Source organism: Melanotaenia boesemani, chromosome 19 (assembly GCF_017639745.1).
Source record: "Melanotaenia boesemani isolate fMelBoe1 chromosome 19, fMelBoe1.pri, whole genome shotgun sequence".
NCBI lineage: Eukaryota > Metazoa > Chordata > Actinopteri > Atheriniformes > Melanotaeniidae > Melanotaenia > Melanotaenia boesemani.
The window spans coordinates 19,500,241-19,626,596 of record NC_055700.1 but is presented as its reverse complement, the minus strand read 5'-3'; the positions used below and the strand labels follow the sequence as shown (position 1 = coordinate 19,626,596).

General features: G+C 38.1%; 3 protein-coding genes across 9 annotated transcripts; 1 reads left to right on the top strand and 2 right to left on the bottom strand.

Moving 5' to 3' along the window:
- Positions 1 to 11,842: 11,842 nt before the first annotated feature.
- Positions 11,843 to 37,543, bottom strand: slc26a1 (solute carrier family 26 member 1). 3 transcript variants are annotated; one of them, XM_041970809.1, is made up of 9 exons: positions 37,199 to 37,543; positions 24,490 to 24,613; positions 18,240 to 18,720; positions 17,769 to 17,972; positions 14,989 to 15,235; positions 14,637 to 14,868; positions 14,094 to 14,277; positions 13,607 to 13,894; positions 11,843 to 13,482 (listed from the first exon to the last, which is right to left on the bottom strand). In XM_041970809.1, exons 1-9 carry the CDS (start codon positions 37,245 to 37,247, stop codon positions 12,931 to 12,933), a joined length of 2,361 nt encoding a protein of 786 aa, XP_041826743.1. In that variant the 5' UTR covers positions 37,248 to 37,543; the 3' UTR covers positions 11,843 to 12,930. The 3 variants fall into 3 exon arrangements, with proteins under 3 accessions (XP_041826743.1, XP_041826746.1, XP_041826745.1); XM_041970812.1 differs by lacking the exon at positions 37,199 to 37,543 and having other exon boundaries at positions 24,467 to 24,558; XM_041970811.1 differs by lacking the exons at positions 24,490 to 24,613; positions 37,199 to 37,543 and adding an exon at positions 21,862 to 22,001.
- An 11,109-nt stretch (positions 37,544 to 48,652) lies between these two features.
- Positions 48,653 to 102,003, bottom strand: si:dkey-247m21.3 (5-hydroxytryptamine receptor 4). Of its 3 annotated transcripts, XM_041970798.1 has the most exons (8): positions 101,905 to 102,003; positions 86,624 to 86,705; positions 84,655 to 84,825; positions 83,865 to 84,065; positions 83,550 to 83,703; positions 81,658 to 82,325; positions 55,447 to 55,507; positions 50,377 to 50,437 (listed from the first exon to the last, which is right to left on the bottom strand). In XM_041970798.1, the coding sequence occupies exons 2-7, from the start codon at positions 86,644 to 86,646 to the stop codon at positions 55,459 to 55,461; spliced, it is 1,266 nt and encodes a 421-aa protein (XP_041826732.1). In that variant the 5' UTR covers positions 86,647 to 86,705; positions 101,905 to 102,003; the 3' UTR covers positions 50,377 to 50,437; positions 55,447 to 55,458. The 3 variants fall into 3 exon arrangements, with proteins under 3 accessions (XP_041826731.1, XP_041826732.1, XP_041826734.1); XM_041970797.1 differs by lacking the exon at positions 55,447 to 55,507 and having other exon boundaries at positions 48,653 to 50,437; XM_041970800.1 differs by lacking the exons at positions 50,377 to 50,437; positions 55,447 to 55,507 and adding an exon at positions 80,700 to 80,743.
- A 1,935-nt stretch (positions 102,004 to 103,938) lies between these two features.
- Positions 103,939 to 126,031, top strand: LOC121629520 (cytochrome P450 26B1-like). 3 transcript variants are annotated; one of them, XR_006008385.1, is made up of 11 exons: positions 103,939 to 104,333; positions 105,178 to 105,255; positions 105,336 to 105,420; positions 105,610 to 105,645; positions 105,877 to 106,016; positions 106,305 to 106,428; positions 106,790 to 106,931; positions 107,144 to 107,254; positions 110,247 to 110,374; positions 117,273 to 118,109; positions 124,340 to 124,415. XR_006008385.1 is itself a non-coding variant. In XM_041969137.1 (11 exons), exons 1-11 carry the CDS (start codon positions 104,144 to 104,146, stop codon positions 125,902 to 125,904), a joined length of 1,257 nt encoding a protein of 418 aa, XP_041825071.1. In that variant the 5' UTR covers positions 103,939 to 104,143; the 3' UTR covers positions 125,905 to 126,031. The 3 variants fall into 3 exon arrangements, 2 of the variants coding, with proteins under 2 accessions (XP_041825071.1, XP_041825069.1); XM_041969137.1 differs by lacking the exon at positions 124,340 to 124,415 and adding an exon at positions 125,770 to 126,031 and having other exon boundaries at positions 117,273 to 117,360; XM_041969135.1 differs by having other exon boundaries at positions 117,273 to 117,360; positions 124,340 to 125,475.
- The last annotated feature ends 325 nt before the right edge of the window (positions 126,032 to 126,356 follow it).

Genomic DNA, 126,356 nt, shown 5'->3' with positions numbered 1-126,356 from the left:
TCAGCTTATCATGATTGCAGATGTCAGGGCTAGTCAACACAGGTAACAGAGAGATATCTCAGGTCTGTTAATCCTGCTTTATAGTACAGGACTCATATGTCTTTTAGTCCCTTTTTGTTTCTTTTTGTTTTGTTTTTTAAACTGGGACCACTGAAATCAGGGCAATGTTAAGTCAAGGATGGAGCTTTGTCGTGGTGTTTTCATGACTTTTCTGGTTCTGGTGTTACACCAAAATCTGTCACCCATCAGAATCTGTGGGGGGGCGATAGCAAACATTTATCTGCATGTATGTCTTAGAAGACGAGCGAAATCTTGAAAACACTTGTATTTAAGTCTGAGTTCATTATAATGCAGGCACACATTCTGATGGCTATCAGGAATGGTGACCTGTCATCCTGGCTATGTGAGGGTTACATATTATGTTAAAAGAGTCAAGATTAAAAGAGGGGTGACCTAAGTCACCATTTCTGCCGTCAGAATTATTATTTATAATGAACCTAAAGAAATGCAGTCCTCAACTGTAATAAATTAACCAGAACAACAGATGCATTATTGGTGACTTCAGTTGGTGAGTAAGCTCCACCCTCTACCTGCAGTGTATAAAACGTGTGCTTGTTTTGGATTCCAGACTAACATAGTTAAAAAGATTTCCGCTGTGTAATGTGCACACAATAATAATTTTATATGTAGTATTGGTTTTGACTCTTCTGATGGCTATCTGAAATTGTGACTAGGTCACTTGTCTTATAGTCTGGACTCTTTTCACATAATATGTGACCCTTGCACAGTAGCTTCACTTTCCCCCAACCTCTTCTTCCAGCTTGTCCGAGGGGATCCCGAGGCATTCCTGCACAACACCGTCCATCCAGCTTGTCCAGGGTCTTCCCTGGACCATCCTCTTAGTGGGTCGTGCCCAGAATACCTCATCAGCCTGGAACACCTTATTGGGTTTGTTAAAGTGTAGTTCCTTATATTAACACATTGTGTTATGCACACAGGACTGTAAATAATGATAATATTTACTGTAAAAAATATAATCTTTATAGTTAAAGCTTTGTCTATGGTACGTTAGACTGAAACACAGGAAGGGTGCTAGGTATGCAGGGATTTGCATACAGTGTGCCATTAAAAGGGAGGATGGAACTTGCACAGGGAGTGTGCTGGGAATGGACCAGTACTGAAAAAATAGTTGTGGTTAGAAGGGAAGGAAGAAGCTGATTGAGTTAGGGAGGCAGAGATTTGGAAAAAGGACAAAGAAAACAATCACCTTACAATGTGGTCACCAGCCACTACTTCCATTGTACTTCCATGGACAATTATTATTTAATAAAATTATTAATATAAAACATTACCAATGGATCACCATAGGAATTCCAGAACTAATACCTATACCTTAATATCACTCTCAAGGGTCTGTATGTGTCAGTTTTGGACAGATATGACGTGGACAGAGCAGATAATACAGGCAATGAATCCAAGCACTGACCTACGGGGTGCCGAATTGTTGGTAGTGAAGACACAAGTTGTCAAGTATACCATCCATCCATCCATCCATTTTCTGCTGCTTATCCGGTCTCGCTGTCATTGCCCACGTGAGCATTGAAGTCCCCCACCAGAACGAGGGAGTCCCTGGAAGGAGTGCTCTCCAACACTCCTTCCAAGGACTCCAAAAAGGGTGGGTACTCTGAACTGCTATTTGGTGCATAAGCACAAACAACAGACAGGACCCGTCCCCCCACCCGAAGGTGGAGGGAGGCTACCCTTTCGTCCACCGGGCTAAACCCCAACGTACAGGCGCCAAGTCGGGGGGCAATGAGCATGCCCACACCTGCTCGGCGCCTCTCACAGGGAGCAACTCCAGAATGGAATAGGGGCCAGCCCCTCTCAAGGACAGCGGTTCCAGAGCCCAAGCCATGCGTCGAGGTGAGTCCAACTATATCTAACCGGAACTGCTCAACTTCACGCACCAGCTCTGGGTCCTTCCCCACCAGAGAGGTGACATTCCACGTCCCTAGAGCTAGCTTTTGCAGCCGAGGATCAGACTGCCAGGGTCCCAGCCTCTGGCAGCCGCCCAGCTCACAATGCACCCGACCCCTATGGCCCCTCCTGCAGGTGGTGAGCCCACGGGAGGAGAGGCCCATGTCACCCTTTCGGGCTGAGCCCGACCGGGCCCCATGGGCAAAGACCCGGCCACCAAGTGCGCGCCTCCGTGCCCCAACCTCCAGGCCTGGAGCCCCGGTGACCCACGTCCAGGCAAGGGAAACCTTGGTCCTTGCTTTCTCATCATCATAGGGGTGATTTGAGCCTCACGTCATCAAGTATACACTGTTGCTAAAGATGCTGCTGCTGTTGTCATGGAGACCAGTGAACATGTGGTTCTTTGTCTATGTAGCCACATGTGCTAGCATTTTTTAGTAATAACACGTGGTACAAACGAAAAAAGGAGTTTTGCTCAATAACTTCTTCACAAAGTTGGAAGGATGCAGTAACAGTGCCAGTATGCAAACCAAGGAAAGATGATACAAAGCCAAGAAATTATAGACTAATAGTATTAATCTCTAACATATGCAAAACAATGAAAGTGTTGAACATCATGAGGTGTTTAATTCGAAGTGGATTGGGGAGCAGAGAGGAATTCTACAAGGGCCATATACATTGGATTTAAGATCAGTACTGAACTATGGTTGCATAATGTATAATTCTGCAGCAGATGTCTTTACAAAAGCTAAACAACATTCAGAACCAGGCCTTGAGAATTTATACTTGCGTGACTAAATCAACCCCAACAGCAGCGTTGCAAGGGGAAATGGGAGAAACGCTTCTTGCCTTCAGAAGACAAAAGCTGACACTAAATTATTGGGCGACCTTGCAAGGGCATGGACAGGACCACCCCACACTAGAAGTACCGAACACATGTTGGGAAAAGAAGTAAAAGATTTACAGAGCTTTGAATGGACAGCGAACAGGAAAGCAACAGATAACAAATACATCAAGTTACTATTAGTAGGACAGTGCCATTACCGGTTGTGCAGCCATGGATACTTCCAGAAGCAAGTGTGGAATTTTACATAGCTAGACAAGCGTAATAAAGAGAAAGGTGTTATTTTAAACTCTCACACAGTACAGGACTGTATACAGGTTATCAAGTAAGTGAAGCTTTTGTGATTCCAGAGTTCAATATTAAAATTGGGAAAGGATTTCTGATGGTTTGTCAGTATACACAGGGGAGATGGTTGTGTTACTGCTGGCAGTTCAGTGGCTGGAAGACACATGACCAGTAAGATCAATAGTTTGTTCAGATTCCTGTTCATCATTAGTAAGTTTATATCATAATCACTGGAACAGTAGACCAGACATCCTGATGGAGATTATACATACAGTATACCAAACAAACATGATAGGGTTAGTCATTAAATTTGTATGTATACCAGCTCACTATGGAATAACTAGCAATGAATGGGAAGATAAGACAGCGAAGCAGGCAACTACAAGTAGTGTAGTTAGCATGAATATCAGTTTCAGCAAGTTGAAATAAAGAGCATAATAAAACAGCAACTGAAGGAAAAATGGCAAAAGCAGTGGGAGGAAGGGAGGAAAGGACAGTGTTCAAAGAAAAACAGGAGAGATGAGAACATAATATCACGGTTGAGATTTGGACACATGGGTTTAAACAGTACATTATACTTAATAGGGAAGCATCAAACTGGGAGATGTGACCACTGTGAAGCACTGGAGACAGTGGAGCATGTTCTGTGAAGGAAGAAAGACAGAAAATGGTTCAAGACCTTGGAAGATTGAAAATAAAGCAGCTTCTCAATGAGTTGTTACAACAGGACACTATAAGTAAGAGCATTAAGGTGTTACTTCAATTTTTGAGAGACCCTGTTTTTTCAGGGGATTTGAGTTTATTTATTTTGGGTAAGAGTAAGCGACATTTCAGTCCACACGCTGACCAGTTTGTGGCAGAAATCCACCAACTCAACTCAAGTCAATGAAAACAATAGACTGCAAATCATTTACAGTAAAGTTGATCATTTGTCGCTGTGTAATGCTAAAGCTAATACTGCTGCTAACTGCTAAAGCCCAGTATGTGTCTTTGTTACCACAGTCCAGAAACAGTGGGCTCTTGAGGAGAAGGGGAGAGAGGTGGAAAGGGGTCTAGTTGTGTCCATTTGGGTCTCATTTATGTTGATTTAGGTGCTCTTTAGAAGGAGGAGCCTGATTGCTTATTCTCATTTGAAGACGTTAGCAGGAAGGCTAACTAAGCAGCTCTCTTGCAAAGAAACTTTCCTTTGAGATGAACTGATCTGGATTCCTGCTGTAAAACAACAGAGAGACATCAGCTGCTTCAGGCAGATTGACCTGGGGATGAGAGAGCAGTTGAAGTTACCAGGCTTGTTCCTCTGGGGAAAGGGGAGGTGCTACGTTGATCAGGATGAAAGTAGGAGTGATACCACTGGAGGTCTGGCTGGAGAACCAGATTTAGGGGAGCCCTGGGGCTTTATCCTGAAGATATGGGAAGTTGGTGAGAGTGACAACCTTAAAATGAAGTTTGTTCTCTTTCCCAGTAAAAATACCTGTTTTAATCCACAAATGAATACTTGGTTCTGTGGTATCCTTAGTGTCAGACTAGACGTCATGTTAAAGCCATCATTTACGGCTAGAACATCTTAAAGAAACCAACACATTTACTTTTTCTCACCACAGATCATTTAGTTTCTTGAGTAACTGACAGTTCAGCTGTACAATATGTTTGTAATGTAAAGTAAGCATTTGTTTTTACTATCCTATTTACGACTGCAAAACTGGAAAAACTACCAGCCTACACACATTTTATGTAATAAAATAATATATATGTCAAATAAACCCTCGTATTTACATTTAATCAACATATAGTATCATCTAGAAGTAGCATAATCACTAGTTCGGCTTCATTAGGTGTTTGATCTACGTAATGGATATACAGTTTTGTAACCCTACAGCAGGGGTAGCCAACGTTGGTCCTTGAGGACCCCAATCCGGCAGGTTTTCCAGATTTCCCTGCTCCAGCACACCTGACTCAAATTAAATGGATCCAACAGCCTATAAGGATCTCCACAGTGACTCGTTAGTTTAAGTTAGGTGTGTTGGAGCACAGAAATCTGGAAAACCTGCTGGATTGGGGCCCTCGAGGACCAACGTTGGCTACCCCTGCCCTACAGTATCCAGCAGCATATGCTTGATTACTTTTTATTGACTTTAGTTCTGCCTTTAATCTAATACAGCTACACCTTCTCCTCAGTAAACTTACTTAGGCCAACAGGAATACCCTTTTAGTTAAGTGGTATTATTCATTTTTGAACTGCATGCCACAACAAGTGAATTACAATTCTGCTCTATTAGACACAGCAGTATGCAATAGTGGAGCTCTCCAGGGGTGGGTTAGTTTCCATGTCTGTTCAAATATGCATAAATCCTCTGTTAATAATCCGTGTTCTGTCACCATTCAGGAGATTTAACACTTCCTTTTAATGCCTGGTTGTGTATATTGAAAATTATGTGCGCTGGTGCACACGTGTCTCATGTTTGCTCAAAAATGCACCAGTGACTGCTTTTTTAGCGGCTTCGACTGGTGTCAGAAAAAAAAAAAGATGAAGTTAATCTTTTACAGGGCATCAACAATCAGTTCTTAGATACAGCATCACAACCCAGTTTGGCAATCTCAGTGTAAAATCAAAAACACAGATTTTCAATATTGTTAAGATAGTGAACAAAATCTTGTGCTCTATCCTCAGGACCTTTAACAGGCCACATGCAGACTGGCAAGGAGCATCTTTTCAGATGACAAACATGTTTTGCACAATGAATATACAATGATGTGTTCAGGGAGGAGGTACAGAGTTACTCTGTGTGAGTGCATTAGATACAAAAACTTCTTGATTCCTTTATCAGTTGAACTTTTTGATGATCGAAAGCAACTGGGGTGTTTGAATGTAAGTAAACTATGGAAAGGTGGGAAGGAGCATGTTCATGGATATAATTTAAACCGGGTATATGCACAGGCCTAACATGCATAGGCACATTTTTTTTTTTTTGTAATGTACTCAAGTTTTTTTTTTTCTGTTTATTACCTTTTGCTTATTTGTAGCTACTTGTTGCATATTTATTGTATCTTATGTTGATGTGGTTGTGTTGTGCAGCAATCCTCTTTGTCCTAGACACATTTCTCACAGGGGAGACAAATAAAGTGACCTTTGACCCATATTTCAAGCTGAAAGAGAACTACAATAATGGCGCTGATTTGTTTTCAGCTACATGGTGCTGCTAGGAATTGTGGTTTTCACATAAAGCAGCATTTTGCACCGAAAGTCCAATTAACAACACAGAAGGGGGTTAAAGGGATGGGAAGGAATCTATTCATTATATGGGTAAAATGTATTATATTCATATTTGACAGATCCCCCTGTTGGTGGGTATAACACATAATATAACAGCGCTCTAGTTTTTAATTCCCCCCTAGAGAATAATGAAGACGTTACCAGCTAACACCAGCCTTTTTCATCATATTCACTAATTATCAAAGGGCTGCTGAAAATGTTGTGTTCAGTGGATGTAAATGGATATATCAAGTAAAAGAACAGAACCTAAAATTTTAAACAAATAACTATATTTTTCTACCTTCACTCATTCTTGAGTTATCAACAACTGGATATCGTAATTTTTGTGGAACAAAAAACTGAGAAAATTCATAAAAAAAAAAAAACAGACATTTATTTTCAAGATAAAAATTGATTTGCTATTTATATTTCTGATTCTCATTTACAAATAGTAACAATGTATTAAAAATAACTAAATAAAATAATAACAACAACAATAATCAGTTTGAAATTATCCCAGAATGTTAGAGGGCACCAAAACCTTTACACAAGCAGAACACCCCGTATAGCTGCAGAGTTCTTATGAACTTTACATATTTAAATACATCAACTGTGATTAATCCAAATATCAATTTAGCCTTTTTTTAAACAAACACTTCTGTTTATTCTATATTTTTATTTTATGTACCACAGATTGGTTTTAAAGTCAAGAAGGCGCTCACAGAGGGCAACAAAGTTGAAGTAATTATTTATGAACAATCTGTTGTTGTGATGTGCTAAGCAAGGTTTTAGATAGAACCCTATCTTTAAATCACAAAGAATGTAGGAACTGATATCTAATTTGACAGGGTTTTGGGGATTGTACACCTTGAAAGCCAGGTGTCTATGCCACAGAAGCATTTTCTCATCAATGCAAATGTTTGTGTTGGGTTGAAACATTGCCTAAAATTTAGACACAAGGTAATCTAGGACAGAGTGGACTTTGTACAGCTTGTCATTCCTGTTGGCTGGTCTTGTTTCGTGATCGTTGAAGTGAAGAAATCTCCAAATAATTTCAAATCTGTTGCAAGACATGACCTTGCTGAAGTAGGGGGTAGCTAACATTTCATCTGCTGACCAGTAAATTTCAAGTTTAGGTTTATGAATGGTACCAGTGAGGAAGAAAAAAAAAAAAAAAAAAAGTGTTAATTTCCGACACTGTTACTGATTTCCATGCACGAAGACGAGCATGTGATGCGGTATCACACTCAACTTGAATACACTGATCTGCATAAAGTCTGTCTGTCTGTATGATTAATATATTTATCCATCCATTAATTAATTTGTTTATTTATTTATTTGTTAAATTATTTATATATAACTATATATGCAAAAAACAACAACAACAACAAAAAAAACAAACCAAAACAATATCTTGCTTCTTGCACCTCTGAAATTTGGGTGTCCAGAACAAGATGTCTCTCACTTTATCCTCGTCCTGTCTGATCGTCACTCCGCTGTCACCCCCATCTGCCTGTCCCCCGTCGTTTCCTCCCTTACCTCTGGGTTCACCGCCTTCAACCCTCCCTTGCCTCCTTCATCTCTGCCTCCGACTTCTTCCTCATCAAATGGTAAAATGGTAAATGGTCCGTATTTATATAGCGCTTTTCTGTACCAGGATACCCAAAGCGCTTTACAGTATACAGCACATTCACCCATTCACACACACATTCACACACTGATGGCGGAAGCTGCCATGCAAGGCGCTCGACCACGACCCATCAGGAGCAACTAGGGGTTCGGTGTCTTGCCCAAGGACACCTCGACATGAACACGACTTGGCCGAGGATCGAACCGGCAACCCTCGGGTTACAGGACGACCGCTCTACCTTGCTGAGCCACGCCACCTCCTTCGTCTTTGCCGCCGCTCTGTCCTTGATCTCCTTTTTCATTGTTGCTCTCGATAATAAACTCTGCCAATGATAAATCAAAGATTGTGTTGTCAGAGTCTGTGTCCATAATCATCTTTAGGACTTCTGTAACGTAACGAGTAATTTTTCCATGGAGCCAGCATTTTCAATCCAAAGCGCAATGATATATATATACTGTGTTGTTATGGGATACCAGTTATTTGTGTTTAAAATAACATAATGCCCCTTCCTTCATTTTTTGGAAGAGCAACTTTTTTGTTTGTTTTTTTGGACCCAGGAGTACTGTAGTCATTCACAAATCCGCCACAGCGCCCTCAACATTATAACTGCAAAAACACACAGTGTTAGAAAACCTCGTCAATGTAGGGGAAGCGTTGTGACGTGATTGACGGATTATCTTAGGGTTAAGAGGCCGGCCCCAAGAAACCCCTGAACTGCCTCCTGTAAGCATGGGCTTGTTAGTCTTTAATGACTTTGGCCTGGAGTGTCCTGGTGCCTTTACTGGTCACTTTGTGGCCAAAAAACTCAGCCTCTTACAGCATGAAGTGACACTTATAAGAATTGCTCCTGATGGGTCATGGTTAGCTCCTTGCATGGCAGCTTCCGGCTTCGGTGTGTGAATGTGTGAATGTGATGTATAATGGGTATCATTCCAGATACAGTAAAGTGCTAAATAAACATTTACATTTACCATTCCCTTTCTTTCATGTCAAATTTTTACATCAAATAAAACTGAAGGAACAAGTGACACAACATAAAATATCATTAAATAAGATATTGCCCAGAAGAATGCAAAATCAAAATACTGAACATTAAAACAAGTGATAACAATAAATTGATTATAAACAATGCTACAAGTCTGAAGTAAGCTAGCAACTGAACACAGCTCCAACAACAGTAACTCGTAACTCTATTAACAGTAAATCCTTAATTTCCTTTCTTGGGACTGTTTTACTCTTTAACTAATCTTTCTTTTCTTATGGGTGTCCATCAGTCTCCAGGTTCTGGGATCATGTCCAGTCAGATTCAGACAACTCTTCTCTCGACTTTTGCCACTCCCTTATAGAGGGCAGGTAGTAAGCAGCGAGGCAGCCAGGAACCCAGAAAAAAATGCCTCTCCATTATTTAACTACAATAGACAATTGCCAATAATAATTAATGTAATGTTTCAAAACATTATTAGTAATAACTTTTCTTTAAATACATTTTTAAATGATTTTATTTTATTTTTAATCTCTCCGTTTGTGGTGCCTCCCTATACAGCCTATGCAAAGGGCTGGCTCTGTTTCAGGGGCTTCTGGTTGTGGAGGAGGAATGGCAACTAAGAAGAGCTATGCCTGTAAAAAGGTCACGCATATCTTGACTCCAGTGTTGAAATGAACTTATTTAAACTGTGCTCCATCTCTCAGGTGTTGTGTGCATTCATATACAGACCACCAAGTACTGTAAAGACTTCATCCATGACTTTGAGCCTGTTACTCTGCAGTTCCAGGAAGAGATTATAAGTCATATGAAGTCTGCTGGATCGCCCTCGTCTCTTTAAAGAGGTCTTCCCCACATTAGATCCTTATGTGCTCCATGCCATTAACAGCAGTTTAACAAAGAGGAGTTACCTGAAAGTTTTAACATGCAGTGGTTACACCACGGATGAACTCTTCTGAACCTTACGTGCAACCTCGCATATAAACAAAGCAGAAATGGCTTCTTATTTAGAGCAACATATATTTGTTGATTAAATATCCTTTTTAAAATGGCACTATCAAGAAGAAATAAGACAAACTGTTTAATGACCACCATACTTCCTCTTTGTTTCTGAGTTGTGTTGTGGTTATACTTTAAGGAAGGCGCCGCGATGGCATCATGCTATTACGTAGCTGAGGCATCTATCGCTAATTGACTGATACTCCGCCTTTCAAGGAACGTTACCGTTGGTTGTAGAAATTCAACGAGGTTACAGTTTACAAACCATATCCACAACAAGGCTTAAGCTCCCTTTTATCTCTAAAGTTTTGGAGAAGGTTGCATATTTCCACTTTCAGTTCTTATTGGAGAATAACAATGTCCTTGAATTATTTCAGTCTGGTTTTAAAACACTGCACAGTATTGAGGTTGCCTGTTGAAGGTTTTTAATATTTTTATGGCCACAGACTTTGGTCACTGTGGTTTTGGTACTGTTGGACCTTACAGCAGCCTTCAACACGGTGGACCATCAGATCCTTCTGTCCCGCCTGGAGACATGGGCTGCAGTCAGGATGGAGCATTACAATGGTCTTATTTATCCGAGGGGAGTCTCAGTGTCTAGACTGGTGCTGCTGAGTTCTCTTCTGCATCTCTCGTGTGGAGTTCCTCTCGTGTGGAGAGCATCAAGGCTCCATTCTTGGACCTTTTCTTTTTCACTTTACTTGCTTCTTCTACATGCAATCTTCTGAAAACATTTCATGTCCTTTCACTTTTATGCTCACAGCCAGACCTACCTCCCTTTTTTAAAAAAGCACATGCTTAATGGATCAGTACTGAAATATTGATACTTCCAATACCAGCTTTTTATGTTCTGGAATTGGTTTTCATATTAGAATATTGTTTTTTTTAGTAATTTTGGGGTAAATATGTGGTTTATCGCATGTGGAGCTAAACAGCAACACGCTGTATGATGTGTGTGGGAAGACATAGAGGTGTTGTAGCAACACCACAAACCTTAAACATCTGAAGGCCAATCATAACACAGTATATAATGAAATTATGATTAGGAAGAGAGAAGAAGGAAAATTGCTGCAAAGGTGCAACACGTCACTATTGGAGTCATCTGATGCTGCAGGCAGGTGCTGACCATTATTCAGAGGAAGTAAATGTAAGACTGTACCACTGATGCTGAATTTTAGGAAAGTGATTTTCATCTTTCTGCTAGGTTTAAGGTTTTCTGTTAATGTTCAAACAACATTCATCCCTTCATTCTTTAGAGTAAGGCATCCTGTTTTGTTGTGTACTGTGTTAAAAAAACTGTGGTTATCAAAGTAGTAAATGCTACAATAAATATCTGTATAAGTTCAGGTTGGACTGATACGTGTCATATGTGTGAAAGCAGATGCTGGGTGTCATTAAATATTTAATCATGTCCGTAGCAAACTCTTCAGAGAGAATTGGTCCTTGTCAGAGGATTCTGTTTTGACTGAGCTGACACACTCACACCTGGTTCTGTTGGACTGTTCCTGAATCCAAAGGAAGCAAACTTAAGTATGAATCCCTACAACACTGCCCAATCTCCTGTAAATTTGTCCGTAACACAGCTCAAGACTGACGTCACCAGACGGTGATACCGAAAAATACCGGCGAATATTCACATGAGTGATTTAAAAATAATAACGGCTTTGGCTGCAAGGGCCAAAATTCTCTGCTCTGAGTTGTCTGCCTGCTGAGAGGCGGGGTTTACTGTCTTCAGCCAATGGGAGCAGACAGAGTTCTGCAGCTCTGGCAGAAAACCAGACCAGCTTGGATTTCTATTTGCATATCAGTGTTCGTTTTATTGTTAGAAATGTTGCTTTTTCTTCATTCCCTTGTCTTCAAATATCCTATTTAGACTTTTGTGAATACATCTTTACGTTATATGTTGTTGAAACCATTCACAGTGATACACATGTACAAACATTGATCTTTTATTCAAACAGGATGAAATAAAATTAACAACAAAATAAGTGATTATAAAACAAAACTATAACGTTTAATAAAAGGATGAAATGCTCTAAATAAACAAATCAACTAAATTTATTAAAAATTGTGTAAATCTTGATAATTTCAGCTGACTGTTCTTCCTACATCTATATTTAAAATGACCTATTGTTTAGACATTATTATATATAAGAAACAAACACATTAACATAAAAGTGGATTAATAGCAAAGGAAGATGTCTGTCTTTTCCTATATCTAGTCTGCAAATCTTCACCAGATCGCATCCATAGACTGCAATGTAAATTTAGGGACAAATCATCTGATTTTCTAAACTGATCTTTATTGATCTTAGAACTTCATGAGTCGCATCAAAGGGAAAGAAAAGCTCCCTTTTATAAGTATACAAAACACCTTTTTCAGCATTTTAAAACACATCTGAAATGCCAGTTAAAGATATATTAACTAATTTAGTTAATTTAGACAAAATATTCTCTTTCAGGGAGAGCTGATCCTCTGGTCATCTGTTTAACATCCTGTGACATTTATTGATCAATAAAATTACAAAGCATGACTTTTTATGTGTCCTTTCTTCTTTCTGGGCCCTTTTCCCACCAGAATCTGCTACATTATATATGAAAACTTTGATCAAAGTTGTAAAATCTATAGCCATTTGTTATCCATATTTGATGATGAATATCTGGCCAACTTAACTGAGTTTCAGCTAGAGTGCAGCTCTTTAGGTATTACAAATGGCTTCAAATAATGCTTTTTGGGGACATTTGTAAGGGTATTCAAAGGAACAAATCTTTAAAAAAAAAATTTGTTTCGGCATTCATCAAGACGATAGTCTACAATTTGAAAATCTTGGTACCTATGTGTTCTTTTTGGACAAGTTGTCTGAAAGGCATCATCACAAAGCTGCTTAATTAAACAGATAGAAGAGGAAACAGAATAAATCCCCCCACTACATCTTCTTATTTATTGTCCTTATCAGGGTGATCTACACGATGGACTCTTCAGACTTGATCTCTTCTGCAGTTACTCTGTTTGCATGGAGGACAGCAGCATGAACTGTATGAAATAGAAGGCTGCTCATGTCTTTGTCATCCTTCCCAAAGAACTGTCCCTTCTGCAGGGTATCGATGACGGAGGTGTTACAGCTAGCAAGGACTACACTCACACCAATCTCTTTATATTCCTTGACTAGACCTTTCAAAGTGCCCAAGCCAGTGGAGTCAATGAAAGAGATGACTGAGCAGTCCAAAACTATTGTGTGGAACTCCAGGTGTCTTTGGACCAGCCCCCCACTTGCCTTGGCCTGTTTTACGGACATTTCTTTGGCCTTCTTCTCTGCCTTTCTTCTCCTAGTTAGCTCCAAGAAAGGTTCCACACCGACAGCTTTGTAGAGGGATTTGAGGAAAGATTCCTTATTGGCATAGTACAGAGGAGCATGGAAGCGGAAGATCTGAGCCCGATTAGGTGGCGTGAGGTTCTTGTACTCCTCCAAGTCTTCATAAAGATCAGTGTCACTGACCTGGCCCAGGAGAGAGACCTAAAATAAAACATATTAAATTAGTAAGACACTGAAATTCTGATATATTAATAAAGCTGAACTTTCTAAGGGACTGGATTGATAAGTTTCAAAAAGCCTTTTCAACATCAGGTCACTCATTCACCTTTGGTTTTTGAGTCTTGAAGATGATGCATCCCATGGAAAAGACAATGCCGATAAGCAGGCCCAGCTCCACACTGATCAGAGCTGTGGCTGACATGGCAACCACCCAAACAATGGCATCATTCCGACTATCACGCCACTTTGCCGGGACATCCCTAAACTTCCTCAGTGCCCCCCTAAGGCTTACAATGATGATGCAAGCAAGGACACATTTCTGGAGAGCGTGGAAGAAAGGAGCAAAAAAGAGGAGGACAAGAAGGACTACCAGGGCGGTAATCAGACTTGAAATCTGGGAGAGGAGGATGAAAATGGAGAGTTTTGCTTAAACATCAGCCTTGTTTCTGGGCCTTAGTATTTGCTTTCACTGGCTAATTCATCATATCACTCAAACTTGAGAAGTAAATAATAACTTCTGAACAAACAAAGGTCTACGAATGGTATGATCTCTCATCAATGGGTATGATTATTTTCAGTCAACTGCAGTTCACCTGAGTATGGCACCCTGTTGAATCCTTCACCATGGTTTTTGCCATTGCTGCACTGGTGGTGAAGCAGTGGAAGAAGGAAGGGATGACGTTACAAAGCCCGATGGCCAGCATCTCCTGGTTTGGACGAACGGTGTAGCCATTTTTCTTGGCAAACATCTCAGACAGCGACACAGTGAAGGCAAAACTACAAGACATTTGGATGATATAAAGTCATCTTTTACATCACAGTCATTTCAACTACATTTTATGTTTGAGTTTGGCCACAATAGGGTGACTTCCAAATCCAAATCCAAATAATCCAATAATTATACTCAACGGTTGTCTTACATACAGTAGTTAAATGCACCAATCTAAAGAATAAGAGGCTGTAAATAAACTCATAACCACAGGGATGGATAGTTCCCCAGTTGAAAGAAATTACAGTAAAAATCTATTAATGATTGTGTGCTTTATCTAAGCCACAGGGTAATCCAGTTACTAAATGTATTTATAACAACCACGATAAAACAGAAACATGATCCTAATATACTGGTTGTAAATTACCTAATGACTGACAAAGGAAAGGCATCCAGTGCCACCCGGGACATCAAACTGAAGCCAGGCACCTGAGGAGGAATGAAACCTGTGGGGATGTGACCAGAAATACTGGAACCATAATTGGTGTTGAGGTCTCCAAAGTGGCTGGCCAGTGTAGCTCCTGCCACCACAATCAGCTCTGTGGGTAGAGGGATCTTTAGACGATCCTTGAAGCGCTCCTGGAGCTCTTTCCCTGTCACTGCAATTAAAAACAAGTATTATTCCAAATTTAAAAAAAAAAGATAAAAAAATTGCAACATGGTTAATTTAGTAAATTTGAAAACTGAAGTGAATACATTTGAGAAAGTAAATGATAGACCTAATACTAAGATACAGATGGCACTGGTGATGACGTCACAGAAGTTGGTCTTTTGAATGTTGGCAAAGATGTTGATCCAGGTTACAACCACTGTGCCGAAGCCCTGGTGGCGAGGAATCTTTAGACCCAGCAGGTATTTAGCCTGCACGGTCAGAATGGTGAAAGAGGCTCCTGTAGCAAAGCCATCGAGCATGGGAGCTGAAAGGTACACAGACACAAATCCTAGCCGAAACACTGCCATCATGATCTGTGGGAGGGGTGGAAAGAAACAAAAAATTGAAGGGGATAAAAAAAAAGCAACTTGGACACAAAGACTAGACATTTTCTCTTATCTTGAGTGGCTACAAGTATTAATCCTGCTTTAGCAGGTTTGTGAAAAGGCTTCCTCACAAGTAACATCAATAAAATGTCAAAATAGAAGTGATGGAAACCGAAGTGCACTTAAGGCTGACAAATCAATGGGAGAATTAGTGGATTTGCAGGCATTTGCTCCTAAATCAGAAATATTGGACCATTTCTTGAGGACAATTGTATAACTGAACTTTGCACAAAAGTCAGGGAATTTGTATTTTGTGAATTACTTCTTTGTTGTATTGATGCTTCTTTGCAATAAATGTATTGTTGGAAAGTCTGTTTATTTCCCTTTTAAATTATATCACATTTGTAAAGAAAAATGCATTCATGGGATGAGCAGCAGAGTTGAGTATGTGGGTTTCGCCCATGAAAAACTTGCTAAATCTTTTCTGCTAATGCCAAACACCTTATTCTGGCAATGACTGGCAAAGAACACTTTTGCAACCACTAATTGGGTTACAGCTTTTGGTGGAGGCAGTGTGATGGAGTGGGGCAGCATCTCCCTCACTGGAAATGCTGAGATATTTTGAGATGGGATTTTGCAACCAGTGGCAAATTTCAGATCTCCACAGTCTGGGACTCAGAGTGGGGTTCATCAGAGACTACCTCCAGAATTTGAGAGTTGAGAGGATTGAATGGCCTGCCTGCAGTCTTGACCTCAACCCTGTTAAACTCTTTTAGGATCAGTTTATGCATGCTGTCGGTGTCAGAATGACCAACACAACAACAATGGCTGACTTGTGACAATGCTGGTTGAAGAACAGGATGTCATCCCGTAGCAGTGTGGCCAAGTTGGTGATCAGCATGGACAGAGTGTGAACCATACCGTGGGCTTAGGGGGAGCCGCTTTTTTGCATTTCCTATCTTTTTTCGGCAAGTAAGAACATGATGCCAGCTGATATTACAGCTTGCCCCACAGAACATAAGTGTACCAATACATAATGGTTAACAACTCTTATGCAACAATAATACATAACAGGTGCAAATGTCCCTTGCAAAAAAAAATTTTTACCACTCTTTTTGCGAAGATCAACTTACATAGTTAATATTCCCCACATATCTCACACGTACACAGCGATGCTTGCCATACACAATATAATGAGCAATGATAGTGTCCCATATTGTAAATAGTTAAAGCAGGTCTTACCTTACCTTTTACGCATTTACTTCTTTTATTTTGTATTTAAAGTAGATCTACAGGAAGTTTAACTTGGAGCGCCGCCACGCTTCAGTGGTCACAATAATTATAGCATCCATAGTCATACTTTAGGCTACAGTGAATTTGTGAGCAATCAGCATACATTTTATTGTCAGTATTATATAGCTCCCCCAACATTTCATAAATCCTGTTTCTAGGGGAGCTCATGTTTCATTAAGGGGAGCCATAGCTCCCCCAGCTCCCCTGTGGTTTGTACCCTGAGCATGGAAGTGCCAGGCTGTTGTGGCGTGTGTATGGGTCTTCTGTTAAATGAATGAACTGTTAAATTGCCAACATGCCTTATTTCTTCAGATTATTATTCAATCCAATAAATAACACCAAACAAGAGTCAGTGACAGAAAATAAGCTGTCTGGCTTTGGTAGAGTAGTTGGCAATAAATATGGCACCATTTAAAATGGACATTAACAGGCTTTCCAACATTATAAGATTCATTGCCAATAAGCATTGTTTCAAAGAAATAGTCAACCAAGAGTAATTTTCTTAGTTTTTGTGCTAAATTTATATGATTTAAAATTTAATAAGTGGCAACTATAATTATAGTTTTCACATAAAAAATGTAAATACGCAGATACAATTTAATCTGTAATTCAAGAGTAGTTGGCTATATATATCTTTAAAAATACTGCATATGAAGTGACAGTGGTGTTGTAAAGGCCAGTTTTAAGATTTGCTTTGATCTTAACCCTATATTTGTGGAAAACCTTTCAGCTGCTGAGGAAAATCTAGATGTTTGCCTCATGTAAAAACATCTAAATTGCCCCAACACAGTACAAAAAGGCTCAGGTTAGAATTAAAACAGAGAGCAAAGCTATCCAATATATCTTTACATGGCAGATAGCTGTTGTATGCTCTGTTAATGTTCACTATCTTGCATATTAAAAACTTCAAAGCAGGAGGGAATTATTTTCTTAGAGACAGCTTCTAAATATCTGAGATGAGAACGGAGATGAGTTTTTGTAGGCTGAAAAATTAACAGGAACCATAAATAAGTTTAACAAGGCTGTACTGGGATTAAGAAAAAAAGATAAGCAACAAGTACATAACTAAGTAGTGGCCATTTTTATGTCATTGTCTTAATTGTAAAATGCATTATTCCTCATTGTTTCTTTATTTAACTGTATACAAACACTTTCTGTATGTTTGGATATTGTGGCTACTTAATTTGCAAACTTTTAAGAATTAGTCAGAATACAAGTGTTCGTTTACCTGATAGACCCCAGCCAGGAACGTAACAGCGGAAGCGACACTGATGGCATAACACTCCTTCTTGCATTGCATACCCATCAGTTCCACTGTATGAATGGTACCATGAGTGAGGTTGGTGCCTAGTGTTGTATTAAAGATATCAGGGGATGGTGTGGAGTCCTCACTAAGGTCAAAACCAGCTAGAAACACCTCCCTTTCCACCACCTGCACACAAGTACACAAGAACAATTTACACAATGTCAGCAACATACCCCTTAATTATATTTCATTATGCAGTCTTATTTAATTAAAAAAAAAAGATAAAAAGGAAGAAAACAGCTTTTTTGGGATTACTAAAAGCTTCCCAAAACAAACTGAGAAGTTTACTTGATGTTCTCTCAGCAATTATAGATGATGCATTTGATTCATCTTTTCCCAGACTTATTTTTAAAGTAAACAAAACAAGAAGTAAGTATGATAACAGCTTGATACCTGTCCAACCATGAGGCTCATGAGGCTGAAGATCCCAACAGACACATGTCTAGACGTTCCCATTAGGAAGTAGATTATGTTGGCGTAGAATGAGGTGTACAAGCCATAGATTGGATCAACTCCTGCTAGTAAGCAGTATGCAATGGCCTGTGGTACCAAGATGATGCCTACAATCATCCCAGACATGACATCACCCCAGACGTACTCTCTGAGCCTGTATTTTGGCAGCCAGCGCACCACAGGGAAGAATCCTGACAGGGTGGATCGGAGTCTTGGCACAGAGCATGTCACACTCTGCTTCAACTTGGATTTTAGGGTTACAATTGTTGGCTGTCGCTGGCGAACCCGCCGCTCCAAGAGGGGTGGGAGTGCAAGTGGGGTGTCTGTGACCTTAGAGGCTTCCTCCATGTTTTCAGGGAAGAGGAGGCAGTATGATGAGAGGAAGAGGGCGTTGTAGATGATGAATTGGTCAGCTGTGCTCCTGGAAGGGACATACGAGATCAAGCAGATTATTGTCACAATGCATGTGTGAACTTTATCTCTGAGGTTTGATGAGTGTTAAAACTCAAGTTTTTTTCTCTCTCTTTCTGCATTTGTGGTCTCATGTAAGAACACGAAGTCCCCGACTGAACACACTGCTCCACAGCACTGTAACAAACTCTAAAAGAACAATGATGACCTAACTGGAATGACTCCAGTTAATCTTTTTGTTCTTTTATGGATGCTTACATCTTACAAGGAGCAAAGAGCGTTAGCTGTAACTGCAGTTCGGTTATAGTGTAATTTTATTTACATAGATTCTTTCTGGACATCAACCATTAAACTTATGAATCAACTCTCCGTTTGAATATTCACTCAGGATAACAAATAAACAACATAATCTTTATTCTATGAACTTGAAGTTGGAAAAGAGTTAATTAACTCCTTTTCCTAGAGCACCAGTTAGTCGGGAACATGCTGTTGACATGAAGCTGTACCTTCTTACTTTGCTACTCATGGGAGAAAAATTCAATAAAATCATATCCAATGTACATTTATGATATTTTTTTACATGGAATATTTTGTCCAGCCTCTTCTTTGAAGGTATGTAATTTAATAACATTTAATTTCAACACTGATAACCACTGATACACTTATATCAATGAGAGTTAGATATGATTTAAAGATAAAAGGCTTCAGTCTTTTCACCTTTACTATAGTTGTTCTATATCAGGCACAACCTCTTGTTTTTATCTTTAGTAAAACATCTGTGATCACATACTGTGGTATGATTTGTTGGATGGGGTTTGGTAAAGCTATTATAAAAATATGCAGAAACTATAGGAAAACTAAGACATTTTCTATAAATGGACAATTCAAAAATGCCCATGAAGTCTGCCTGATTGCGCTTTTGGAGAAAACTACAAAAAGGAAAAGAATACAATCTGCAACAGTGTTTTAGGCATGTTTGGGGGAAGAAATGTTTGTAGTTTTTCTAAGTGAAATAACTGTACAGAGCCAATAACCATTCAAATTTGCAAAGATCTAATGGCTTGGCTGATCTTTTCTGTATCTACTGTCACTGTGAGGTCAAGTGTTGGATGGACTGCTACGAAATTTTGTGCAGGTAACCATGACACCCAAAAGAAAAACCGTAAAAACATAAAAGTTGGTGATCTTGGCACCAATAGCAGGTTAAAGTTTTTACTTACTTAAAGTTCTTTGACTAAATCCTATCATTATCAAATTGATCAACACATCTAAAAATGGACTGCAGCTGGATTTGGAACAAGAGTTTATTGTGTCTCTTCTTAAAAGATTTCACTTTAGGAAAATCAGAAACATTCTGATTTGACAAATAGCCCATAAAAACACATTTCTTATATGCTTTACACATTTGGAGCTGCACATGGAAATGAATTGTTTTAGTTAAATTTGCAAAATATAACTTGACTGTGGTCGAGGATGCACAAAGTCTCAAAGTCTCTGTGTTGGTAAATTATTTTTCCTCTAAGTAAACTTTTAAATCTTTAATGTGCATGTATATTATTGCTTTTTTAATTATGTTGGGCTAATCAAGGTTCTTATAGCTTCCATAAAAAAAACATACCATGAAGGGAGGTTAATGGGCCTTAAAAAGCTGGAATGACATTGCTTCTTACACATTCATTGATCAAGTAATCAACACATGTTTTACAGTCATGAATAAAGCCCATGATGTCTAGTTTGTTGTAGGTTTTTTATAACAAGGTTAAATGTTTTCAGTAGCAGCAGTGTTGGAGTGAAGATTACATGCGTCAGAAACCATAAAACACTCAAATAAATGCATTATCTGCCTCTGCCATCACAACGCTGGTATGTGTTGTGATTAAGACTTCCCTTGACCGCACTGACTCATGAACTCATGGAAAAAGCACAAGTGGTTTCTCAGTTTACCTACAATTAGCATTAGATAAGACTGGGTTTTACAGTTTTTTGATTGTTGAACAGATTTCTCGGTTTTTCTTTTATTCTACTGCTGATCTTTTTCACTCCCTGTCTTGAGGATACTTGGACTTTGAACTGAATAAATTTTCACTTTCCAAAAAAAACAGAGCCATTCTGTGCTCAGATGGGTTCGATAAATCTCACCTCAACCTTTTAAATGACTGAGGACAAGAGAGAAATAATGGCCTATTTTAATGGGGTGAAAACAAAAATTACCTTACTCTTTGGGAAGTATTTCACTCTCACTGACAGATAAAAACTATTGGGCATGACAGGAGTCACAGAGAGAGCCTTCAGGAGCCAAACAAATGCAATTTATTTAAGTGTCAGCCCTGAACAGTCCTGAAAGCAACTGATTGAAGCTGTTGCTGTGAGCCGTTTCTAATCACTCTACTTTTCCTTTTATCCATGACACAAAAGCACTCCGACTGTTGCTCAGAAATGGCCTCAGATGAGGGTACCCGCCTATATATGTAGTCATAAGATGATTTCTATTTAGTTAAATAAAAAGTCTACAATGTTGGGATGATGACCTCCAAGTTAAAAATAACATGGTGACAAAAAGTTGACTCATCCTGAACTATTAAAGCAATGTACAGTTTCTATTTTTCTAAAATACTTTAAATCATGTTATGCACGTTGTTGTCTGTAAAACAGCAACAGAAAGTATTTTTGCTTTGGTCTGGGAGAAATCATCTTGATTTGTGGCCTTGAATTTGACCCTGACTGTGGTGTTTACATTCTGCAAAAAAAGATTAACTGAAAAGTAATTAAACTTATTTCAGGCATGTTCAAATTTGCAGGAAGCTTGACGTCATCGTTGCATTAGACAAAAGCATGAGGATCTTTGTAATCATTTCAAATAGTGAGGTACATGTAACATGACATAATAATAAAGGTGTTGGCCACCCTCATGATTATTTAAATGCAAGTCAAACCAATGAAAACATTTCATGATGTAATCATGACAACTGATTGTTTCAAAGCTTAACAATGAAAGGAAAGGATCTAAAGACAAGTTGTTCCTTCAGGTCATGTCTTTTGCAGCTGATACTCTTTTTAAGACTACAGTAAAGCATCAGTCTCACGTGCAAAAGAAAATCTTCCTAAATTTAGGTAAGAACTGCTCCAGTCAGCAGTGTGATGACGTACTCACCTGTAGATCTACTGCTTCATGGACAAACAAAAGTTTTGATGTGTTGTATTTAAGTCAGAGATGTGTTGACTGCATCAGTCTCTTCTCATATTATATTTCTCTGTGTTTCAGCTCTTTGATTATCTCAGTTTCTGCTCAGATGTCATATGAGCAGTAGATGTCAGTGTGATTCCTGCTGAATATATAGTATAGGAACAGCCCTTTCCTCACCCTCACACCGCTCCCTATTGGCCTGACACTAGGAGTGGGTTGGGTCTTACATTTTTATGTGTGTGTATGTGTGTGTGGGCAAGAGTTTAAATCAAGTCAGTTTTTTACTTGATCAAAGTGTTTACCTCCCCTGATGGATGTTTGGTCCTGCAGCAGCGATTTCAAAGAGAAAATGGGAACAGACCAATGTGTCAACATGTCAAACTGTTTAAACACAGATTAGTTTACACGGCAAACAGAAGATAAGCTATACCTGAGCTGCAACAAGCAGCGAGGTGCTGCTGGGATTTGTGTGAACTGTGCAGTAAAGAATCAAAGCTTTTTTCTGAGATTTGTTTGCTTATCATGAGAGGAAATTATGATTTGTATATACAATGTTGGAAGAAAGCTAACATATAAACTGTGATTATGCTGATGTAATAATCCTTTACATCTTCAATTGTTTGTCATTAAAAGGTATAATCTGTGCCTCTTAAAAAAAAAAAAAAAAAAAGATGAGATATTCTGTAATTATTGTCAGACAAAGCAGCTATAGGGGTCAGTCTGAAGCTTATAAAAAATCCTGAAATACCATCCAAGAATGGCACAACAGTGACAAAAACATACAGGCAAAAATATGGTGTTCACTGGATTAGAGAAAAACAATCGAAAAAACCAGACTAGTTCAGAAGTCTAAAATTTGCAAGTATGAAGCCAAATAATCCAGGAACTGCTGTAAAAAGGACAAACGTGCTTTTCCAGAATTGTCTGAGTCTTTGTGTTATTAATAGAATATTGGACACAACCTTTGCTTAAACAACCCTTTCACAAAGTGCAGTACTGAATTAATAATGTTACTGGGTTTAGACGTTTTTGGGAAAAAGGGGCTCCCTTGACTTGAAACCGAGGGAGCTGTTTTTTCAGGTCAGACACAATTACTTTCTGGTTAAAAACGTACTGAAACACAAGTGCAACATTGCTTGCTTGTTTCCACAGAGTTGTGCATACTGACAGCCCAAACCATCATTAGAAGAAAGAAAAGTAGCTTGAATAATACAGTGGCTTAACTTAAAATTGTTATGTAATATAATGTTATGTCACTTCCACCTAGTGGCAGGTACAGGGAAACAAAACCAAAGCTAAGGCAGAAACATTCAGGATAGAAAAGTTGCATTGTAAAGTATTAAATCAAATAAAATTTTTATTTATAAAGCACTTTTCATACAACAGCTAGCACAAAGGACTCTCCACGATGAAAACAATTTTTAAAAAGTAAAAGTACATGCAAAACACTCGTGTTATTTAGGAAACATACAGACTCAATCATACGTTCTCTCTCTCTCTCTCTCTCTCTCTCTCTCTCTCTCTCTCTCTCACACACACACACACACACACACACACAGACACACACACACACTAAGCATGTTTTTTACTTAAAAAAGTTAGTTGGATACAGGTTGGTAATTAACAGCAGGGTCTAAGTTACTCTTCAGTTAGTTTTACTTTTGAAGTGGTCTGCAAAGTCCTCCTGTTATAAAATACACAGCAGTGGTCCGACACAGCCAGGTCAACAACAGAGGACACATCTGTGGACAGGCCGTAAGTTATGACCAAATCCCCGTTGGGTCCTCTATTGTGAGTAGGCTGTGTTACATGTTGTTTAAAATCCTTTTTTGAAAGGTTTAAAAACTTGCTGGCATGGGGATCACTGCTGTTAACGATGTGTAGGTTAAAATCACCAGTTATTAAAATCTTGTATTTAATGTGTATGGATGATAAAAACTTTTTGGTTGTCTATAAACTGTGTAAACGGATAATTCTATAATGTAGAATAATTAGTTAATGAGATTATTTGTTCTGGTATTGACTTTTGAACAACTGAAGCTGTTCCACCACTTTTTTTTTTTTACCTCCTATGCTAAAAATAAAAGATTAAAATGGGATAAAAATCTTTTATTATTTTAATAACAAAAGATTTGCTTAACAGTGATCAGACAATTAAAAGAGCCATGTTGAGTGATGCAGATAAGTTCAGTTGTGATATTGTTGATGTGGGTTTTGTAATGGGAGCTGTGTGTATGGGATGGAGACATGTGACTGTAGAAGTATGTGGATATGAATGGGGATGTTTGTAATGTCTGCTGGTGCACTGGTATATGATGTGTAAGAGGGGAGGGCTTGACTGGGGTAGATGTGTTCTGGACCTTTAATCAGAGAAAGCTTTGCAGGATTGGAGGGTGAGTTCAGTTTCATGGCAAGAAGCTGAGAACCTGTTTCACTGGGGTGTAAGCCATCAGGTTTACAAGGTGTGGTCTATTGGAGAACGTGGTGATGTTGTTAATGCATGGAACTGAAGCTGTAGGGTGGTGATGAAAGAGCTGGTGGGCGGAGTTGCTAATGTCTGTGACCACTGCACCTGAGTGGCAAGATGTGCAGCACCTGTTTACATCTTGGACAATGTCTCCCACGATGAGCATGGAAGGGCCAGCTCCAGCTGCCGAGAGCCTCTGGGTTGAAGGGACTGCAGCATCAGAGGGTAAAGCGGAGGTCTCCACAGGGGTGGCTGTAAGAGGAGAGACGGTTAGTGATGGTGTGCTGAAGCTAACATGAATGTGTCTAGTCTTTTTGGCTATTTGCTTTGCCCAAAAGGTTTCATTATTCAAAGCCCTGTGTAACAGGAGTACTGAGAACTGCTGGTTAGTTGATGTACAGCAGTCCTGTGACATATTGCACTTGTGCTTCATACCAGTTGATCTGTAAAGATAATGATGCATGTGTTATGTCACTATGTTTTTAAAAAAAAACACACAAAAAAAATACCCTTTTCCTCCATATTCTGAGGATCAAAATGGTTGTTGTTAAAAAAACAAAATTAGATTTTATAATTGACTTCTGCACTATTCTGTACTTTCATTGCTCTAAATCTTTTTTCCATCTTCCTCCTTTCTGTCTCACATTGTATTTTTTACACTTTATCAGGACATGTTCTATGGTCTCATCCTCATTACAAAATATGCATTCACCTATGTCATGGTTGCATATTAAATAAAGAATGCTATTAAGTCCAGTAAGTCCCAACCTGGATAATTACAATATATCTACCCTGTTCCTGTTTCCTACTGCCCTCATCTCTTCTCCCATTGCTCTTTGCACCCTGTACAATGATCATCCTTTCTTCTCCTTCTCCCAATGCTTTTGCCATTGTTCCTTTATTCTGCTCTTCATAACAATATGTGCTTCCATTTTACTTTACCATCATAGCAGTGTTTAGTTGCTTTGCACATTGCTTCACCCTCTTATCTGCTCATTCATTTTCTCTGAACCCTATAATAGCTGGTACCCAAAGAAATATCACTGTTACCCCCATCCTTTGAATTTTCTGACTGTTCTGAATACTGGCCAATGATGAACTTGAGTCTGAACAAATAACTGATCTTACCGGTTTTGTGTCCTCCAGCCATTGTGTTGCTTTCAGCAGTGCTAACATTTCTGCCTGATAAGCACTGACAAGCCGTCATTTAATCCTTTCCCTACTTGTATTCTGAATTCTAGGGCTATCACTGCAGCTCCTGTACTACCTGATGGATTCCTGGCTGCATCTGTATAGGTTTTGACATAACCGTGAAAACAGTCAATGTATTTCTGCAAAACTGCATTACAAATAAATCCCTTCTCCCTTTCTTTCTTTTCCAGTTTGGTGAACTTGTCCACTGCACTGGGAAGGATCCACTGCAGACAACAGCACGTTGAGTTGATTTTTACATAGTCGAGTTGGGTTTCAGCGGCTCTTTGAAGGACTATTCATCCAAAGCTCTTTTCTTTCTTCTTCTCTACTTCCCTGCAGGGTTGCAATGTGGCTTGTGCGGGGTGATCTTGAATGTGTCCCTGTAAATTACCTCTTCTAAGATCTAATGGCATGTCCTTAACTTTGACTTACAAAGCTTAAACTGGGGTTGTTTTGACTGCGCTTGTGATCGGCCACACTGCTTGATTGACATATTATCTAGTTTTTTGAGAATAGTGTCTGAAGCCGATCCATACAATATATATCTGTAGTCAACTGTAGATCTTATGAAGCCAGGATAAATTGTTTTCAAAGCTTGTCTGTCTGCTCCCCATTCTTTCTCAACTAAACATCTCACTAGATTTCAGCACTCTTTTACATTTTCCTGCAATCTTCTGAATATGTACAGCCCAGAAAGTTTTTCATCAGACCACACTCCCAGATACTTAAATTCCTTCACTCTATCAGTCTCTTGGTATAGAATCTCAATTTCACTTCAGGACCTTTCCTACTTCTTAGACTGTTTTAGTTTTTTCCACAGAAAGTTTAAACCTCCACCTCTAAGACCATTCTTCCACCTTGTAAATGGCATCTTACAGTTTTTTTAATGATAAATTTCTCCCCTGTTTCTAAATTGCCCGGTAATCTGCAAAAAGTGAAAAATGCATACTACTCTCTATTTTCATAAAAACACAATTTATCATTACAGAAAATATAAAAGGACTTAAAATACTCCCCTGAGGTGTTCCGTTCTCAATAACATATTTCTCTTAATAGTCCTTTCCAACTCTCACCCGTATATCTTGTTCCATCAGAAAGTCCTTCACCCAGTGACAGAGGCTCCCACCAATTCCCATTTTCTTAAGTCTTATCAGTAGTCCCTCCCTCCACATCATAAGATTTTTCTATGTCCAAAAGTACAGGCACTACACTTTCCCTGTTGTCCTGAGCTTGTTTTTAACATCATGCTATAGATGCCATACTGGTATTTCTTCCCCTCAATGTGATAATTAGCCAAGTATTCCCTGCTTTTAGTATAATAAATCAACCTTTCATTTATCATTTTATCCATAAATTTGCAAATATGGAATGTTAAGGCAGTTGATCTATAACTCCTTGGACTGTATAGTCTTTTCCCAATGTATGTATTGGTACTACTATAGCTTCCTTGCAACTTTTTGGCATTCTGCCACATTCCCATAGACTTCTATTAAAATGTCTTTGGCTGACTCACACAGATTACTTATCATTGGGTAGCAAATCTGATTATTTCCTAGTGCTGACAACTTAATTTTCCTCAGTGCTTGAATTAGTTCTGCTTTTACAAAAGGTACATTTATAACGTCATTACAATCTTCTCCTTGTTAAAGTACATCACCATGTCCTAATAAGGTTGCTTGTCTATCTTGTTTGCCCTTATCATTAAGACTATTTGAACTATGTAGCTTTACAAAAGTTTGAGCCAGCACCACAGGTAACCATATTCTCTTTTATTTCTATTCATCATTTTAACCATCCTCCAAACCTTTATAAATTTCTGTTTCCCATGTTTTTTTCTACTATTCCTTCTTGGGGTCTTTATTGTTCTCCAGACATTAGCATTATTTCTGGATTTAATTGCAGTCACATTCCTTTGTCCTCCCATGGTACTAACTTCTTTTTGGTCTTACCTCTCTTGCTCTTAGACTGTTTTGAGCCCTCAAGAGAGGGCCACCCACTTCACAACCAACCTGACAGCCATCTGTCAGGTTTGAGACACCATTTGTAGTTGCCACTGAATAACCTCCTGATTGAAGTTAGAGAATCTTACAAATGAAAGTGACATGCCGATAGTATCAAATACCTAGGGGTAATACTACACCATGACCCTGCAAAGATGTTTGAAGCAAATTATGGAGCACTTTTCCCTATTTAGATCTACATTCCAGGATAAATTCCATCAGAATCAATATCTTACCCAGACTGCTTTATTTTTTTCTATGTCTGTCTATTATCATTCCTCGAAAACAATTTGAGGAGTGGGACTAATTAAAGATATATATGGAGTTATAAAAGAGCCAGGGTGAGCAACAAAAGTGGAGGACAGGGTGTTCCTTACCTGTAGGGATATAATCTTGCAGCTCAATTGAGGCTGTTGGTATGTGTATGTTTTCCACATAATTATGCAGGATGGAAGGATATTGCAAAAATGGTAGTAAAGAGGATAGAAATTTCAGCCTTGTTAGTTAATCTGGGATTATAGAAAAATCTGAACATCTCAGAAGAGCCCATATCCAATATCATGCTTTTAGCATGGAATGAAACCACTAGTATTTTGGATTAGAGATGCCAACTAAAATCCTATGCTGGTGTGCCTACGATTCAGAATTGATCCCAAATAAGCATGCTTAAAGACAAAGTTTAAAGACTGGATCTAAAAAGTTTAAATAGTTATAATTCATTTGTTGATCAAGGATCATTCTCAAGTTTTGAAGCATTGAAACAGAAATTTGATTTAGGAGCTGAGGAGCTCTTCAGATACTTACAGGTCAGGGATTACTTTCAACATAATATCAAACAGAATTTTGAGAACTTGGGACTTCTTAGAAACATTTAAATCATTGATCAAACCAGTTACACGTGGAAACATAATATCCAGGTTATACAGGAGCATCCTGCTAGGCAGGGAGGACAATACAAGCTACTGTATGTGAGAGAGAGATAAGAAAGAGAAGCAGAAATAAGGATCACAGAAGATAGTTGGAAAAAATTTTATCAAATCAAGTGTTATGTTGGAGGTGTGGAGCTCCCAGTGCTCAGTGCTCAGATTCTCCCTTACATGTACATGTGCATATTCAGAATTTATTCTTAATTACAATTCCTTATACATTTGAAGCATTGTCCTGTGAAATGTAGAGTTGGAGATGTGGAACAGTAAAGAGAGGAAGCTACTATCCATTCTTGTAAGTGAAGAATCTCCTAGTGACAGGAAGCTGTCATTAGGAGATGGCTTACAACTAAAAGACCAACAGTGGAGGACTGGCTCAACATAATCCACAGAATCTTTGTCATAGAGAGACTTTCCTTCTCACTCATACTGAAATTGGACAGATTTAGTAGAACATGGACAAATTGGACAGAATATTTGAAACGTGTTAGGACAGATTTCACTTGAAGAATTTTGGTTCATGAGACTCTTACACTCGTCCATGTCAACACATGGTGGGAATGGTAGGCTCCCCTATGTTTTGTTTGTTTTAAGTTGTATTTTTTGTGTTTTCAATAAAAAGAAAAGAAAAAAAGGAAAAGACTGTTTTGCTGCTTCTCGAATAAAATTAGAAAAAGACATTTCAATCTCTTCATTCAATTCAACCTTCTTTATTTCTTGGTCTCAAATGTATCCTGAATTTCCCCAGTCAGCCCACCTGATGGACCATTTAGGGATCCCATCCATGTCATCTGCATCTCCTCTCAGCCCAACTTTTGTCATTATGGGATAATGATTCCTTTCTATAGGTGTTCTTTTTACCACCTTCCATATACATACCCCTGCCAATGAGTCTGACACCAGTGTAAGGTCAACTGGTGTCTCTGTGCCTGTTCTCACCCCATCATTGTCATTAAGGCACACTAGAGTTTTCATTTCCATTATTTCTTCCATAACTAATCCATTTTACTATGGGCAATGAAGTCACCACATCATATCACCTTCTCATCCAGCCATGACATCACTTCTCTCAACACTTCAAATGATAATCTCTTAACCACCTTGAATTTCCCATCCCCTGTCAATACCTCAATTACTATATACTCTAGCTCTCTTCCTTTTCCCAAAAGTCTACAATGTATTCCCTGCCTCAAAAAAAAAAACAAAAAAAAAAAAAAAAAGAAAGATGATACGTTCTGCTCCATTACCTTGCTCCCTATCTCTACGGACACTGTCATACGCCCTGATATCAAAGTCTAATGTTGGTTTTAGCCATGTTTCTTGAATACAGATATCAGGCTTCTTATTAAGTTTTTTAATGAATTCTTTGAGTTCTTGACCATTTGAGATAAGGCTTCTGGCATTCCACTGCAGTAAAATCATATGGCCTTATCTCCTGGGCCTCCTTGTTTTTGTTTTACCAGCTCCCACAACACATTTTTCACCCCCAGAAACTTCTCAGCTCCTTCCACAATGATCTTAATTTTCTTAGTTTTATGCTTAACCTGGTCAGCGCAATTTATTATGTATGCAACGAACAGAATCAGTTTGTCAATCGCTACTGCAGTATATCTATTTTCAGCTTGTCTTGCTTCTGGTCTCACACTTTGGTTTATCTCAGTCCCTTTCTGTTGGTCATAGTTCAAGTTATTCATTGTTTTCACCTGATGAACTTCCACAGCTCACTTCCTGACCTCACACCCACCAAATGTCACCCTGTGTTGCCGTCCACAGTAACACTTTTCCTATACGTCTGTTGTCCACAGTCTGTTGTTTTGTGGTCATCTCCACATTTTGAACATTTCAACAAATACTCATGACAATTTTTGGGGAGGAGAAACAAAGTGTATCAGTGGAAAACTCATGCATCCAATCTTGACTTGTCAGGTAGCACAGATGCTGAAAAAAAGGAACTGACAAGCTATCAACCCTTTCTCTTAGGGTTGGGATATGCTTACTGTTAGTTGCGTGTCCGAGTATCAGGGATGCCCTGCGTTCCTAATGTTCATTTGCTCACATTGCTGTGAGGTAACGTGTTGCATGTGCGAGTTGAAATATTGACTGGAACGCTAGGGGCGCTCATGAGAACAAGAGCATGAACACGACAGGTCAGATGTAAACACAAAGGTGGATCATTTTGAAGACCGTATCTCTGACCATGTCCACAACTATCAGCATATGAAAAATTTTTCTTTCCCTTTGCACAAACACTTGTACCTGAACAGTTGAGACTGGAAGAGTTTTGGGGCTTGATGCTCTGGAAATACAATGTGACCGGTAGATTGACCTTTTCACAATTTCCAAGTCCAAGTGCTGTGTTCTCCCCTAGCAGTGACCTCCAGTATTGAGTGTTTTTGTGGCTCTGTGCTTCCACTGTTTGCAGTAAGTGTATACAGAAGTGTAGCGGAACATTGACGTGTACGCTTGCATTCATAGTAATTATATCCCAGTGCTTAGAGCTGGGAGATACTGCAAATTTAGGTACCAATCAAATACCAATTAAATCCAGGGCAAGTATCACCAATAACAATACGATACTCATACAATACCAATACTTTTTATTTCAAATTTCCCAATCATTTAATGATTTTGCCTTTAGATATTGATCATGATAATGATCATAATAAAACACAAGGTAAAACTTTTTGTCAAAAAAAAAACATTTTTATGAACAAACTAAATGGCAGAAGTAAGAAATTTAGCTTTTTTTGTTTGTAAACAATATAAAATCACATTACCAATGTAACAAAATAATAAAATAACTGTTATGGTCTTTTATCAAACAATTGTCTGAGAAAAAAACAAAATCAGCGCAAATTAGCTAAAAAAAAAAGCAAAATCTATTAGTTGGCTCTCATTCACATTCTTTGGCTTTTTGTCCCTAAAGTCCTCTGCGAAAATTTTAATTTAATCACACTGGGATCAAACAATAACGATTCTTGTCTTGGTATTAATACTATCAATATTTGGATTAATTGCCCCCAGCCCTACTTTCTCTTACATACCTCAACTCCATGGATGCTTCGTCTGAGTTTTTTCAAGTCCTCATCCAATGGAATTCCAGTAATAACTCCCCGAGTTACTTTAGTTTCACCTAAAACCCTTCTTTGATCCACTGTTTTCCTGCAAATGCCCTTGACAAGTAAAGCTTTATTTTTCTATTCCTCCATTTTGTACACTATCAACAAACTTACATTTCTAAGAACCTTAGTCATTTCCATCTCTCCAAGTTTCTTTTTCACTTCCCTCGACAAGACAATTGGGCTTAGTGTAATATGTTCATCCTCCTTTCTCAATTTAAGGATTATTTTAACTTTGTCCCTCACCATCTTTTTACGCCCACTATGATTCCCTTCATCTCAGCTGGTATCTTCCAGGTACAGATCTCAGATAATGTATTGCCATTTAAAAAACAATAAAAACTGCACTGATTCTAGATGTGGCACGCCTCAGAAATTACTACACATGCATGCATGTGGGCATGCAATTCTCAGCAGACATGCTTTTCTTGACATAACACCTGTTGGAGGCAAGGTAGCAGGATCCCAATGCATGGTATCCTGGAGAGCTACTTTTAATACATCGACTGCTGGTGGGTCACATACATCAGGGAATTTAACCTCTCCCTTTTGGACCTCAGTTCCTTTGACAGCTTTCGTATGTCTTTTTAATTTATTCAATTTTATTTTTATATAAACAAAAACATGTCAGCTTTACAAATGTCTACAGTCACCCAGACATTCACAAACACACATTAAACTTGTTTATAGTACACTTAAGTATACAACAGCAAAGTTCCATATTTCAAAATGGAAACATAGAAATAGCCATAAAAGGTAAAAACACAATATATTCATGGAGGTGCTCTGTTTCCAGATTCTAAAATGCTCATATAGATTTATAAAGTCTTTTGTTTTCATTCTGTCCTGTTTTCCATTCTGTTTCCATTCAAGTCTGTCTGTTTCCAACACACATGCCCTTTGGCAATGTATGTTCATCTTTCCAGACCAATACAATCTGCAAACTCCAGAGTCCCAAAGAAGGATCAACCATACTCTTCCAACACATTGTAATAGCTCTCCTGGCTCGAAGAAGTCCAAATTCCAGTAATTTATTCTGTTTCTGTGTTTGTGTGAATCCCGCTGGGTAAATTCCAGGTACCCAGAGTTTAACATTTACAGAGATTTTTACATTAAACAGCTCTGATAAACACTTGATAACATCTTCCTAGAATCTCTGGATCTTTGGACATTCCCACTGACAGTAAAGGAGAGTTCCTTTTTCATTTAAACATTAGTGCAGATATCTAGGATATAACTGGACATGTGACGGAGTTTGACAGGGGTTATATATGTTCTCATCAGCAACTTATGCAGCAGTTGTGTTTATTGTTTGTTACTGTGCCTTTAAACATGCCTGATTTCCATCTATTTAATCTATGTCTTCTTGGATATGACTTCTCCATGCAACCAACTTGTCCATTGCTGAGTGTTCCCTTCCCTTTTGAATTTCAGGCAGACCTCCTCTATTTTTGTTAATGGTGAAACAGTGGCAATCTGTGCCGATCTGGATGACGTGTAATTACTGGATTTAACTGTTAATACTTGAAGAAATGTTTTGGGGGCGTATTTGATATTTTTTACATAGTTGATCAAAAGTAAGCAACACACTTTCTACATACAGATCTTTAACTTTCTGAATGCCTTTAACTTTCCACGATCTAAATCCTTCATCTGTTTTACCAGGAGTAAAATTTTCAATACCCCAAACAGGAGTTGACTGTGAGCGTGCTGGCTGATCACCCACGTCTGTGTGCAGCATGCCAAACTATTATTGTCTTTTTCAAAAAAGGATTTTTGTGATTTTTTTTAAATGTTTAAACATCTGACGAGTATAGATTGTTGTTGAAAGATAGATCTGGAACAGATTTTTTTTCCATCTTCACCCAGGCTGGGGGTGGGGCTCAACAAAACTAATAAGCAGCTGATGTCAGTTGGGTGGCCATATAGTACCATCAGAGATTGGGTAGTTGAAGTCTACTAAAGAGCTATTTGTTTCATTGCTGAATTCAGGGCTGTTTCCCTTGTTTTGAGTGTTTTTTCTGCTTTGTTGATGTGAGCTGCATGGGTCAATTTGTCTTGTTTTACATTCGTTACTTTATTCTTCAGTGCTGTCATACATTTGTCATATATTGATGCAATCCAACTTTACTCCAAAAGTCCAACCAAAAAGATTTCAGCTCAGTTGGCAATCCGGCTATGCTGGCCATGTTAGCATCTGTGTAGTTCAATGGGCTCAGTGGAGTTGTTTTAGTGCCTGCGATATAGATTTATTAATCCCCCAAAGGAGAAATTCCAGTAATTCCAGTCTGGCAGCAAACACAATCACGCAAACAATCACCATATAAATAAAGTAGGAAGAAAGTTACTAACAATAGTAATAAAGTGCACAGATAAAATTCAGTTGAGTTCAAACACATCTGTTGAACAGCCTAATAGCTGAAGGGATGAACCATTCGGTTCTACAGCACAGCAAGAGGAGCCTGTTGCTATGGTAACTCCACTGATCTGCCACTGTATCATGCAGTGGATGTTTGGAGTTGCTCAGGATGCCCTGCATTAGAGCCTTCATCCTCTTCTCCAACATGGCTCTCACAGAGTCCACTTTCCTCCCCATCACTGACACATATTTCTTAATCAGTTTGTCCAGCCGGTTACCGTCACTTGTGTTCATTCTGCCACCCCAACAGACAAACCCAAAGAAAACAGCCCTCGCCACAATAGACTGATAAAAAATGTACAACATGTTACTTCTCACATCAAGTGCCCTGAGTCTCCTCAGGTAAAACAGCCTGCTCTGTCCATTCTTATACAGGGCATGTGCCTGTGCTGACCACTCCAGTTTGTGATCGAGGTGTACACCCAGATACTTGTAGGTACTGACCACCTCAATGTCCTCCCTGTTGACGGTAACAGATAGATGAGAGGGTTTCCTGCCAAAGTCAATAATCATCGGTCATCATGAGTTTCCTGTACTCGTCCTCATCCCCACCCTTCACACAAGCTACAATAGTGGTGTTGTCAGAATACTTCTGAACATGGCACGCTGCAGATCTATATGCAAATGTCAGTACACACAGTGTAAAGTGTGTGTAGAATATTTCACACTGTTACAGCTGAGACTTTTGACATATCAGTGCTGTGTCTTTCAAATGGTGTTAACAGGGTCCCCACTGTGCTGCCATCTTGGAGTTTGGTCACATGACTCCTCCTCCGGTGATCTCCTTGTTTGTTAGTTTCAGGCTTTTGTCCGGAAGTGCCGAGGCAGACATTTTAAGACCTCTCTGGTTTTCAGACTAAAAATATCATCTACTATTGTTACTTTGAATGTGAGCGAAGGAACTGTCTTAAACCAGAATTTTGAATCTGTCTTCATCCATTTTGTTCTAAAAAAATCAAGCAATTTAGCACATATTTAGGTAATGAATACTTCACTATCATATTACACCAAAATAATTAAGAAAACTTGCAATAAGCATAATAATTATCTTACCACCATCTATCGGAGGAATTTAATGGTAATATTTGTTAGTGTCTTGTCTTATCCAAAGAAAGAAACAGATGCATTTAATATTAATTGTTTTGTAAGTCATTAAATGGTTTAGCTTAATTAATATATTAATGTACAAACCTCATTACCAGAAAAGCTGGAAAGTTTTATAAAAATGCAACAAAAGTTCAAATCTGAAATTTGTTATGCTGGGTCAACAAACACGATTCAAGTACAAAGAAACTGAGTTTTACTGACTTACTTCATTGTTTTCTTGTTTTGTTTTTTGTTGTTTATGTTTGCTTTTTTTTAAGATATAAGTAGATCTAAAGTAAAAGTTGGAAGAAAAGCAAAAAAAGATGTAAATGATTATAAGAAATATATAAGTAATGGCATTGTGGAAGTCTTTACAATCAGCAAATTAAAAGATGACAGGTGAGGGTGCCAGGACTGGGTATAAAAGAAGCCTCAACAAATGTCTTACACTGTCTCCACATTGAGAGCATTATTGTTGGTGCCAAGTGTGACACATGATCATTTTCATCTGAGTTTTTACACTAGCTGCATTTACATGTATAAAAAATGCGCCATGTTAACATGTCAGCTGAGCTAATTAGCCTCGATAGGAAAGAATTTTCAGTTCGATTGATAGGGGTGGTTTAAACCTTTTGGGGATCTGTGCATGCTTGAAGAGTTACGTGACATAAGTTTCGGGGAAAATTGAAAAAAAAAAAAAAAAAAAATTTCAGCAGCTAAACAGAACGAGTCGTGGATACAACAATTTTGTTAGAAACTGTAAGCGTTAAGGATTATTCATAATAATAAACATAAAATAATGAAAAAAAAGAAAACCCGAACTAGAAGGCATTGTGCATGTCAAAAGTGTTACGACTGTTCTAAATCTGTCTATCATGTAAATACAACTGATTGGATCACTTTCTCTAGTGACCATGTAAACATGTCAGCTAAATTCTCTGATCAGATTATTTTTAATTGGATAGATCAAATATGTGTCCATGTAAATGTAGCTAGTGACTAAGTGAAAGGGCATGTCTCAGCATTAGCTTAAGCAACTCTGCAGCCACACATGGGACATTGTACTGTAAAGCAAAACGCAGCTGTCGCGTGATGCCCAGGGTTCGACAAAACAAGTTCTGATGTACAGTTTCTAAGCCTTGGATGCTGCAGGGCAGTGACTTCGTGAATTTGAATAATGAATGCCATCAAAATGAGTACAGAATTTTAAGTTCAAAAACGTATGTAGTATTGCTTTAATAAAAGAAAAAAAATACACTTTTAGTTAAGGTTCACTTGAACTTAGGGGTTCATTGTGAATCAAAAAGATCCAAGGAATGTAAAGCAGTGTTTGCAATGTATTTCTAAAAAATATGATTTAATGTATTTTCATGTTTTTTTTAACACATATTATTTTATGGATCATTTATTTTGTCAGGTTCTGATTATCAATATATAATCTTGTTTGAAAACATGAAGATGTTTTATGATATATTTATGCTAAAGGGCTCACTAACTTAAAAGCAGCAGTTTTTTTTATTTTATTTTATTTGTTTTTTACTAGAGGAGGTTTATCATCTGAGGATTGATACTGAACAAACAACATTTTCTGAAATCAAAGCTCACAAATCTAATTGTAGAAAAAAAACACACACATAATAAAGAGAATAGATAATGAGATTCACTGTCAGGATGTCAGACTGTGGCTTTCTGTACATGTATGTGTGTGGGTGAACTCATAGACTACCATTATTAGTGTAGAAAGTGGCTGTGGTTTACTTTTTCACTTCTAATGCACTCAGCCACAGATAAGATGACAATTTCCTTTACACCACATCAAAGACACATCAGCTTTGAGATTGTCATGTCACTTCCTGCTTTCGATGAAGCAGACAAAACTGGGCTATGAAAAGATGTGTATGCTTTCCTTCTAACTGCCATTTCATTTTTTTTATTGTAGATCTTTGCCTGTGGAATCAAAACCCCCTTTTATCCTGTTCCATCCAAACGGATTACTGCACTGTCCCTTTAAATCCACCGGCAGCATCCATCTGCCTGCATCATGCTCCACCATCTGTATGAAAAACAATGTGTGTTAAAAGAGGAGGACTCACCCAGAGAGAAGGACCAGCTTGAGTGAGTTTTGGAGGCGACACTGGCCATGCCTCCATGAGCGGCGCCTCCTCATTCACCATCAGTCTGTTTTTCTCTGTGCGGCTGTCTGCTCTACTGCTTACTCAGTGAGTGCTTTTGGCTTCTTCCTGTTTCATACTGCAAAGCATGATGGGTGCAGGAAGCACTGTCTCGTTCCTGTCTGTGGATTGGAGCCTTGTAGTAGGGGGAGGGGAGAGAAGAGAAGAGATGCAGGGAGGGAGGAGGAGGGACTGCTGGCTGTGGATGAGGATTACCATGGAGACTCAAGACCTGCCATTGTACGTCTGTTTGTACCGTTTGTCTCAGTGTTACATTTGAAATCCAACACTACAGTCTTTACATTTACTGATATATGGACTGAACAGAAACTAATGAATTTACATTTTTCCAGCTGAAATTAAGTGCTTTCCAATAAATTTACTAGTCTGAGATTTATTCGTGATTTTGACAGAGAAAGACACAAATGAAAGTGAGATTAACCTTTTGAATGACATTTTTGAATTATAAAAGATCAATACAACAAAACGTACCTATTCAAACGGAGTGGGAGGAAGTATAAAGCTGTCTAATCCCAACCTTTCTTCATACCCCAAAAAATTACAACTATTGTAGTCTTTATAAATACCGTAGTCACACTCATTACTAAGCCCCTCCATTGCCATGGGTCACCCAAGGTTTATATATATATATTTTATATTATTCATATATGTGTGTGTGTGTGTGTGTGTGTGTAAATACAATAAATAATTATATGAATACTATAATTATTACATAAATAAATCATTACAATAATTATTACAAAAAATGCTATATTATACCATCACACTGTGCTGGGGTCACTTTGACACATGGTTCCGTTTTACACTGCACTTGAGTCAGGATGACCCAGAGCACACAGGGCAGAGCTCTGATCTCAGTTCAGAGCAAACAGGGGCGCCTCCCTTACATTTGCAGAAGCTGTGCAACTATCTGCTGTCTCAGGTGTGCCCCTTGGAATGCTGAAGGGCAGCACATGCAATGAACACCACAAATGCTGACACCAGCCACTGTGCAGACGGGCAAGGACAGCACAAGGGTAACCACATAATATCATAATGAAACCTCTAGCAGTTCTCAAGGATTAACAGAGTCTGAGACAAGACAATGAGGATCTGATTCAAGGGCTTAATCTTGTACACTGATAAAAATGACTTAATTACTTAATTAATTAATAAAACATAAACAAAACTAATTAAAAAATCTGTGCAATGTCTGAGCACCTTTTTTTTTTTTTTAATTGAGTCTGAGGCTAAATCTAACAGAACAGATCACTGGTCTGGGTGGGGCAGGCTCTAATCATCAATTTTAATCATAATCAATATTAAACAATATATTAGTTTTGTATTGTTTACATCAGTCAACAGAGTTCATATGGTAACAGACTGTCACATGACATGTAACTGTCATGTTAAGATTACCATTCTCACAAAAGTAGTTCAGCATGTCAGAAGCTCAGTCAAAGCAGTGAAAGATGACGCATCTTATTTAAAATCTCTGATTGGCTGGAAGTTTTTTTTTTTTTTTGTTTGTTTGTTTTTTTTGTTTTTTTTTAACTTGTCCTGTCCTGCATGGTAGCAAACAGAATAATGGTGGGGTTGCTGTGTTGTGCCGAACAAATTTGCTTTACCAAGGGGAGGTTTATGTGTATATGTCTTGTTAAGCTGATTAATAAATTTATTTATTTACTGTTATTTAATTACTCTGTACTCTGAATAATCGAATCTATGCAATCTTGCTGAACCAGACCTCACAGGACAGAAAAAGGTGGAAGACAGCAAAAAGAAGCAAAAAGGAAAGCAGAAAGAAGAAAGAGGAGACAAAAACACAACAGATAGAAGGCAATGAACCTTCAATCCAAACAATCATCAGACAACCAACAGCTGCACTTGTGCAGAAACACACCAGAGAATTTCCTACAGCTTTTACAAAAAACAAACAGAGTTGATGGTAATCAAGAGTTCTTAAATAATAGCCAAATCAAGAAACATATCACAAATGTGTCACAACAACCGAACCAGATACTCACTCACAAAAAAAAAAAAAAAAAAAAAAAAAAAGACAAAAGTATCTCTTAGTGTATAAACCAGCTGGACAACTCAGTGACCGTGTCGGCATGTAGAGTATGAGGAATGAGACGTGATCAGTGATGAGGAGTGGTGAGTGTGATGTGCAAATGCAAACCACGCCCCTACAGAGGCTAGAGGCAGACTAGGGCGGCCCAGAGACCCGGGCCATCAGTAGCAATCCCGGAGCACAAACCCAAGCCACCCCATCATGAAGAGGACTCCGGACCTATACAGAGGGTGGCAGAGAAGCGCCCCAACCAAAACCCCCCGCAGTCACGGGCCCCGGCCCTGGTGGGCCAAAATCGGCAGTAGCTGATCCCGCCAGGTACCGGCCATCCAGGGACGGCAGAGTGAGGGGCCCAGGGCCCAGGCCCAAAGAGCCTAGAGGCAACCAGAGGACCAGAGGAGAGCGAGCCCCAAATCCAGTCCCCACCACCACCCCCAGTCACCCCCCAATCACATCCCACCCAGATGAAGCAGACTGGGCATCCTCCAGGGCCAGCGGCCCCCCATCAATGCAGCCAATCAGGGTCCTGGCTCCTGGGGCGAGCACCTGCCTCTGCCTGACCCCAGCAGCACCCAGGGGAACAGGTGTGTGAAAAAAGGACCCCATTGCCCTCACCCTCCCTGCTCAAGACTGTTTGTAAAGTGTGTGTTGTTTGCAATTAAAATTGAGAGGCAGTGATCACATTGTGCTGGGAGCGAGGCCACATTAAGCAGCCCCGCCCGTCATGCACTACATGGCATGCAGGAAGTTGGCTGGAAGTTAAAGGGGGCGGTTCTCTTCATTAGTGATGTGCCATACCACTCATTTTCTTTCCGACCTGATACCAAGTAAAATACAAGCCAGTATCAGAGATACCGATCAGACACCATACTTTGTACATAAACTTAAATGGGTTTGGAAAATTGTATGATGGTCAGCACCTACATATTTAAATATTTAGTTAACAATCAATCTAAACAAATGAGAGGTCTTATGTCTTATGAAATATTTTTCATCTGTACTTTTATTTTTAAAAATGCTACAAGGGCTGTTTTACTGAATTTTTAATGACACCAAGCCTCTGCAGCATCCTTACCGACTGTTGAAATGATGTGAGCTGATCTCAGAGACGCAGCATTTTCTCATTTCATAACCAACATTTAATACTGTTTATAACAAAAGAGGATGCATTTGCCTTTAGAACAAGGGCAACTCCCGTTCTATGAACATCCACACAAAACCCTAAACCTAGCAGACAGATGGAAATCATTTTCCTAAAATTTAGCATCAGTGCTACACAGCTCCCCATTTTCTCACTCTGAATAGTAGTTTGTACCTGCCTGCAGCATCAAAGGACTGCAAGAGTGACATGTACTATTTAATTATATACTGCGTTATGGTTGATTCCCAGATGTTTAAGGAAGTTTGTGGCGTTCCCACACACATCATATGTCTGTTAAGCTCCATACATGATGCTACGGCCTCATTAATGCAAATTTATCCTCGTGCGGTGTCTGTATCAATGCTGTAGGGGTGGCGTAACTCCACGGAGTCCTGACATGTGCCTCCTGACGTGCACCCCTGCTACATAGATGGTTACGTGGAAGTACTCCCTTATGATTGGTCAATTTGGGATTACGAGTTTCCGGATTTCTAGAACTTCTTTTGTGTAGTAACCACCATTTTTAAAAACAACATCCAATAGATCAAGCTGATGAGAGGCTGATCAAATTATTTCTTTGTTTTTATCCACAAGCTAATAAAGACACTGAACCATACTGGACGCCATTGCTGTTTTAAAACAGAAAATACATACCGGAACTAAAGTGAACCACAAAAAGAACTCGGACCAGATAAGTTTACCTACCGATACCACCCCTGCTGCCACCTTCAGATTAGGAGGACAAACTGCATCACGACACCGAAATGATGCATACCCCCTATGCTTGAGTGCGAGAGCAAACTCACCAGCGTCAGCTACGCCGTAACCAACAGCACGCAGACGCCACATGAGTATAAATTCACTCTTAGAGGGAGATGCGCTGCTGCTCCGCCACACTGTGCCATTTCACATATAACTTTGGCAACAGGAGAAAAAGTAGTTCCAGCCAACTGGGTATAATTTAGACAAGATTCCTGATACTATAGTTACTTTCCACCACTGTATTCCACTTCATGATAGACTGCATTTTTATCCCAAATCAGTAAAATATCGATATTCTAATATGAAAATTGATTCTAGAACATTAAAAGCTGGTATCGGTAGGATCTCATTATTGTGTGTGTGTGTGTGTGTGTGTGTGAAAGACAGCGGAGGGAATCAACATGGCTTGATGATATAGCTGTTGGTGTTGTTGCGGCCCATAGCAGTCTGTGTCTTCCTGTTAATATATCGTCAACAATACTGGATCACACTTCGCCGTTTAGAAGCCTGTAAAATGTACAACTTTATATATGCCATAATTATGATTATACTTATAATTATTCAATATAATAATTTTTTTGGTGGCCCCCTCTGGAACACGGTGCCCTACATGCAGTCCCAGATGCATGTGGTGGGAGCAGAGCTTTGCTTTGAATTTATTTCTATTTTTTCAAAAGATTTATAAATTCAGTCTATCACACCAAGTATCATTAACACACTATTGTTATGACCTTACAACCTGAAAAATGCAAGTAAAATGTAAGGGGATAATAGGAGCGAACTCGACTAGTTTCTGACCTCTTGAGTGGCATCACCACAGCAAAGTAACGTTGCGCTTTGACCTGAAAAAGACGAGCAAACAGCAGCAAAAAGAAGCAGATGGCTTCTTACTCAACTATGGTTTTTTTTTTTTTTTTTTTTTTTGCATTTAGATAAAGAGGGGTAAGTTATCTGATCACTTCACTTTGTATATTATTGTTGGCTCAATCGATAAAGTCATTATTCGACTTTACTACTGATCACTGTACCATTAGCACTTTAGCCTGTATGCTAGTTGTTGTACTTAGATCTGTAAACACATTGGGCAACACCACTATTTTGTGACCAGGGGTCATGTACAAATGCTGCACATGCATCAAAATGCTCCATATGCCATGTTCCATTCACACATTGGGATGTACAAAAAAACAACTTTGCGTGGACCTGTGGACCTTAGCCTTCAAAAGATGACATACAAAGTTGCATCTTATGAAATCATGATCGCAATTAAAAGCAACAATGAAGAGCAGTTATTGTAATGATCTCCTGTTACTGTAATGTTATTTTAATTTTTACATGTGTCATGATAACATTTGACATTGTGTAAAATTTTTATGGTGTTCGGAAACCTTTTCCACCACTATAGAAAAAACCTTGTACCTAATTCCACTTCCTATTAGATGATGTGCAGGCCTGATCATCTTTCCATTTCTATACCTGCTTTATCCTATTTGGGGTCACTCATTCACTTTTACACTCAAAACAGAATCACTTATTAACATGCTTTTTGGGACGATGGGAAAAACTAATTTATGTACAGGGAGAACAGGCAAAGTTTCCTGCCAGGACTGAACCAGGAACCTTCTTGTGGTGATGCAACGAACCACCAGCAGCCTGTACAGGTCACCATCTCTGCTCTGCAGACTACCAGGATGTGATTTTACTCTGTAGTTTTACTTTCATATAGAATAAAATAGAATATTTTAAAGCTCAAAGTGAAATCTGACAAGATGGAAGCATAGAAAAAGAATCAAACGTTTTATTTAGTCCTTATAAATCCCAAACTTAGCTTGGCTGTCTTCACCTTTATTATGGCCAAAGGGTGAACCCTTAAAAAAACCCTTTTTGTCATCATTTGCATAGGTTCAGGCAACAAACTACTAAAATGGAGAAAAGATAACTTGGCTTGTAACAGATACAAAGATTGTGCTTAAGAACTCTGAGACGTTCTTTTTTTCCAACAAAAATTTCTACCTTGAGCCAGGAATTTAGCAGATTCCAAAAATGTGAACAACTGAGTTCTTCAGCAGCTTTCTAAAAAATTCCAGTTTCTAATTTAGAAACAAATGATAGGAGTCACTAATGAAAACATCAATTTACAGTAAACTTGAAATATCAAATTGATATAAAAAGAAATATACTAACATAACTTAATTCCCTTCACATTTATTTTGAAAAATTATAAAATACTCATCTAACATTTAATCAGGATTTTGGTACAAGCAAATTTGCATTAATCTAAATTTAGACTTCATTAAAGGGCCACTTAAAACTTGTGAATAACGATGTATCGATCATCATTGAGGTAAAAGAGCTTCTCTGTGACTGCAAAACTGGTAAATTCATGCATGCAAAGTACTTGAATAAAACTGAAATACGTGTCTGAAGTCTTTTAGAGGCTTTTTGTCCAGTCTTTTCACAACAAACATCCAACATGAACATTGTTATTCTAGTTTATGGACCAGGTCCAGAGGAATTATTTGTTTAGAAACACAGCAGCTTTCTGGCATTTACATGAGTTTTCACTGAATATTTTATTAATGTTCTCATGTACATGTTGCAGAGTATAGTATGATTGTGCTATGACACTGTAGGCACCCAAATCCACATACACATATTGTGTACCTTAAGTATCGTTTTCTAGCTTGGAAATAGCTTGGAAAAAAAAAAAGTTGTAACCAGTTAGTAATTGCTGCATGATACTGTATATTTAACAAGTTTCTTACTTGAAGCATGATCTTTTGAGGTTAACGTAATTTTAAAACTCTGTTTACATCACTGTGTACTTTGGATATAGATTATACTATTATTTATATTTGAAAGTGTTGTAAACGGTTACTTGTTGTTAGACGAAACGTGTTGTTAGAATAGATGAAAGTGCAGGTAATTTCCTACGTGTGATCCAGTTTTATTAACTATAAAGCAGTCTGAGTTAAAAATGCAAAAACAAAGTATATACATGTATATTTAAATAGTAGATTACAGGATAGATGAATTTTTGAGTAATATATACTGAAATATTACTTGAAACAAAGTGGAAAAGTTAGACAAAAATTAAACTTTAATACATTTTACTAACAAAGAAAGAGTGACTCTCATGTCTAAGGAAGAAGTTTGCTATTTAAATTAACTTGAGTGTGTTTTTTAAAAACAAGGCTTACTATCAAGTAAAGAATTTTCTTGTAAAGATTACAAAGGATTTCTATGTGAAAAAGGTTGCCTAGCCTTTTCTAAGTAAATGGAACTCATTTTTTTCCAGTGTACTTATTAACTACCCGAGTTGGGAATTAACCATCTGCCCGTTAGAAATGTAAATGTTTAAGAAAGATAAACGGCAACAAAACAACTTCAGCCGGGTTGTGACTATAATCGCGCAAGACTTGGTTAATTTATTTGAGTGTTACAAAAACATACAAAAACATCTTGCTGACTGAGCTGGAAAAAGTCATGCCCTTTTTGAGTGCATCATTGTCCATGCAGCCTGATCTGCTGTGGTGCTCCACAAGGAAGTTTGATTTAGTTAAAAAATTACATGCAGCAGCTCTTTGCTTATATAGCTCACATATAAACTTAAAACCAGATTTTTTTTTTTCACAAACAAGATGATTTCAGGTTGGTTTCTCTCATTTAACCCCTAAAATATGTTTATATATTCAAGGATGACCCATGTTTGTGCTTTACCAGGCTGCTCAGTCATGTTTAAAGTCTTGTGGTTGGTATTTGAGGTAAGACCAATAGAATTATAAAGGCTGATCTGCAGCTACTGGACATGCAGTGAATTCAGCCAAAGTGGCAACTGTGTTGAATGTTTTCCACTTGTGGATTATCTTTTAACAGCAGAATTACTGGTTTATCTGTCTAGCTGGGCGCCTTTTGATGCTTGAGTTGATTAATTGATTGATGGAAAGTTTATTTGAAGAAAAGACCAATTAAAAAAAAAGAAGAAAAACAGGAAAGCAATAGGAATATACAACAGAAGGAAAAGTAAGTCTTTGTCCAGGGAGAGTGGGAAGAAGCCAGCGGTTATTCAATCCCACCCCCTTAGCTACACTCCATTAACTGCCTATTATGTATTTCATAATATACTTATATAATATGGAAATACCTATGGATCAGTAATGATAATAATAATTACAATAATAATGTCATTCACAGTAATAGGAACTAAACTATTCATATGTACAATAATAGTAATGTTATTATTATCATTATTATAAATAATGATAATAATAATAATAATAATAATAATAGAATTAGGGGTCAGTCTAACAATCCTCTGAAAATGATCAGGTACATGAGCTTCCTTTTTTCTACTTTCCTTTTTGACTTTTCTTCATTATTCTCCTTTTTTTTCTGTCCCGCCGGTCAGGTCCAGCAAGATTACATAAATTCCATAATTCAAAATAAATAAATAAAAATAAATAAATAAACAAACAATCAGGTTATCAAGAGGAGCCTTAAACCCACAAAGCTCCTCTTGGCAAAGCAGATTTTTTGGCACAACACAGCAGCCAGACCTTCACTCTGTTTGCTACAATGCTGGACAGGACAAGTTTAAAAACAAAAAAAGAAATAGGAAAAAAACAACAAAAGCACTTGTACTCTATTACTTGAGCAAGCCCCTGCAGGAAATCAGGAGCAGAAATTGAGTCTATTTACTGGTGTTGCAGCTACATCTTGTGACAGTAAGTGGATATGCAGGAATCATGTAAGACCTGAGAGCTGGACATAAACTATACATGCATAGTACTAGTGTTACCATAAGTCCCTAAATACACTGTAAGGTCATTTTGAAAGCTTCTGTAGGATTATAAACCGTCTCCCACCCAATCAGTCAGGCAGCCTACAGCCCAGAGAATACATTCTTTTTTGCCAACATTAACTGAAGTATATATTATATTTAATATCTTTTGCTCTTCTTCTGAATCAACTTTTAAAACATGGTTTCTTTGCTGCTCTTTGAGGCAACCACAGCGCTGATATGTTCCTGCTCTTCATCAATTCTTTATGGGTGACCTTTTTACTTTTGGCCCTAAGGGGCAGCAATGAGCCTATTACAGGTCAACCTACCAATAACAAAGTAAGCTCTAGAAAAAATCTTTTTAATAAGCAGCTCAAGAGTTAGATTTACTGAAAGTATTTTTGAACTCTTTTCTGCTGTGAAAACAAAAAGTAAGACCTCCAGGATAAGGACTAACTGGTTGTTTTGGCAAACATATGACTAATGAGTTGCCAACGTCCATAATAAATAGAAGTTCAGAGCGACCTTAATAATAGAAAGCATGTGGCACACTCAAATTAATTTCACCCACAAGATAAATTAGATTTTTTCCAAATGTGGCTATTCTTATGGTACTGCTTTGAAGTTCAAGCTGACCTCTTACTTCAGTGTGGTTCGAGATAAGTAAGAAATCCTTTGGAAAGCTCCATTCCAAAAAAATCACATTGCAAATCTTTGCACGATTTGTTTTTTCAGTGGACCTATCTTTTGGAAAAGCAGACCACTCTGGATTTATACTGGAAAAAAATGTTGTGACCTACATGATTTCTTTTGGGCCCATAGAAGGACAAAGTATGGGATCTGTGTTTTATTTTTAAGGGGGTGGTTATAAATACATTTTTGTTTGCTTCAGATTAGAGCCAAACCCAAGTCCACCTTTGGCACTGCAGTATATGAGACAAAGCCTTGAGATTTTCATGCTCTGCACAGGAAATAATTCCAGAAGGAGCTCGTGCCAGAGTCAGTTTTGAGAATGATCACCATGTAATTAATTCCTCCTTCTCTGATTGGTTAATGGCCTGAAGACTCAGGGTCGTTGCCAGTCACCTGAAAATCAGTTAAAAATGTTATTTTTTTAGCACTAAGGTGGAATGAATGAGGATAATCATGTTTGCCAGGACCAAACAGACATTCTGACAAGCACTTCATGTGTAATTGCCATTTGGAGTTGCCAACAATAATAAAGGGTGCTTAAGAGGTTTTCATGTTTACATCTATAATATAAACTTGTACTTTTACAGAACTCACGTCTTTTATAAAAAGCCCCACACAACCTCAGTCTGATTATCACCTAAAAAGTTGTAAAAAATGTCTTCTCCATATAAATGTTAATGTTCCTTAGTGTCTGTTTATTACTCAAGGAAGCTAATCTTTGCTTTACATTTGTAATGTAAAACTATTTGTCAGCTAAAACGAACTAACTTTTCAAAACGGTCTTGCTTTAATTTCTTCCAAATGTCAAATTCTTAGTTCATTCTTTATCTCTATTGGATACAATTTGAAGCTTAGAGTTGAATGTTATGCCTGAAAATCTAGATTGGTTAACTATGTTTCAGAGGAAAGCACAATGAAAAATATTTAGAAAATAGAAGATAGAGTTCTATTCGTAAAGTAACTGTCAAATTCTGAGGGAGAGTCTCGGTAAAACTTTGTCATCAACATTTTTACTCACTAACCTTCAAACTACTTCCACTGGCATTCACCTCTACATGAGAATTCTAATACTAAGAGTTGGCTCATTTTATTTTCATTAAGGCATTTTCCACTATCATTTGGCCAGAAATTAATTTCCAGGACGGTGTTGGGAATTATCAGATTACAAAAATATAGTGATTTATTATAGAGTAGGGTAAATGCAGTTTTTATAACTCAGATTAAATAATAATGATTAGATTAAAAATATGCTTTTTAAAGAGATTTCATGTGATTACCTTTCATGGTATAAATGTTAAAGCTATCATTGCACAGTCAGTCAAACTTTCTCAAAAACAAAGTTTTTCATATAAACAAGATTTTATTTTTACTTTCCTTTTATTATAAACACTAGACATTCCACAGAAACAAGCCGGTTCTCATTGGTAACCAGCTCCACCGTCAGCATAATTGTGTACTTGCCGATGTACGCCGCATGTTACCAGCAGATTCTACATGGGGGCCCCTTAGAGATCTCACACCTGACAGAGTTGTCAAATTTGTAGGTTGTAAACAAAATGTCTTCAGTAGATGAGGTTAGCAGTTGGTTATTCTTAAGATCACAACAGAAGAAACAACAGTAAAGCCTCTAAAGCAAGCATGCTGTGGAAATGGAGAGTATGTCTTTCTCCAAGAAATTGACAAAAACGATGTCACCTTCTAAAATAGTACTGATGTATCCCCAGTTATTGTGACCTGGACTGTGCAGCAGCAATGACACATTGTGAATATGCAGGTAATTTCGGACTTGGTCAGTGAGCTGGTCCTTGAAAACTGTCATTTTTACAGCTGTTTACCCTATGACTTTGCATCCAGTGAAATTTGTTCCCACACTGCCCCTACTGGTTACACACACCATGTACTCATCCACCAGGATAATTGTCTGTATTCAGCAATGTCATTTTGATTTAAAAATCACAAGAAATGGTTTCCTGTCGAGCATTTATCACCAGATTATACAGCTGAACTTAAATGTAAGGTAAGGTTCTTCTGATGTCTGTATGGAGAAATTTTTAGTGGTCTGAATCCATTTTTTAAAATAAAAAAGTAAATTTTTTCCTGCATGTTTTTTTTTTTTTTTTGCAGGATTATGATAATTACATCTATGAATTGTGCTTTAAAGCTAAATCTTTTTTTTTTTCAGTTTTTCCTTGGAAAATGTGAGTTATTGCTTTATTTCCATTTTTGATTAGTAAAGGAGGTAAAATGTCAAAATGAGTTCTTCATTCAAGTGAAACATCTCATTATTTGGCTGCTAAGACAAAACAACTAAGATTGCAGGAACATCAGAAGTGGGGAAATCAATGGCTCTTTGTCATTCTGAGAAAAACAGAACATACTTGTGAGCTTTGCAGGCCAAAAAAAAAAAAAAAGACTTCCATGACAACAGCAGTGGATGATTGCTCTGTCCTTTCCGTGTACCAATCCTTCTATATTCTGAAATAATATTCTCTGGATCTCTGCACAGATTAAGCTAAGATAATAGACAAATGGGAGGAAAAAGAAAATGTGTATGGAAAGGGCTCACGGCTTTGTTGATACAGTTTCACCACTGTTTATTGATGACTGACTGGAGATGAAATAGAAAACATGTGGTAAAAGAAACCCAAAAGTTTTTGAATGGGTCATTCACCTGTCCTCAACTCGATCCAGCTGCTTTTCACCCGCTATAGAAAAACTAAAGGGTGGTTATGCCACTGAGTTCAAGACAGTCATATGAACACCCTGAAATTAAAGCAACTATATTATGCTTTAGATATCCTTAACTTGATTTCGTGAACAAGTAAATAAGCAAAAATTAAGTTTGTGTCCGAAATTTAAGCCTACAAAGAAGTCATGCAAGTGTTGACACACTGAGGACACAACACACTTTATAATGCTGTCAGTATGTCTGTGGTGTTATGCTCACAACTATTCCAAATAGTGCATCTAATAAATGAGAGACCATCTTTTTAAACTCCATCCAACAGTTTCACAGTGCTGCCTTTATAGAAAACAGCTGATGCTAATAAAAATGCAAGTAAGCAGACAACTATACAATAAATGAAACTTGAATGTAATAACGCTGGACATCTGTGTGACCAGATGGTTCTTAGCTCTGTTGTAACTTTATGTTTTGAGTTAAAGCAAGGATGGAATATTAGAGGTGAAAAGCAGAGGACGTGTTGTATTTTGTTGGCCGCTTGGTTTGTTTGCGGGGAGTAGTCACATCTTCTGACTTCAATGTTGGACCGATAAGCACAGCTTTTGGAATAAGAGCCAACTTGCAAACATATTGATGGGATTTACACAGTTCTGTAATATAAATACTTAAAAACACATCAGTTCTACATCACTATGCTTCACTTTGCTCATATATAGTCCAAATAAATCAACAACTGTGCTGTGCAACTTCTCCTTGGCGAGTATCAACGTATGCATCAGATGATGATGATGAGGGATCACAGGCTGAACTTACAGGTAATACAATATCTTCATAAATGGATCAGTCAACTCAGTTCACAGTAAACTGCTGAGATCCCAGCAACAAAAACAAAAACAAGTGAGGGTGTCACAGCTTTGTCACTGCAAAGTCATCCTCATAGTGGTCCAAGAGAGTCTTGAGACTCCTGCTCGTTGGCCAGTATTGTTCGACCATTGTCGCTGTAGCTCCTGTTTGGCAGGAAGGACAGTCTGAAAGAGAGAAAGAAGGTTTGTGTGGTTAAGTCTTAGAAAAAGCAAGTTTAAGGGTACATGTTTGGATCTCTAAAATGAAACATGTTATTTAAATATCACCCATTGTCTCTGAAACAAGCAGATCAAGGAATACAAATCTTAGAGGCACCAATGTGTGGCACTAGTAACTAGGCAATAACTGTACAGTGGATCTTTAAAACCACCAAAAGAAAATCTAAAGCAGTTAATAAACAGTAATGAAAAAGGCTCATTAAACAGAAATCATTTAAAATTCTAAGAAAAACTTTGGGGAAGCTGCTCTCCAGAGTTAGTGGTAACAGTGTGGAAGAAGAGGCATGTGAAATCAGGACAAAGTCACTGGGAATCATCAACAGTCTTTTCGAAACAGGCGACTGAGACAAATGAGAAGACAGGAGAAAGAATTTCGGGGAATTTTACCATTTGTTTTTGCAGTGACAAGTTTATTTAAAGTACATATGAAATAATAAAACTGCTGAGCATTGCAAAAATGAGCATATTCGAATGTCAAGTGAATGTTTTTGCCTGTTCTGTTTATGGCCAATGAGAACGAAAAACAAATAGTTTTTTTTATATAAAACACAAATAGATCAAAATGTTCTGTTGTTGCAATGATAATAATAATAATGCAACAATTTAGCTTTTTCTGAGTGCAAGCAAGAGTCACCAGAGTGAAAAGTTTTCTGATTTTTGGTTGCTCAGATTCTGATCCCTTTTATCATTTTCCCAGAAAAAAAATTACTTCCTTAAGAATATTTGAAATATTATGTAATATTATTGAAATATTATTCAAAAATCCAATTTAGATACTTCCAGTTTCACTTATTATATTTTGTTATGCAGTTAAGCTTCTGCGATTTATACAATGAAATAATCCCCCCCAACTAAATTCATATTAGACTCTAATGGTACCCACATTAACCTGTAGAGGGTCACATGGAGCTGGATTTGATACCAGAGTTCATCCTGGACAGGTCACCTGCCAGTCATAGGACTAACACAGAGACTTACAAGAGCAAGTTTTGGATCGCCTACTGTTTAACATACAATATATATTACTGTAAATCTTTGGAAAGAAAGTGCTTTTAGTGAGAACCCAAAAAGGCAAAAAGGTACAAGGAGAACATGCAACAGGATGTAGGGTGGCACTTAATCCCAGACAAAATCCCAAACCATCGTAAAGGCAGAAAGCCTCTTTTTGTGATATTTCTCTCTGCATGAAGCCTGGAGGACAAGCTACTGGGGGTTTACATTATTAGCTGATTCTTATCAGATCATTCATTACAATGTTCCAGCACACATACACACACGTGTTTGCACACAGTCCCATGTGGAGGCATGTCCCGGGTGAGGAGGTGATGGGGAAAGATAAACAGAAATGTTCTGTAACTTTGGCTCCTCTGTTTTTGTGTGTTTTCTGTAAAGCCAGTTAGTTTACTTTCCAAAGACAAGTCAGTCTGTCGATCTGTCTGTCTGTTACACAGAAAGTGGATCATATTCATGGTAGTATGGAAGGAATCCTGAAATACTGAGGAGGAAACCCGAGGGGGGGGGGGGGGGGGGGGGGGGGGGGGGGGGGGGGGGGGGGGGGGGGGGGGGGTGCGTAAAACACAAGATAGGAAAACCAATGCAAAAAAGGCCTAACCATGTCTTCTGCCATTTCCTTTTTTTAAATGTCTGGACAAATATGCAACAGCAACCTTTTTATCCTGAGTAGCTTACAGTGCTCAGAGTGTAAAAGCAGCATACACACTTATTAGTGTTAAACTCAAATAAAACTTGTTTAACAGCCAATGCTGACTCATTTTATAATTCACCATCAAATCTAACATCTGGAATGCTTTTGGACTAGACCTCTCCCTTTAGTTTGAGTCATTTTAAGACTTTTAAGTGATGCATTTACAAGTGATTTAATACAGATTTTATAAGGAGGGAACAACCATTAAGAAAGCAGCCATAACTTAGCCACAACTCAGCACAGTGACAGATATCAACATCTATTGCCTCATTTATGTGCAACAAAGTACTAACAATGCACTCTTTGGCCACTTTTTTTAGCTTATTAACACAAATACTTAAAAAAAAAACAACAACAATCAATTTAATGGATTTAGCCATGTAGACGTGGCCAAGACAACATGCTGGAGTTCAAACTGAACATCAAAATGAGGAAGAAAGGGGATTCAAGTGACTTTGTATGTGGTAAGGTTTGTTGGTGCCAGACGGGCTGGTCTGAGTATTTCAGAAACTACTGATTCTCCTGGGATTTACACAACCATCTCTAGGGTTTACAACAGTCTGAAAAAATGGAAAAATATCCAGTGAGTGGCAGTTGCTTGGATGAAGAAGCCTTGTTGATGTGGAAAGAGAATTGGCAGACTGATTAATGATGATGGAAAGGCAACAGTACCTAAAATAACCTGAAAAAGCTAAAATAGAAGCAGATAAAATGCAAGAAATAAAAATGACTGTGTGAGGAATTAACTGTGAGGAAGTAATTTAAAAATTGGGTAATAGAAGATTGGAAAAACACACCTTGGTCTGATGAGACTACATTTCAGCTGCAACATTCAGATGGTGGAGTCAGAAATTAGTGTAAACAACATGGATCCATCCTGCATTGATTTAACTGTTCAGACTGGTGGTAGTGTAATGACGTGAGAAACATTTTCTTGGCCCAATTTGAGCCCCTTACCAACTGATCATCGTGTACCAGTGTACCATCTTCTAATGGCTACTTCCTGCAGGATAATGCACCATATCAAAAAGCTCAAATCATCTCCATCTGGTTTCTTGAATATGACACTGAGTTTACTGGACTCCAGTGGCCTCCACAGTCACCAGATTTCAATACAATAGAGCAGCTTTAAGATGTGGTGGAACGGGAGATTATCATCATGGATGTGCAGCCAACAAATCTGTAGCAACTGTTTGATGCTATCATGTCATGATCAAAATATCAAGAGGAATGTTTCCAACATCTAACTAAATCTAAGCCCTAAAAAACTGAGGCAGTACTGAAGGCAAAGTTGGTTTATATGGAAAATTACATGTTCTTATTTACAATAGATAATGAATGTGTATGATAAAGAATGTAAAATTGCATTTACTTACATTTAAAAATGAATCCAGACAGTTGTGTTTAAAAATGCATCATGTGTCCAGATAGAAAAGAAGCACAAAAAACGTATACTTAAGTAAATAATGTCATAATTCAATCATTTATATTTGATAAATGTATAAAACACTTCAGGTGCTTGTTTTTTTAAGAGGCATCTGAATCATAAAATATAGAAAACATTCCAAATTCACTGTAAACTTTGTTAGGATGGTGTCCTGGTTTTTAGAAAAACAACATGATACAGTAGCTGGGGTCTTTTTCTTTCTTTTTTTTTATTATTATCAATGGGGTTAATTAGACAGGACAGTCCACTTCAATATCCATAAGTCCAAATAAGGCAAAGGATAGTTTTCCTTCTGTGGTCACCCTATGACACAAATGAAAAAATTAAGCAGTTCTAAGAATAGATTATGCAGATGAAGAGAATTTATATATATATATCTTACAAAATCCTATAACATATTCTGGATTTGTTCTTTAACTTTTGTAGATTTGTTGGCAGCACCAGTCCTCGCCTATTTAAAGGCTGACTAATTAGGATTTTTTTCTGTAAAAATAATTTAAAATGTTCTCACTTGTTGCGAGGGATAAAAGGAAGCTTCCCTAAAAAAAATCTGTTTTTCTCTCCTTCAAAATAAGATTTTCGTGCCGTAATAACTTCGTTGCACTGTGTTGCTCTTTCCAACTTCCTGGTTCCTTATCCAATCATATGCGACTCCCCACGGTTGCCTAACAACAACAAGGCAACCGTGGTATTTTATGTCGGCAAAAGAGCAGCAGCATGCAGGTATGGAAGCTAGTAAAAGAAGTGGACCAGAAATAGTTTCAGAAAAACCTACAAAGCCTTGGCCAAAAGTAGAATAACACGAGGATCAATATTGGAGAATCTTTTGCAAGGTGGCGAAGTCTGAGCTGGCAAAGTTTCTCCTTTACAGGTAAGCAAGTATTAGTGGAGTAAACTGGTGGCCTATTATTTTACAACAACAAATGTAATGATGTTTGGGCCAAGATAATACTGTGTTTGTCCTTATAAACTTATGAAATTACTATGAAATTATTTCATTAAGTGAGACTACAGGAAAACTGCCACTGCGTGGCATTTGTTGATTAATGTAGCTTTTGTTTATACTCTATTTTATGCTAACGTAAAATGTGAAATTAGCGCTAGCATTGCAAAGCATAGCAAATTACTGTGTGTGTGAATCATCTTCGCTCGTCATCATGATGTTTGCTGGCATGGTTTGCATGGTATCAATGCTACTTATTTTGCCTTTAAGAGATTAAACATTTATAGAATTATAAACATATTCTTAAAGATTTAGCATCATTAATGACTTCATTGACCTCTGAAGGGGCTTTGGATTAGTTGGATCGGTTTAGTATTAGTTTAACATGAACATTCACATCTACAGTTCACCTAAAGTACCTCAAGTCAGTTGATAAAAAAACGACATTGTTCTTGTATTGCCACCACAGCTCATCTTGCTGGATGACAGTATGCGGTATGGTGCTTATGCAAAAAATATACATCCTTAAATCATAGACGGTAAGCTAAAGCAAATGTTTGTCCACATATATCAGTCGATATAGATGATCTTAAGTTGAAATATATTGGTCCACTTCTAAGTGAGTGTGTGGTATTTTTATCAATGCTGGTTGTGTTTCTTCAGCTTGGAAGGTTTTTATCTCTAGCCTTAAAAAAATGAAAACTCAAACTTTTCCATTTTAAAATGAAATAGATGAATCAAAAAGAAGATGAAGGGCATGATGGTTTTTCCCATAAGTTAAACAAATCTCATAAATTCAGTTTAAAAAAAAAACAAAAATGCAGGGCCAAATCTTTGTCCAGACAAAATTTACTGGTTACCTCCCATCATTGTCATCTCTCTGGCATCTCCTCTAACTTTTGGCTGTTTCTCACATTCCAACTAATAAAAAAAAGAATCAAAATGTGAACAAAAGAAATATTTCTTTCGCTTTACCTGTGCTTTTTCATTTTCGCAAGAATGAAGGGAGTAAAACATTTACATAAGGATGCGTAAGCTGTTTATTATGATTCAAATTTGTAAATAACAAGGAAGGCTCCTGCATCTGGCCATCAGGACCGAGAGAAGAAAAGCATTGCTCTGTGGTATTTGACTAGTGTGTCTCATGGGAAAAAATCTGTTTCTATTTTGATACCATAGGCAGCAAATACCTCCAAAGGAAAGGACAGGCCTTGTACTGACATTGTAAACTTTGTGCATGTCTGATGACATGAAACCCATTTTATATATATATATATATTGGGTTTCATGTCATCATACAGAAATAGATCAGACAGATAGATAGATAGATAGATAGATAGATAGATAGATAGATAGATAGATAGATAGATAGATAGATAGATAGATACATACATACATACATACCCAAGTACATACATACATACATACATACATACATACATAAGTACATACATACATACATACATATATACATAGATACATACATACATAAGTACATACATACATACATACATACATACATAAGTACATACATACATACATACATACATACATAGACTTTGAAACTTTGAGAATTTGATCTTCTTACTCATTTCACTTGTTTTTGAACCTCTCTTTATTGTCCTTTTTTAAATTTTTTTGGCATAGATCTTCGTGTATGTTGGCCATTTCTTTCTGACCTTGTGGTGCCAACAGTTTTTCTACTTCTGACTGGAGATTACTATCTGATGGGAAACACTCTCTTCATTAAATTTCCTGTGGTACTCTAACAATGAGAACGTTTGACACATTCTTTGACATTATCTTAATGTCAAAGAATGTCAGTTAAATAGACCTGTTTCAAGTTTAAAACTACAGATAGACATTCAAATCTACAACTGATGTTCAACTACGCTGTTTATCCTAAAAAAAAAAAATAGATAGATAGATAGATAGATAGATAGATAGATAGATAGATAGATAGATAGATAAAAAAAGAAAAAATGGCACACGTGTTGCAGCTTTATCAAATTAATCATGGTTTGTGGGAATTTTGGGTGTTGCTAACCAAAGTCATGCTTGAGTCATACTCAACTATTCAGTAGAAAGGAATCTGTTTTCTACCAGGTCAAACTATTCAGCTGCAATAAATTTCTACTTCTTCCTAACAAAACATTGACAGGCATGTCCCACTTTACCAGATACCAAGCCATTAGTGTACAAAACATCATCTGATCTGTTATGTGCCCCGAAAAGAGATTAAAATCAGATAGAGGAGAAGTTTGTGTTCCTTTAATTTTGTCCCAATATCTTTCAGGGACATTAAATAATCAAGTTTTACTCTTATCTGCTCACTCTCAGAGCTCAGGCGAGGAGGAAGCAGTGCTGATGGGGGTGGGGGCAAACTGACTTTCCCACAAGATTGTCAAAAAGTAGTTTGGTTGGATAGAGTGGCAACAGTAGACTGAACATTACATGTTAGTGTGTGGCCAGCAGGTCTGTCCAAATGAAAAATTTAGATATAGTGTGCATATAGATGCAATTTTTGCATCTATATGCATGTTTTAAATTACAATAAATAAACCATTAAAACTGAGACACAGCTTTGAAAGTGTCAGTGTTTTAGGGAAATGTATTGGCTAAACAGCGGTGCGAATTCACTGTGATGCCCCAGAATCTGAGCCAATAATACCTCAGTTGTTCCATAAACTAAAACACTGAACAGCTCCTTTGGGACAATGACCTAAAATGTCAGTATGAATGGGGGTTCTTCTGCTGGATAGGTGCATGTAGTAGGATGCATTCAGAAAAGTCCATTACAAAATTAGAACATTATAATGTTGTTTTAATTACCTTAGAAAGAGCCATTTACAGCTACAGACAAGAACCTTTCCTTTGATTGCAATTCTTAACTTTACCACGAGGTGTCACTAAATCCTAAACACTGCTGTTGACTGGTAAATGCTTGAGATTGGCTGGATTTATAGCAACATATTATCTCTTAAACAAAGCTAAGACCCACGCAAAGAGGCTGGACACAGAAGTGAAACCTGTGTTAAGATGGTCAAAATTTTTGTGATAGTTTACCTGGTATAACTCCTCCATGCCCAGTGTTAGTTTGACCTTTTTGAGTTTTACCATCTTAAAATCAATATAATAGAGAGTATTTAGCTTTAAACCAGACAAATAATGTCATACCTTTCATCTTCTGCTATAAACAATGCCAGTGGTGTTCATGTAAGGTTATATAGAGTTCTGACGCTGTACAAGACACTCTGCCCGACTTTGCTTAATTTTTATTAAGTTTTATTAGCTTTTAGCTGTTTTAAGCCTTTCAAAAACCTGAACTGTACAGTCATACTATTTTTAACCGTAGTTTTTAATATTCCGGTTTTTAAAGAACAGTTTTAACCAGAAATCAGAGAAGGCTTGAAATGGCTGCCTCTGCACTTTCCGATAAAACCCTGGAAATAACAGACAGATCACCAACCTGAATAAAGACATCCAGAAGCTATCAGAGGAACTGAAGTTCAAAAACAATCAACTGAATTCCATGATGGATGTTGCCCACCAGCAGTCGATTCACATAGCATCACTTAAAGCGGCTCTCCAGGACACAATGACTTAGGACCCTGCTACCTCGCCCTTTCTTCTTCCAGCTCCACGCCGAAACAGCTGCCATCTTGGTCTGAGGTGGTCTGCCATCCCAAGAAGGACTCCAATAGTGCTTGCCTGGTTTTATCTAACCGTTTCCAGGTTTTGTCTGATGCTCCGCTTGACGGTCCAGCCAGTATACACCTCCCCAAGTTAAAACTCTGATACATCACATACCAGTACACATCACCAGCAGACAATACAGACATGTCCATCCACATCCACATACTTTTACCGTCAGATGTCTACGTCCCATACATACAGCTCCCAGTACAGAACACATATCTACAACTTCACAACCGAACTTTCCTGCAACATTTAACATGGCTCTTTTAAACATCAGATCGCTGTCAAACAAATCTTTTACTATCAATGATCTGATTTTAGATAATAATATTGACTGTCTCTTTTTAATTGAAACTTGGCTCGGCACTGATGCTTCAGTAATCCTCACCGAGGCATCTTCCCCAAATTTAAATTTTTTATTTTCTATCAGGGGAGGTAAAAAGGCGGTGGAACAGTTTCGATTGCTCAACAGTCATTATCAGCACAAATAATCTCATTGACAAACTATTCTTCATTTGTCCACTGGTGTGTCCTCTGTTGTCGATCTGGCTGTGTCAGACTACTACTGTGTGATTTTTAACATCACCAGCTTTAGTCAGCGGGAGACCTCAGTGAGAACTGTGAGGAAACGATACATTACTTCTGAAGTGGCTGCAAATTTTATTAACATTTTAAACCAAACTCCTGCTCAGATCTTACCTGCACCATGTGATTTTCTTGTTGACCATTTTAACAGTAAACTAAAGTCAGCCATTGACTCAGCAGCACCACTTAAAACAAAAACATTAGGAGTTAAATCAAAAACACTGTGGAGAATCCTGGAAATTAATGAGTTAAAAAGAAGCTGTAGGAGAGCAGAGAGGAAATGGAGAAAAACTAAACTAAAAGTCCATCGTGAAATTGTAAAAGAACAGCTCAAAATCTACAATAATTCAGTAAAACGGGCAAGAAAACTCTACTACTCAAATCTCGTCACAAATAATAAAAACAACCCAAAATTCCTTTTTAAAACCATTGATCTTTTAACAAACACAGGTTTTATCAAGTCCTCCATGCCTGTATCAGACGCGGCACGTGAGGACTTTGCAGACCACTTCAGAAGTAAGATCAATGTTATGAGATCCAGACTTTTATCTCAATGACATGTTGATTTTAACAGATCTAAGGCAATGTCTTTATCTGAGAAAACATTGAAGAGTTTTGTCCTGGTTGATGCAAAAATGCTTGGATGAGTTTTCTCCCAACTAAACCCAACAACCTGCCTTTTAGACCCAACTCCTACATCACTTTTAAAAACATTTTATGGTTTCTTTGAGCCTGAGCTTTTAAACATAGTAAATTACTCTCTTCAGATGGGTGTCTTCCCTGCTGCCTTCTAAAACAGCAGCGGTGAGGCCCCTTCTAAAGAAGAGTACTTTAGATCCAAATATTCTGATAACTACTGACCTGTATCCAACTTACCATTTTTAAGTAAGATGACAGAAAGAAGTGTTTTTATTCAATTGCATGAGTTTTTGAATAAAAACAGGATTTTAGAAAAATATCAGTCTAGTTTTAGGAAAAACCACAGTACCGAGACGGCCCTTTTAAAAATTGTTAATGACCTCAGACTTAACTTAGACTCACAGAAACTTTCTGTCCTGGTTTTACTGGATCTTAGTGCTGCCTTCAATATAGTTGAGCCCCAGATTTTATTAGACAGACTCAGAAGTCTGGTGGGCCTCTCAGGTACTGTTCTTAAATGGTTTTACTCCTATCTCACAGACCGCCAATTCTTTGTAAGTATGGATACATGCTCCTCAAGGATCCATAAAGTCAAGTGTGGGGTTCCCCAAGGATCGATTTTAGGCCCAATAATTTTTAATTTGTACCTCTTGGGGATGTCGTCGGGAGACACGGCATTGATTTTCACAGCTATGTTGATGACACACAGCTTTACATCGCCGTGTCTCCTGATGACCTGGAGCCAGTCATTGTCCATTTAAACTGTATTAGAGAACTTCTTACAGCTTAACCAGGACAAAACTGGAGTTTTAATTATCAGGGCAAGAGAGAGATCATTTTATCAAAATTACAACATTTTAATCCTTCTCAGTGCTTGAGAAATCTGGGTGTTCTTTTTGACTCTGAGCTGGATTTTATTACACATATCAGAAATATAACAAAAACTGGATTTTAGCACGGAGGTGCTCATGCATGCTTTTATTTCTAGTAGATTAGATTACTGTAATGCCCTGCTCTAGTGTCTTCCTAAAAAGTCCATCTTAAACCTACAGCTACTTTAGAACTCAGCGGCACGTGTTCTGACGACCTGAGGGCGGGAACACATCAAACCAGTTTTAAAATCGCTGTGCATTTCGGGATTGATTTTAAGGTTCTTTTTGTAGTTTATAAATGTCTTTATGGTCTTGGGCGCTCTTATTTATCAGACCTTCTTTTAAGTCATGAACCCTCGTGGACCTTGAGGTCCTCTGGTACTGGCCTTTTAGTTGTTCCAAGGATGAGGACCAAGACATACGGTGAGGCCTCTTTCCATTGTTACGGCCCTCGTCTGTGGAACAGTCTGCCAGAGGGCCTCAGGGCTGCAGAGAACGTTGATGTTTTTAAAAAGAGGCTTAAGATCTACCTTTTTAGCCTCGCTTTTAACTAAATTTTATTTGATCTTAATTTATTTTACATAATTTTATTTACATCATTTTATTTTCATTTTACTCAACTGTACTGCTTATTATTTATTCATTCATTTACTTATTTATTCATTCATTCTTAGCTGTTCTTATTATTTCTTAAGGTTGTTTAATTTTAATTGTAACTCCAGTGTTTTCTTTGTGGGGATCCTTCATGCCGGGGGTTTTGCCTGCTCGGTCTGGGGGCTGCTGCTGTGGTGATTGCACCTATCGGGGTGGTTGGGGCCCTGCCCCAGTCTGTCTTGATGGAAGTGGTTGCCTGCTGTTGGACATGGGTGGACTGGCCCCTTTTGTGGATGGATCCCCATGACACTGATATTGTTTCCTCACAGCAGCATCAGGCCGGATGCTTATCACTTTTAGTATTTTATAATAACATTCAGTTCAAGACAGAAATAAGAGAATCATTTTATATAGAATAGGGAGGGGGGGGCTGCTTGGTATGTGTGTGTGTGTGTGTGTGTGTGTGCGCGTGTGTGTGCGACTTTGGTGAGTGTTTCTATTATTATGTATTTCCACTTTGTTTTGTTTTTAATATGCATAAATGTTTTTAATTATGTAAAGCACTTTGTGTTGCCTGTGGCATGAAAGGTGCTTTATAAATAAAGTTTGATTTGATTTGATTTGAATTTATTATTTTCTTTTCTTTTTTTTTCTTTTTTTGTCCCAGTATTAAGTAGGCTGTAGGAGATAACATATGTGCTGTCTTCATGTAGGATTACCTAGTTACAAGAACAGAAGACAACAAAATGTCTGCATCCAACGAACAATAGAATGTGTTCACTTTGGCGTTATTGCAACAGGGGATACAGCCATTTTTCAAAAGGTAATTTAAACCTAAAGATGTCAGTAACAACACAGCAAACTTTGACAATGGGCAACTAAGCAATAAACGACTCACTTTATCATCAGTCTACAGTGATTTTCTGGGTTTCTAGGACAGAAAATTCTCCGGATAGGTCACTACTGTCTCTTTGGTGTTTGTGTTTCATATATGGTTTTCTGGTATTTTATCAACCTATGCTGAAAGCAGAAGTCATTCAGTGACACATCACATAGCAGATTTTCCAACTACCACAGCCATGACTGTATATTACAATGTCCTCTTCATATGCATCATATTTTCATGTGGTTTGACTGAATTATTTAATCATTTTTGTCCTTTATAATCATATAAAGCTTGCAATAACATCATAGTATGCTAAGATAACACTTCAACAGAACTGAATAAACTTGCAGAATAAGAACAAATAAACAAATATTAACAGAAAAATTATTTCTATGGATTCCCATTTCACTAGGATGACATCATTATCAATATTTAATATACTTGTTGATATTATAATACAATTTTTTTCTCCATATCATTAAACTCCTCTGCTGGAGTGCCTGTACAGTCTGCTGTCACATACCAGGCGGCGGCTTTAAGGAAGCAAAGAAAACTCCACTCCATTCTTCAAACAAAGCTTGTTTTCTTTGAGAAGACCAAAAACAATTTCATCAGTCTGAGTTTGGACTTGATCCTCTCCTGTTCCATTGAAGCTAAATCTACTCACTTCCTGCTCAAAGATGGACTACCTGATAACAAGAGGCTGCTCTGATTTTAGACTTTGTGAATGTGAGTGTGCTGTTTTGTTCATAAAAGCATCACACTGAAGGATGATCGCATCGAATTAGTCTAATCATTCTCATTTTTATTAAGCTATATGGGTGATATGGGAATATCTAATTTGTGTCCTAAAATGACCATCTGTATACTATTGGTGTTATATAACTGCTTGTTCCCAAGTGACCACCTGCATGTTATATTATTCTGCTTGTTTTGGGAACTGTGTAACTGCCTATCTTTGGAAGGGTGAGAAAAGGGTGTCTTGTAAATATGTTTACAAGACAGGATCTCAGGACTCATCCTCGCCTGTGGGAAGGACCGGCCATCCTCTCTCTCATGCGATGTTGTGTTTTTTCTAAATAAGTATAAAGACGGGGAAATCCCACATCTCGGTAGAGTCTGCTGCGGGTTACGTACGAACGCCCAGCCGGGGTTTTCTAAGCCACTCTACCGGGACTGTTGGCTCTCCAGTCCGTGTCAAAGGTAGGGCAAGCTATGCTATGCTATGCTTATAAGGCTGAACCCATTGAGATGTAATGATGAGTGTCATGAGCTGCGGGGAATAAACCTGACACATTTATTCTAGCACTCTGACTTTGTGTGTTTCATCTGCCGACCACCACGAACCTCTAAAATCACATATTACATTATTGGCGTCACGAACATTTAATAAATTGTAATTGATATTATTTGGTGGCTGCGGAAATGTTTATGAAACATAATAAGAAGCCTCCCGCCGTGGAGCAATCTGATGTGCCAGGTTGGACTGGCGAATGGAGTGAAGTTGCGCTCTGTCTGCGGGACGGCGGTGGTCGTCCCGAGCCGTGGGGAGATGCTGTGAAGGACGGCTCTCTAGCGGCTGCATTGCCTGCGCTTAAAGAAATTGTTGTTCCTCCGACATCCCCGTTGGGGGGGATTCAGAGGCGTGCGTGGTTTTGTGCATCAGCATGGCGTGTATCGCAGGAGAAAAAAGAACAGTTGGAAACACAGCTGTCTTTAGCCAGGCAAGAAGTAATGAAAATGCAGGCAGAGAAAGACGCACTGAATCACTGTTTGAACAAAGCTTTGGTGGGATTGGCTCAGACTCGGTGGCAAATGCGGAGGAGACCGCCCCGCCGTACTGACCCTGCCAAAGTCCGTACCGTGGCTGCACGGGTACGGGAGGATGCTAGTTGGGATCCCATGAAATGGGATGAGGATGTCTGGGACGAGGCTGAAGGGTTAGACTGGTATCAGGCAAAACCAGTGACCCGTCGTCGCCAGACTGAGGATATGGCTCAGTTAATGATGAGGGAAGGAGTGTTTCTGGGAACGGCTGATGCATGGGCTGATATGAATGTGCCCAAATCAGTACGGGATCAGCTGATAAAAACCAGTCCTCCACATTACAGACCCCTGGTGTTGACATTAATGTTAAATGCTGTAGACAGACCTGCTTCTGCTGTACAAGGGATGATAAGAGAATTAGAAAATCTGGCAGATGGATTTTACTGGACCATTGCCAGTCTCACAGAACTGTAAATATGCATGTACTGCTGTAGATACTTATTCTGGAGTATTGATAGTTCACCCCTGTAAATTTAGTAATCAAAAGGCAACGTTAAGGTGTTTAGACATGATTGAACAATATTATGGCATGCCTGTGCAAATTCAAACTGATAATGGATCACATTTCACAGGTCACATGGTAAGGAGATGGGAAAACCATGTAGAATGGATTTATCACATTCCATATCACCCACAAGCAGCAGGGTTAGACAGACAGACAGACAGACAGACAACTTTATTTATCCCCGAAGGGAAATTGCGTTGTTACAGTAGTCCAGTGTCATAAGTGGCATAAACTAGGAACAAAAAATAGAAGTAAAATATACAATATAAGTAAAGTGGAATAAAAATAGAAATAAAATAAAGATAGAAATCCAGAGTGGATTGGCAGATAAAGTGCAGTGGCAAGATGATGACTATGTAAATAAAGGATGTGCAAAGATGATACAGAATGTTGAATGATGTGCAAAGGATACAAATATTGTATAATTATATGATATATAGTATCAGAGCGACAGTTATAGGTTGCAGTAAGTGGTTGACTTAGTCCAGTTGTGTGATCGTGGCTCTGGCAGAGGTAGATGAGTTATGAGTTAATTGAAAGACTAAATGGATTATTAAAATCCTCACTGAGGAAAGCCTCAGGTGATAATAGTTTAGATAATTGGAAGCGCAATTTACCAGAGGTGGTTAAACAAATTAATAACAGACCCCTTGCAGAAGGAGTGACACCACTCACTCAAATGGTCATGGTGCGAAAGTGTTAAAATGTGGAAAAAACAAAATGATGCTAAATTCCACTGCGAGCCACGGCTCAGCAGGTTTTGGACCTGACAAGTAAATATAGCTGCTGAACCGTTTGTGGTCACTAAAGGTGACAAAATAGCTCAGCTGGTAATAAAACCATGTAATATGACAATGGTGCAAGAAATAACAACACCACAGGTGTTTACTACTAGAGGTCAAGGGGGATTTGGATTTAAAAGACTAATGCTGTGTGCTATATTCTTCTGAAGTCATGTATCTCTTTCAGCCTGGTGTGCCTGGTGGATGTCTGAGTGGGAGTGGAGGAGGTTGATCGGAAGATCCAATAAGGAGGGGACGCAGAAGGATCCTCGCTAGGGCCCGCCTGAGACCTGGTGGTGCTGCCTGCTGGGGCATGCTGCTAGCTGCCCTCACTGTCACTGCGATGACCCCCCACCAGTCGATGGAGGAAGTGGTTCAGTTTCGAATGGGCTGGAGGAACGCAACAACAATGAGGCCTGTTACATTGCCAATTTATCAGTTAAGAAATGCTACAACCATAGATAATCGGACTAACCCTTTTATTTACCCAGTGGACGCATTGCCAAAGGAACTAGTAATTAAAAATCATACAGCTCCACTGGTGACGACCTGCCAGGAAAAAGCACACGCTGTGGTTCGAACAGGAGAAATCACTTGGACAATGTTGCCCAACACTGGAAATAAAGCTAGCCAGGCCGTTCATCGCCTGGGGAACTGGATGCCGGTCCCTATAGGACCACAAAAAGAGACTGCAATCATTTTACAACAACAGTTGAAATGGCAAACTAGATTGTTTAATGACACTGCCGATGTTTTAATAAATGTAACCAAAGCTATTGATGCAACTGTGTGTGGTTTACAGGTGATATATTCCCGACTACAGGAGGAGAGGTTTGTACGGGTAATAACTACACCTAACCCAAATGAATGGAGACGATTGTTTGATATATCTGATGCTTTATGGTTACAAATAAAACCTGAACAGACTCGATGTAATATGACCATGTGTACAGTAAGTTGGATACAGTGGAATGTTACTCAAGTAATCACCATCTGTAAGTTTCAGGTATTACCATTGATCGTACATAATAAGTATATGTTTTTGAGAACTTACGGTGAATGGTTTAGTCCCCAAACCAATCACACGTATGACCTGACGGACTGTGAAACTACTGATCGAGGCCAAGCCTGCCTCTTATCTAAAGGGTATAGAAATCCATGCTTTACAGGAGACACGGCACTGTGTGAATGGTTTATAGAACCAGCTAGCGACATGCTATGGCAAGTGGGCCCCAACACCCTTTGCGTAGCTACTACTCACAACCATACTCAGTTGCCTACTGTACCGTTCTCAGGTTGTTTAAAAGGTTTACACCTATGGCATTGGCACAATGTAACTTACAGGTTGACTAACTTTACCACAGAATCTCATCTGACGGCTGTCCAGTGGAAAGTGTTACACCTACCATGGCGAATTTCTCTGGAGCGTTTCCAAAGTGCACTGTCTCGCTCCCGTGATCTTAAAGATATTATGTCTAGCCATTCTCAGAATGTTACCCGTGCCTTAGTAACAACTCTAGTTAACCGGGAACAGGTTTTGCATGCAGCAAGGATGGTGGAGATGGACAGTGCTCATCACTGGTGGGACATTTTTTCAGGAATGTCTGTCACCGCTAGAACATATGTAGCTCCACCATTATTGATTCTTGTGGCTATTTTATGTGTATTGACGCTATGCAATGTATTAACATGTCTTTATATACGCCGGATTAAACAACGATTGTCTAGGACCATATGATGCACATACATATTTTAGCAGAAGATGGACCTTATGGAACGATGTGTTATCATGTAACTGTGGATACAGATACTGATGTAGATCAGTTCACTTATATGCACTGGAGTAATCAAGATCGATGGGTGCACAATGATGTATATGCCACGCGAATGGAGTTGTTAGATTTCGTGTGTCATTGGGTCAATACTATCTGCCAGGAGTATCAACATGCTCCTGGCCATACTGAAGATGATGATGTTATCTGGGAAGGTGAAGGTTTTATGAATTAAGGCCATTTTAGGCCAGAGGTGGAATGATATGGGAATATCTAATTTGTGTCCTAAAATGACCATCTGTATACTATTGGTGTTATATAACTGCTTGTTCCCAAGTGACCACCTGCATGTTATATTATTCTGCTTGTTTTGGGAACTGTGTAACTGCCTATCTTTGGAAGGGTGAGAAAAGGGTGTCTTGTAAATATGTTTACAAGACAGGATCTCAGGACTCATCCTCGCCTGTGGGAAGGACCGGCCATCCTCTCTCTCATGCGATGTTGTGTTTTTTCTAAATAAGTATAAAGACGGGGAAATCCCACATCTCGGTAGAGTCTGCTGCGGGTTACGTACGAACGCCCAGCCGGGGTTTTCTAAGCCACTCTACCGGGACTGTTGGCTCTCCAGTCCGTGTCAAAGGTAGGGCAAGCTATGCTATGCTATGCTATGCTTATAAGGCTGAACCCATTGAGATGTAATGATGAGTGTCATGAGCTGCGGGGAATAAACCTGACACATTTATTCTAGCACTCTGACTTTGTGTGTTTCATCTGCCGACCACCACGAACCTCTAAAATCACACATTACAATGGGCTAACCCCCCGCTCTGCAAATAATTAATTAATAAATATTTTACAGAGAACACTACCACCACCCCACAACACAGAACTTCCTCCTGGAGTCTATGAACTTAGTGGGTCAACGTTTTGGAGGGGGAACTGTAATATTAAGGGTATGAATGTTTATTTGTATTTAAACCCTACATACTGTTATTTTATCAGACACAAATCTAGCAGGCCTGTGTTTAAAACGGTATGTCAAATTTTGTGAATTAAGTTAAAATGAAAAAAGAATTAAAGTTTGTCAAAAATGCAAAATCAATATATATATAATCAAGAAAATCAATATAGCAATAAAATTCTGCTTGGCATTTTGAATGAATAAGTCATTTAGGAAGGCCAATAACTGACACAAGAAACTTGTTTCTAATAATTAACAAAGCAAATTACCTGCTAAACCTTTGTTAAAGGGACATTGTGTAACATTTTGTTGTTTACTGGCCAAAATCGATGTCTGCATGCATATATGTGCTATCATTGGTGTATTATGACCTTTGGTAATGATCTGACACATTCTTGTAAGCAGAGAATTCTAGATTTGTTCATACATATGACGAATAAGCAGCGCCATGACGGTCTGCCATCTTGAAACTACAGTCGTCCGAAAGGGACATATAGCACCAACTACGTGTTTTCCCTGCGAACCAGCTCACAGTGATTGAGACGTGAGAGGAGAAGAAAAATAAGGGAAGGTTATTATCCCGGCAAGTTAGAAAATCTGTTAAACTGTTATTCACAAAAATGCAGGACCATGCATCTGCAACAGCAGAACTGGAGCCGTTTTTTACCATTGAGAAAAAAAATGAGAAAGGGGACTTAAAAGGCATCATGACCAGACTATATAAAAAGGACAAATACAAAAAGGAAAAACATCTGGCTAGCCTTTCCTGGATAGAAGGAACTGAAGAAGAAGAAAGATTTTAAAGGGATGCTGAAGTTGCCAGCTTTCTCCTCAAGTCAACAGTATCGCTTAAATTAGCCTCAAGCTAACTTTTTTCATTTGGTTTTGTTAGACAGTGTTGCTTGCTACCATGGGCAGCTTAACAGTAGTTTCTGCTAAAATGCACCAGCATCGTTGGTACAGAAGTGCAGGGCTCCAGACTGCGACCAAATGGTCGCATTTTGCGACTAAAATGTGAGATAGTGCGAGTGAATTTTTCATCTACTCGCGCAATGGCGACCAATACATTTGCAGGTCTTTTACTTGTAGTAGTTGTAACTGAATTCATTTTGTTGCTAACAAACTTCTGCTCCCCTCAAATTAGCTGCTGGTTTGCCGACGCAAACTAACTTCAACATGAGAAAAGGAGACAACACCAACGAAGAAGATGGCAGCCAATGTGCATGTGAGCGGGGACGAACGACCACTTGGCTTATGTGAAAAGAGGCGGGTCTTGGGGGAATTTATTATTATTCAGTGTATAACTTAGCGACTTTGTCACTATATTTAGCTAGTTTTTAGACCCCTTTAGCGACTTTTAAAAAAAAAGCAACTACCAACAAATATAGCGAATTTTTCTGGTATTATTGGAGACTTTTGGAGATGAAGTGAATGAATGTTGTTTACTCTTCTCAATAAGGAGCGGGTGCTGCGCACACCCCTCCCCCATCCAAAAGCACTGATACGAGGCTTGGTCTTCTTGGAGCAGCTCCCTGCTGCATTCAGAGCAGATGACTTTCATCTGTATTTCATGACCAGGATGAAAATGAAACGTACAAAGCTGCTGCTGGATGATCTGGTGCTGGCTTACCGTCAGAGTAATGTCTATGAAGAGTGTGGACAAAAATATTTAAAAAGTTAAAAGTGTGGTGAAATGCGAAAGACTCATAATTAAAAAACAAAATACACTTAAAAAAACTGGACTATAAAATGAAGAAAATATTAAAATAATTATTATTTTATTTATTTATTTAGCTGTTCTAAACATTTTTAGGTTGTCTTTTCATCAATTTTTGACTTTTGGTGGCAAAGTTGCCGTTCTGCTTCTACTACAAAGTGAAAATCAAATCAAATAATCAAATCTGATTTGATTTGACAAGTTCTATGTCTACTTGTTTTCTATTAGTGTGGCCATGTTGTCTCTGCTGCTGCACAAAAAAATGTGAATTGTAAACACTGTAATTTCTGAATTTATCGTTCAAGTATTTATCACTAATAGAGTGAAAATGAGAGAAAATGTGAATATTTGCTTTGCAAGACGATTTCAGTGTGCGCTCCTAAATTGTCTGCCTACGCTCCTAAAAATTTAAGTTAGGGGCCACTGTGCTCCTTGTAAAAAAAGTTAGTCTGGAGCCCGGAAGTGTATGTTTACATGATTTCAGTCGCTTTCATAGTCATGGAAAATGCCAGCTTTTTTAAAGTCATGGTGAAGCTGGACTAAAAGCTGGTGGGAAGCCCTTATAAAGTGGCTTTTACTGTGACAAAAAAAACAGTGCTGTGTCGAGGACAGTTTCCCCTTTGAGATCTGTTCCCCCTTTGAGAACCATTCTTCCTTCTAAACACAGAGAAACGATATCTGACAGTGAATTTCCGTCCACCAGAAATTTTCCCTCTGACCAATTAGGATCCAGGAAAAACTTCTTCACCTTGTTAAGTTTCAAATACAGTAACTGTTACTGATTAATATGTACTTCTGTATGTTGCTGGTATTATGAAGTAAACGGAAGTAAGCGAACTGTGTTGTTGTGTATATGGCGACTCTGAATAAAGTTAACATTCTTCATAAGTGAATACTTTGTGTGTAACAGAGTGAACACTCTATTAACTATCAGATGACATGCTTTCATTGTGTTGTTGAGGCTGTTGGAGATACAGTGGCTATCGTTGTTGCATTACGTGTTTGAGCTAGTGAGACGCTGGAATGCACTATACGTTAGAAGGCAATACACGATTCTCAACATTAGATGGCAGTAATTCTTACACAATGTTCCATTAAAATGCAAAAAAATAAACAAAAAAAAATTACAAATGTACCTTTTTCAAAGCTTTATAATCAATGAAAAACAGTGTTTTTATATAACTTAGGAAAAATAAAAAGACATGTTTTAACAATACGACTGAACTGAAACTAAGACTGACTTTTATTTGACTACTATGAAAATGTGTGTTAATCACACACACTCAGTGGCATAACATGCACAGATACCAATCAGTCTGTGAAAGTTACACATGAAATACGAGCCTGTCCAGATAAAATCTTTTTGGCAAAAGCTAAAACAGAGGCTGTCTGCTGCTTAAATCCGTCTTCAAATAAGGAGCAGAAAAGAATTTGATAGATTAGGTGCGTCTGACAGCTTCAAGGTGCCTGTGAACTTCTGTTTTCATGTCAGGATGCATCCACACTCTATAGAAGAGCTGGGGCTAATTTCTGATGATCTGATCTGATTTTGTTCAAGTTTCTGTAGTTTAAAAAGCTATCAGATGCCAATCTGAACAAACTGCCAGACCGAATGAACTATCCATTTTCACTATCACAGTGTGGCCCAATTTCATGATTGATCTGCTGCTTCTTAAATGTATGTTTTATTGTCTTGGAGTGTAAAAAGTGCACAAAAATCTGTATTTTCATGAGGTGCATTATCACAAAATGGAGCAGTACAGTGGCCTAATTACAGACCTGAGGCTCAACTTGGTGAGAAGCAGACTGTTGCGAAAAATACACAATATATACAAGAAAATTTCATCACACAAACTAAAAGAGAGAGAGAGGGGGAGAGAAAGAAAAAAAAAGGATCTGCTGATACTGAGGTAGTGTAATGAAGGGCGTATGACACATGATAATCAGATTTGTGAACCCAGTTTGGCCCCAGCTGCAGCTGAGCTATTTCAAGTCCTTTATATATATATATATATATATATATATATATATATATATATGAATGTTTCATCTGAATCTGAATGTTTCATTCAAGATATTATTAAGCCTCAGACTGAATCAAAATACAATCAAAATTCACAACAATATCCATTTTCCATATCAGCTTCACCCTGTTCAAGGTCATTGGGAAGCTGGAACCTAGCCCAGATGTTATCAGGCAAGAGGTGGCATACACACACCCAGACAGGTTGTCAATCCATTATGCAAACATTCACACTTATGGTCAATTTAGAACTGGCATGTCATCTAAAATGCAAGTGTTTTTAGATAGGGAAAATATGCTAACTCAACAGTGAGAACCTTCAGCTGAGTTTTGAAACCTTCTTGTTGTGAAATGACAGCCCTAATACACTACACCATTGTGCAGTCACAATAAATTTATATAATCCATTATGAAGCATTTATTTACAGCTGTAAATGAATTACATTACAGAAGTTCATTCACGGGCAGTACAGAATTGAGAAAGTTAACTGTCATTTTATAACCAAACTGTTGCTAGTTTGATTAGTTTTGACTCTTAGTTGGATCTGTGATGGACTGGAGACTTACCCAAGGTGTACCCTCCCTCTCACGGGATGAAAGCTGGGATAGATTCCATCTCCCCCACAACTCTGGGCAGGATTAAGAGGATGGATGGATGAATAGCTGGATGGATAAATAATCTATTTAAAAACCTCCCTTTTCATTGTTTCTGGTCAGAGATTTGCAACATTTCATCTGCAATTCAGTTGTGTTCAGTCATTTTTATATATTGAAAATCATCTGACCCATTTATTTCTGGCCTGGTCCCACCTGTCATTGTATTATTAATGATGCAACAAAGGATTAGAGGTCTGACCCGCCTGTTAAATTCAGAAATTTCTCTAACCATCCCCGTACACGCCATATCATCATTAATAGTATGATGAATCTATCTTGATGAATCTGTTTGCCATAAATTGACCCTCATGGGACAAACGAAGTGTTTGAATGAATTTAATTGAATTGGATCTGTTTAGAGGGGCTGCAATTAGTTCCACTGTAATGCACTGTAATGTATGAAGAGTAGATTGTACCATGGAGGAGTTATACCAGCCAACTCGTACAAATTATCTATGAATAGTAAAGACAGGAGGTGTACATGTAAACAGTAGCTTAAGGCTTGATATCTAGTTCAGCTTCTTTTCTAGTCATCCGCTCTTCCTGTCTAAAAACATCACACTTTAGCTGTCACTTCCCAGACTTTATACAGGATACTGTATGGCTGAGAAAGAGAACAGAGCCAATTCAGAAAAACAGAACTGCACAGGAAAATCTGGTAACAATCAAATAATAGTAAGGGATTCAAAAATAAGAAGATAAAGTTAGGATTTTACTTCTAAAGCCTGTTTATTATTGTATCTCTTTGTTATAATATACTGGAATCATATTTGGGGTTTTGGGGTAGTTTTTGTTGCATGGATTATGTTGTGAGGCAATTGGATTCCTGTGAGATTTGCAAGATCAGTTAGAAGAGGACTCGGCTCATCTGGTTTCAGGCTATTTGTGAAAAAAAATTCCGGCTAATTTACACTGTACACAGGTAGCCACAGGTGGGTTTTGCATGTATGTGTGACAATATTTCACAATGCCAACTTGCATCCAGCTATTTACATAGTTACATTTTACCCGTCATAGATAATCAGAGAAAATGCAACCAAAGTGCTGTAATCTGATAAAATGCTGCAAACCATAAAAACAAATAATAGGAATGTTTATCCACTTTATCTCATACACAAGCACAAGTCTTTGCAACCTACAAACAAATATGCATGCGAAGATCAGATTTTAAGTCATCAATCCTCCTCCTGGGAGACCGGAACTCATGTATGAGACTTCTGTATTTTCATCTTATTTGCAGTGTCAAAGAAATTGGTTTCTTGAGGTTGAGAAATTTCTATATTAACCATATTTCTGTTTTTCCTTTTTAAATTACAATGCTTTTTGACACTTCATTTCTTGGCCTTTTTTGTTAAGATGACATAAGTCTGTAAAATCTTCATCAAAGAAACTTTTTGTGTGTTTTTTACAACCTATAAAACACAACACAGGGCTACTGCAAATCATTTACCCACATGCAAACAGACGATTAACAGAAACACAGTTTATGGTTTATCAAACAAGGGGCAGTAAAATGACATTTAGTTTGGCTTGCAGGGAGAGGCTACTGAAGTCCTAACTGAGAACAAACCAACAATTTCCTTCAAAACAATTTACCTGAACTGAAACTGAATTGCAGTGAATTACAGAATGTCTTCCTTGCTCCTTGGGGGAATTTTTTTTTCTTCAGATTGAGTTGAGTAAAAACACATGATCAGAGCAATAAAAATATGAAATGAATGAACAAATCCCAAGAATATCTGATTCTTAACCCCAGATTAAATTTCACTTGTGCAGGATACACAGGCTCACTGCCTGTGTTCAAGTTAGATTTACACTGAGCCTTTCTCTTGTCTGCATCAGACGTGAATCCATTGTTTTTGAGTCTTTTAGGCAGACAGAGAAATGTAAAATATGTGCTTCACCTGAAGCTAAAATGAGATCAGTGGTTAAAGACTGGCTCAAGATCTCTGTGAACACCACAGAAACCCAGTTGTGCTGTTGTGAGAAGTATAAAAGCAGACAAGCCCTTTGGTGTTGTGTGTTTTTGTGCATTGCTTTGTACTAAAATGTGATTTTATCCTCAAATTAGTAACAGTTAAAAGCAAACACAGACTGTATAAGCCAATAAAACACAAACATTCATTTCTTTTGTGACTTTACTGAACACAATCATTGAACATTCCCAGTGTTGGTGGAGACAAGTGCAACTTGCAGGTTATGTTAGTCACAAAGTATGCAAAATGTTTTGTGGATATGTGTATTATAAATATTGCAGTTAAATTTAATGTAATTTGTGGGACAAAACTGTGGGAATCCACATATGTTAGCCTTCGGAGCAGTGCACCTAAAAACACTTCTCCTGTCCAGCATGTCAAATTACATAACATGTTCCATAGTCTCTGCTTCAGCATCCTGTAAAGTGTAGCCCATGTAGTTTTTATGGTTGTGACAAAGCTAGTCGTCAGACTTCATTACTGTGAATTATCATGCTCGTACAGGTTCCACAAACTCCAGCTTCTCAGGGCAGTTTTCTGACCTAACAAAGCTAACAACCTAGCTTTCCCGTCTGTGTGCATTTTCTGCAGGCCTGAAAGAAAAATTGAGGTTGAGTTTTTAGGCAGAAAGATGAAGTTCCAGATGGGAACCTGGTCAGGTGATAGCCAGTAACACTCAAATCTTTGCTGCCTGTGAATACAGGAAGCGGACTACAAAACAAAGGTTATTGTGCGTTAAACAGAGGGCATTGTGGGAAAACAAAACAAAAAAATATACACATTTGTAGGATGACAGGCAGCTCTGGCTGGGAGAAATGGCTCGCAGTTAGAAGAACATAGTGAAATTTCTGATAAATAAAATAAATAAAATCAAGCCAAGACCACTAGGCTCTGATGCAGCTCCATGTTTTACTCTTACTGTATGTGATGGAAAGAAAAGTCGTCCTAACCAAGTTTTATTCTTTGCTGCTTGTCATAACAAATATGAGAAACCATGTTACACGTTTCCACTCAGAAAGTAGTAGTTGTCAAGTAGTCATCGAGGGAAAAAAATGCATCAATAATAATTTTATAATTGATCGCGACCATCTGAATTGTAATTGAATTGAATCATGATTTTTTATTTATTTTTACAATATTCTTATGATAATTTAATTAGGATAAAAAAAGAACTCTGATTTAACTTTTTTTTTTTTTTTTTTTTTTAAGTAGTAGCAACATATTACTCAATGAGATTTTTGGTACATTTAACTTCATTGTTTTTTATTTACCATGCACTACTGCTTTTGTGTCAGTGTTGCTACATAACCCTTGCTTCTTTTCTATGAACATGGACGCTTGCTTTGATGATAGACTTCTGGGAGCACTGTTTTATTCACATCTCTATAATAGATCAATTGTAGGTCATGGAACAGAAAGTTAGTATGAATGGGACCGAGTGCACATCTTCATTGTCCCAGTTGTTTTTGTGTCACAAGCATGCTGTTTGGAGTATGAGTCAGAGGAGCAGTGAGTATCCTACATTTTCCACAGCCAGTTTTGCATTTAGCTAGTTTTCACTTCAGTAACTATAATTTGTTCATCAATTAACCAAAATAACAAACCCTTAAGTATGTAAATGGAAATGTTTATTTTTTGCAAATTTTTTTCCGAATTCAGTGGAGTTTATGAGTAATTTTGAGCAGAAATTCTTCAGTCTTATTTAATATTTCTTATAGTGATAAAAGAAGGCCTCGTTCCTAATTCATGTAATGTTATTTATGGATGCATATTGCTGCTCAGTGTGGCTAGCAGTCCGGATAGCTTTTTAACTACCCACAGTTAGCTAGCAAGATCTGGTGAGAGTACTTCAGCTAGCAAAAGTAGTTAAACAATTTTAGTTTGATTGGTAAACACAGAGGAGAATATGATCTTTAATGAGTTAACCTCTGGTAGATGTGGGCTAAAAACCACTAACACATACTAGTATTACCATGTGTCAGCTGGATGCTATGCTCTACTTATGGCAGTAGTTACTGTTTACAGCTTGGTTATTAACTAAAATTTTGTTACTCTGTATTTTTTGTTTTCACAAATTATATACATATTTAGGTGATTTTAGATTAGTCCATTAACTCTACTCTGGTTTCTGCTTTCTTATTTATGTACTTAAGACCCAGCTACTAGCAAACTACAGTGTTACCTGCCAGTTTATCACCTAAACTTAGTCTTTGCTCACCTGCATCCTCGTCCCTGAACAATTCCCTGTGTACTTTCACCATGGATCATTTGCCAAACTGACACTTTGAGCTTCTTGCCATCACATTCCAGGATCCTCCTGTCTGCCGGTATTCTGCCTGGTTGTAATCCTGCCCTGAGGACATGGACTCTGCTTCTGACTCAGTCTGCTGTGTTTGCAGCTCTAGTTTTTGCGGAAATACAAAACCAAATAATTATCTCTGCTGATTTCTGTGCTGTGCTTTTATGCTCTGCATTTTTTTTTATTTTTTTTTTGGGGGGGGGGGGGGTAATATAAATACATTTAATAATTTCCAATTATAATTTATTGTCTACTAAGATAGATAGATAGATAGATAGATAGATAGGTCAATTTCTTGCTGTTTCTCTAAATTATTCATATGATTTTACCAGGATATTGACAGTCAAGCAGATGGGTTTGAAAAGCAGCTGATATCCTAAACCTAAATTAAAACATGCAATCAAGTAAGTAATTAATTAGTATTCAAGAAAACAGTTAATGTTTTTTTTATCACTGGTAATAGTGAGAAAAATCAGGCAGCAGAGTTATTGTATATGTGATAAACTGACTAAATTAGATGAGCACTGTGGTGCGTTCTCAGGTAATCAGTTTCATACCAACCATGGGATGAATTTTAATTACATTCTACAGTCTTCTGTGAGTAAACTCTGTCAATATAAGTCAAAGACTCTGAGTTTCCTAGGTGAAATCACCCTTGTAACATGGTTGAGGAGTTTGAGAAACCCCATGACCCAAAGAGCTGTTGTCAGAGTGGTTAGTCCCTGGTATGTCTACCTAGGCAAACTGAACTCAAGGGAGCGGTCAGACTAAAAGTGAGTCAAAGACCTCAATGGAGCAACACCACAATCATGCTGTCTGAAAAAAAGGAAACCGAGACACTGCCCAGTGAGGGAGCTTACCAGTGAGGGCCTGGCTGCCAAACTTAGCCTCCTGGGACTCGACTGAGCTCGGGCAGAAAAATACATGGGATGCCACATTCGCATGGGCTCACTCACTTTAAGGAAAAGTTGGTGCAGTGAGAGTGGGGAGGTACGCAAAAGGTAAGGGATTGCTGTTGCCTCTGTGATCTGACTTCCGATAGGATGGATGGATGGATGGATGGATGGATGGATGGATGGGTGGGTGGGTGGACGGACAGCTGGATGGTCTTGATTTTAGCAGCTTTAAACATACAAATTTCTTTCCTTTCTTCACCATCTTCTTCTACTAAAAAATTACAAGTAATTCATAGAATCAAAAAGACTGGTAGTTTCTTTCTTTCTATTCACTTGGGTTCTCTCCCTCCTCACTCATAACTTGAGCCTTTTGGTTTTTTTTGTTTTTTGTTTTAATAAAATGGCAATTCTTCCTGAAAATGCATGCCCCCCTTTTTTGGTATTGTTTAGCTTTTTTGTTTTATGGAAGCGAGGTGGAATCAAAATCAACTTTGTAAAGAGAGAGAAGGACGGAGTGCAGATAGCAGGTGATGGAGTGAGACGGGATTGTTGCTAATAGAAATAAGACAAACATTTCACACCATGTTCAAAGAAAACAAATGAAAAGGAATGAGATAGAATAACAGCAGGATGCAGAGAGGAGCAGCTGGAGTATCTGAAGTTAAAATCAAACAATAATAAATCATACAAGTCTCCTAATAAATTGTAGGCTGGAGTGTTTACATTTCCCTGGCCTGTCTGTCTAAACCAAATGTCTGTGGTTGACTAAAACATGCTCTCAGTGGACTCATTCTCATTCACGGGGTTACACACCTGCATAAAGCGTCACAGCCTACACAGCCACAACCTGAGCAGGAGGCGATGAGTATAACACCAGAGGCATGCTTTATTTTTTATGCTGCTTGTCTAATAATATTATGAGGGTCAAACCATCTGAAAATGGTTATCATCCAGAAATCATACAGTAAAAAGCCAAAGGACTAGAAATTTAGCATGATTAAATAGAGGTAACAATTTGATTCCATCTAATCCTAAAAACCTTAAAATCTTATAATAGAAAAAACAGGCATGGACTTGGCTGTGTGAGCTTGATCCAAAGTTTCATCTGACTTGTCTTCCAGTTAACGTTATATAAATTAAAAAGCAATGATCTGCTTTAGCACCAACTCCCAGCTAGTTAAGATTAACCATCTAATAATCAGTAGCAGCGGATAAATGCATACTGTGATCCGCTTTGTTGTGGAATTTAATAGTACTCACAAAGGCTCACAAAAAAAACTGTTAGAAGGATTTGATAGTCTAACACATGAAGGGAACAACACCCAATTTTCCTCAAAACGTTTTCTAATAAACAAAGGGATATACCAGGAAAAGGTCAGGAGCTAATTTGCAATGTTGGGCCTGTTTTCTGCACCTTTATGAAAAGCCTTCATTTCACTCATACACACACACACACACACACACACACACACACACAACAAAATTACTGAATCACTTAATCAAGTCTTTGTGTTGATGTGCCACTTGTATAAAAATAAGCTTTTTTCTGCTTGACCAAACTCATGTTTCTCACCATTTGCATTTTACAAAAAGGGTATATTATGCTTGCTTGTGGATTTTGATATAGAAAAATGGTAGAAAAATCAGTTTAGGAGGCTAACAAACTTAACCCAACTATCTCCTATCCTTTAACAGTAAGTAAATAAAAGGTCAACTTTACTGCAATTATACCATATAATGTAAAACTGGCATATGAAAGGTTTTCTAACAGTTATATGTGTCTTCATAGCCTGTGTATAAAGCCCAAAAATGAGGAATTCTGTCACCTCTCTCGCATGCGCCACTTTTTAGCAAATGTGTGCTCAAACGGGTGAGTCTGAGATCCCTTTGTGACATCACGAAGGGAAGAAACCACTGTGAACATAGCTGTAAAGTATCTGACATAAACTGAAGCAACACTAGCTTGTAACAGAGGGCACAACTGTGTTTACTCAACAGATTTAACATATTTCCGATGGTCTACATAACTTCCGTATTTCCTAGTGGTCAAAACAAAATGTTCCTTGTTTTGAATGATCACAAACCCAAAGTGTCTGCCATGCAATGCTGGAGGTGAATAAATGTACATACACCATATATTCAATGTATGAGTGTGTGGAAAGCAAAATTGGGAATTCATTAACAATTCAATAAAAACACACTGTCAGCAGAGCAAAAATTCAAGTTTGATTTTTTAATGCAAAGATGTCCCACTGCCCATCACGTTGTTCCTAAACACTGAAAGCAGCTGAATTCCTCAAATGGATGCAGGAATGTTTAAGCCATGGAATATTTTCCATCAACCAGTCTGTGTTTTGGAAAATGTGAGAAATTTTCTGCTGCTGTGCTGTGTATTTGTAATGTTTTATATCACACACACAATTCTAAAACAGAGTGGATTTTACCGAGAGAAATGACATGGTACTGCACTAAAAATTATGTAGATGGTGAATGGCAACATACTAAGGAACCACAACATCTGTCTTCATCTGTTTTTATCTTCCCTGCTTCCTTCGTTCTGGCATTTTTCCCTTTTGTTCATTGTTCTTGTTAATTTCCACACGTATTCTCACATCTTCATCTCCACACTCTTTTCCTTCTCACTCCATTTCTCACATTTCTTTTCCAATCTTCAACATTCTCTTGCTTGTAAAATATGGGAATTTCACAATTTCTGATGTTTCCTCTTTGCCTCTAGTTTGCACAGCAGACCAGCCAAAGTTAGCATAACTTAACTTTAAACAAACATTCCCTATAGAATAAAAAATAAAAATAACTCAAGGGTTGTCCAATATCTTGGAATGATTTAGAATGGCTGCAAATAACATACAATTTAAAAAGAGGAAAAACATATAATTGCAATATTGTAGGTGCAGAAACAGAGGAATAACTGAAGATGCCTGTTTTTAACTAACAAGAAAATAAGAGAACTACACCACAGTGAAACACCCATCCACCTGCGAAGTCCACCCACAGGCGTAGATCCGCTTCCACAAAGTAATATGACGGGATTTGTCCAGTAATTTGAGTTTCTAGTATCCTGTCGGCTATAATCTGATTGAGTCTGTTTTCTGTCGGAGACAGATTTTAAGAGAGGACATCAGATTGGAGTTAACACTGTTTGTCTTTCTGTTTCCTACACACACAGACAGAAAGCCCAAAAAGCCCAGGAGCAGATATGCTGGGTTCATGTGTTTCATGCTTCTTTTCTTTACACCACAGACACACACACAGATATGGGCACCAATATAAACATAAAGAGTAATAGAACAATGGCAGAGGAACCAGCTGCTTAGTAGATTTCACATATATTCTATGAATTGTCTGTTTGCCTTTGTTTCTCTCCAGCAGTGAAGCACTTGTATTAAAGTTAAACAGTGCAGACGCGAGAAGGCCACCTCTTTCATCATCCTCCCAACTGGAAGGAGCTGCAAGCACAAACACAGCCTTCAACTAAATCATCACCATCAACAGAGATCCTGCTGTGAAGAAAACTCAGACTACTGCACATTTATTGTCATATCATACATTTTGAAATGTATAATATTACAATCTGTAAAAAAAAGGACAATTTGGATAAACTGATTTTGTTTCCTAAGTATTTCATTTGATCATTTCATGGCATTGTGAGTCGCTTTAGGACAGCTTTTAAACTTAGTAAATTGTTTGCCCCCCTCAGGACACTACACAGAAATGCAATATATAATCTAAATAGCATTAGGTCAAGGATGACAAAGAAATTAAGAAAAAAAGGAAAATAATGACCTTGCTAAACTGCTTACCAAAGCCTTTCCGCCTACTTGTACATTTTGCTCTTGTCTGGTTTGTCACTACATGCTGCATGTTGCTGTACTGTCCCTCTTTGCTTATCTCGTCATTAATCTCCTGAGCTCTCACAATACGTCTGGCCCCTAAATACACAGCATGCTTATAAGTTCAGGAAGTTTAGATCTGCAGGTATGCTAAAACGTGACTCAAAGCCAGAATTTTAACTTTAAACATACTTTACATTTCCAGATAGGAGCAGAGAGAAATTCAGACCTTGTGTCCACAGTCTGGAGGACATCAATTGACTCCAGAACTGAAGGAATGGACAAATAATCCTTGATTTCTACCTGAGGCTTTGATTTCCTTTAACAGATTACAAAAAGAAACCCACATGCAGATGCTCAATCTAAGAAACCCAATTGCACCAATACCCCCCCCCCCCCCCCCCATCACCACCACCACTCACACATATAATTAATTAAGGTTCACAATATTTGTCGTCAAGACACAGATTACCGACACAGACATAGTAAGATTTTTGAGCTTTTTAATGTTAGAAGTGATGTTTGTTTACCTCAGTGCCATTGAAGTCCCATTGACTGATGCTGCTGAGCATGCTCTATGGGTGTGTCCGCGGGAGCAGCTCCCCTGCCGTGCGTACCGCTCATCCCCACAGCAGAGAATCATCAGAAACGCCCTCCGAAAAGCCCGGTTCAAGAAGGCGTACAGGAAGGGGTTCAGCCCTGAGTTAATATACCCAAGCCACAGCCAGGCTGTCCACAGCTGCCAGGGTACTGAGTAGTGGATGAAAGGATCCACCACATTAGTGATGAAAAATGGTGCCCAACACAGGCAGAAACAGCCCATTATAATCGCCAAGGTTTTTGCTGCCTTTGTCTCAATGCGCATGCGGCTGTTTGCCACAGGAGCATGATCTGAGGAGGAGGAGGAGCCCGCTGTTGTCCTGAGGCGGTAGTGCTCCAGTGGATCTGAGGAAGTGGAGGACCTCACAATGATGACCGGATCTGACCCGGTGACAGGAGCAGACCCGGCGCGCTGAAGCGTCTCTATCTGCCGCACGTGGGTCATGGCAGTGACGTAGATACGCTGATAGGCTAACACCATGAGAGCCAACGGGACGTAGAAGGCCACCGCCGAGCAGATCAGGGCATAAGGCCGGTTGACCAGAAACACACAGCTTGTGTCATTGGAGCCTCCGGTCAAGGTTCGCCTCTCTTCAATCTGAAAAGAAACGAAATGCAGACATAAAACTTACAAACATGTGATACACTATGTCTGGTACACCATGTATGGAGAGGATTAACTCAGCTTAGAATAAACATGTTAACTGTTTCCCCCCTGCTTCCTGTCTTTAAGAAAGAGGATATATGCCAAATAATAATAAAGTGCTTTGTAACATCTTTTCCCACTAAAAGAGGTTTAGTCTGTCTGGCCAGCTGCCTATAACTTTGCCCTGAATTGAAACCGTGAGTGGGTCAGAGTAAATTAAAAATTGCAGGTGGAGTGGTGCCTGAAGCTACAAGAGAAGTTTTATCTCATCCACTTGTGTAGTAATTACGTTTACAAACAGCATGGTAGAAAACTGGTGGTTTAGGGGCAAGAAATGTTAAATTAGAGATGTATTAAACAGTGGTTTAAAAAGAACAGTGGTGGTTCTGATACTGGTTCTTTTGTTTTTTGTGAAATTAAGATGAAACGCTTCAAACAGAATATACAGTGTAATTGAGGTCCAGCTGTTGAATCAGTTCTTGTGAGGAGTATTTTTATCTTTACAGTAATGTGAATTTTTTAAAATTCCTGAAAGCGAGACAAACAACTCCAAACAAATACCTAACTAAATATTTAACTAAAAACAAGGCTTGAATGTCATCATAATCTTGTGGGTGACATTAAGCCAGATTTCAAAAACAGAACACTGTTTGTTTGGATGCTGCAGGACTGTGAGACAGAGTAAACAGCTGTGTGTTTCATTAGGTCTGGATAGATGAATTCATCTGCCCAAGCCTGCCTCTGGGAGCCCTGCTGAACAGTGCGCGGTAGCTCTGAAATTAGCTCAAGCCAAAACACATCCACACCAGAAGAAAATGCTTGTTGAAGGGCCGTCTTTGCTGGCAGCCAGAAAGTCTCCACAGGGATTGGAATTGTAGAGCACCGCATTACGGTGTCCTTCTTAGAGGGATTGGAAATGTTATTAGAAAGACAGAAAATTAGACTTAGAGAGGTTAATGCTGTTTTTTTTTTGTTTTTTTTTTTTGCCTCACAGAATGAATGGAAATAACATACCTGTCTTTAGGCATTTAATGTTGAGCTCTTCAGAGTCTTTGAGAATACATGTGTAGTGTTTAGCTTGTTGCAAACTGTAATAAAATTTTTTACAGCAATGATTGCAATTTCTTCACCTACAATTACGTCACCTGTTGCCCCTTTTAAGTGATGAGGACTCACAATGTTCTCGATCCCAATGGCGTTCCAGCTTTGCATGATGGGGAGAAAGGAGATAAATGTGGGAATGATCCAGCAGCCGCTTAGCATGACTGCTACTCTCACAGGGGTCATCTTGTGTCTGTAGACCAGCGGCTGGCAGCAGATAGCATAATACCTGGAATAATAAACACAGAAACTTGAACACATTCTGCACATTGCATCAAAATCCACCAGGCAAATACTCTGAATTTGATTATTTACTGTTATTCATTTCATAACTTTGTTGTAGGATTAGGTTGTGTTTGTTTGCTTGTTTTTTATGTGTGTGTCACAAACCTGTCCAGTGCAATGCAGCAGAGATGCAGGATGGACGCCGTGGTCAATAAGACGTCCAGTGATGTTCGCACCAAGCAGAAGATTTTCCCATAGTGCCACTGGCCTGTGGTCAGCTCAATTGCAGCAAAAGGCATCACAAGCAGTGCAACCAGCAAGTCAGCAAACGCCAGCGACACTATGAAGTAGTTGGTCTTTTTCTTTCTGAGAGGAGACAACATGACACCTCACAATCACCAACCTTTAAATGTGGCCTCTAAAATTAAATACTGAAAGACCGATGAGTTAAACATTCCTCTTTTGTTTTAATTTGACCCTTTCTTTATTTGCCAGTTATTTCACCTAATTTGGGGGGAGTCACAGAATATCTCATGTATCAAACACCATTCATCATGTCCAACCAGGTCAGACTATTTGTAATCTGAGTGCTCTGACCTTTAAGGTTCCTGTATGTTCACTTTCTCAAAAATACAAAAATCAATGTTTTGGAAATTTAAGTACTGGTTTTATTTGACAGCAGAAAACCAAAACTCTGATATTTAATATCACACTCATCTCCATTTTCCAGAACATCATATCTGCCACTTCAGTTCTGTCAATTGTTACAGCCCTAGCCTTTTTTTTCATTGTGGAATGCTGCATCTGACCTCAGCAAATGTAGAGCTCCAGCTTGTAAGGGTGGTCTTTTGTCCAGGTTTTACTTGCTTACAGACGTTTGCTTATTTACTTGTGAATTTTAAGCCTGGTTGGATCACTTTGCAACTTCAAGCACAGGAAAAGACAGCAGACTCACCTCAGGTGTCTGTCCTTGCAGAGTGCCACCATAACCAACAGGTTTCCAAACACTGTCATGATAATGATGATGGAGAGGAAGATGGTGAGAACAACAGTCTCCAGCGAGTTCAAGAACTCCTGCTGCCCCTGCTGTTGTTGTTGTGCAGTGTTTACTATATCATCCAACAAACTGTAAGATAATCAAATATTAAAAAATGTTACTTTATCAGCCAAAATGTACAAGAACTAATCTTCTGCCTTTAAAGGAATATGGTTGGATTGGCTGATGTAATATTTTTCTAATGTCTGAACACTGTGGAAATGCTAATGGAGATCATAATTTTACAGGATATCACTCCGGGTCGAATAGCATTTAGAAAAGCCAGTGCTATAAAAGGTGGTCAGCTAACTATTGTATGTAGTTTTTCTGCCAAAATATAGAAGCAGAGAGGGAAATTAGGTTATGTTTACTATGGTTTGTTTACTACGGTTTATTTACGAATGACACAGTGTCACATGTTATGTGAAGCCAAAAAAAATCTGAGGTTGCTTACCTTGTTTTAAGACACTATAAGGACCGGTGATTTTCTATTATGCTCTAATACGTTTGAATTGAAACCTTAGAATTCAAAACTGGTCTTTCTTTTTCCACATACCTTTACATGTCAGTACCACTACATCAGATCTTTTCTGAGTTCTTGTAACATGTAAAAGCTGAAAAAGCATTTTAAACATCAACAGGACTTAAAGTTTCTGCAGATTAGAGCATACATGCTTGAATTTAACATAAATGAAGCAGATCTCACATCAAATTTAATGCATGCAGATTGGCAAAGAACTCTTAAAAGAGCACAGACAAGAAAAAAGTAAAGTCTGTCAGATGTGAAGTCAATGAATGGCTTTTAAGTATAATACCACCAACATCCACTTGCACCAAATGACTCCTGTGGAAAAAAATTGCATATTTTCTAATTGAATATTAAGTCAATACATTGTCTGGATAAAAAAAAATCCTGTATCATTAGTTAAAGTCAGTCTTTCTGATGGCTATAATGATGGGTCTAATGAAACTTTTTTCTTAATTTCAAAGAAATTCATTGTCAGACACTTTTTTTCTAATCAGCCTCTACCATATGTATCCCTCTCCTTCATCACCTTATTGTTTGACTACAGTCACTTCTGACTCCCACTCACTTCTGATGACTAATGAATACCAAAGTCAAGGTTTCAAAACAGCATTTTCAGTAATTTTCAGTACATTACAGTCTTGATTTGTTAAAGATGGCAACATTTACAGTCTTAAGATCAGCTGTGCTAATGTGGGCGCTAATAGGCATGCAAAACTCCAGAAGAAAACACTTATTTACCAAAGGCAAGCCTCTACCCTTGGTCTTGGTGTAATAGAGCTTTCACTTTTTTCTCTCCTCTTCCAGTTTCTTTCTTTCTTTCATTCTTTCTTTCTTTCTTTCTTTCTTTCTTGTCGTCTTCCTTCCTTTACACATGCACAGATGTAAAAGAATCAAATAAATCTGATTTACAAGTATACATGCAAGAAGACATCAGAGTAAATTTAGGTGTGTTAATCTAATTTCTCACAATCTGATTGCTGCTATCTGATAAAGAACATCACATTATGCTGTTTACATGATCACTTCAATCTAAGGGAATCTGAAAACTCGGTAGGATCAGATTTTTGGTGTGCATATAAATGGCCTCATTGATTTACAGCCTGCAGCAGAGTCTGGATCCTAATGTGTGCTGAGCTCAGTGCTTGTGCTACAGTTCTGTATATGACCACAGGTTTGACACAAACTGCTCCATTTTTCTGGTGAGGACTCCAAAACTTATTAAAAGGCAAAGTTCCTTCACAATTTGTGGGGTGATATTATTTAGATAAGATCAGTTACAAGATGTGATTTGTCAGGACTGAAGTTCACTTCAGACCAGCTGTGATGCTAAAGGCAGTTTGACAATTTTTTTAGACTTACTGTCGAGGAGATGCTGTGGCCATCCCTAGTCATCTGCACTGAGGTTAGCTGAGGAGAGTCCTCATCACCCCATGCTATGGCCCTGTTGATACACACACACACACACACACACAGAGCCATAATTAACTTCTGCAGTAAGTCTAAATTTTTCTGAAAATAGCCAGCTTGTGTCTATTAACTGGCTGGCACATTTCTGGCTCTTGTTTGTCCGTCCTGTGGCAGCATTGAGGTGCCAGAAATGTGCTATATTTATATTGTTTTTACCTTTAAAAAAAGTAACAGGATCACAGCTAGGAAATGTGTGATATTTTCAGGGCAAACAGTCTGCGACAGGCAGCAGCTGTGTCTGCCAAAGAAAATCAGCCTGTTAGTTTGTCTTTATAATGAAACAATAATACCATGCTTCAGTGGATAGCACAAGGGGAATTCTCTTTTCTTATTGCAGCGTTGAGGTCAAAAGTCAGATACCAACTACTGGCCAGCATTTTAGGATGACAAACACCACTTTTGAAAGACAATAAAATGCATCTTCTTAAATTCAGGCTTCAACAGCAGCTAAAAGTTTATTAGAGAAATGTAGAAAACTGTTGGTTATTAATCTAATGTTATCCACAGAGGCTGCTCTTTCTTTGGTTTAGGCGTCCCAAACTAGGCAGATATGAACATGGTGATGTGCATATCATACATGCTAACCCTTATGGTTATTTTCTGCTGAACCATGATTCTAATGTGCACATCTTACATGTGGACTTTGTAACACTGCAAACCTTTCACATGCATGAAAAGTTTTCTAACAAAATGGATTAAGGAAAGTCTCCAAAGGCTTAAGATGTCCTCTTTAAAAATGTCTGGAGTCGTGTTGCATTAAGCGTCTGCTGATGAGAAACAAAAGTGAGCCTACCTGGGTTCAGTCACAGGAGTCTTATCAGCTTTAAGCACCAATTACAACATCCCTATCTTTCCCTTTTTATGATGGCAGTCTGGTTTTATCGCACTTAAGAGTCAGTATCAACACCTGACAGACTGACAGCAGGCAGTCCTGTCAACAACAGTTACTTCCTGCAGACACATCACCATCTACAGTTTGCGACATCTATGTATCATTTAACTCACTTCTCAGGGCTCATGGCTAGTATATGTTCTCTGTAGTGCTCTTGAGTAATTTTAAAGAAAAAATATCCCTTTTTTTGTCTTTCATGAGGAAATCTTGTGTATATATTTGTTCTACATGTATATAATTAGTGTATGAACATGCAATACTGTTTTTTTTTCTTAGTTTTTTTTCTGATCTCAATGCTAAGAAAACTCCATACTTGCATGTGTGTCATATATTGAAAACTGGAACAAAAGAGCTTTTTTCTGTTACAGGCTCACTTGCCTTGACAAGAGAAGAGGAATTACTTGACCCAGGTAGATCACATCACAACCTTCCTATATTTGGCCTAAGAACACACAGCGAGTGTACATACCATCTGTACTTACAAGAGGCGGTTAGACAGTTTTCTGAACACATGAAAACCATGTGAGGATTACAGTGTGCTTGGCCATAGATATGCTGAAGCTTTTAAGCACCACCATTTTTGGTGGTTAAGTTTCCACACTCATATTCCATAATTTCTTAACCCTGCATTGCCTGATGAGCTAATCACCCAAACAAGAGCACACAGAAGGTTTGTTCCCCACCACAGTAAATGAAAGAGATCCTGATCCACATCAAATGTTTGAACTCTTCCTTTACCCATTCTACAGCTGTCTACCAAAGTTTCATGACAGTCTGAAAAGGTAGTTTTGTGTAATATTAAAGACAAATAAAAAGAAAACAATAATCACAAATAGGGGCCACTTGAGATTTAGAAAAACCTAAAGGACCAAAAGACATTAAGTGAATCACATGTGACTAATATAAGGTATTTGATTACATTAAATCAGTTTATAAGTAGCCACGGGACAGAATCAATACTTTCTGAAGTAAGCAGAAATGTCTCTGTGATGGCTAACATTTCAGAAATTAATCACCAATGAGTGTTCCTTCCTCTCCATGCTGAATTAAATCTTACCATATGGAGATATAATTACTTCAGATACAAAAGAAATTCAAGGGAAGATGAGATATTTGGAGATAAGTCCATACAGTATTTATATGAGAGCATTAATGATTGTGCTTTCAGTGGAAAATGCAAAATGGAGGAAGTGATTTATACTAATTATATGATCTATGTTTAGATCATTAGTGGGGCTTGACTCATGAGGCATGTGCATTCACAATGCCTGAGATAAAATCATGTAATGCTCAAGACACAAAAATGCTTTTTACATTTACACCAAACATAATTTCTGAGGAATCTCTCAGCTCAAGTATGCTGCACAGACTGAATACTCAGCTCTGCATTCTTTTCACTCACATTTTACAATAGGACACTGAAAATGACTGATTACTGTTTGCATCTCAAATTGTGGTCAAATGAAACCATAATCGGCAACATCCTCAGCACAAAAATCTGTTACTCACATTTAACAAAAAAATGATTAATGCAAAATAAAAGGTAGAGAAAAATAGATATTACTATAGAGAGAGTGAGAAAACTCAGCAGGCATATTTTTGACTGGTTGCTGGGATTTCGCTTTGTGAAGTGTATCCAAGAAGGCGTGTTTTCACAACCCACCGTGTCCATTTCACATCTGACTGACACAGAGCTGAGCAGAACAAAATGAACTTTAGAGAGCAGGGGGCAGGATGAGGTTAGGTTGATCTGTCTGTTTTGTATTTGCCACATGGCAAAACAGTTGTTATTTTTAGCGCTACTACTGCCACCATTACTCTAATCAAAGCTTTAAAATGTAAAAAGTGTACTGCAGAAAGTCATGCATCATGTTGATTAAGCTGACTTGAAAGAAGGGATGGAAACTATGTGCCATTATATTAGTATTAAAGCTGTACTTAGGCACAATTGCACCATCTTGGTTGAACTCATGTGTTAACATTATATGTTGTGTATGTAGCTTCTTACATAAACCTAACTGGCAGCCTTACATCTTCACATCACAACTCTTGTCAGTGCACATTCATGGCAAATCAGAAGCCAAAGGGCCACACAACATGACAAATCTCAGTGTAACCTCAGGTTGTTTACTCTAACCTCTGATATCCTCCAGCCAACCTCAAAATGATGCCTAAGGGAAAGTCAGAGTTGTCATCAGGGACATAAGAATTAACCTTTGGTGTGTCATCAACACATGTTACAACTCTTGCAATAGTTGTAGTCCATTAGATTTAAATACTTTGGTCTGGAACAATGCCAAGTTAAGAGCCAGAGGAGTCAGGCATATACTCTGTACAAACTGAGTTTCTCACAGGAAGTGCTGCTGTGGAAGAAGAAGAAATTATGTTACTAGCTGAAAATCCCAGAAGAAGGAGCCAAAGGCCACTTTGGGCACATGTCATATGACATGACTGGGGAAAAACGAGAATGGGTTGGGAACAAGTCTTTGCCTCGAGCAGGGGAGTTTACAGAATCTTGTTCCTAAGTGATGGTAGGATGGTGCAAAAAACGGACAGACAAATTGGAGCTTTGTCAGCAGTAATGAGGGGGCTGTATCCATCTGAGCCAAAAGGCAAGTTTTCTATTTACTGCTCTATCTACATTCTGACCATCATCCATGATCACAAGATTTGGTTAGTGACTGAAAGAATGAGATCACAGATACAAGTAGCATAAATGAGCGTCCTTCAGAAGGTGGCTTAGTCTGAGAGATTGGGTAAGGAGGTCATACATCTAGAAGGAGCTTGGTCTTGAGCCTCTGTTTCTCCCTATCAGCTGATGTGGTTTGGGCATCTGATTAGAATATTTATTCAGATTTTCTGGACATGTCCTACAGGGAAGGATGGAGAGCCTGGGGGAGAACCAAGACTAGCTGGAGGGATTAAATTTCCCTTCTGGCTTGGGAATCTCCCAGGAGGAATTGGACAGTCTTCCTTGAGAAAAGAGTGTCTGAGCCTCCCTCCTAAAACTGATGTCTCGGAGCTGCCCAAGAAACACCTTGAAATTAACCCGGGCTTCTTTGCTTGAGCTGCTGCCCCTACAACTCCAACTTGGATAAGCAGTAGATGGATGGATGGATGGATGGATGGATGGATGGATGGGGAAAAAACCCACACAATATACTGAGTTAACAGTAATAAAAAATGACAGAAAAAGACATTTCTTAAAAAAAAAAAAAAAAGATGATTTAATTTATTTTGGGCAGCTGTTGCTCATGAGGAAGAGCAGTCGTCTTCCAACTGGAAGGTCAGTGGATCGACTCCAGGCTTTCCTTGACTACATGTCAAAGTGTCCTTGGGCAAGACACTTAACCCCACGTTGCCTCCTGATGTGCCTATCAGGGTATATGTGTGTGTGTGTGTGTGTGTGTGTGTGTGTGTGTGTGTGTGTGTGTGTGTGTGTGAGAGAGAGAGAGAGAGAGAGTGGTAGAGCTGAATGGAAAAGCAGTCTATAAGTACAAGTCCATTTACCATTTCATTTTAGATAGATAGACAGACTGATAGACAGACAGACAGACAGACAGACAGACAGACAGACAGACAGATAGATAGATAGATAGATAGATAGATAGATAGATAGATAGATAGATAGATAGATAGATAGATAGATAGATAGATAGATAGATAGATAGATAGATAGGAGAGTGATATAAAGCAGCTCATCTGGATTGTAAAATTAGACACTCACACACTTTATAACATAACCCCTGCAGTTTTTCAGTAGTCATGCTCCAGGACCACGCAGAGACAGAGACTGTTCAAGCTCTCATTCCTCTCTCCAATGCCCCCTCTCTTCTATTCTTTTCTTCAAACTGATCCAGATGGCCAACAATTCAGCAGAAACGTCCAAACTCAAAGCCCAAAAATGTACCAATTTGAATTATATGAGACTGAGCACACAAAATCTAGAAACTAATAAAAATGTTTTGTCTTACCATCTGTCCTCAAACACAACTAACTCAAACCTAATCCAGAAAACTGAACTAAATTTGGTTCAACAGAAAGCTTGTGATCTGGTCAAAGATGCAGCTTTTTGTGATGTTTCTTAGATAGAGATTGTCAGTAAAAGAGACCATTCAGATCCATTGAGAGGACTGAACTGGTGTAACAAACCTTGACATGATTAATGCTTCAGAAGGTGAAGAATGTGAAAACGAATATTAACCATCAATATAAGAGGGTGGATTAATTGAATCTACAAGCAAATTTTGCTGTCTTATATATTTTTTTATTTTATATTTATTGCATGCTTAAACTTATAACTTATATTGTTTTTATGTCTGCACCAAGTACCGCAGCATTTTCCTAATGATGTGAACCTGTTCACTCATATGGCAATAAAAAACCTTTCTGATTCTGATTCTGATTCTGATTTGTCAGAAGACAGTTTCATTTCCATTACAGCAGCATCTTTTGGTACTTGAGTACCATTGTTCATCTAAGATAAAACATCTACACACATAAGCAGCAGTTCATGCTACACAAAAAGCAGTTTGCAATCCCTGTACAGAAATTTAAACCACATCCTGTAGTGGTAATACTTGACAGCGCCCTTATGTGTATTTAAGTATAAAAAGTTGCATAGTGATAGATTTTGTATTGAACCAATATAATGCTGATAATATGATAAACGCTGCTAATTAAATGCTCCAAAACCTGCACTTGTTTTCTTGTCATGTGGGAAGTAAATAAATACTTCTCACATAATCTCACACCTCAGATTGTGAGCAGGCTGAACTCTGTGTGTGTGCTTACATGCATATTTATCTGTTTATGTGTGGAGGAGGAGTCTGTGCTGCTGTTGTCAAGGAGATAAATCATGCTTTTCAGTGATTATAAATGTCTAAGTAGGGGAGGCTTCCTCATAAACAGCTGCACTGCTGGGACAGGTACTCTCACCTGAAGCTTTGTTGTTAACTGTAAAATATCTGACTCTGGTTCACAATTGATACTATTCTTATATATCTTAAAACCAAAGATACCAAAAACAGCAACACGTTGTACAGTACTATCCACAAACCAGTTTCACTGTGTTACATTCCATCTGTGTAATAAACTGCCATACACAGATAGCCATTATTAAATCAGACAAATGCACTCCTTAGATTCATAATCAAATAACATCTGCAAAGAATATTTTAGGGAGTGATCTTTGTATTCAAAATGGAAATATTCATACTAATTCCAACAGCTGTGCTTCTTTACATCTTGTTCATCTAACTTTTACACTATCATGTGACTAGGTACAGCGGTATCTAGTCACAGCATGCGCCTACAACAGTAGTCATTGTGCTGCTGTCATGTGTTTTCGTTTTTCACCAAGAATTAATGCTGCTTGATGTGTGCTTGTCTGGTTTTCAATATTTTTAGCTGAATATTATCTCATTAGAACTAAACTTACTGATTGACAGAGTGTAGAAGATCTCCCTTCTGATTTCTGAGATGATTGGCAAACAGTGCTGTAATGCATAGTTATCACCAGATGAGATGGACTTTTGATAAGGAATCTAATTATTTATTCTCTTGGACTGATGAAGATGATGATCTATTTTTTATCTGACAGCATTAAAGTGAGAATGTGCTAACTTTGATAGCCCCATTCCCAGCAATCACCACCACCACCTGAACACACTTTATCAGCATAAACTAAAGAGATTTACATAGAAAGATTTTTTGGGATTAAAAAAGAAACAAAAAAAAAAACAAAAAAACAAAATGTGATAAAAGAGATTTTTTGAGTGGATCTTAAATCCTCATTCCATGACATAACAGAGTATATGCTATATTTAAAGCCCTGTGAACCGATAAGCAGTAAATAGGGCTATTACAATACATTAGCCTTGGAGTAGCCAGCTACGCCATCATGGAAATGCTTCTTCAATGCATGCCAGGATTTGCAGAACTTGAACGGTGAACTTAATCTGAAAAAATACTGAGATATAACAGAACTGAAATAATTTTCTCAAAAGCAAATTTAACACATGTTGAACATGTAAACATTTACTGTGGTTTTGAAGGGACTGTATGTGAATTTACTTACTAGAAATATAGAAATCACTCAATTCTAATTAATCTCATTGCAGACATGAATGATTCTGTCAGTCAGCGAGAGAACACAAAATGATAGTTTAAAAATGTTACTTAAGGTTTTTGTGGGAGATGCAAGGCATTAAGATGCAGCAAATCCTTACAGCTAAATCACAGAGGTCCTATGCACATGAACCCGACAAAGCACATGCTGCTGTGTTTATAATTTCTTTCCTTTAATCCACATGATCTTCAACTTTCTCTTAACGTTCTAGGTTCCCCTGCTGCACCACTGAGCTGTGTCTGCTCGTACAGGCAGAGATCGTACATTGATGGCGACAAGCGAACGTTGTCCTTGCAGTAAATTCAAGTGCAGTTTTGTATGTTCAGATGTTTCTTTTGTGTCTTTGTGTCAGTTTGGTCTATAAAAGCCGTGGATTGAATCACTTACTTGAGTTAATACTGTGGATTTTTTTACATTAATTTTGTGAAGCATCAACACCACAGTTTGGAGGTTAATGGGCTGCATTGCTACTGAGATAGTTTAGGTTACAGCAATAACTGTGGTCAGACAGCACTTGGTGGCTTTTCCTTTTAAGATACAATGTTTGTTGACCACCTTAATATTTTACTTGGTAGTTTTTCACAATTTTCAATCAGAGTCACATGGGATTAATGAACTGTCTGTCTCTCACTCCCCCCTTAGCATGCTCATGCTGCACCAACATAGAGGTCTGCATCGTCGACAGGACATGCCCACCATAAAATTAAAGTTGCACAGTTTAATAACTTTGGTGATTTGGTCCACAACTCCAAGTTTTGTAAAAGTACGATGTTAAAGGCACTGCTAAAGGCAAAAGGAGAAGTCAAGAAAAACGGATTAAATCTTACAGAGGACAGATAAAAGTCATCTCTCCCAAATTGCAATTCACTAAGTTATTCCATTCTCTCTTATTCATATCAAGTCTTCTTTAGAACAGACAAAAACCTCCCCATATAAGCTTTTTACCTTTTTTAATTCACGTCTTCTAAAAACCAGTTAAAAACAGCAATGGAAACCTGGCTTATGTGGAAGCTCAACACAGTTAAACCTAAAAAGCTTTTGTGTGAGTTGGTGATCAGTCATGAAAATTTTTCAGACCAGCCTGTTTTTGATCTTAAACTTGCAGTCACAATGCAATATGAATAAAGATAGATTCACCATGCACCAATGTGTTTAGATGCTCCTCATCTCAACTGACTAGCCGCTGATAGAGACATGATGGCAATGTAAGACCACCATTATTAAAACTTAAAGAGTGTCACACAGAAAACAGAACCCCTGTCAGTTTGGCTCAACAATGATTTGCCAAAAGCACAAAATGCCATTGAAAACAGATTTACGATATTATGTTAAAGGTCCCATATTATGCAAAATTCACTTTTTAATGGTTTTGGAACAGTCATACTGGTCCCCCCGCATGTGTAGGAGACCCGTAAGTGTGAAACTCTTTCAGGCGCTCTCTCTCCCCCCTGCTCCACCTCTAGGGAAGTAAGCGCTGAAATGAGCTTGTTTGAAAGCGTGTACGTTATGACGTCATAAGGGACAATAACCACTCCCCACAGAGCGATGGACCCGTCTACCGGCTCTCAAAGCCCGCCCTCTAAAAATCACCTAGCGCCCAGTGTTTTTCCCTCTTCGGCAACCCTCGTTAGCGGACATGGCTAAGCGACAGAAGCACTGTTCTGTTTGTGGCTGCATAAATGAACACGAAAACGTTTTTTTACTTCCATCCACTGAACCCACGAGGACTGAGTGGATTAATTTTATTTTTGGAGGAAATGTACCCGGAAAACTTCCAAAGGTTTTGCATGTCTGTGGCCAGCATTTCAAAGAGGACTGTTTCCACAACATGGGGGCATGGAAAGCAGGCTTCGCCAACCGTTTGAAGCTGAAGCCAGGTTCAATACCAACTGTCCGTGACACAGCTGGAGAGGTAAGAGCTGGCAGTTATTTTATCGTTTCGGCCTTATTAGTCTGATAGCTTGAAAATATATTAACCTGTCAATCACCTCATGACGGGCGATGCGATGGGCAGAGCCAACAGCTGAGCTGCTCCACCAGGGTTCCGCCCACCATAAACGGCACATTTCTGAAGCTGCTAAAAAGAGGGAGGTGAAGAGAAGCCGCTGCACTCAAACTGAGGGTCGATTTGTCCATACCATGGCGGAAATATTTCATTTAGATATTAATGAATGGTCTCAGATTGGGAATAAAGTGTATAATATGGGACCTTTAAGTGACAGCAACAGCAGGAAACACAAATTTGAGAAAAGTGAAACATGTAATGTTTATTTGGTTTGGCATGAGCTTAAATACAGATATAGAAGAACATAAGACAAAACTCTTTACTACAAGCAAAGCATATCAAATCTATAAATACAGGGTGGACACAACATTTGGGCTGAACAGCACGAATTCCCTGGAAAAACAAAACAAAACAAAAAAAAACAAATCCCTTATTTATTTATTTATTTTTGTCTTCATCTATGTTGTTGAGAACAGTGAAAGGATCACCAGTGAATCACTTGAAAGTTAACTGCCTTTGGACTCGGCTCTTTTCTGTGCTAATAACACTGTTCATGTTGGGACAGATAGAGAATACAACAATTTTCACACGAAAATTTAAAAAAAGCTACAACATAACATGACTAATTATCCAGAGGCAATAGTATTGCATTAGACTACTCAACTACACCCAATGTAAAAATCAAATAATGCTAAACTTTTTGGATTAAACATATGGAAGAAATAAAACAAGACATAAAACAGCCTGCCAACGTCCTGAAGGTATTTCCTGAGTGCCATCAAGATTAATGTTAGCCCCTGTGAGTACATGTTGCTCTCTACAAGTACTATCCCCCAATTAAAGTTGCAAGATTTACACACCTATACTTACTCTTAACAATCCTACTTAATCAGAGGCTAATGGTGTCACACCAGTATAGAAGACAGAAAAAAGCCAAACTCATTAGAAATAATTCAAACTGTAATTCAGTATAACTGGGAGTATTGAAATCTGTGATAGAATTAATATTTTTTTGTAATTTTTTAACACATCACATGTAATATAGTGTTTGTGTGTGCTTCCTGTGCATGCATGGGTTTTGTACTGGTACCTTCCTATCTCAGCCCAAAAACCTGTTCATGAGATGATTCTAAATTGGCCCAGAAGTTACAGTGCATTGTTGGCCTCTGTGTAGGCCATGCCATTGGATGGGCAAATGTTTCTTAAATATATCTTTAAAAAAAATCAGCTCGTAACAGTGTATGCGGCCCATGATTTATCACCACCCACCAGTGTCTGAATCCTGGCATCATATCCAGGAGGACCATATTTGGGAGCATAAACTGAACAGGAGATGGCTGAAGTATTAAAACATCCAGAATGGGAAAAAAGTAGTAGGCGCCGGGTTTTTTTTTTTTTTTTTTTTTACTTGTGATAAGGTGTGCATGAGAGAGAAGTGAAAGCAAAACACATCATATAGGGGGCAGGTATAGAAAATGATTATGAGAGATAAAAACATATGCACACAATAAACAACAGTGTTTTACACATTTTCTGCTTCGCCAAGGATGTCAGGAAAGTGCCAGTCAAGAGGAATCTCTGAAGATATGTTAAAAAGAACACTGGAAGGACACTGAGGCATTACATGACTCAAATATAAAAGGCTTACACGTTTGGGAACTGAAGCAAAATACTATATCTTTAAGCTATCATATATCAGCTGTGCAGACAAAAAACCCAAATATCAAATCATCACCAATGAATTATGGGAAAGTTTAACAACGACAACAAGGAGAAGGATGTGTACAAAATTGCCATTGTTGTGGCCCAACATGAAGCAACATTAGGGCCAATAACTTATAAAAGTAAAAAAAAAACGGCTCTTGGTTTTTGCCTCATTTTCTTGCATGGTGAAAACCAGCTGAGCTCAGAATCAAACACCCGCCTGTGCCATGCATGACTGGAGAGAGATACAACTTTGAGCAAATGGAACATTTATGATAGATAAAAATGTGTATGTGTGTGTGTGTGTGTGTAAGGGTAATGGGTTGTGAGCGGGTAATTAACTGCAATTGTTAAATAAGGGTGAATGCTTATAGGACAGGATGACTTAAGAACAACACAACGAAAAAACAAGCCAAAGTCATGTACAGATACATGCAGATGATGGGAAAGCTGTGGATATAAAGCATCCATCCTAAGCCATGCTGATATTCTTTGTACCTTCTAATAGCACCAATGTCAATGTAAATATTTGCCTTTGTGGACACTCTACTGGGAAGCCATGCTTAAGATATATTCAAGGAAATAATCATAAAAAAGAAAACTCACAACAGACTAATCCTCTCAGACTGCATGTCAAAATGAAGAGAAATAATAAAAGAAACTGCTTAAAATATTATTTCCTCTTTCATTCACTCACATTAGTGTAATATTTTACCTGGCACTTTGCATCTTTTCTAACATTTAACTCAGTGTTACTCAAACAGAATCGCCTTTATGGAGCTCCAGGAAACGGAAATGTTAGAAACAAACCGAATATCACTTGGTTCACGTCACTGCACAAAATAAATGGTGACATTCAATTTATGTACCTCGTATGTACAAGGCAAAAGAAAAAGAAGTTGAAGTAGAAATAAACTTTCTTGTTTCAGTAAAGAAACCCTACACTGTTCTGCATTCACAAGCTTCCTTAATTACATAAATATATAGTTACCAACAGTTCAACACAAATTTAACATTTAACTCTAGCTCCTACATCGCTACAAGGGCTTTATTTATTTATTTATTTTTTTATGAGGTGCTTTATTTGTTTTGAATCTAGAAACTTTTCCATTAGAAATGCCTGCAAGGTTTATGCATTATGGCACAGCACACCATAATTTTGACATCTCTGCTGGCGAGAAGTCCATAACAACAAGGCGAACTATCACAAAGGTCTGCAGCCATGTTTAGGTAGGTGGTATGAGTTAGAGTAACAGAATCCCAGAACAAAAGGGAAGAGCAATGCATCACATGGGGATGATCATGATTATTCGCCTCGACTGTAAGTGGTTTTTTATGTTGTGGTATAAAATACCTTATCTGTGCACACATACCTTTTAAATATGTGCATTTCAAACATATATGAAGAATTAAACTGATCCAAAATCATTGGAAGCAGTCTGTTATTGAGAGAAACTGTGAAATGGCAGCAATGTAAACAGAAAATCAGCTGCTGATGGACCAATTCCAAAGATTTTATCCCTCCTAATCACTTAGACAAAATGTTAAGAAAACACTAAAATGTTTCCTTTAGATGAGATAAAAATGGCAGTAAAAAGCAAGAAACACAAAGCTTGCTGTTCATTCAGGTGTCAGAGCTTGTGCACAGCTGATTTTTATCTGTACATGAAGAAAAGCGTTTGATCGTGGTCAAGTTACCTCAAAGACGATGTCAGTGATAACAAGGCTGGAAACCGACGGCTTAACGCCAGCAGATTAGGATGTAAATCTCTGTTTTTCTGCAGTTTTCTTGCACAGTTTACACAGAACATTTCAAACTGGAGACTACACCAGTCACACGCTATTACTTTACAACATATTAGGTAATAGTCACAAACCAGTTAAGGCATCACACAAGTGTGGGAGTAGCTGCATGTGTGGGGTCAGAATCAATCAAATCCTTTAAAAAAAATTTTTATATTCTGTTTTTAAGTGTTAATTGCTGTATACTTGTTAATACTTAAAAGATTTTTCAATCTTTATCAGCAAAGCAGTAAAACAACACCAGGTTGAAATTACCTCTGCCACATGTCATGTCTTTAACCAAGATGCAAAAAAGTATAGAAGGCTGTGGGAGAGGTGACACTGATAATGACTAAATCCTGGCTCGCTCTAGGAATCAGGTTAATGAGTTGCCGTTGGTACAGATGGCCCAAAATTAGCTTGAAGGCAGTAACTGCCTTAATGTCTGCAGGGAGTGGTTAATAAGGACAGCATGTTAGAAGACAGCAGGGGCGGGAAATTTAACTGTTTATAAAACCAGGACTGATCCTCAAAATCACTTTTTTCATGACTGAGATGCTCTTTTACTGCAGGGCAGAATATTCAGGTACTTCCATGTCTCTCAACACGACTTCATTTCACCTGCCTGGTTCAGTTACGGATGTTCATACCTGGGAACTGGTCAGCGCTGCTGGCTGCAGTCCACTGCCGGATTTATGTCCTGCTTTGTCCTTTAATTTCTGCATGATGGAGGAGTGATTATTATACTCCAAAGCAATCAAAATTGGAGCCAGGTCATATCCATATATTGATGGAATAAGCTGATTGTTTGTTTCCACTGATTTTAGTCTAATTTACTTCAACTTCTTAGCAAACGCTGCCAGTTAGGACTAATCTATTCCTGGAAAACAGGAGGGAAGGGATAATAAAGAGGATCTAGTTGCTTGTATTGTGAGAACTGGATCGGAATTGTGTTTTTAGGGATTACACAGTTGGGACAACATGTCAAATGTCTCATATGCGGATAAGTAAAAAAAATGTTGGCTAGTTGATGGTTAAAGCAAATTTTGGGGTTATTTTTCTGCAGGAATGAGCACAGGGAAGCAACAAAAGTAATTTATTGCCAGAGAAGCTTGGCTAAAATTGAAATAAAAACCATTTCAATAAACAAAACCACAAATCCACATCTACTTCTGGCTTTATTAAATCTCCCAGTGGTTATTTAAACTGTACTTGAAACACTTCATTGATAAGGACTAACCATCAATTTAAAAAGAGAAAAAAAAGGCGACATCTCACTGAAATTTTGACATGAGACGTTTTATATACACACATACATACATACATATATATATGTATACATATATGCATATATACATATATGTATATATGCACTCACACAGCAAATAAAAGCAGCATGCACCTGCAGTAGATCTGAACCAAGTGGGCTGCCAACATAGAAAGAAGCTGCTGGACAGATGAAGAAGAGTCTGTAAGACACAAACTGTCATCACAGAGATGTCTGCAAAACTGAGTTGACACCCTTTTAATTACATTATCTCCTTGCTGTCCTCTGCTTTGGACTTGGTTTATTATTTATGTTTAGAGAACTTTAAAAGCAAGAAATATATGCACATATGTAAAAATATTTATATTTGACAAGCTTCTGTAGATTTACTGTGGTTAAGACAAGCAGTGGGTAGTTTTCTGCATTTTCCACCTGGTTTCTACCTCAGTATATTTTTTTATAATATATATTAATATATATTACCATTTTCACTTCAAAACTCTTCCCTGTCTGACTTCTACACCTTTGTCCTTTTTTAACAGTCACACACACACACACACACACACACACACACACACACACACACACACACACACACACACACACACACACACTGTATCAGGTGAGTTATCTTACTGGTCTTTCTTAATGTGTGATTACATTGTTTACAGGTAAAATAAAGCCTAATCAGTGGAAATCAGCCAGTATCAGCCACCTAATATGTTGAAATGATTTTTTTCTATCATTGGATGGAGTGTGGGGGCAGAATGGCACCTAAGTGTGTTTGGCTCATGCTCCCAATAAACAAGCTTATGTACGGCTGTAATAACGAAGAGGTGACATTGCAGCATGTCTGCAATAAAAAATGTCAGTGATCATGGGCAATTAAACAACAGCGGACTTTTTTAGATATTTTGTGGTAGGGTGAGGGGAAACTCTCTGGCCAGATGCCTGTAGACTCTCCTCTCTCTGACGCACATCCACTGCGTGTTTAACCAATCATAATCTCAGGTTGACACACCTCAAACTCAAACGTTAAAAGTCATAAAACCAATTACACTACTGAGCTAAACTAAGTTTCAACAAAAGTTCAAGTGCTTATTTTTATGGAACGCTTCAGTATTTTACCTAGTGGTCTGTCTTTTTATAATGTGAAAGAAACATGAAAAATAAGAGATAGTAATACAACAGACAATGGAAAAGGTCAAATTGGCAGTTTAAATGTTCACTGGAAATAATTTTGAACCAGTTGTCCTTTCAGATGAAAATTAAAGCTGTTAGTTAACAGCTGCTGATCTGTATAAATAATAATTCAAATACACTTTCTCCACCTTTCTTCTTTTTCTGTGTTGAACTTTAAAATATACAGTATATCTTGCTGTAGTGGGCTCACCTGTGTTGGGCTCCTTGCCTCCGTTCCTCCAATAGGACTGACAAAGACCTCTATTCCGGCTGAAGCGCTACAACGTAAAGCTGCCGCGTGCACAGGAACTCTGAGCTGCACGGGCTGTAGATGAGTGATACTCAGTGACAGCCCGCCTCGTGCCAAAGAGAGAGAGAAAGAGAGAGAGAGAGGGAGCGAAAGGTGATCTATGCTGCCACCTCGTGGCCATGTAACGTAATTACACATGCACTTAGTACAACAGGGGCCTGCGAAAATCTAACAGCACGAAATAGATCCTGATATTACGTGCTTATTAAAGTTCTTAGCTAATGATTGCGCAAGAAAAAGAAGACGCGTGTCCAGAAAGGCTATATATAAAACATTGTGTTACAAACCAGTCAAATACAAGACTGTGTCATTTTTAACTCAACTAGGCAATGGGTCAATAACATTTGCACATTGTCAGAGAAAAAAATATCAGTGTGAAATTAGAACCGTAACATTGCCAACATAACCAACCCAACTGATGAAAAGCATTATGTTACACTCAAAAAAGTTAGAGATATTCAATTTTCAGGAGAAATTTACAAAAAATGTAAAAAGTTTGTGGCGGTAGACTGTGTCAACCTGTCAATATCTTGTCCTGTTAAGTGTTTTGTTCTTATGGTGTCATGATAGAGAAGAAGTGTGTGAATACAAGTTGTCATTGGACTAGAACATTTAGTGGTCTATTTGAAGCACAGGCTTCTTTTTTTTATGGTTAATCAACTTATTATAGAAAAACATTTTACACAATAAATACTGTATCACTGAAAAGTTGTACATGGTCATTCAAAAGTTGAGAGAAGATTCAATTAAGTTGACCTGTAAAGTTTATAGGGTAAAAATGGTTCATTCTGACATCATGCAAAAAGCGAAATATCCATAACTTTTTGTGAGTAGTGTATTTTTATGAAGAGAGAGACAGAGAGAGAGAGAGGGGAGGGGGGAGGGGACATCAGAAAGGGTTTAAATTTGTATATTCTAAAAAGAAGAAAAGAAAAGAAATCGCTAAAGTATAAGAAAGTTTGTTTCATCTGCAAAATCTAAATCTGACAAATAGCTGTTGCATTCAGATTTCAGTGTTTATTACAAAATTTATATAAACATTAACAACCAAAACAAGTACGACTAGATAAATAAATAAATAAAAAAATGCACCACTAAAAATCTAAATTCTCTTTTCAATCAGTTAGGTGCTGGCAGTCACAAATCCTTAAATGCTTAAACAGGAGTAACAAATTATTATTTCTCATGAATTGCTTCCCAGTGGACTAAAATTTACAACATAAAAACATTTTAAATTATTGAATCACAGACAGCAGAAACAGTGGTATACAGGTTCTGCAAGATTAAGTGTGACATAAAATTGCTAGTAAATCCACTGTATATATTATTATTACAGCCATAGAGCTAAGAAACATTCAGATTTTCATATATATATATATATGTATATATATATATATATATATATATATGTATATGTCCAGATGTTGGACATAAATATATCCAACATCTGCAGTTTAAGTTTAACACACATTTGATCTTGAATGACAGCATTGACTTAGTGTAAGTTTGGCTGTAGCCACAGATCCACAAGTTCTTTACTCAAGTTACTGTTTTATGGTGCAGACCATGCAGAGAAATAATAATAATAATAATAATAATAATAATATCGCACTATTAAAAGCAGTTGTTTTGTTGTAGTCTGAAAAAAAGTCAAATATCATTTTCACATTGACATATTTCATTATAAAATTGACTAATTATATCTAAATTAAATGTGTTTTTAAAAAGTACAAAAATATTTAATAATTTCCTGTTGTATAGCTATCATGTCTATGTTAATTAATATTAACATCTAATATTTAATTATTCAAAATTTGTTTGCGAATAAATAAACATAGCAAGAGACGAAGTGACAGCGACTGCTCTGTAACAGGGTGGTCTAAAAAACGAGCGGTATTTAAAGGCATCACTCTCGTATGCTGTTGTATACTTCAGGTGACCTCAGAGAAAGCAGTGACGGTATAAAGCGAGCAGAAATTTCCTGTGTAGAGTCACCCCGATTAAAAAGGTAAAAAGCGACGACTTCACGAGCTAAGTCGATTCTTGGCCGAGTTTAATGCCACTGTTGTTGTCCAACAAAAGAATAAATCTTGACTGAATCCACTTGAGAAGCTAAAGAAACACTGTGCAGCTGTCCTGAATGTCTAAACTACCAGGAAGTGCAGGTGTAACGCTGCTCGGGGACAAATCCCTGGAGTTCTACCGGGATCCGGTGAGTTTCTGCCGGCAGAGGATGGAAAAACACCGGAGCAGGGTGTTTCAGTGCCGCCTGCTGAACAGACCGACTGTCTTCATCTGCTCCGTTGAAGGGATGAGAGAGTTGCTGTGTGGTATGTTTTTAATGCGGAGCGTTATGTGCATGTGTACCTCTGCGTTTACTTCTGTGCGCGTAGCTGTGTACGCACCACTATATCAATTAACTATAGAAATGCAAAAGAACAGGAAATACATGTCAAATGTTAATTGAGTTTCGCTGAATAATAATCTCATGTGTATAATTCAACTTTCCAAACTGACCCCATCTTCTCTGCGTCCAGATAATGAGCCATCATGTTAACTCATGCAAAAGACAGAAAGTTGAGTTTCTCCTATAAGGAGAGAAAAAAAAAATCTCTCATTGGAGAAACTCATGATGATGCTGGAGAGGAGGGGAAACTGAACTGACGTTTTCTTGATTGTTGTCTAAGCCTTTAAATAAGCTGCATTTAATTAGCTGCAGTATCATGAAACCCTATTACTAAAAACTTTCTTATATACATTTATATTAATGATTATCTCAGCATAAGTTATGGATATTTATAAAAAAATTTTAACAAAGCTGCTGAGGGGAGTACATGGGGGTGAGTAGGAATTTAAGTGTAAAAACATACAATTACAATTAAAAGTTATCAGTTTGACTTGCACAGCTGCAACTTAAAATGCTCCACACAAAGGAAAAACAGTTTAAAAATGCAATTAAACATTAGGCTACAGTAATCATAAACACAATAAAAATGTAGCCTATTAGTAAATGGAGAAAAACAATGATTAATTAAACTGTATTTAAAACAGTCCTATATGTATATATATACATGAATATACATATATGTGTGTATGTATGATTATTTATTTATTTTACCATGCGTTTATGTGTTAAATTAATTTATTAGTTTTTTGGTTTTTTTTTTTTTTTAGATAAATCCAACATATTTTTGAAGGACCCGACTGATTTGATGACAAACATGTATGGTGACACCATCGTCACCACTAACGGTAAACACACACATACAGAGGTTAACATTGTGATGCTTGTCAAGTTCAGAATTTTATTGTACGTTGCATTTGTGTTTTAGGTGAAGAGGCATGTCTCCTTCGCCTGTCTCTCACCAGCCTGTTCACAGGAACTTGTTTAGAATCATCAGCTGATTACATCTCGAGGTGAGATCAGGCATGTAATTAACCTTTAATTAATTAAACTGTAATTCCTTGTTATGGTATGGAGACTCATGAAGTTCACTGTGAGATTTTGAATAAGGTCCATTCAATGCAACTTTTTTTTAATTTTTCAATGTGTATCTATAATCTATTTTAAAATGAACCTCTACACGTGTTTTTTTCTCTCTCAAGTGTATGTGAACGCTGTCTGAAAGACCTCTCACTCAGGTAACACATGTTTCTATCAGTACAACATAGTTAGATTTTCTGTTTGGTCACTCAGGGTGAAGTATATGCCTCCATCATCACGTCCTATTTCTCATTTGTCTTTTACAGTATCATAATTTAGTTCAACTTTGCATTCACTGAAGTCACTTGCATTAAGTCGCATGTTATCAGCTGAATGCATAAAGCTCAGTCGTGTTCATTATGTGTGTGTGTGTATGTGTGTGTGTGTAGCGGCCAGCCAGAGAGTGTGTATTCCATCTTTAAACGCCTGGGGATGGAGTTGGTGTTGGGTCTTTTCTTGAATGTTCAAGCAGAGGAGCATCCTGAGCTTTTCCATGAAATCACACAGCTCTGCACCCAGCACTGGCACGGTAGACCAGTACACACACATTTACACACACGAAAAAGCACAATTTCAGCCTTTCTCTTTTACAGAAATGGCTGAAGTCATTTTGTGGCATTGTGAACCACTGACAGGATGAGAAAGCACAACATTAGATTTTAAATTCTCTCTTTTTGTTACAGTTTTAGAAAAATGATGTGCAACACAGCATTGCAAAATCTCCCACTTCTTCTTTCATGTGGGTGTACTGTTTCGTTCTTGGTGCTTTTGTGGTGTTCTGAACCTGCTGACTCTTCCTCTTCTTCTTCGCCGGCAGGTCTGATCTCTGCTCCGGTAAACGTGAAGGTTCCCATGTGGTCATCAGGTTTCTCTACAGCTCTGGATGCTAGAGACAAACTGATGAGCATCATCAAGGACAAACTGGAAACCGACACACAGGGGTGAGTTAGCTCAAAGCTAAGTGGTTTTTTATTCTGTTAAAGTTAACACTCACACAGAATATGTAGTAAAAAGATAAAACATCTTCTTTCCATATTTATGTACAAACAGGAATAACATTTCATCTACAAGTGAGAACACATTTGTTCAGGTTTTGCAGGTTTTTAATTATACACAAGTATGCTCTTTTTCATTGCGCTGTCATGGTTATTAATGAAGCTCTCTCCTTTTTATGTCTTAAATTACAGACTAGATGAGGCCTCAGATCTCTGTTAATTCTCTGATTTGCTTACAGCGCCGCTGCAATTAATTAATAGGGATCTTTAGAACATTGTGCGACTCCCTCTCTTGTCTTCTGTCTAGTTTCGTTGGCTGTCTTGGTTCTTTGCCACTGCCTGACTCCAGTTCTGCTGCTCAGCATCTCCTGCTGTTCATCTCAGCTCTCATTCCTAAAGCCCTGGCATCACTGCTCACCTCCTTCACAGTGGCGCTCAGTGGAAAGCAGGTACACAAACTTTAAGATTAACTTGTTGGCTCCTCTGTTGGTAAGAATTTAATAAGAAAGCTTTGTTGGAATCTCAGTGAAATAAGGTCAGTTAGATTTTTATACTTTAGATCTTTGCAGTCTTAGATCAACATTTAGTGTTCAGGTAAAATTTATGAAATAAGATGAGGCCTCTGTAATAACGGCATGCTACATAAGTTCTGCATGTTCAGGAAGAAACCCGTCGTCAAGCGCTAGCAGACCCAGGTTACCTGCACAGGGTACTGCTGGAAGTGCAGAGACTATGGCCGCCCTTCATTGGTGGACGCAGAATAGCTGGTCAGGTGAGTGTGATCACCTGGGCGCTGGTTGTATAGAACAAGTTTTAAGATTTTGAGTCTGATTTGTTTGTCTGAAATTATTTAATGAATGAGTCTCAGGCCGAACAAATGATGTAGCTGTGTTTTATTAAGCTGATCAATCAGTGTGCATCGCTGTCATACACACTGACCTGGTTGTTATTATCCCAATATAAGAATGAGACATCTAAGTCCATATCATGTAAACACAACATATTATTGGTCACATCACATCTAAGAGGAAAATATTGTATGATCAGAAACAAAATCACCCTCAACAAATACCAGTCTGGACCAATATTTGAATACGAACAACTGTATTTATCCCAATGAAATTGGGAACAAAAAAGCCTTTTGCACATGTTATGAACATATATATATACAGATATATGCAGATAAGTAATGCAGTTCTTATTTACATTAAGTTTTTAAGTTTCCCTGCTGCTGTGAGAGGAGGATATGAACTTGCAACTGAGTAAAATGTCAGAAATAATACAAATTTGCTGAAATTATCAATTTATTACGCGAACATGAGCTGTTTCACAGAAAATTTTAATTAGAAAAAGCCAGTGCATAACTGCAATATTAAAAAAGTGTAAGTAGCATTTTCTTGGGCTACATTTTTATCCTGTGTGTGTTATAAAGTGGTGCTACTGAACAGTGGCAGATATTTGCACCTTTGGGCCCCGAACAAAGGTGACTTCACCATTTGGTTTGCATTCTGTCTCATCTCTGAACTCTCTCCAACTGTTAAAAGTCAGTCCAATGTTGACTCGACTTGTCTTATGTCTGGTCTTGTCACAGTCTCTTTATCTTTCTTTGCTGAGTCAGCCATGGTGTGTGTTCAAAATGGCTGGCATGTGACATAGTTCCACAAAGTAAAACATAGCTGTCACATGTTGCTCCGGGCTGGAAATGCAGTCTTTCTGCCAAAAGATGCAGCAGGACAATGATGATTCCAAGAATTTGCATAATTAATGTCAGTGAGCCATCCAAACAAGTCAGAAGCTCAGAGTTTTAAGGTTGGAAACTTTTGCTTTAATACAGTCAGTGATCATCAATAATTTTAAGGTTTAAAGCCACGTTGAATAAATATATCTCCCCTCTGTTTAATTTTCAAATATTTCTTATAGTCGATTTTGTATCTTATTATTTATTTTTTAATTTATATGTTTGTATCAGCAATCCTGAACTGTCCCACAATGTCTGATTGTTTTGCAGCTGCTCTTTGTTCCACTAGATGGCAGCAGGTGACTGTGGATGAAAGTTATTGTCTGGTTCTTTTTTGTATTTGTGTGCTTGCTGAACGACACCAAGGGCTGGAAAGTATGGACAAAATAAAATAAATACAATTATATGAGGATCTGGACCGTAAGATTTAAGATTTCAGTTACATTATGAGTTAATATTTGTGCCAAATTCTTGATGCCAAAACATATTTATATGTTTGGCATCAAGAATCAGTCGATGAAACTGATACAGCTTTGACTTCTGTGGATTTTACAGTTTTGTAAAAAAAAAAAAAATAATAATAATAAATAAAAAATATGTCAGTTACCAAAACATAAGTGAGATATTTTAAGTTATTCACTGTGAAGCTTGAACTGATTCTTATCAGGTCACTGCATGTTTGAACACAACATGAAACATTAGACTTTAATTAAAAACATTACATAGATATGTGAGTTCTGAAAACACAGTGAGCATTATCAAGCTACTTAGTTCAGTGTGTTAGTGTATTTTATTAATATGGTCTACTGTTTGTTTTAAAATACAGATTTGAATTAAATTAAAATAATCAAACTCTGGTTTCACAGCAGCTTTGTCCTATCACAGAATCCCTCCTCTACTCAGAGTGCCTTTTCCTGGTTAGCTCTTTGCTCACTCTGGATGGATGGTTTAGCCTCTTCCCGCTACAGATATCTATGATCGTTGTGACCTCATCAAGGATGCTTATGCAATGACCCAATAGAAGGCATTGATCGCTCTCTGTGATTGATTCTCTCCGCTCTCCCCCGGAAGGAAGCCGGGGTCAGGTACTCTGGTGGGGCAAATCTGTGCTGTGACGCTGTGAAGTGGAAAGTTTTCCATTCCCATTTTAATTCCTGTTTCACTGTGTGTGAGGCTTTTGAAAATATCATCAGTAGAGGTGGGAATCAGATTCAGCTAGAGCTGTGATATTAAAGAAGGAAAACAGAGGAGGAACACAATATCCTTAGAGACTCAGGTAGACATAACATTATTTGTGTTAAGAAGTATTCCAGCTAAAAGCAGCTCTTTGAAGACTATTTGCAGGTAATTAGTGGCACTCTGTTGCTGCCATAGGCCGTCCCCTGCCAATACTTTGTGTAACCTGCACTAATAGGAGTAAATGTAAGAGGCAAGAGCAAAAAGGCTGGTGATGTGTGTGGGAAAGTGTGTGAGAAATGATTAGGATTCACAGTCAGGTGGAAAACTGGACCTTCCATCAAGTGGAACTAAGATATGCAACATATTTATTAACCTTGTTGTGTGTACTTGTGTGAGAGTGAGTTTGGGCTAGAATGAAGTCAGCGAGGGGTGGAGGCATCTTTCAGCAAGAAGCAGGAGAAAGGAAGATTTGTAAAAAATTTTCCGCTCTACCAGAGAGCAGCAGAGCAACAAATGGGAGAGTAGAAGAAAGAGAAACAGCGATCACGTTCTCTGGCAGTCCATTAGTGCGGCTGCTAATGGATGCCGTGAAAAGGTGAACTGAGCAACAAAACGGGCAAGTGCTCTGTTTGCCTCAAGGTGGATGTTTCTCAGCAAACAAATACAAAATGCGTGACAAAAAAAAAGAAGTGAATTATCATTAAAACTTATTAACAGCACAAAATAGTGCTTTCCTTTACAGCCCAGAAATATTAATCAGACACAAAATATTTGGTTTACATTAGATAAAATAATAACTAACGATGTATGACAACATGTACTTCTGTTTGTATGTGTGCTTGTATAGGACTCCACCCTCGCAGGGTTTCACATCCCTAAAGGCCATGGTGCAATTTACATAAGCCACTCTGTCCACCGTGACCCAGAGGTGTTCCAGCATCCTGATGACTTCCTGCCGGAAAGATGGAGCGGGAGGTGAGGCTGTCAGGATGTCCTATATTAGTTAGTTTATTCACATCATGGTCATAAATCACAAAGAGCACCAAAGGTAACTTAAGGAAAAAAAATATGGGGAAAATTCCACAGACTGTGCCTCACATGCTGCACACAAACCTCTTTTCTAAATCCATGAACAGTCCAGGAAAAAACCTTAATCCTGTCTCTGTGCATTTGTCTGTCTGTAGATTATGCTTTGACATTAATCTACAGTATGGTCCAACTCCCCCAGTCCTGGTAAACATGCACATGATCACCCATCAGCAAACATCAGAAAACACTTCTAACACCAGCATTTAAATATTTATAATAGTTTTTTACAGGATTAGTGAGATTCTACCTGTGGTGGAAAATCTTGAACAACATCAGTGTGAGATGGCTTGGCCATGCTGAGCATTACCTGTGTTGTACCATCCACTGATTCCACCGTGATATCACACTTGCACACATATAATCACACACTGACCATTAACAGGAGTAATAGGGAGGAGGCTTTCAGCACTGTGACACATCTAGGAAATGTGTCTCAAAAAGCCATTTTCATAAAAACCACAAAGGAAAAGAAAAATGAGGAAACTACAGCATTTTCAACCATGTGCATTAGAGCACAGCTACTTTTCAGACATTTGGAGCTAAATCAGTCTGACAGGCACAGAACAATGTGTTTTAAAATAAACTTACTAGTGTTGAAAAAATATGTATTAAACATACGGTGCAGACCTGAACAAAAAACAGGATTTTCATCATTGCTGACCTGATGCTGCAGTCTTAGACTTGTACAGCAAATGCTCTGATCGCTCTGCCTATAGTATGAACAAACAGTATGCGATCAGTGTTACCAAAGGATTGTAGTTCACAAGGTCAATACAGGACATTTGATGATGATGTCAAGATGTAGTTTTTTGGGTTTTTTTTTTTTTTTTTTTCATGTTCATAATTTTTAGGATGTCAGATGCAGATTTGGGTCAGCCACAAAACACAATTCTCTGAAATAAAATGTAACTTTCTTATAACTAGAAGCACAATGTATTTAAATGTAAAGTTCCATTATATCGCAGTATCAACATGTACAATATTAATATTTAAAAGCTGACTAATATCACAAATACATCTTGACTTGAAATAGGACAAGCAACTAACCAGCATGCAAGGGTGCAACAGTAGCTCATGCAAAAAGCAGAGACCCAATCCAGAGTCCCCCAAAATGGACCACCTCAACATCCTGGCTGTGCCTACTAGGTGCAATAATGATATTGCACATGCTTGTACTTTCATTGCACATTTTGCTAATATTGTGCAATTTTGTGGACTTAAATTTTAGCAGAAAATATGAACAATATGAACTTTTAAACTGCTTCTATAAAATAATAGCATGCCTTTATGACTTTAGACTCTTACACAGAAAAACTCGTACTGTTTTAAGTTGTTCCACAAAGACTTAAATGTAACAGACATGTTTACAGCACTTTCCTATTTACACAAATTTAGTTATAGATACAGATGTATAACTGCTGCTGCCTAATCTATTTGCCTTGTGGTATAACAGATGCACGTTTTAACTGGCTACAAATGCACTTTCAGAAATGGATGACCCAGCCCCTTTTTTTGACACTAATTTGGAGTGTTTGGTACAATTACACTAAACAACAGTCTAGATTGCAGCCAGCTTTACGATGCTGAGCTGCTAGTTAATCCTGTAGTTATAGCTGCTCATATCTTTACGAGATCAGCCAAAGCAGACAGATTACCAACATCTGAGCGCATAAACCTTACTGCATCATGTTTGCTTACATGTTATGGCTCAGAGGGTTATACTGGTCAATTTGTAGAAAAAAATGCCTTCTCTACAGAATAAGAGATGCACAGCCACCCTCTGTCTTTGACCTCTGGATAAATGAAACCTTATCTGGCTCATTCACTGATTCAGACTCTCAGTTAGCCCTTTACTCTTTTCATCCATCTCCTCCATTCACCTGTTTATTCTCATTCATGCTCATTCACTCAGGCGACAGAGCAGAGGGGGAGCAGAATCTCTGAATGTATGCATCTGCTGCCATGGAAACTGGTCACCTGCCACCATCTTTACCAATTGGGATTCCCTGTGCATGCGTGTGTGTTTCTACTGGTTGGGGGAGCAGCTGTTTTGTCTCCCGTGATGCCTTGTAGAGTGTGATGGGAAACAGAAATGAGCATCCTTTTTTGTTGTTGTCATTTTAGAACAGAAACGTGGTGCTTCTTTTAAATTTGCATCCATTTAACTGATTTTTGTGTTATTAGGTGAGGAGAAAAAGCATTCTGAGACCACTATGATTACAGATATTGTGTAATTAGTTTGCACTACTTGCTGGCAAAATTGGAGTATGATAGTGAATCTTAAAGATCAACATGAAATCACTTATGTGGTTCAAAGCATTGAGAAGAAAGAGGTCCAATTTGATTTATAAAAATTAAAAAAAGAGAAAAAAATATAATAAATGTCAAATATCTGTCCACACACACACACACTTTTGCTGGCATTTTTAGGTCTGTAATAGCAGCAGAACACTCAGCTAAGAAAAAAAAAAGCTATGAATGAATAGACAGGTAGCTGCTGCCATGGCAACTGGCGACCTCACACCTATTTTTACCAATGGGGATTCCCTCTGTGCTTCCTGGGTGATTTGGCGTGTAATGTGTGCATCGTGCAGGACGGGGTGGTGTTAAGGAATGACTCAGAGATTTTCCTTTAGGCAGTATGATGTAAAAATCCAGATTTCAGTGTGCATTGACTGAAATTGCACAAAATAAAAAGACAATAAGAACCGTTGTTGCACAAATGCTGAATATGTTTAAGTTAATTTCTGGTATTTAGTATAATGGTTTCTGGATGAGAATTTAAAGATAAATCTTATGTATCTGATTGTTCTTCATGTGAGTTAATTCCATCAAAGACTCATCTTGCAGCAGATTTTCTTTGCTAATTAAACCAAAAAACCTAGGCTGTTTGCACATATTACAATGTTTGCCCTCAACTGGAGGCCACTTTAGGTGTAGAACATGTTAACTACTGATTTTATTTGATTTTACCTAAACTACTGCTCAAACTTTCATGATTTCCCTCAGGATTAATAAAGATGTTTCTGTCTATGAGCATCTTCATGGATGTGCTTGCTTTAATTTCTTTCCTTTATCATCCAATCTTTTTCTGCTTCCTCCTGTCTGCTTTTGTCAGTCTTCCTTTAGACTGCTTTCCTGATACTATCCAGGCTTCTTTTCATGCCACCTGGCTCTTTAATTTAATGACTGCAGTCCTGTTATATAAGTCCACCTACAATCACTGCAGTTTCATCTGTTTTTTTGTTTGTTTTTTATGTTTTTTTATGTTTTTTTTTGTGTGTGTGTGTATGTTGTCCCAGGGTGGATTGCCATGTACGTGTGTATGTGTGTGTGTGCTTTTTCAGTTGGAAGCAAATCATGTAGCTGGCAAGTCAACATCCTATCAGCCAAACGCCCACACACACACTCCGGCCCCAGATAAATGGTTCAGAAAAGCTACCAAGAACAGATAAAATCTGAGCTACTGCAGAGCACTGTGGTGCTGGTTTCAGATGAATTTGAGAATAGGGGCTTTCCTTCTTATCCAACCCCCCCACCCCCCCGAAAATCTAAAGGATACATCCGTTTTCATTAGAAGTGGAAATTTGTAAGCTTTTATGTGCTTTCATAACCTTAATATGACTTCATAGAAATCATACACGCCAACATGAGTTGTACATGACAACATTAGGAGTATTTTTCATCATTGCCACCTACATTGTGAGATAGTGTCGAAATCATTTTCACAGTTTTGTTAATAGGTTTAATTTGGTGACATATACATAGAAAAGTGCAAGACAAGTTTACTTGTATAACACAATTCAACAACAGGGTGATTCAAAGTGCTTTACAGGCAGTAAGAAGCATAATTTAACATTGAAAAACTATAGAGAAAAAAAATAAAAGAACACTAAATAAAAACTATTAAAACATGAGTTTAAAAATTGAAGTTTAAAAGAAACTGAGGCAGATTTGGACTTTTTAATAAAACTATTCAAAGCATAGAACAGGTGTGTCTTTAAAAAAAATGAGTGTTTCAGCTGATCTGAGGCTTTCTGGGAGTTTGTTCCAGACATGTGGAGCATAGAAGCTGAATGCAGCTTCTCCATGTCTGGTTCTGACTCTGGGAACTGATAAGAAACCAGATCCCGATGACCTGAGGGGTCTGGTAGGTTCATACTGGGTCAAGAGGTCACTGATGTATTAAGTCCTAAACCATTCAGAGCTTTATAGACCAGCAATAGAAATTTAAAGCCAGTCCTCTGACAGACCAGCAGCCAGTGTAAAGACCTGCCATACAATCCTGACATGTACATAAACCATTTTTATGTGTTTCTTCTAAATGTCAAACAAAGGGATCTTTAAACATGACTGCTGAAGTTTTACCTACTTGGTGGAGAAATAGGATCACTTTATACCAGGGCTACTCAATTCGGTCCTACGAGGGCCGCAATCCAGCAGGACCGAATTGAGTAGCCCTGCTTTATACTCATGTTAATATCACTCAAGCAAAAACAGCTTTTTTACTTTATATTTTATGTTCTCATATTATTCTCATTAACAGGTTGATCATTTTATTTGGGTGCTTGCATGCATGTTTGAAGAACATATGTTTCTCTCGTACATTTCTAAAGCACCTCGTACCACTTTGTGTTCAAAACACTCTGCTGTTGCTCATGTCTCTTTACGACCCAGTCCTTATTCTGATTGGCCAGTAGATTCTTTCTAGGCTTTTACTCGCAACTGGGCATTTTAGACAACTCAGAAATTGTTGGATGTTATTAAACTTTTTTTTTATCGGTTTGGATTCATGGATTTTTCAAAACTATTATATAAATGAAGAAAACAAAGCATTTCTTTTGTCATTTCTCATAATAAAATTGTCCAGAATGCCCCAACTCTGATAAAAGATGGGATTTAAATTTGATTTTGTACATTACTAAAACATTTTGTTGATATTAAAGGGATCTTTTTAAATGTATTTGTATAAAGTACTTATCAGTCAGTGTTTGACTCACAGTAGTTAGGAGTCTGAATGCTCCTAGTTTGGAGAAGCAGGTTTTCTGAGTGGCAACTAAAGCTGAAATCTACTCAAACTGGGGCCACCAGAACAGCAAATTCTTTACACCTTGTTACTTCTGTATTACTCAATTGTTTGCTTTGTCACCCTTATGACTCTTTCTTAACTGTACAACATCAGTGTGGCAACGTGGTCTGCAGTGCATTCCCAAACGGTCACATGTGACACCATGTTGCAACACAGACACTGTTACACAAACCCTGTTGCTACACAATGAAGGAGTGTGAAACGCAACCTCCATAAGAACAATCCCATATGAACTGACCTGCAAATGAAAGCAAACGTTTTTCTGGGTGATTCACAGTTTGTTTTTTCCCCATAAAGGAATCTCTATTCAAACTAATAGTTAATCTGACTGATTAAAGTCCTCTTAACCTCTGACTCACTGTGTCAGACTGCCCCTTCATTATACTCCAGAGCAGTAAAATGAATTATTACTCGACACCAGATTTTTCCTCTTTGATTTGCTTCCCATTCACTCAGCGTATTTAATATAGCTTGACTCCCTGACTTCCTCTCCCTATGTCTCAGTATTACAGGACTCCATCTTGCTGTTAAAGAATGGACCGGATAGTACATTATAGCAGTAGACAAATGGTAGCAGCAACAGTAATATTCTCCCGCTTCACACACACAAACCATCTGACACTGACACTGACTATACACGTCACTGATGCTTCCTGTTTGTCTTTAATCAGGACTCAGGTTTCAGGAAGACAGGATGCATTAGACACAAGTGGCAAGAGATGTCCGGCATCAGCAGGTTATTGACTGAAAGCTTGAAACAACCAGCATCTGTTTAAGTGTAAGAGAGACTCAGACCATCACTTAGGTCTATGATTTTGTCCACCTTCAGATTTACTTACTGAGATCCACATCCTCAAAGAGGAGGGTGTTTTAGCTGTAAATATAATTTCAGATCAGATGGAGTTGTTTTTTTTTTTTTTGTCCCTGACCTTTAAATATATCCTATGAAGATTGTGATCATTAGAAACACTAAAGTATTGATGTCTGTTTTGGTTTCAACATACATGGTACATATTTGTGCCACTAACACACAAGGAGCAGCAATGTAGGCAGTGAAAGGAAATTAAATGAATAACTAATAAGGACATAAATGCAAATTACATGTTGAAATGTTTAATGTCAAAAAGATCAGATTTATGTATGTAGAACAATGTTTACAGGGGCTATAAAATTGGTAAACATTTAACACGTTCTTTCTTAAGAAATTTATGAAAATGAATGCCATATAATCTATTTAAGAGGTGTGATGTGTAAATGCTTTTTAATATTAATAAACATTAAAATGGAAGGAATAGACAGTTAACTAATAAAAAAAAGTAAGATTTGTGAAGGCCAGTTGGATAAGTACTGCTAATACAAATTACCATTTGTACAAGGCATATAAAAGTTTATCATGTGATTATTACTCTTACATGTATTCATTGTTAAGACGTGTGATCGTATGATGGACCCATGATGTCACATTAGCCTGTGGATGACAATGCTTTCTTTCAGTTTGATTAGGGGCAGTCATGAAGCAGCCCTTGCTACCGAGCCACTGTGAATGAAGAACAATAACTGTTAAAGAGCTGAGACTTGTTGAAAATGTACATTTATCACCATGGTTTAAAGTTCTGTAACGCTTTAAGTTTTAGTTATGGCAATTCGATTTCTTTAACAAAGCCTATCTCCAACTGTTTTCTTTTGCATCCACAGGAATGCAGGTCAGGAGCACTTTCTTTGCTCCTTTGGCAACGGGCCCAGGAGCTGCATTGGAGTTAAACTCACCAATGTCTTCCTAAAGGTGACGATGCTCAAGACACCTAAAGACACAGTCACATATGTACATATACATAAACACAGCTTAACTAATGTTATTTCTCATTTAGTAAAATTTCTTTGTTTCAAGCAAACCTGAGATACATTTCACTCCTGTGTCTGTTTTTTTTTTGTTTGTTTTTTTTCCCTGACTGAAGAGGTGACATTTGCTGTATATAACCAAAAAGGAAACTGGAACTGGTTAGTGTAGGCACAGCATCCGCAAGCCGGTAATTCTATATAGGTGTTGTAATGTGTTTATCACAGAGGGAACATTATGAGGATATCAGATCAACTGCGCTACCTTTCTGTGAGGTGCACTAGAAAAATGTTCATCACGACCCAGCTGCGGCCCACAGCCTAGACTTGAGCGATTGTAGTTGTTGTTATCGTGGTTCATTGTAACTAACCTCTCGCCCACGCACACACAAGCACAAGTACATACACACACACTTGTAAAAAAAAAAAAAAAAAAACCTTGAGAGAGGTGAACCATCCCCCATCCATCCAGTAAATAGAGCACTGCTCATGGGAATGACGAAACGTTTGGATGTATGTGTGTGCATGAGTGTGTTTGTGTATTTGTTTATTAGGCAGACTAAAAGGAGAGATATGTAGTCACCACCTCCCGGTTCCCAAGGCTGCACTCACTATAGCTACCATTGCCTGCAAACTCGATGCACAGGTATACGCTCAGCGTATGGAAGGCACGAGAGCAAGACATGCATTTTACAGGTGTGAGAATATTTATTCCTCCCTCTGGTAGCATGTATGTGTGAACAACATGATTATATGATTAAATGGGTGAACAACACCACCTTAAATATAAATGTTTACTAAGATTTTAACTGGAAATTCAGGGGACTGATTTACAGTAATTACAGCTAAATCTAATGAAGGCATTTTTTTTAATACAGGGGTTGTATGTGTCTAACATTGTCTTCTTAATATTAGTTGTTTGCCAGATTTACTTATATTCAACTTTAACTACAAAACAAGTGGTCCTAGATTTAGAGAGTACAATGATAAAGCAGGGGCCTTATTACTTGCAAAGTGCAAGCAATTTGTCTGGCTGAAATGGCACTTCTAATGGTGGTTTTTATGATATCTACAGTATTTAGTGTCAGTCTGTAAGTACTTTTGATTTGTACACTTGTATACTTGTCTACTTGTACAACACATGTTAAAATGGTTTTTCACTTCATGAGTGTCATTAATTCAGCCAAGGTCCTAAAATCGTCCTAAATCCAAAAGAAGGCACAATAAGCACAGAGGACAGGCTTCTATGTTATTGTGGATATTGATGAACAAAAAATGTACATAAATATATTTTGTATAAGTAATGCTGTGTCTAGTTACAGAGATACAGTAAGTTAGTACATGCTAAAGTTCACATACATAAGAAAATCACATGTCAAGCAATGACTTTTCCCTCATTAAAAAAAATAAAATAAAAAAACCTCTTTTGTGATGTTTTTTAAACTGAATATATTTTTCTTTGCTTGAAATAACCTAAAATTCCCTTATCAAAAATAAAGTTGGTGAACTTTTCAAGAAGTCTTCAAGAAATCACTATTCACCAAGTAAGAGGCTTATCTCAGCAGTCTATATCTGTTGTGTACGACTGTTAACCAACGCACTCAAAATATTATGTTCTTTAACCTGTTTGGTAGATTAAATTCACCTAGACACTATTGTTATTTCTTTGTTGTCTGATTTTTAAAAATTAAAACACACTTATGGGTATTATTGCACAACATACAATGGTGGACCCAGAAAATTTTTGCTGGGGTGGCCAAGGTGGATTTGTCATTAATTTTGGTTTGTAAGCTGTAACCTCGTTGCATTTCCACAGCCAATTGTAACCTTACCTGAGAGGCGACGTATCAGCCAGAAAGTGCTAGATTTCTCGGCTACATAATAGCATGACACCATCGCAGCGCAGCGCCTTCCTTAAAGTATAACCAAAACACAACTCAGAAACAAAGGCAGAGAATGGCGGAGAATGTTCTTTCTTCTGGGCGGTGCTTCGTAACCCCAGTTTAAGAAGAGATTTAATCAACAAAAAGAAAATATGTTGCTCTAAACATGGAGCCGTTTCTGCTTTTTTTTTTTTTATGCCTGGTTGCACGTGAAGTGACTTTTTTTCTTAACCAATAAATGGATTGCAGTGTGACAAACTCCACTTTTTCAGGTTGGGTCAGTTACATTGGTAGCCCAACGGAAGGGTAAAATAAAAGTAGGACGGGTCGGATGTTAGGGTACCCAACCCAGTTTTCGCATGTGGATACACCTGCAACTTTTAGATGCAACCCTTCTCCAATACACCTGAATCAAATGACTGGCTCGTTACCAGGCCTCTTCAGAGCTGAATGACATGCAGATGACATCTGATTCAAGCGTGTTGGAGAAGGGTTGTATCTAAAAGTTGCAGGATGATAGATCTTGAGGACCGAACTTGGGCACTCCTGACTTATAGTATAGCTTAGGCAACATTTCACAAGGGGACATCCTTCTGCCAGCGTTCATCATCCTTTTATTATGACATTTAATATTAATACCAATAACATTTTAAATAATATATTTATAGGCTTTGTTGCTAATACATTCAATTCCTTAAACCCAACTTTTGGATTTTCTTTGGCAACTTCCAATATTTTTCTACATTATTATTTTCAATTACTTAAAAAGGGGCAATGTAATTTAACATTTTTCCAATACAGAATATTAAACTATGTGCTGAGGCTTGTATTATGACTCTTTATGATTACATTTACAGTATACAGGACATTAATGAATAAATGCAGTTTTTAGAAACATAAAATCAATTGGAGACATGGAAAATATAATATAATATAAACCCCACCCATACAACTTACTTTTTTAAACTTTAGAAGTTCATTATCTAAATTACTTACCAACAAATTATAACTTAACATTATTATCTTGACAGTTTAAGTGCACACAGCTTTAATTTGTATTGTCCAAGATATGTTTTTATTTTCAACATCACAACAGCCAGGAACGCAACATGAGGACAGATTGAGCCGCTCTGAGATAAATTAGCTTCTGTATTATCTCCACTACTCACCACTTTCTTGATCTCTTTTCTTTTTGCTCTATCTGTTTTTCTTCTTTGTTAGTCACAGACACAAAACTTCTCTTCATTTTGATAAACTCACTCTCTCTTGTTTATTTACAAAGGACACATTGCTACTTGTGTAAGACCGTGGGGTGAAGGCGGGGACCATTCATAGGATTCTGCTCCGGTCCACCACTGTCATTGTCACTGCTCTGTAGCGAGTCAAAGTTTGCCGAGACTCAGGGGCCCAAGCATTTGCCCAGCATGCCTGTTGGCAAGTGGTGCCTCTGATTATTTGTTGTTTGGTCACGTCTGACAGATGCCACTTTGAAGGGAATCTCTAACCACGCCAATTATCTTAAGACAGAATGTGTGCGCAACTAAAGTGTCTGGAAGCGTTGTTGCAGCGTAGGAATGGTTCCACATCAAGAAAAAAAAAAAGAAAAAGTAGTGATGGCCGTGATGATGTGGCCAGTAGGGTGGCCAAGATCTAGCTGGGGGTGGCCATGGCCCCAGCCCATCTGCCTTTGCTAACATGCATCTGTGAGGAATGACTCAAGTACACACACACACACATTCACACATATGACTCATTGTGAGTGTTGAGCATGATTGAATGGAGCTCGGGTGAAGGTCACAGCAGTTTGAAATCTCTCCCCATTGTTCAACAGGCCCATCATGTGTCACTTAAAATTGGAAAAATAAGTCATAAAAACCAGCCCATTGTTTTATTTATGAAGTGGCATGAGTGGGTTAATGAGGACAGGACAAAACAGCATTAGGATCTCTCTCTCTCTTTATCTCTTCTATATTACATGTTGTTTAATGTCTTTTCCTGCTAGAAGATGCGTGCACTGTGATCATAAAGGGATGGACATAGTTAGCAACAACACTAAGGCAAGCTTTGGTGTTTAAGTGACACTCGGTTGCTACTAAGGGGCCCAAAGTGTGCCAAGAAAATATCCCCCACACCTTTATACCACCACAGTCAGCCTGAACCATTGATACAAGGCAGAATGGATCCATGTTTCTGCTCTCGTAGCCCATCTTCTTCAAAGTTTGACATGTTGTGCTTTCAGAGATGGTTTCCTGTATAATTTGGTTATAACCAGTGGTTGTTGCCTAGCTGTCACCTCCCCCCCCCCCCCCCAGTCTGCCCATTCTGACATCAACAAGGCTTTTTTCTCCAAACAACTGCTGCCCACTGGATATTTTCTCTTTTTACGACCATTCTCTGTAAACACTTGAGATGGTTGTGTGTAAAAATCCCAAGACATAAACAGTTTTTGAAATACTCAGACCAGCCAGTCTGGCACCAACAACTCTGCCATATTTAAAGTCACTTAACCATTTTGTTGCCTTTTTTATTTCTTTGATACAATAATACAATTTGTTATTATTTTTTAATAAGTGGTTGAGATAACAGTTAATTATATAATAACAATAGTCAAATGGTTTACTTGAATCAATAATGGGATAAACACTCACTTTTAATATTAAATACCCAAATCAAGTGTTAGAAATGGCTCAGACATGTTTACTTGCAAAAAATTCTACTAAGATTCATTAGTCCCTGAAAAAATGTCTCTGCCAGACAGTAGCAGTTAAAGGGTTAATTCCCTTTCTTCCCCATTCTGATGCTCAGTTCGAACTTTAGCAAGTCGTGTTGACCAAACGTAGAATATGTAGAGTTGTTGCCATGTGACTGGCTGATGGTTTTGTCTGCTCAGTCTGGGGGTTGTTGCCGTGGTGATCACCCTTGTCTGGTTGGCTGCGGCTGCGGCTGGGGCTCTGCACTGCAGCCTTACGGCTGTGGTGTAAAGGCTTGTTTTTTATCACGTAAAACACTTTGAGTTGCCTTCAGCATGAAAAGCGCTCTATAAATAAAGTTTGATTTGATTAGCTATTTGTACCAAATAAAGTGGACAATGAGTGTGCATATATGTATACAGTATATGTGTAGATGGCAAACTGTGTACCTCCTCACTTCACCCTTCTTTTATCACAGTGCTTAAAGCCCTCTCTAGAGGCCTGTCTATCCCAAACTTCTGAACAAACAAATCGGCCCAACATGATTTAAATGGCTTACATGTAACTCCACACCTTTGCCTGGATATCAGAATGAATTTGAATGTGCAAATTAACCCTGCCTCCATCATTCACCTGTTATCTGCAATAATATACCTCAAGAGCAGGGAAAGCAGGGTCCATGGTAGCCGGTGAATGTCTTTGCTCTTACCCCCAGAGTGAAAGATTAGTTCTCCAAAAGCAGCATGTTAGTCAGTAATGCTATACTTAGGAAAGCAAAAATCCTCAGCTGAGGTCAAGTTGAAAAAGAAGAAATAAAACCAACAAATAGTTGTAGTTGTCTGGTGGCAATCCAGGCATTTAGGTTCTGTCTTAACAATGACCTTTTTCCTGTATCAAGGCAAGGACAGTGGCAGAAACAAATACATTTGAAGTTACCCATCGTATTTTATATCAGGATTCAATTTGGTCCCATGAAGGCTGCATTTTAGCAGGTTTTCAATGTATTCCTGCTTCAAGACACACAAATCAAATAAAATGGATCTATCAAGTTCTGCACAATGACTCATTGATTTGAATCAGGTGTGTTGGAGCAGGGATACAAGGAAAACCTACTGGATTGCAGCCCTTGTAGGACTGAATTGCATAGCTCTGCAGTAGATGCTGCTTTGTGAGGCTAAAATAGTCACAACAAGTAGATGCACTTCACAAAGCTTTGTGTAACAGCAATGCAGAGCAGATGCAAAGCAATACTGGGGCTCAAAACTGGTTGTTCTGCTACACCAAGCAGAAAACCAGTGGGATTTTCTGAAAGAAGGAGAGGAAAACTCAGAGATTAGATCTCAAACGAGCAGGTCATTATTAGTGGAAGTGGTTACAGAAGAATTTTGATCAGGTAGAAATGTTCATTTTATTCATTTAGCCATATTGTTTTTTCTTTTACGTCATTTTAAAGATGTTAATACAAATGGATCTCTATATAAAATAATATTTTACATTTCTAATCAAATCTAATTTATTATTCTATTTTGCAGTTTGTTTATGCACTTTATATTTGGTTTTATTTCACTTTATTTTCACTTTATTTAATCTGTCACCGTTTATCCTCCCCTGATAAAGTAAAAGATCTGACTTCATCATTTATAGGATTATTTAAAAGTACATCTGACTGGCTTTCAGCAGACTGACCATTTCCAGAACACACACATGCACAGAGGAGAACATGACCAGAGTAAAAAGTAGACCGCAGGGATCTAGGTCAGAGATGTGACTCATCTCCCTCCTTCGTCCCTCCCCTGTCCTCCTTCCTCTCCACCCCCAATCTCCCCATCCTTCCTCAGTTCCCTCACTTCTCTCCTCCCTTCGTCTGTTCCCGTCCATTCATCCAGCTCCTCCCCCCACATCAGGAGAATATTCATTCATAAAATGAAGACGGGGGTTGGATCTGTGACTTATATATGTCATCCTCAACCATGAATGAATAGAATAGAATAGCAGAAACTTCAGTCGATAATTTTTGTTGAACTGAGCCACACAGTAAAACGTCTCTGAAAATAAATTTCAAACTCTCATCTGTTTTTCAAATCCATGTTGTATAATCTGAATATCAAAGCAACATTTGGTGACGCTAATTCAGTCCACATAACCTAATGTTCCATTAAACTTGGCTGCTAAAAGGTGTTGCATTGCTCTTTCAAACATGGAAACAAAAAGGAACATATAAAGAGAAGTGTTAGAGACGTAATCATCATTGGCAGAGCCTCAAGTTCTTCAGCATTTTGTTTTTACTCTGAAGCAAAGATACTGTAAATAGAACACATTCAAAAAGCAGTTTATATTCTTTTTTCCCTGCCAGGAGGCATGTATGTACCTGCTAAAGCACTATGATTGGTGGCTGGACCCTGTGTCGCAGGACCTTGAGTACAAATGGCTGCCTGTGTCTCGCCCCGCTAATCCCCCCACTGTGTCCTTCACCCGACTGGATCAGACCACATTTGACAGAAGAAACCCAGGGGATGCTCAGCATGTTTGACGATGTACCTGCTGAGCACTAAAATCTGTATTTTATTAGCAAAACACATGTGTCTAACATGTTTAGAGAAAGCTGAGGAATGTCTTAAGACGTGAGGAAGGAAGCGAGCAAACTGCGAGGCTTTCCCCTTCTGTTTTTAACTCTGTAATCATCCTGGGGAAAGACGAGGAGGGCGCTGGTTTCACACTCTGTTATTCTGCCAGATATTCTGCAGCTTGTCTTGACTGCTCTGCAAAGGATGGCAAAATATCCAAGTCAGTCTTTCATTGTGGAATCTGACACCATATTTTTGATAAGTAGTTTGCTATATATGTAAACTATATTCTGAATAAACAAGCTATATTTATTGATTCAAGACAAACCGTCCTGTTCTTTTCTATGACGGTGTATCTTAAAATAGAAACTCACTGCAGTATCAGTATTCATACAGGGCATGTCACGTGCACACGTGATAACATAGGTAAACCCTCAGATTCCATCACTGACTGCAAACCTGACTCCCATCCCCCCCTCCACCACCTAGCAACCACCACTGCTTAGCAACAGTTCGTCATACCGACACTGACTTGCTTCCTTTTAGTATGCAAGTCTCACACACACACACATACACGCACTAACCTGGTTATTTTTGAAAGCATTCACTTGGCACACCATCTGAATCCCATGTAAATTATGCCAGGAGGCTTTTCAGAACACATTCCTGAATTTTAAAGAACATGGCTGCTTTAAACCATAAATGTGACTTATTCGCTATATTCTGTTATTTTGTCTTATGAAAAACATTATTTTGAATGTACTATTTATTCATGTGCTGTTTAAGTAAATTCTTTATAATATATGTCATGGATGTACTGTTTATTTTTCTTTACATTTATGTGCAGTACTAGTCAAAGTTGTTGTATGCAGTCTTTTTGTATGTCAAAATTCTATACATCTTCAGTCTCTTTGATAATTGCAAATAAGTGTTGTGTTTTAAACAAAAAATAAAAAATAAAAATCCGAACTTGGTAGTTAGTGTTGTCCTCTTGTCAAATACGAGAAATTATATGTTAATTTAAATGTTAGTAATCTCTTTAAATTTTGTATTATACAGATATGAAACTGTTAAAAAGATTGTCAACTTTTTGTAAATGGCATAAAACATAAGCAATGGGCCTAAGTTATTGAAAGCAAGCCCTGTTCATGACAGTCTATTATATTATTATTCCATTCAGTTTGCAGTCTGACGTCAAACGTGCATCTTGTTCAAGCAGGTCCCACTCAGTTTTCAGCATATCAACCAACCAATGGCCCAGACCCAAACAAAGATTACTTCAGTGCAAATTCCAAACAACCAGGAACAACAAAGTTCTCTTCCCATCAGATGCCTACAAAAACATTGCAAGTGAACACTGCTGACTTTTTGCTTTGCAAATTTGCCTGTAAATCCTGTAGTTCCAACTGCCAGTCTCTCACTATCTGTTTCTCTTTTATAGGCATCTTCTAAAACTGGTTTATATTTGTCTACCTCTGTTTTCAGTTTTCATCTTGCTTTCAGCATAGTTTAATTTTATTAATCCTTATACAGTGTGTATGTATATATATATATATATATATATATATATATATATATATATATATTTATATATATTATGAGCCATCCCAATACATTACGCTCTGTACAGGGATGCCCCTTGGACCCACAAGTTGAGGTGTTGGGAAAGAAGAAGATAATGGTTAAGCTCTATCTTTGAATACTTTTTCTATATGTTAAGCACACGTTGACATATAAACACATTTGAATAGCGAAATAAACGTTCACTAGTAAGGTAATTCAGACAGTTTTTAATGTATAGCGGAT

Excerpts from the sequence above, each read along its gene's own strand:
- LOC121629520 (XM_041969135.1), top strand. The coding sequence starts at position 104,144 with ATGTCTAAACTACCAGGAAGTGCAGGTGTAACGCTGCTCGGGGACAAA. Across the intron at positions 106,017-106,304 it reads CTGCACCCAGCACTGGCACG|GTCTGATCTCTGCTCCGGTA; the intron begins GTAGACCAGTAC and ends CTTCGCCGGCAG. Across the intron at positions 106,932-107,143 it reads TGGCGCTCAGTGGAAAGCAG|GAAGAAACCCGTCGTCAAGC; the intron begins GTACACAAACTT and ends CTGCATGTTCAG.
- si:dkey-247m21.3 (XM_041970797.1), bottom strand. The coding sequence starts at position 86,646 with ATGGCCACAGCATCTCCTCGACA. Across the intron at positions 84,066-84,654 it reads TGCAAGGACAGACACCTGAG|AAAGAAAAAGACCAACTACT; the intron begins GTGAGTCTGCTG and ends GTCTCCTCTCAG. Across the intron at positions 50,438-81,657 it reads GGGACTTCAATGGCACTGAG|ACTGTCCTTCCTGCCAAACA; the intron begins GTAAACAAACAT and ends TCTCTCTTTCAG.
- slc26a1 (XM_041970809.1), bottom strand. The coding sequence starts at position 37,247 with ATGGCCAGTGTCGCCTCCAAAACTCACTCAAGCTGGTCCTTCTCTCTG. Across the intron at positions 14,869-14,988 it reads CATCTGTATCTTAGTATTAG|TGACAGGGAAAGAGCTCCAG; the intron begins GTCTATCATTTA and ends TTTTAATTGCAG. Across the intron at positions 14,278-14,636 it reads TTTCCTTTGTCAGTCATTAG|TTTTGCCTTCACTGTGTCGC; the intron begins GTAATTTACAAC and ends AATGTCTTGTAG.